The sequence below is a fragment of the Notolepis coatsorum genome, assembly GCF_963971535.1.
Source record: "Notolepis coatsorum genome assembly, chromosome: 15".
NCBI classification, from domain to species: domain Eukaryota; kingdom Metazoa; phylum Chordata; class Actinopteri; order Aulopiformes; family Paralepididae; genus Notolepis; species Notolepis coatsorum.
Window position 1 is genome coordinate 20,084,771 of NC_140179.1, and position 144,179 is coordinate 20,228,949.

Consider the following 144,179-nt stretch of genomic DNA (forward strand, 5'->3'; position numbering starts at 1 on the left):
GGTGTACTATTGGGGGGACGGGGCCCGCTCGGCTTACGGCCATACCAACCTGAACACGCCCGATCTCGTCCGATCTCGGAAGCTAAGCAGGTTCTGGCCTGGTTAGTACTTGGATGGGATTCCGCCTGGGAATACCAGGTGCAGTAACTGAGGGGCCTTTGTCCGAATACGCTGGCGATGTGGGGGGCGGGGCACTGCGTGCCCACCTGGTGGGGTCTTGATGCTGGCATCATGGACTTCTCCGGGCCCCCATTCCAGGGAGTCCAGTCCTTTTGGTGGGTCTGGGTCTTCCTTCGCGCTCCGCTGCTACGGCCTTGCCACGGGGTTGGGTTTGCCCTTGGCCCCGTGATTCTGGGGGCAGTAACGAGGTTGTTCCTCCGTTCGTTCCCGGGTGGCATGCGGGTTGTGCGTGTGTGTAGTCGTGGGGTCAAGCCACGGTCTGCTCACCCTGTGCGTTAAGTTGCTTGAGTGCCTCTTCGCACGGTCGGGTCCGTCGCCTTCCCGTGAAGCCTCTAATAGGGGGGATACCCTCCATTAGGGGGGGTCGGGGGGGCTCGGCCCTCCCTGTTCTGATGGTTTTGGGGGGCTGTCAGCGGGGTGTATTTGTCAGCCAAGTGGCTCCGCTTGGCCTCCCTTGTGCAGTAGTGATGCCAAGCTAAGCCACTAACGATACAGAACGTTAGGTTATGACTATAACCAAGTTCTGTTAGTTAGGGGCGATGCTTGGCATCAGACGGCCGCTGCAGCCCTTGTCCTCACCTTGTGGTGAAAGCTTGGGAAGGAGGAGAGCAGGTGACCACACACCTGCTTATGAAGGTAAGCTGATGAGGGGTGTGGTCAGACTAATACTGGTATTGGAGGTACATTTGTGGTTTGTTCAGTACGCGTGCACGTACGCGAGATAGTGCAGTAGTGATGCCAAGCATCGCCCCTAACTAACAGAACTTGGTTATAGTCATAACCTAACGTTAAACTTCTATTCATTTCATGTTAACTACTGAGTTAGTCTTCTATTCATTCATGTTAACTACTGAGTTAGTCTTCTATTCATTCATGTTAACTACTGAGTTAGTCTTCTATTCATTCCAAACAAACTGCTGTTGCTGCTGTGTGACAGATGTTTTTTCCTGGAATGAGTTTAGAACAGTTCTGTTTGTTAAGGGGCTCAGCTTGGCATCACCTTACTGCACTATCTCGTGTACGTGCACGCGCACTGAATAAATTCCACAAATGTACCTTTAATACCAGTATTAGTCTGACCACACCCCTCATCAGCTTACCTTCATAAGCAGGTGTGTGGTCACCTGCTCTCCTCCTTCTCGCTTTCACCACAAGGAAAGTGCCTCGGTAGTACCCCACTTGATGTGTTTGTTAGTTGAAAAGAGTTGTGACTGGTTTACATTGTGCTTAACCTTTTCTTCTCTCACTTTGTTGTATAAGAAAAGGTTTGGGTCATAATGTATTCCGCGGAGAGTAGACCCGCTAGACCTACTCTTCACCACCGGTTCTCCATTCCCGCCTCCGTCGTGCGCCTCGGTGCTGGGCTGTTGCCACTCTCGTGGTTGCCGACCCAGCCTGGGAGACTGCCGGTGGATAGTTTTCCTCACCGACGAGCCGAGGGTTCGGTGCCGTCGCTCCGGCGATGGCCTGATCTCGACTCTGGTTCCTCTGGTTCTGGGGAATCGCCCGTTGATGAACGGGGGATTGTTTTGGAGCCGGAGGATTTGCGACGAAAACTTTTTGCGTCTGCTCGCTCGCGTCGCAAGATGGTGGCGTGCAGACGCGAACGGCCTGGGTTTGGGGAATTGCTGGAGACCAGCGAGGATGCGTCCGACTCTGGATTTCTGATGGAAACTGAGGACTTCATGGAGGAGGCGGACGGATTCTTGTATGATGGTCCCGTGGAGGAGAGTATCCCTCCTCCGGAGACCCCGGAGGGGGGAGAAATGGCTCCATGGGGCGCCTTGTTCGAGGATGTCGAGGAACCACCTTGGCCTCATCAGCAGGATGCCCTACTGTCGGCCGCATCGGATTGTGGCTCCTTGACCAGTCGCAGCCTGCTGTATGCGAGGGATGCGGGGTTGGTGGAGGAAGGTTCGCAGGGGGAACTGCGGGCCTTGTTTCCCGAGCTCATGGCGGTAGCCGCCACTGCAAACGGTGTGCCGCTGCCGCTGCCATTGCCTGCACCTGTCCCTGATGACCTCATAGGCCATCCCTGGCAGCGTCCCCCAGTGAGAGGGGTGGACGTTGTCTACCCATTTTTCCCATCGATGGGGGCCTATGTTCGTCGGGGTCAGGCGGTGTCCAACATCATGGGACTAACTCCCGCCTACGTACCAGTTACGCGGGTGTCGGGGTTAGTCAAAGGTATGGGGGAGGGCGTGCCTCGGCTTGACAATCCGATGGCCACGCTCCTCTGTCCGGATATGGTGTGGGAACCCCTATGCAAGCCGGTCCTCCAGGGGAAGTCGGCTAGGCGATTGGCTTATTGGGGTGACCAGTCATTCATCGCTGGTACACAATCGCTGGCTGCGGCGTCTAACATCGCCCACCTGGCTAGATTTGTATCGGGGATAATGACGGGCGGCACGGATCTGAACGAGGTAAAATGCGATCAGATCACCCAGGCTGCGGGAGCTGTCCTGCACCTTTCCCAGGTGCTGGCCATAGCCATGGGGAAAGTGCGCGCCCTGGCCACCCTGGGCCAGCGTCACCTTTGGCTGGAGCAGGCCCGTGTGCCAGAGAAGAAGAGAGCCCCTCTTCTGACGGCCGCCCTCTCCGACGCTGGCCTGTTAGGGAAGGCCCTGCAATTGATGACCTCAACATGCAGAGAAATGGCAGAGGAGAGATCCGTCCTTCAACCCCATTTTCCGCCTCCCGTCCTTGCCGGTGGGGGCAGAAGGCTTCCGCGACGTCGAGCTGTCTCCGTCGCCGCTACCACTGCCGCCGCCGCCGCTGCTGGCCCTGCCAAGAGGGCCAGGGGACGAAACGGCGCTTCGGCCACCGCCGGCCCATCCCAGACCGGAGGAGACGGTAGGGAACGTCGTGTCCAGCAGACTGTAACCTACCGTCCCTCCGGGGCTCCCCGGGGTGGCAAGACTCGAGCGGCGCGAGGTGGCAGACGCCGTTAGGAGTGACTTTTTCCCCTCTGTGTCCCCTCCCCTACACCCTTCCCGGCCCCTCTGTGATATTGTGCCTTACACTTATTATTAATTAATAAAAAAAGTTCCCCGACATAAGGGGGACTGTGTTTGGCCGAACAAACTGTGTGTTTCTTCATACAAATCATATGGTGGGGTTGTGTATATATGAATCTACCCTGTTTACGTTGGGGGGTGAGTTGTGTTGTGTTACGAGGTTAAGCAAGGTCTGCAACTTACACTCGGTAATAGGTTCTATTTAGCTTGATGCTCCACATGCAATTAGAACTGGTGTTATTCCATTGCTTTAACTAAGTATATGTGTTTTCACAATGCTGTGTTGTTAGTTGCAGTAATGCTCGTACGCACACTTTTTACGGCCTAGCCGTTACTCTCGTTCGGCGTTCTTCCTATGTATGACATAGGCAACGGGTATGGGATTCACGCACAGGCGACTTGTGTTTTGTTGTAAACCCTTTTACACTTTTTGTGGGTAGCAGGCATTGTATTAGCTTATGCTATGCATTGTTTCTACCGGAGGTTTTTCAAGATGGCTACGGTTGTTTTCTGTGTGTAGGGATAAAGGGTGTGTTTTCGGGAGGGGGTGTCGAATAAACCCCTCCTTTTTCCCACTTGATTGGTTTAGAGGATTTTTGATCTTTTCTGCTGAGCCAGTCAGGGGGGGGGGGGGGAGGGGTATTCTACCGACTCCTGTTATGACAGGATCCGGTGGGTTTTTCTCCGCCCGTTGTAGCGTTGTTGCTATGGCGACGCCTTCCATGAGCTGGTGTCTTAAAGATGTCGAGGTTGGGCGCAGGGCTTACAGGCCTGCTGCGCCCGGTTTATGTGTCAAACTTGAGTCTATTGGTCACGTGTCTCACAGTTTACATATCTTTTTTCTTGACCGTAGTCTCATGTGGGAAGGTGTTTCTGGGAGAGTCTGGTCTTACACTCTGATTAAAAGGAGTGACTGGATTAAAATCATGTGAAAAACAGGGTTTTTACTCCCAGCTGTGCAGTTGGGTCATACGGGTGATGCCTTTTCTTTATTTTATAAAGAGTTGAATGTGTCTTGATGGATTGGAAATGAGGGTCCCTGATGGAAACAAGACTAACGTCTTTCTCAGGTCTGCCTCCCCTTATCTTTTTGTGTGTATTCCTGTACTGCAGTCTGTTGGGTAAATATTTTCATTCATTCATTCATGGAGTTGATTGCATCTCGCCCCTCTTGTCGTTTCCCTGGGCGTCTTGGGGATTCAATATGGTGGTCTAAACGGCCTATTGTTGATGTGGGTATGTCAAAACGCACACATAGTGCTGGTTCAGGATGTGCTTTTGGGCCATTTGCTGACTGGCGCGCCTTGTTTGCTTGGGTGAAACAGCGTTTTTATGGAGCAATTGAGATGGGGGTTTTTCCTCTTCCGACATCCTGTGTGTTGTCGATAGGTTCCCGTTCATGTCAGGGGATGATGACGGAATGGGTCTGGACATTTGGGGAAGGGTCTCACGCCCTAGGGGTGGGCCACCGGACGCGGTTCATACCGACACGTCTGGGTGGCGCCTTCTTTTTTGTGTTGGGATCAAACGCGCATATCTGCCCCTTCTCCTGGGGTTGGCAGGTCGGCGTGGTTAGGGCACGGGACTGGTTCTGGTCGCGCTGGTCCAGATCAGTTGCACCCGTTGTCCGCTGGGGATGCAGATCTGCTGTTCTGGTACCCTGAGGGACTTGGGGTTTTTTCAGGGGGAAAAATGCTAGGTCGATCCGGGTGTCACAGGGTTGAGCGTTATGGGACCCTTGTTGGGTGCGTTGTATTCTGCACTGTCGTAATGGCTTACGGCCGTGCCGACCTGTACGCGTCCGATCTCGTCGGATCTCGGCCGCTGTACGGGTTGGTCTTGGTTGGTACTTGGTTGGGTGACCTCCTGGGAATACCGAGTGCGGGGTGCTGGGGCTGGTCTTCCTTTTTTACGCTCTTCTCTTGCGTTTTGGCGCTGAGGAGCCTGTTGGGTGGTTTAACCTCCTCGGGGACCCTGTGCTCCCCGTATCACCGGGCCCGGTCCGGGGTGATGCTCGTTGACCCGTAGGCCCGGGATAGCCCTGTTGGGAACCGGAACGCGGGCTGCGGCGGTGCCGCAGGTGTGTTCGGGGTTTCTTTCCTGAGGGGTTATGGGACCAACCATTGCATGGGGTGATGCCTGGGTGGTTGGTTCTCTGGTGTGTTGCTGCAGTGTCAACTCCCGGTTCTCCGGTTGAGGGTGCCCCTGCACGTTCATGACGTCTGCCGATCGTATGGGCTTTTCTGTGGGCAGCTGTCAGGGGCCGAGTGGTCTACGGATCCCACTTCTGACGTGCTGTTTGAAAGCTTGGTTATGCGACAACGCCAGCATACGCCCCTTCCGCCGGGGCGGCTGTTTTCAGCTGTCCTTTCTGGCGCCTGCCTCGTCCGCAGTTTTCCAGGCTTGGGTTGACAGCCTGTTGCCTGGTCTTTCCCCGGTGCACTGCCTGCTTCCGTTGGTTACCTCTTGTGTGTTATGACCATGCTGTCTGCCTGTTGCAGGGCTTGTGTTCCAGGCGGTGTGCTGTTGGGGAGGACAGGGCCCGCTCGGCTGAGGGGCCTTTTGTCCGGATACGCTGGCGATGTGGGGGGCGGGGTCACTAGGTGCCCCCCTGGTGGGGTCTTGATGCTGGCATCATGGACTTCTCCGGGCCCCCATTCCAGGGAGTCCAGTCCTTTGGTGGTTCTGGGTCTTCCTTCGCGCTCCGCTGCTACGGCCTTGCCACGGGGTTGGGTTTGCCCTTGACCCCGTGATTCTGGGGGCAGTAACGAGGTTGTTCTTCCGTTTGTTCCCGGGTGGCATGCGGGTTGTGCGTGTGTGTAGTCGTGGGGTCAAGCCACGGTCTGCTCACCCTGTGCGTTGAGTTGCTTGAGTGCCTCTTCGCACGGTCGGGTCCGTCGCCTTCCCGTGAAGCCCCTAATAGGGGGGATACCCTCCATTAGGGGGGGTCGGGGGGGCTCGGCCCTCCCTGTTCTGATGGTTGTGGGGGGCTGTCAGCGGGGTGTATTTGTCAGCCAGCGGCTCCGCTTGGCCTCCCTTGTGCAGTAAGGTGATGCCAAGCTGAGCCCCTTAACGAAACAGAACGTTAGGTTATAGCTATAACCAAGTTCTGTTAGTTAGGGGCGATGCTTGGCATCAGACGGCCGCTGCAGCCCTTGACCTCACCTTGTGGTGAAAGCTTGGGAAGGAGGAGAGCAGGTGACCACACACCTGCTTATGAAGGTAAGCTGATGAGGGGTGTGGTCAGACTAATACTGGTATTAAAGGTACATTTGTGGAATTTATTCAGTGCGCGTGCACGTACGCGAGATAGTGCAGTAAGGTGATGCCAAGCGTCGCCCCTAACTAACAGAACTTGGTTATAGCTATAACCTAACGACAACTACCCCTACCAGTGATTAGAACAGGAACGTCCTACCAGACATCACTGATTAGAACAGGAATGTCCTACCAGACACCACTGATTAGAACAAGAATGTCCTACCAGACACCAGTGTTTAGAACAGGAATGTCCTAACAGCCAAGAACAGCAAATGTAAAAGCATTAGTGAACTGATTATAGGTAAAATCACTATTGTGTTTCATCAGTTGGTGACAGAGAGTGGCAAAATAGACATTTATTTATATAAAATGTATTACTTTAGGATCTATTCAGATCTATTCATTACCTGCATTACTGCACAGAGGTATGGGGTAACACATACAAAACAACCATAAATAGATTGACTATCCTACAAAAAAGAGCAATAAGAGTAATAAACAATGCAGGATATCGGGACCACACACACACACAGTTTCTACAATCACACATTTTGAAGTTCATTGATATGGTAAACTTTAAAACTTTAAAAGCAAGAAATAATCAATTACTGGTAAATGTAAGAAGCAAATTTCTGGCTACAACCTCAGAGGACCATTGAACTTCAAAAAACCTGTGATGAAAACCAACCTGAAAAGAATGTGTATCTCCTCTTACGGAGCCACCCTGTGGAATGGGCTAGAGGGGTCGGCAACCTTTTTGACATGAAGTGCCAATTTGAAATGCTCTTGTTAACTAGTGTGCCATATCAACAATATTCCATCCATATACAGTAGGCTACATGCATCGTAACAGCATTTTAAAGACACATTTTAATCTCATAATCAGGTATTTTTAATGATCATTTTTACATTATTATTATATTATTATTAACCATATTATTATTATGGTTGTATCCTAGGGTGACCATATTTTGATTTCCAAAAATGCTGGCTCCAGCCTCGAGATACATAACCCTAAATCTGAATTGGGGGACACAAAGCTACATTGGGGGAAACAAAACGGCTACATACATACATGAGATGACCATTTCACTCGCATTTGCCTATTCAGGGCTGAACAGTGCGAGATATATGTTGCATGTGCTACAGCAACATCGATCTGTGCGATGAATGGATTTACTTCAGTAGCACTGGTGCTATAGGCATTCGCTTCATATCGATACTCTTATTTTGAAAATCCTGTGGCGGGTCTCATTTCCGCCCCAAGCGCAGCTCCAGCTATAATAACTGTGGCTCCGGCAGCTAGCAACGTTCGGTTCATATCGATACTCTTATTTTGAAAATCCCGTGGCAACTCGGCTAGTCATATCCGCCCAGTCCGTGCTGTCTGCTGGCATTAAAGCAGAGCAGGGCTACACAGCAGTGCGCCTATTTTGCGACCCGAAATAAGTCTGTGGTGTTTTTTTTTCTCACAACAAGTCAAATGCATCGTCGCCATTCCTTTATGCCCACATCGCCCGAAATTAACGTTACGTTAGCGTAAGCTAACAAGCTAATCATGATCAGAGGCAGAGCCATAGAGAACAGCAGAAAGTGTGGACTGGGGAAAGGGAAATGGGGGGGGGGGGGGGGGTCACTCTCCCTTTCTCTGTGTGTGTGCGCGTTTGGAAAGACGATGAAGTCAGGAGTATATTATAGTAAACTGAGGATTACTGAGGATGGACAGATAATGTTGATATTCAAATATAAAAAAATAATAATAATAATAATAATAAATGAATTCATGATCATCATGCAACATAAAACAATTGTAGAAACAGTTTGGGAGAGGAAGGGGTTTTAGGTTGCGTGTTGTGAGTTCCAAAAATATTTACTTGAAGTTTAAAGCTCAATATATCAAAACGTGGCACTTTACAGTGAACAGGAGGTCTATTTGTATTAAAAACAATAGATTGTTTTTTCATTTAAATGTCTGGAAGAGCTAAATTTATTTTTTTCAAATTATATTTTCGTTACCTTTTTTGAGTTGATCTAAATGTTACTTATTGTGTTAAATGGGCTTATGATATCATCTCATATCGATTGCAGGCACCTGCATCGTATCGTGGCAGATATCGGCAAAGAATCGATATCGTATCGTATCGTGATGAAACTGGTGATTCCCACCCCTAGTAGAATCCATACATCCAACACCAAATCCCATAATTCCGTAACGTGTCTGACTGTGTGACATCAACTTGTCAGCATGAAAATGACAGCCAAACATGGCACTGCAACTAAATAACACAAATACAATAGGCACATTTGTGACTGTTACAAATATAACACGTTTTATACTTGTGCTACAAGATTTTGGCCTGTGCTACAAAACTATCAACCTCTGTAGCACCAGTGCTATGTGCAAAAAAAGTTAACGTACAGCCCTGCTATTCATTGTAATTTTAGAGCGAAAAATAGACGGAAAAAAAGAGGAATCCGACGAGGGGGATTCGCAAGCCTCATCTAACGAGGTGTCGCAAGGTTTAACTGAGGCGGCTAACGTTAACATGACAGCACTCACGTTACCAGGCTAATGTCGAGCAGCTGTACTGTATTGTACCCATTCTGCAATCTGTTAATAAAGTTTTCAATCAATCAGACATGACGTAGCTCACGTCACACTCACACACACACACTCACTCGCTCGCACGCACGCACGTACGCACGCACGCACGCACGCACGCACACACACACACACCTAGAGAGAGTTAGAGTCTTTATGGACAGATCTCCAATAAAATAAGGTTGTTTCTCAGTCTCTAAAAACACATCAATCCCAGGTAAGTGCATACATGTGCGCATGCATGAACATGCCACATATATGCGCATATGCTCTATATATGCACATTCAAGTTCATGTTCACATGCAAACCCATGTGTAGGAAAATAAACAGCTTCCTACCAGTCAGTGTGATGTGATCCCTGTTTTGCAATGTTTGACAGAGCTGCACAACATGATTCAGAGACACAGACAAAACCAACTGCCACCTCCAGAGATACACCTGGAAAGAGGACCTGGACGCCCAAGGGTAGTAGTCGACATGGATCGCTTGGTTAATCTCCTTGAGATAGGGCTGCCTGTGGCTTGCATCGCCAATTTGTTGGGGGTGTCATATGCCACCCTCTACAGAAGGATGCAAGACAACAACATATCAGTCAGGGCATTGTACACCACCTGTACCGATGAAGAACTGGATGCAATGGTCACAGAAATTAAGACGAGGATGCCCCATGTCGGCTATCGACTTGTGAAAGGGAGTCTGCAGGCACAGGGACACCGTCTGCAATGGGACAGAGTCAGAGCATCCACGCACCGTGTGGACAGTCTTGGGGTTTTGTCCAGAATGACTCAGTTGGGATGCGTCATCAGGCGTACATACTCTGTGCCCTGTCCAAAGTACCTTGTGCACATAGACACAAATCACAAGCTGATCAGGTAACCAGAGTTTAACGTTTTCTTTTCGTATATTATATATACAGGCATTAATATTTTGATTTATATAAAAAAATTAAATATATATTTTTTTAATATAAAGTTTCCCAATAGGGATGTATCAGTAGTATTGGCAGTGGTAGTAGTCGTAATAGTAATCCAGTCTATTATTTAAAAAAAATTCTAAAAAATAAACTAGGTACAACACAGGTAACCACATTTGCTTAATTTCTTTGATGGCTCAAATGTATGCTCTAGTGCAGGGGTGGCCAACCCGCGGCTCGCGAGCCGCATGCGGCTCTTTGCCCGTCAATGTGCGGCTCTTCCATCCATAAAAAAAATTAAATTTTACTTTTTTTTTTTTTATTCATTTGCTTAGATTTTTCAGGTCTGGTCAATTTTAGCATGGTGTTATTTACAGTCAAAGATAATTTTTTTTTTAAATAGAATTGATATTCTCCTTTGGTTCATTACAATTTACTCAAGCCTAGTAACAGACACACTATTTCTGACACTGATCCATATATGTCCCTAGATTCAGATACCAAGAACATGCAAATGGACCATTTAAAAAAAAATTGTAAATGTTTATTCTACGTCCTTATGGAATGAGTGACAATGAGTGCTTCATCATGCTTAAAAAATGGGTAAAGTTACAATGCAAAACATTTCAATGCTTACCCGAATGGTCAGAAGAATGTATACGAAGTTGGTTCAAAAAGGTTTTATTTTTTAAAAATACAAAATTACAATAAATGCACAGTTCATGGTTATAAGTAAAAGGTTTCTTCTTACAATATATCAGAATGCAGCTCCACAAAAAAAAACTCTCTTGAGATGAAGTGAGTTAGCCTTTATAAAGGAATTCAAGACCTCATTGTCATTGGTTCAGATACAGTGATGAAATTTCACTAGCCAGTCAACGTTTTAGCACGTCAGTACATATTTATCCAATCATTTTACTGTACGTGTACAGTAAGTGTCTACCCCTTTCCTTTACTTGCGTTACATACAGTTACATCGTTTTTCAAGTATGAGAAAGTCCCTCCACACACTATCTTAACAGAACCTGCAAAGGGTTAACCTGGTAACCAGGCAGTGCTTGCGAGGCCATCTGTGAAAACTCCCATCCCGACTCCTCAGAGCTATGGCAGAGAGTCTTCAGAGATGCTCTCATCCAGTGAACACAGAATTTACACAGTATAGTAATATATAGTATTACTCTCTTTCATTTTAAGCATAGAATTATGTAAGGGATAATGTATGGCTACGAGGTCATTGTCGCAAAATAATTGACCGACACGGAGTTTAAAATACCGAGGCGCCGCGCCGAGGTGTTTTAAACGTCAGTGAAGGTCAATTATTTTGCGACAATGACCGAGTAGGCTATACATTATCCCGCTTATTACATGGCTAACTTACTAACAATATACCTAATTCATTTGACAAATCGCAGTTGTTCTGTGGCTCTGTCAGCCCAAATAAAGTGATTATTATTATCGCGGGCAGCCTCTGTGTTCTGGCTCCGCTGTGTTCTGTCTCCAATAGTATCGCTCGTCGCTCCGCCCCCTGTCATCGCCGGCACGGCAGTGTCTAATTGCACTGAAACAGTGTGTCAGTGGGCTTGATTGCGAACAGCTGCGCTCTGCGGTCATTATTGAAAAATCTGCGGTCATTATTGAAAAATAATGACCGCAGTCGGGGGGCTATTGACCAATCACAAGCAAGCATTTCGGCGAATGTGAAAACGCCATGTAATAAGAAACATATAATTAATGCAGCAGAATATGTAAGGGATAATGTATGGCTACGAGGTCATTGTCGCAAAATAATTGACCGACACGGAGTTTAAAATACCGAGGCGCCGCGCCGAGGTGTTTTAAACGTAGTGAAGGTCAATTATTTTGCGACAATGACCGAGTAGGCTATACATTATCCCGCTTATTACATGGCTAACTTACTAACAATATACCTAATTCATTTGACAAATCGCAGTTGTTCTGTGGCTCTGTCAGCCCAAATAAAGTGATTATTATTATCGCGGGCAGCCTCTGGCTCCGCTGTCAGTGCAGCGCTATACATTATCCCGCTTATTACATGGCTAACTTACTAACAATATACCTAATTCATTTGACAAATCGCAGTTGTTCTGTGGCTCTGTCAGCCCAAATAAAGTGATTATTATTATCGCGGGCAGCCTCTGTGTTCTGGCTCCGCTGTGTTCTGCGCGCTCCGCCCCCTGTCATCGCCGGCACGGCAGTGTCTAATTGCACTGAAACAGTGTGTCAGTGGGCTTGATTGCGAACAGCTGCGCTCTGCGGTCATTATTGAAAAATCTGCGGTCATTATTGAAAAATAATGACCGCAGTCGGGGGGCTATTGACCAATCACAAGCAAGCATTTCGGCGAATGTGAAAACGCCATGTAATAAGTAGGGATGTCCGATACTATCGGCCGACCAATATTATCGGCCGATATCGGCAGTAAAATGTGATATCGGAAAATATCGGTATCGGTTTAAAAAAAGAAAAAAACAATATTTGTTATATATATATCCAGTGAAATTATTAGTTACCTGAAATTATTCAGTTTTTGGGGGGGGGGGAACCCTGCATATATCGGTATCGGTTGATATCGGTTGATATCGGTATCGGAAATTAAGAGTTGGACAATATCGGAATATCGGTATCGGTAAAAAAGCCAATATCGAGCATCCCTAGTAATAAGTATACACTAGTGCACTGCAACCTTGCCCAGGCCCGACGGGGCCCGGCCCGGCGGGTTCGGGCTGGGTAGGGCTTTTTTTTTAATAAATAATTCGGGCTCGGCCGGGCCCGGGCACCGCCGTTTTTTTTTTTATTATTATTATTGTTTTTTTTTTTTTTTTTTTTTTTTTTCATATAACTAGGGTTATATGATAACCTTCGTTTTAAGATTCACTTTCTCTTTTGCGCCAGAGAAACATTTGGATGTAATTACTGCAGCGTGCAGGGAGAACTCAGGGGACAAGTTCAACTCGATTGGTTGTGTTGGAATATAGCCAGTTGGCAAACGTTTTAATTTGTTCTTGGGATGTATGTAGCCGGTTTTGTTAACGGTGTTCAACGCGTTGCTGACGTAGTGGTGAGTGATGTTTACTATTTGCTGGGTCGCGACTCGCTACTTGTTTTGTTGTGATTTTCATTACGTTGCTCTGCTCGAAATCTGATTTCTGTTTTCTGTTTGTTTGTTTGACTGAGTAGGCTATTGTGTGTCGTGTGTGTGTGTGTGTGTGTGTGTGTGTCAAAGAAGATTCTATAGCCTTCAATACGTTTTACGTGGCTGATGTGTGAGAGTCAGTCTATATAAGCGAACACTGGGAGAGACGGCATTGCGAAACAGGCTATGTAAATGCTTCTTAGTTTTGTTTATTTATTACCTTCATATAAAACCGTGTTTCGAATATTTAAAACAAATACAAAAAAAATTATATTTTAATAATAATAATAATAATTTTTTTTTTTTTTTCTGGTTTTCACGCGGGCTAGGGCTTAAAATATTATTTACAGTCGGGCTTATTTTCGGGCAGGGCCTGAAGTTCACGGGCTCGGGCAGGGCTCGGGCTTTATTTCAAGGCCCGGGTAGTCTTGGCCTTTCTTTATCAAAGCAGCCGACAAACTGTTCCACAGCGTAGCCACCTAACCGCGGAGTAGAGCGGGACATCTTTGTATGCAAGCTTTGTATTTCCTCTAGCAGTTAACTATGAAGTTAACAATCGTTGTCATTAAGAACATTTTCCAAACATAAAGCACACATAAAGCTCATTTACCTTAGCTTTCTTAGCTAGCGGGGTTGCCATCATGACATCTACAACTATGCAGAACGCAACCGCGGCACTGTGTATGATTACAATGGGAAATGCGAGCGGGAGGCCCCACACACGGTGTGACACACCTCAATCAAACTAAATGAAAAAAGTGTAGCCAATGGCTGTTCAAGAGGTGATTTGACATGTCATAGGGGTGTGCAAAAGAGTCGACTTACAAAAAATAACCTGTGGGAGGATTTCAACAAGATAAATGCGGCAACAGTCCAGTGCTAAATATTCAAAGTGAAGTAAAAAAATAAGAAAAAAATGGTTGTCAATGGGTGCTGCGTGCCAATCAAAATGGTTGTCGACCCCGCTAGAGGATGAACACAAATATTGTGAAAACATAAATCAATAAAAAAAAATCAGATACAGAAGGGAAGAAGTGCTTTAGCTTTAATTGCATATTAATAAAAAAAATACATATGATAATGTATTGTATATTATATCATATTACATTATATAATCATATTATAATTTGTATATTATATTAAACTATGTTTACACTATATACTATTATATTATGGTACTATATTATATATATAATGTACTATATATCTCATATCACATTATATATGTGTTGTATACACTATTATGTACTATATACTATTATATATACTATTATATATATACTGTAATGTGTACTGTAATGTGTACTATATGTGTGTAATGTAATGTGTACTATATGTATGTAGTACTATGTATGTATGTAAATGAAAAAATATAAAAAATATAAAAAATAAAATAAAACGTAAGTCTTCAGGGGTAGGGCCCGACAAGCCTAGTGCTTCTCCCTAGCCCTTTTCGGACAATTGGACGATGCTGCAATAGCAGCTGGTAAAACTTTGGCGATTTATGGAATGACCATTGTTATGTGTCCAAAACCCAAAATAAAAAATAACTGAACTGAACTGAAATGCATGTTTACCGCTCCGTCTTCTTCATGATCTCTCCGAGCACGTTTTACATTTTAATCAGATTTTCTAATAGAAATGTGCCCTTTTGTTACACCTTCTTCTGCGGGCAAACGTAGGACAGCAGAACGTCGATCATGTTCTTGATGATGGGGGGCTGAGGGTGGAGGCTGTGGGGCAGGTGGTGGGCCAGTGTCATGTCCCAGGCGTCCACCAGGTGGACCCTCAGCCCCTTGAACATGGCGCGGAGAACCCTGTCGCGCTGCAGCGAGAACCAGTCGCTGTTGGTTATGGTCTCGTAGAGGGTGAGTGCCTTGAGGTTCGCCGTGCGGACGACCACCGTGGTCGCGGGTGAGCGGTCCAGGAGGCGCGCCACCGCTCTCCGGATGTTCCTCAGCCGGCGGATGTAGAACTCGACCGGGAGCGTGCCGAAATGGGACCAGACGCTGAGGACCACCACCGTGTGCGCGCCCCCGACCATGCCGTCGATCTCGTTGGCCGCGTAGCGTAGCTGACTGGTCGGAACGTTGTTGAAGCGGATCGGGGGGCCGTGGCAGCGGTACGTCACCAGGATGTTGCGGCCGGTGTCCACCGCCATGAACGGCCCCACCTGCCTGTCATTGTGCAGGTTGATCTCCTTCAGCTCTGAAATTGACAACATAAATGGTAAATAGACTGCATTCATACAACAGCTTTTATCCAAATCGCTTTACCATTTGTTCCTCACAATCACCCGTTCACTCGCACATTCATTCACACACCGACGGCGGAGACGACCATGCAAAGTGCCAACCTGCTCATCGGGAGCAGTTAGGGGTAAAGACTCTGGCAGGAGCACTTGTGGTAACATTGACTTGGAAATGATAAACTAATGTGCAATGTGTAAACTGTTGGGTGACCAAAATGCCAGATAACAGGGTGGGGGTTAGATCCTGGGGGCAATTTAAACTGACTGGTCTACGCTAAACATCGTAAATAGTTCACCAGAGAACGCTGTGTAGTCACCAGGCCAAAGCTGGGGGTGACAGTGGCATCAGATAACAGCAGAAACAGGAACAGCCAATCGACCCCCACTATGTTAAACTGTATCGCCAACAGGAACCAACCCCCCACCAGAGCAACTGCTTATCTGTGAAACTCAGAGCCACATTCCAGGGGTCTGAGTGGGGCCGCTGAGGTCAGAAGATCCTTAAGACTTAAGAAAGAGCATATTGGATGTATATGGTGTAGACAACAGGATATTAATGTGTAGAAATGTTCATCATGAATTTCACACAATACAAATAGGAACATGTCAGTCATATTTCATAAATCAAGGTAAAAGGTTTAACTATCTGTAGCACATTAGTGCTTAGTGCCAACTGAAGGACACATTGAATATCACACTAATCTGACTTATTAGATAAAAAAGGGATATTTTAATGTCATTACAAATTCAACTGTCTGTGAAGATAATGAAATATGTTCTGCTAATTCTCTGTTGAAATGTTTATATAAATAATCTGCAAATCTCTATATCATTAGTTCAGTCTGGTAAATACAGGTTTTGTCATCTTATATAGAATGTTTGGTATTAAACTATGGATAACGACTACATTGTTTTAGTTCTGGATATATGTAACTCATTACACTGAAGATAAATCTTAGAAATGTTTAATTATTCAACTGCCCATACAAGAAATTACTCTTGAGGAATTAGCCTCTCTGCCACAAACAGCAGGACGCCGGGTGTGAAAATGACATGACCATATTTGGAAGAGGCAGACCCAGGCCTCTTGGTTTAGTATCAAGACACCTGATTGGAACAACTCCATATTTAGATGAAACTGTGATTGGTTAAACCCAGTCTAAACTTGTGAGGTCATGGCTAGTATAAAAACCAGAACACAGTGCTAATTCAGGAGGCCAGACACCCCCGTCTGAGCCTCCAACCGCCGCGCCCACCAGAGAATGTGCTTTGCAAATACGTGAGTAAACCATGGAACCACTGTTTTGTGTTGTATAGTGTAAATGTAAAGGTAGTTAATCTTGGACCAGGTGAACCATGTGATTGCACAGTACATTCATTTAATTTACAAACATGACTAATATGTGTGTACAGACTTGTTTGATGTGAACAGCCAATATGATGGGCTCAAAGTATGTATAAGTATCAACAACCCTTTGTGCATCATGTTTGATGGAATATGAAATAATCCCTGTATGTAATAACCTGCTCTCTACACCTTTTGGGCCTCTGGCAATAAATATTATTTTGAATCCTAGTTCGGTTGTCCTGACTGCACAGTTTATTTCCCCGTCATAAGGGGGAACCATTCCACATTCTATTTCCTCCATCCAGCTTAGGAAACCTGTGTATACTGTAATTAACCTAGAAATGTACATGGAATATACGACACACTCATTCAAGGGTACTACGACTATTGTTACAAAGGATCAGATTAAACCGAATATATATATTTATTGATTGATATATATTGCATAATATTTGTATATCGTTTGATATCCCTTGTATATTCCTTGTACATATACACGGAATATCCCTTTAGCCTAGTACAGACCATAATATTTCATTCTCCTATTGGACAGCGGTCCACAGGCGCCAAGGCCATGCCTCCAAAGTCAGGTTCAAAGTCACCGCCGGGGACATGCCTGGACATGAACGGTATTGCGCAAGGATATGAGACTGGAATAAAGCTGGTACTAGTTTATTCACCTAAGCGTATAAATACGGCGCAGGTGAATACAGAAGCACTTAGTCAGAAGTCTTAGTAACTAAAGTTGAAGCCTCACCCACGATACGACGTGCGGTGAAGTATGGCCTGTTTGGCCCCAAATAGAGCATTGAGACCGCGTGCGAATTAATAACTGAATTGTCACAGTTTAACGCTGTACCGTCGAGTGCGACCTATTCTATTAAGTCAGTAATAGTCTATTTGTGTATAGTGTATCGTGCGGCTAAAGTTCTACAGTGACCAGCATCACCAACGTTTCTTCGTATCAGCTAGAGTGCTTATCCAGGCTGGGCTGCTTATCATGGCGCTTTCACCCGAGGAGCCCTAGACGAGGACCGTGTGGATATGTACACTGGATTATCTACCCGACGACTGCATAGCCCTTTTCGGCTGGATTATATTTGCTTTTGGTCCTGTAATTAATGGAGCGGAGAATCGCCGACACCCACAAGTGTGTGGGATTTACCCTGTGAGGAGCCACGTCGAGTCTGCCCCTCAGAAGCCTGAGGCAGGCTAGCTTTCTTCCATGTGGAGCTACATGCTACGGAGAACAGCTGTATTCGTCTGTGGATCAAGATCTTATTGCACCGTCTCCTGTACTCGGAGTCTCCTTATCATCGTTGACCCAGGCTCTACTACCGACAGACCCTCTACCCTTGCTGGCTTACAACCGGGGGGACCCTTCCAGTATCTCCCGCTATATTACTAGTGTACCATAGATATAATTCCCTAAGATTCAGGTTGTATGATTACCTCCTGCGTAATATGAGAATGGACATTCGTTATTGATTTGCCTACGCACATTCCTTTGCCTTATAAGCGCATTCAAAGTGAAGTAAAGTAAAGTATATTATGTACCTTTTGCTGCAATAAATACTTAAATACAACTTTGTGTAGAACCGATTCATTGTGGGGAAGTGTTCATCATTAGATACCTGTGTACTGTATGGCCAGTAGGAATGTACATAAAGACGGTAGTGGTTTAATGATACCATACTTATCAATACAGTCAGGGAATTGTACCCCTCAGTTACAACTATGCTTGCACCTCATGGTACCAAAGCACCTCAAAGGCGCTAAAAACTAAATTACAAACATCACAAAACAAACTGGTCAGACTACTGCTTGACCTTACTCCTAGAACCCACCTCACCCCTGCCCACTTTGACAACCTAGGATGGCTTAGAGTAGACGACAGAGTACAGCAACTTGCAATGGGCCTGGTCTACAAGATACACTAAGATAAGATAAAATAAGATATTCCTTTATTGATCCCCTTGGGGAAATTCAGGCATCATAGCAGCATGGGGGGAGGGGGGGGGGTACAGGTAGTAAAACAACACAGTGTACAGGGAGTAAAAAACAACACAGGCAGTGTAAACAATTGATCAATATGGTCAATATAATTACTATCTGACTAGCTGAAGAAATATTCACATTATTCACAGTGTCACATAAGGTGCAGTATGCATAAGGTAGTGTTATAATTTACTATCTACTGAGTATACATTATTCACAGTATCACGGTATCCACTGAAATATACATTATTCACAGTATCACAGTATCACAGTATCCACATAAGGTGCAGTAAGCCTAAGGTAGTGTATGTTGTCCTCCTTGGGTTCCTATGAGTCCCAGGTCAATGTCTGGTAGCAGTCGCTGTCGCTGCCCCCTGTTGTGGAGCCTGAAGGCTGCTAGTCGCTGCCCACTGTTGTGGAGCCTGATGGCCGCTGGTATGAAGGACTGTCCGAGGCGGTTAGTTGAGTGTCGGGGGGGAATGAGTCTGTGGCTGAACGAGCTTCTCATCTTGACTAGCTCGTCGTAGAGGGGGTGGTAGGGGTTCTCCATGATGGCAGCCAGCTTCCTTATCATCCCCCTCTCTGCCATCACCTCAAGTCTAGGTAGCTCGACTCCCACCACGGAGCTAGCCTTCCTCACCAGCTTGTTGAGCTTGTTGGTGTCCCTTGAGTTGATGTAGCCTCCCCAGCATGCCACAGCATAGAAGAGGATGCTGGCCACAACAGACTGGTAAAAAGACTGCAGCAGTCTGTTGCACACATTGAAGGACCTGAGTCTCCTCAGGAAGAACAGCCTGCTCTGTCCCTTCCTGTAGAGCAGTGGTTCCCAACCTTTTTCCCCCCAGGGACCCCCAAACATCTCTGATAAAATTCGCGGACCCCCTCCTAATAAGATACCATAAAATACTTTTTTTTTTTTTCATTTTAATAACAAACTGCTTATACACAGGCATATGCATCACAATTAGACCCACTATGCTTCTTTGACTTGTGCCTTCAATCAACAAATCTCATCTTGCACCATATGCATTTCAAAATGTTTGGCCAATATTCAAATGCTGTATTCATCCTCTCAAATCAGGCCCTAATGGTGAACGGTTTGCATTTATGGAACAAATCAATGCAACAAATTAAACTAAATATGAGACAGGAAATTACAATCAGTAGCAGAGAGAATCTGTCCTAGCTGGGTTTAATACTTTTTTTTTGTCATTTTAATAACAAACTGCTTATACACAGGCATATGCATCACAATTAGACCCACTATGCTTCTTTAACTTGTGCCTTCAATCAACAAATCTCATCTTGCACCATATGCATTTCAAAATGTTTGGCCAATATTCAAATCCTGTATTCATCCTCTCAAATCAGTCCCTAATGGTGAACGGTTTGCATTTATGGAACAAATCAATGCAACAAATTAAACTAAATATGAGACAGGAAATTCCAATCAGTAGCAGAGAGAATCTGTCCTAGCTGGGTTTAATACCTTTTTTTTGTCATTTTAATAACAAACTGCTTATACACAGGCATATGTATCATAATTAGACCCACTATGCTTCTTTGACTTGTGCCTTCAATCAACAAATCTAATCTTGCACCATATGTATTTCAAAATTTTGGCCAATATTCAAATCCTGTATTCATCCTCTCAAATCAGGCCCTAATGGTGAACGGTTTGCATTTATGTTGAATGAAGTAAGAATCCACTGCAGTAAAAATATCCTCACCTCGAGTGGTGGTAGTAAGGTTGACTGACATGAGAATGTCCTGCTTCAGATCCTCATTTTCGATATATTGCACATAAACGATGAGCACAGCCTCGTCTGCGACAGTTGTAGTTTCATCAAGTTGTATGGCAAATGGCAAACCTTTCTAAGCTTTTCTGACAGCTGCTGCTCGCAATCAAATCAAATCAAAATCAAATCAAATTTATTTATAGGGCCCGACAACACACGTTAATGTCCCCATGGGCCGTACAGGTCTTCTTTAAACAAGTCAAGAAGACAACATAACAATAAGTCAAGAACAGAACAAGAACACCATAGGGTCCAAACATTTTTTAGATGAATGCAAATAAATGAAAGAATGCAAGCACTCCCAGACATACCCCACGCGAAGGTAAGGAAAAACTCACTAAAACCTAACAATAGGGAAAAAAGCTCCACAGGCAATGTGGAGGAGAGAAACCTTAGAAGGGCCGTTCAAGGGGGGATCTCCCTACTTAATCACTTGACATCTTATCAATTCGGTCTTTCACTACATTGTTCGAGAGTGGTACTGATTTTAGTTTATCCGCCACCTGTGGGCCGCACAGTTTCTAAACCATTTTGATGCAGGCTGGTTTGATGAGCTGCTCGCCAATATTGTGCGGTTTCTTTGCTTTTGCAATTAAAAGCGAACACTCAAAGGAGGCTTCGGTAGCCTTCTGTAAATCACTGCCACCCCTGCTCCACGCTACTCTAACATCAACAGGCTTGTTCGCCTTGAGAGACTGTTCTTTCCTCCGAAAAAAGTCCGGATCCTTCCCAACGGTTTCTGGGTGCTTAGACGCCTGATGTCTCTTCAGCTTGCTGGGCTTCAGGCTCGAGTTTGCCAACTTTTCTCCACAAATCACACACTCAGGTCGTTTGTCTGGTCCCTCAGTGAAGCCCATGGTGATGTAATTTTCGCGATTGCTGTAGGTCCTAACTTTTTTTGCAGGTGAGCTGCCATCATCTCCTTTTCATTTGTCACACATTTTCGCCTCTGGCGGCTGACTGCAGACGAGCCGAGAAAGTTAACTAGCGTGCTAGGCTAGCTACAGAAAGTGATACAGTCAACTGATTCGCGTTTTAGCGGCTACCCGGTAGCCTACTGTTAACGTTCAAAAATCATGTCTAGATGTTTATTTATTTATCTTTATTTTTTTATTGTAGTGGAGAGACTATTCATGCTTCTGATGATACAAATATGCTAATTAAATATTTCTCTAAAAAAAAAGAGGTAAAAAAAAAAAAAAAAAAAAAAAAAGACCTCAAATCATCTGTGGTCTGGCGGACCCCCTGCGCCCCCTGGCGGACCCCAGGTTGGGAATCACTGCTGTAGAGGGCCTCTGTGTTGTCCGACCAGTCCAGTTTATTGTCCAAGGAACTTGTATGAGTCCACCATCTCCACATCCACCCCTCAGATGGAGATGGGAATCGGGGGGGGCCTCTTCTTGCCCCTCCGGAAGTCCACCACCAGCTCCTTGGTCTTACTGGTGTTGAGTTGGAGGTGGTTGCTGTCGCTCCACCCCACGAAGCTCTCCACCAGGGCTCTGTACTCCTCCTCATCATCGTCGGTGATGTAGCTTACGATGGAGGAGTCGTCTGAGAACTTCTGCAGGTGGCACCCGCTTGAGTTGCGGCAGAAGTCTGAGGTGTAGAGGGTGAAGAGGAAGGGTGACAGCACAGTTCCTTGGGGGGCGCCGGTGTTGCTCACCAGTACGTCAGACTGACTGTCCTTTAGTCTGACGTACTGTGGCCTCTCAGTGAGGTAGTCCTTGATCCAGGCCACCAAGCCGTGCTCCAGCTGCATCACGGAGAGCTTCTCCGCTAGCAGTGACGGCTGGATGGTGTTGAAGGCGCTGGAGAAATCAAAGAACATAATCCTCACTGAGCTGCGCGGCTTCTCCAGGTGCGTGTACGCTCTGTGGAGCATGTAGATGATGGCATCCTCCACCCCGATGTTTGCCTGGTATGCAAACTGCAGGGGGTCGAGGGAGTCACGCACCAGGGGCTTGAGGTGTTGCAGGACCAGTCTCTCAAACGTCTTCATGACGTGTGACGTCAGAGCAACTGGCCTGTAGTCGTTGAGGGTGCTGGGACGTCCCTTCTTGGGCACCGGGACAATGCAGGAGGTCTTCCAGAGCTGGGGCACCCTCTCCAGCCTCAGGGAGAGGTTGAAAAGATGCTGGAGCGGTGCTGCCAGCTGCTCCGCACATACTACACGACTAAGGTACCCATGTACAACATGTCAAAATACTTCCCAAAGGTCAGTGAATACCATGACCACAACACCAGAGGGAGCTCCACAAATCATGTTAAACCCAGATTCGGCTCAAACAAGGGACTAAACGCGTTTCGCAATTATGCCACATCAATGTGGAACGCCCTACCCACAGCTGTAAAGGAATGTGAATCACTACCCACATTTAAAATCACTCTCAAGGAGCACCTACGAGAGACTGCGATTCGAAACTGGCCCCTGTAAATGTCCTCACCCAACCCCCTCCAATGTACAGTAAATGTCCTAACCCAGTAATACAGAGACCTTCTTCTTGGGACCACGTAAGGTTTCGTCGATAATCCAATGTACAGTTTTCAATCAATCAATCAAGTGTCTTTCTCAAGGATACTTCGACACGCTGCCCGGGAGGAGCGGGAATCGAACCGGAAACCTCCGGATTACCAGATGACTGCTCTACCTCCTGAGCCACTGTCGCCCCTTTATTTATTTAGAAAATGGTAAATAAATGGTAAATGGTGCTTTACAATTTTTGTTCCTCACATTCGACCCATTCACTCACACATTCACTCACCGACGGGGGAGGCGACCATGCAAGGTGCCGACCTGCTCATCAGGAGCATTCTGTCTCGTTCGTCTCAGTTTGGGGAGCTCCCAGCTCCGACGTTGGGAAAGCCTGCCTTTAAGGGTGCTGTAATGGGTATTTTCTTTGTTAAAATAAGTGGTCGACATGTTAAAATAATAGCTCTACATTCTGATAGCCATCACTGATATAGAGTGTCTGGTCAGTAACATGGGTCTCCCAGTCCCTCCACTCGGCAGTAAACAAACAGCCATCACTGATATAGAGTGTCTGGTCAGTAACATGGGTCTCCCAGTCCCTCCACTCTGCAGTAAACAGCCATCACTGATACAGAGTGTCTGGTCAGTAACATGGGTATCCCAGTCCCTCCACTCTGCAGTAAACAGCCATCACTGATATAGAGTGTCTGGTCAGTAACATAGGTCTCCCAGTCCCTCCACTCTGCAGTAAACAGTCATCACTGATATAGAGTGTCTGGTCAGTAACATGGGTCTCCCAGTCCCTCCGCTCTGCAGTAAACAGCCATCACTGATATAGAGTGTCTGGTCAGTAACATGGGTCTCCCAGTCCCTCCGCTCTGCAGTAAACAGCCATCACTGATATAGAGTGTCTGGTCAGTAACATGGGTCTCCCAGTCCCTCCACTCTGCAGTAAACAGCCATCACTGATATAGTGTCTGGTCAGTAACATGGGTCTCCCAGTCCCTCCGCTCTGCAGTAAACAGCCATCACTGATATAGAGTGTCTGGTCAGTAACATGGGTCTCCCAGTCCCTCCACTCTGCAGTAAACAGCCACCACTGATATAGAGTGTCTGGTCAGTAACATGGGTATCCCAGTCCCTCCACTCTGCAGTAAACAGCCATCACTGATATAGAGTGTCTGGTCAGTAACATGGGTCTCTCAGTCCCTCCGCTCTGCAGTAAACAGCCATCACTGATATAGAGTGTCTGGTCAGTAACATGGGTCTCCCAGTCCCTCCACTCTGCAGTAAACAGTCATCACTGATATAGTGTGTCTGGTCAGTAACATGGGTCTCCCAGTCCCTCCACTCTGCAGTAAACAGCCATCACTGATATAGAGTGTCTGGTCAGTAACATGGGTCTCCCAGTCCCTCCACTCTGCAGTAAACAGCCATCACTGATATAGAGTGTCTGATCAGTAACATGGGTCTCCCAGTCCCTCCACTCTACAGTAAACAGCCATCACTCATATAGAGTGTCTGGTCAGTAACATGGGTCTCCCAGTCCCTCCGCTCTGCACTAAACACAAAATACATGTTCTGGTATCCCGTTCCCACTTTATGCAATCAGGAGACAGAACTCCACAATGTACCAATGTTCTGACGAGAAATAAAAACTAGTTGTAAGCACATACAAGTAAAATAATCTGCCAGTGCAGTAAACAAATTTGGCTTGGTGTTGACAGAGTCACTTATGGGGCGACAATAAGTTGGTCATGACGACAAGGTTCTCTCACTTCAGCCATTAATCGGCGTGGTTTATTATCACATTGAGCATACTAGTACATGAGACCTTCTCTCCATGAGAGGTAGATGGGAAGAGACAGAGGGGGAGTTAACATCTCCTTTTATACCTCTTACCTGGCGCCAGCATTAATAGCTCCGCCTATAGCGCCCTCTTGTGGAAACAGTTATACAGTTAAATGCAATCGTATACATCACATAACTTTAACACTTGGCAAGATTTCTTTTAACAAGTGAAAATATCTAGCGTTCTCTCTCCCCTTAAATATATCACAGCCAATAATCACTTGATTACCCCAGATATCACAGCCAATAATCACTTGCTTACCCTTTAAAGATATCACAGCCAATAAACACTAGCTTACTCCTTAAAGATATCACAGCCAGTAAACACTAGCTTATGTGAGGGCTGGCCCAGCACTGCGCGCTTCTCAGCGTCAATTACCATCACGCACCTGAGAGGAGTTTCCAAACAGCTAGTCGGGAGGACTCTTATACACGGTTTGCAGAACATTCATTGTCGGGTCGTTTTGTCACCACCAACTCTACTGCTGTTCCCTCTCGTGTTTCTCCAGTGCGAGACGTTTCGCTTCTCCGCCGTCCCTTGGAGTTTGTTGCTGTTTTCTCTCTCTGCCTCACCGTGGACCCTTGCCTCGTTTTCGACTTCGACCTTGCTTCTGGTGAGTCTTTCGGAAGACTATTTTTCTCTGAACTTATATCCTTATTTTTGTCCTGGACTCACTGTCTTCGTCCGTTTTTTGTGTGTTTCGTTAAACACTGAAGAATTGTTGTATTGTTTTGTTACTGGACGCTGCCTTGTACTAATGACATTCTGCGTTTCTTTTTTCCCCTCGAGTGGGATAGCATAAAGCTGCAGTGCTGCAAAGCTGCAGAGCCGCAGAGTCTACTTTGCTAAAGACAGAGCTGCAGAGCCGCAGAGCCCAACTTTGCTAAGGGGACATTCCCCTCAACTGGAGTAACATAATTGTCGCACATTTCTGTTTGTGAAAATAAATACGCCCTTAGTTTTTGGCTAACTCTGAACTACCTGTCTGTGTTGTGCTGTTGGGGTTGATTACAAACCATAACATTACGACCCGACCATGTCAACCCCAGCCGACACAAACAGCCTTGGCAGGTCAGATCCAGCTGACCAACGCCCACACCCAACAGCTAGAGGCGACTGCGGCTGCTGTGCAGGGCCTCCGGGCCCAGGTCCAGCCACTCCAGACTTCTCTGGACGTACTAACCACCCAGCAGACTGCACAGGGTAATCAGCAGGCAGATATCCTACACCAGTTGCAGGCTCTCAGTGCAGCATTTAACACCCTGCTTTTAAACCCACCATTGGCAGGAGTCCCAGCCGAACCACCTCCCGTTGCCGCGTCTGACCCTGCACCTCCCAACCCCGCTCCCCTGGAGCCCCATCTCTCCAGCCCACGACTGTTTGACGGTAACTTCGAGGACTGTGCCACGTTCATCATGCAGTGTGAGTTAGTTTTTATTCATCAACCCAGCAGATTCACGACGGAGGCAGCCCAGGTGGCTTACATGACTAACCTGCTCACAGGCCGAGCAGCACAGTGGGTTACTGCTTCCTGGTCCATGAGGGCTAACTTCTGTTTTTCCTACTCAGATTTTGTGGCAGAGCTCCGAAGGGTTTTCCACCACCCAGCTTGTGGCCAGGATCCTGGAGCCCGGTTGAGCACCTTCCAGCAGGGCAGTGGCAGTGTCACCGACTACGCGCTGGAGTTCAGACTGGCTGCAACCGAGAGTGGTTGGAACGACAGAGCGCTTCGTCTCACCTTTCTGAGGGGTCTCAACGAGGCTGTGAGGGACCAGCTCCCCACCCGGGAGGAGCCAGATTAGCTCGAGGCCCTAATCAGCCTCGCCATTCCGCATCGACGGACGCCTCCGGGAGAGAAGGCGCGATCGAGCCAGACTGGGACCCCCAACCGTCCCCTAGTTCTCCCACACTCATGACTGGACTGCTGCTCGTCCTGCCGCCCCCTCGACTGGTAGGCCCTTCACCTCCCAGCCTGTGACCAGGGAGGGACCCAAGCAGCTGAACGGGAGGCTCAGTGTCCCATAAGGCCGCAGTAGAGGCAAAGGCCCGGGTCCGGCCTTTGCCTCTACTGCGGCCTTATGGGACACAGAGTCTACAATTGTCCTACCCGGCCAAAAGCACCACCTAACCATCTGACGAGCGTTATCCTGGCCTGGACAGACCAGCGGGTCACCGTGGGTGCTCTCGTTGACTCGGGGGCTGAATTTTGAGTTTGCCACCCAGGCTAACATTCCTCTTGAGAACCTCGAGAAGCCCTTGGAGGTCTTCGCGCTGGACAAGCACCGCCTGGCCAGCATCACTCAACGCACCTGTCCTGTTCTCCTCACCATTGCTGGTAATCATGTTGAGAGAATCCAGTTCTTTATTACCAGGTCCCCTTCTGTCCCAGTAGTTCTGGGTCGTCCCTGGCTCGCGCAGCATGAGCCCCACATCGCCTGGTCCTCCCCATCCGGCACCATCATGGGGTGGAGCCCCTCCTGTCATGCCCAGTGTCTTCAGGCTGCATCCAGCCCGTCACCCCAGAGCCCCCCTAGTGTCCCGCCTCCAGACCTCTCTACTATCCCTCCTGAGTACCATGATCTCGGGGAGGTTTTTAGCAAGCTCAGGCCCTTCCTTCTCATCGGCCTTACGACTGTGCAATCGACCGCCGCTCTGGGGCTTCCCTTCCCGGCAGCCGCCTTTACAGTCTGACCATCCCTGAGAAGGCAGCGATGGAGGAGTACATCTCCGAGTCCTTGACAGCAGGCCTCATTCGGCCCTCGTCCTCCCCGGTGGCGGCCGGATTCTTTTTTGTTAAGAAGAGGGACGGAGGCCTCCGGCCCTGCATTGACTATCGCCAACTTAATGAGATCACCATCAAGAACAAGTATCCTCTTCCTCTCATGAACTCCACCTTTGAGCCCCTCACCCAGGCTACCGTCTTCACTAAACTGGATCTCCGGAGTGCCTACCATCTGGTCCGGATCCGAGAAGGCGATGAGTGGAAGACCGCCTTCAAGACTCCCAGGGGTCATTACAAGTATCTGGTAATGCCGTTCAGCCTCACCAACGCCCCGGCGGTATTCCAGGCGCTCATGAACGACGTCCTTCGTGACATGCTCGATGAGTTTGTGGTGGTCTATCTCGACGACATCCTCATCTTCTCCAAGACTCTCGAGGAGCATGTCCATCATGTCTGCCGAGTACTTGAGCGTCTTCTCTGCAACCGGCTCTTCGTTAAGGCAGAGAAGTGCCGTTTCCACTCCGATTCCGTTGATTACCTTGGCTTCATCGTGGAGAGTGGTCAGACCCGAGCCGACCCCCGCAAGATCCAGGCTGTGGTAGAGTGGCCGGAGCCCTCTTCTCGGAAGGAGCTACAGAGCTTCCGAACTTTTACCGGAGGTTCATCCGGAACTACAGCCAAGTGGCGGAGCCACTTACCAAGCTGACCTCTCCCTCCCTGCCGTTTGACAGCGGCCTGCACTGCGTTCCGTTCCCTCAAGAACAGATTCACCACCGCCCCGGGCTTGCTCCACCCAGACCCCAAGAGGCAGTTCATTGTGGAGGTGGACGCCTTGGATACTGGACTAGGGGCTATCCTGTCTCAGCGTTCAGCGACGGACCAGAAGGTCCATCCATGCGCCTTTTACTCTCGTCGTTTCCTTCCTGCTGAGAGGAACTACGACATAGGGAATCGGGAGCTGTTGGCAGTGGTAGCTGCCTTGGAGGAATAGCGTCATTGGCTGGAGGGGGCAGAGGAACCGTTCACCATTTGGACTGACCATAAGAACATGACGTACATCCGGCCGGAAGGCAAGGTGGGCCAGTTTCCTCAGTCGGTTTGACTTATCTTTGACTTTTCGCTCTGGGTCCCGCAACACGAAGGCCGACTCTCTGTCCTGGCTACACTCCAAGGGGGATCCAACTACCGAGGATCCAACTCCCATTCTCCCTGAGGCCAGGGTGGTGGGAGTGGTCACCTGGGGCATCGAGACCGTGGTCAAGCGTGCCTTACGTTTCCATCCTGCTCCGAGCAACGTACCCTTTCGTCGCCTCTTCGTCCCCGACTCTGTCCGGTCCCGGGTTCTCCAATGGGGCCACACCAGCCGGTTTGCCTGCCACCCCGGCGTCCACCGCGCCTTCTCCTTTCTGGCTTGACGGTTCTGGTGGTCCACCATGAGGAACGACGTCAGGGAGTTCGTGTTGGCCTGCACGGTAATGCGCCCGCAGCAAGGCCTCTCACCAAGCACCCGCCGGCCTGCTGCAGCCACTTCCCATTCCGAGCCGCCCTTGGTCCCATGTGGCGTTGGACTTCGTCTCTGGCCTTCCTCCCTCCCAGGGAAACAGTCATTCTAACAGTGGTGGATCGTTTCAGCAAGAGGGTCCATCTCGTGGCTCTACCCAAGCTTCCATCAGCTCCCGAGACGGCGGACCTCCTGACGAGCCACATGTTCTGCTTCCATGGTTTTCCCCAGGACGTCGTCTCAGACCGGGGGCCCCAGTTCACCTCCCAGGTATGGCGGGCTTTTTGTAAGGGATTGGGGGCCACTGTTAGCCTTTCCTCTGGTTATCACCCACAGACTAACGGGCAGACGGAGAGAATGAACCAGAGTGTGGAGTCTGCTCTCCGGTGTGTTGCCGCCAAGAAGCCTGCATCCTGGAGCCGGTTCCTCCCCTGGGTCGAGGACGCCATCAACTCCCTGGTCAGCTCCGCCACCGGCCTCTCGCCGTTCGAGGTATCTCTGGGCTACCAACCCCCTCTTTTCACGGCACAGGAGTCGGAAGTGGCAGTTCCCTCCGTGCAGGTTCATCTCCACCGGTGTCGTCGCATCTGGGAGATCACCAGGACTGCTCTGCACCCGGCATCAGAGCGCGCCAGTCGGGGAGCTAACCGACGCCGGACCCCAGCACCGGCATACCAACCAGGGCAGAGGGTGTGGTTATCCTCCAAGGATCTTCCACTTCAATTCACCGCCAAGAAGCTGAACCCCCGGTTCGACGGCCCTTTCGAGATCCGGAAGGTGCTCAGCCCCACGGCGGTGAGTCTAAGGCTTCCTGCCTCCATGCAGATCCATCCTGTTTTTCATGTGTCCCGTGTAAAGCCTGTCTCTCTCAGTCCCTTGATGCCTCCTGCCCCAGATCCGCCTCCTCCCGAGATGGTGGATGGACACCCACAGTGGAGGGTTGGACATCCGACGCAGAGGATTCCAGTATCTGGTGGACTGGGAGGGATACGGTCCCGAGGAACGGAGCTGGGTTTCCCGCCAGCTCATCATGGACCCCGCCCTGATCACCGACTTTCACCGTTCCCATCCGGACAAGCCGAGGCCGGGCAGGTCGCCAGGTGGCTCCCGTGGAGGGGGACAGCTTACCCCTTAAAGATATCACAGCCAATAAACACTTGCTTACTCTTTAACTTATTGAGCACCAATCACGAGATATCTTGTTTTTGAGAGCCAGCGGTTGAGCGCCAAAAACGAGATATCTCGTTCCTTTTTCTCTATTTTCTTATTCTAAACACTCACACAGGCCTTGTGAGTGTGGCTGGGGCCTGCAATGACGATTGAATCCTGACAGGTGGCAGTATTGCCTACCTTATGAACTGCATGGGCTGAGAGTAACCAGATCACTAGGGCGCTCCCAGCAGTGGCAGCAGTGGCATGGCAGCACTGAGCAAACTACAGCAATCTAACGTTCGACAATGGCGATCGCCGCCCCAGAGCGAACTATTGGATATTATGAAGAAGACAAAACAGATTATATGGATGATGATTATGGACAATAAGGTGTGTTTCCACCAGACTATGTTGGACTCAGCACTTCTGGTAAATCATAAAAATACTATAGTCAAACCGGCCGATGAGGAAACCTATTGGGCTACGTGGTATAGTCTGGCCCGAGCAGACTGTAGAAGAAGAAGACAACGGATGAGGGCCACCTAACGTTTCTTTATTAGTTGTCATACAGAAGTACAGAATACTTTTATACAAAATGCTTCTTTCTGTTACGCTCCAGAGACTGTGCTAGACAAAAAGATAAGTATAAAATAAAATAAGTATAGCAAGTAAAAATAGAAGTCACGTACGTAGACACAAGTGTTCAGTATGTACATATGTACAATGTTCAATGCAGAGTAGAAGTAACTGAGTTACCATACAATATACTATACAATATACTAATATACAATCTACTATATAGTGCAAAGCAGAAATGGGATGAGATACAATTTAGGTACAATTTACAGTAAGGTGTACTGAGGTATGGGTTGTAGTGCAAATTCTTTGCCAATAAATATAAAGTGTGTTTAGGTGTTCTAAAGTGTGTAGAGTGGGTGCTGCAGTGAGTTGTTTGTTTAAAGTGAGTGTGTGCGTGTGGATGTGTGTGCTGTGAGTGCATTTGATGGTTGTCGCATAGTGTTATTGTTCGTTGAGCAACCTGATGGCCTGGGGATAGAAGCTTCTTCTGAGTCTTTCTGTGCTTGCCATGAGACTCCGGTATCGCTTGCCTAACGTTATATGTATTGATCCTGTTCTGATTCAAGACACTTGGAGCGAGAGTGGAGTACCTTCTGACAAAGGTAATGTCTATTTTACGTCTATTTTACCGAACCCCATCATAAAACAAGCTTTTGTAATGATCACAGCGTCGGAAAACGACCCCCCCCTCGATGGCTTTGTGAAGAAACATAATGGTTGTGTATTTTACGTCTACTTTACCGAACCCCATCATAAGACATGTGTTAGTAATGATCGCAGCGTCGGAAAATGACCCCCCCCCCCCCCCCGATGGCTTTGTGAAGAAACATGGTTGTGTTTACCTTTACTTACTTACGCCTTTTACCCCGTTTGGGGCATAGGCCGTCAACAAGGGTTCTCCTAGCATCCCGATCCTGAGCCAACCTCTCAAGCTGGCCCCAGGTCTGTCCCATCTTCTTGGCATCATCTTCCAAGTCTCGGCGCCAGGTGTTTCGTGGTCGGCCTCTCTTTCTTTTCCCTTGGGGGTTCCACCTGAGAGATTGTCTTGTGATGCTCAGGGATGGTTTACGGAGTGTATGGCCAATCCATCTCCAACGCCGTTGGAGAATCTCTTTCTCTGCTGGCTGTTGTTGTGTTCGTTGCCACAGGTCTTTGTTGCTGATGGTGTTAGGCCAGCGAATCTGGAGGATTCGGCGCAGACAGGTGTTTAGGAAAACTTGTAGTTTATTGTTTGTGGTGACAGTGGTCCTCCAGGTCTCAGTGCCATAGAGTAGGACTGACTTCACATTGGTGTTAAAGATCCTGATCTTGGTTGTGATGGAAATGTCTCTTGAGCTCCAGATGTTTTTTAGTTGGAGAAAGGCTCCTCTGGCCTTGCCACACTCTGGCTCTCACATCAGCATCTGTTCCACCTTGCTTGTTTACCATGCTGCCCAGGTAGGTGAAGTTGTCTACCTCTTCCAACACTTCTCCTTCCAGAATGATGGGTGATGTGTTGTGAGCATTGATTCTCATGACCTTGCTCTTCCCTCTGTGGATGTTAAGTCCAAGCCGAGTAGAGTTGACAGCGATGGTACTTGTCTTTTCCTGCATCTGCTGCTGGGTGTGAGAGAGAAGGGTCATCTGCAAAAATGTGCATGTTCTTGGTATCTAGGAACATCTAGGGACCTTGTATTCCCAGTGTCAGAAATATTGTGTCTGTTACTAGGCTTGAGTAAATTGTAATGAAAAAAAGGAGAATATAAATGATGATATTTTTTTGCATCTGTGTCGGTGAATAACACTATGTTACAATTGTGAGCAAACCGACCTTGCTCACTGAGCTCATTCACCACCTTATTGAGATCAAGTGTAAAAAAAATCTAAGCAAATGAATAAAGGGAAGATGATTAAACAGAAGGATTTGTAGATACAGTAATAAATGATAATCGATTTTAATTATAAATTCATATTTGACCTTGAACTTGACCTTGACCTTATTATGGCCAAATCATACATCTATTGATAGAAAATGCTCCTCTTTCCAATGGCAGGATTAAATCTGGATTTAGTAATTTCCTCATGGTTTTACGATAAAAGAGATATAATTAGCATTTTTCCGATAAATTCTTATTTTCGGTAAATCTTACAAAACATCGGTAAAAATGAAAATATACACTTTGCCTGCTGTTTTGATACGGTTATGGTCTTTACTCTTGGCACAAAAAATAAATAATTAAAACATTACCTTTTAACATCCAAGGGCCCACATGTGGGCCCTCATGAGGACGTTTCGTGACGCGCCACTTTGCTGACCTCTAGCGGCTTGGGTGTGCATTTCCTTTAATACAATATATAGATCGAATTATAGCCCTATTTTTTGCCTGTCAATTGCCCTTTCAGGTGACAGAATCCGTTCAGCGGTTCTCGAGTTACATGCCGATATGTGAGGCGTACGCCAAAGTACACATTACCACCACCGACCTCCGGGGGCTTTAGCTCCGTCAATCATTTGGCGATCTCGAAAAGGTTTGGACAGAGTTGTAGCCAATGAGTGTGGCTTTCCAATGATACCCCATGATATGATAATTGGGGATCTAATACGGTATCTATTGATCGATTTATGATAAAGAAAAGCAGGGTCCCCCAATTTGGGGACCTACAGGCTTAACAGGTTAAAGATATCACAGCCAGTAAACACTAGCTTACCGCTTAAAGATATCACAGCCAGTAAACACTAGCTTACTCCTTAAAGATATCACAGACAGTAAACACTAACTTACTCCTTAAAGATATCACAGCCAGTAAACACTAACTTACCCCTTAAAGATATCACAGCCAGTAAACACTAACTTACCCCTTAAAGATATCACAGCCAGTAAACACTAGCTTACCGCTTAAAGATATCACAGCCAGTAAACACTAGCTTACCCCTTAAAGATATCACAGCCAGTAAACACTTGCCTGGTAAAGCTGCATTGAAGTACTCAAACCACTGTCTTGCAGTGGAGTCACCAAAGATGTGGACCTCCTTGTCTCTCAGACACTCCGAGATGGCGGCTGCGTCGCTGAACTGGCGACCTGTGACCCCTCCGAGGGTTCTCCATGCTCCCTGATAGTAGTACCCAGAGGTCATGACCTCCAGGCTCCGTGGGTTCACCTCTGGTTTGTCTGGGAGCAAGTAAAAATAATATACATCATATCTTTATGTACAATAGTGCTGTATATGCCGTATATAATATACATTTATATATTTGTATTTACCGCATAGTTATATCCATATCTGTCTGAATATACCTGCATATAATCCTTCTATATACATACTTATACACCTGCATATGTGTAAGGGGGTAGGGATCAATTAGCCCCTTTCGTGACTGCTGATGCACGCCTTGCTTTGAATACAGCAGTCGCTGGCTCGAGCTAACTAGCCATAGGAACATTCACTCTGAAGCACTGGTTATTTACGAACTGTTTGTTCTAAATTTATCACAGAGAAATGTCAAAGGTACTCACAGATGCACGTGGGTTTCACACACAAAACCGGGGTGGTTTGAAAGCCCGGCGTTGCTAATAAACATTTTAAATATTTTTTATAAACTGATCAACACTGCATTATTTCCGGCGTTGGGTGCATGATGCTCATGCGCTGTGATCATCAAATAAGTATCATGCAAGCAGGGGTGTCTCAACAGAGATACCAACTTTACATACAGACACCTAAGTCAGCTTCAAAGGAACATACACAAAGAAACAGGTTTGACCACATTAGAGTGTGATTTATCAGGCCCTGGTGCAATGAACAGAGACAGATGAAACCGCCCACGAAGTAGCTGGAAAAATAGATATTACAGAAAGCCGTTTTACTTTGGAAAAGTAAATTGCTATAATAGAAACCAAATACAACTTAATTTGAAATGCCAGTTATAATAAAGTATATATATTTTAATAATAACTCATTCTGTAACTAAGTAATTCAAGGATCAGGAGATGCTGGGACTGAAACTGGAAAGGGGGACAGCTGACAATGAGTATTTGCATACAAGCAGGTCAACAGCTGTGGCTCACAGAGGTATGAGAAGTGAACTCTTCTGATAAACAGAGACACAGACAGTGGGGAGGATTTGATATGGATTAAGAATGTATTGAAAAAACTTTAAAAGGCAATTGTCTATATTCAATTTAACTTTGATTAAACAACAATTATCACTGAAATGATGTGTTCAATGAGGGGAACAGAATGATATTAAATTTGAAGTGATTTATAGCCAAACTCACAGGATTAATGAAAGAGAACTTGCAAATAGTTGATATTAGTATTAAATAAATGTAATTATTTAGAAAGGCATGGTTTAAGACTTTAAGGAATCTAGGTAAATAATTTGAATAAGTCAAATGATGAAATGCAATCTTTATACACTGAAATGGAAATAACTAATGTGACTATAAGCTTTGTGGTTTACTCTGGCACAAACTAGTAATGTTTTATGTTGACATGCGTGTCCTTGAGAGAAGTACATTAATATCTATGTATCATGTTTAGTAAATGTAATAGTGACAATGATTAGGCCTTAAAATCATTTGGTAAGAAATGCTGTCGCAGAGCCGTTAATGAGAGTTGTATGGGTTATATGCAGGTGTATAAGTAGATATATAGAAGGATTATATGCAGGTATATTCAGATAGATATGGAGATATATATACATATACATACACTGTATCTATATACACAATATGTATATAGATACTGTACTGTATAGGACTGTGATGCTCTGTATCCCCCCCTCCCCCCATGCTGCTTTGACACCCGAATTTCCACAAGGGGATTAATAAAGGATCATCGTATCTTATCTTATATATATGCAGTGAATATAAATATATAAATGTATATATACCATATATACAGCACTACTGTACATGCTATCATACAGTTTATCCCCTACCTGGTCGTTGCGCACTCTACCCCTACCGTCGGTCTGGGAGGGCGGAGACTATCACATGCTTCCTCCGACACATGTGTAGCCAATCCCCACTTCTTTTCACCTGGCAGCGCGGACTCTCACTGGGAGAGTGTAACGTGTGGAGGCGCCCTGACCGACCTGTAGGAGTCGCTGTTTTACAACGACCAGGACCCACCCTCGCCGGCTTCCCACCCGCTGACACTGCCAATTGTGTTAGTATGGACGGTCGACCAAGCCGGAAGTACCACAGCTGGATTCGATCCCACTGTCTCTGTGGTGGTAGACAGACTCGTAGTCCGCTGCGCTACCCGGCCACCCATTCAATCTTTATTTTACCTGGAAAGATCATTGAGAGCAGCTCTCATTTACAACGACGTAGAGAGGAACAAGACATAATACAGAAACTATATAGAAAAAGAAAAGTCAATCAATTAAACAATTCAAATCAATCAAAACAACTACAGGCTGAGGTGAAATGGTCGGCCGTTATAGATGTAAACAGACCAATGGATACTAAAGTATTGAGTTTTAAGGTGCTTTGCAAGTATGATTATTATGATTACTATGATTACAGTGTCACAGCACAGTGTGGCTGTCATGGTGGTACAGCATTCAGGGAGATCAAAGGTAAACGGTGCATTTATACAACAGCTTTTATCCAAAGCGCTTTACAATTCTGTTCCTCACAATCACACATTCACTCACACTTTCACACACTGACGGCGGAGGCGACCATGCAAGGTGCCAACCTGCTCATTGGGAGCAGTTAGGGGTTAAGTGTCTTGCTCAAGGACACTTTGACACTGTGCCCGGGAGGAGCGGGAATCGAACCGGGAAACTTCCGATTACCAGACGACCGCTCTACCTCCTGCTGTACCTTTCTCCTCTGGAGAGACCATCACACTGTTGATCCCTGAAGCAGGAATAGAGACCTTCATGTTGACACCACTGAGGAGGAAACAACGAGACAGAAATTAGATGATTATGTTATATTATTGAGATTCAGAAATGTGGTGTGCATGTGTACATGTTCTCCAATCCCATTAGATTAGATTAAAATGTATTGTCATCATACAGCACAAGCACAGTACAATGAAAATAAGTTATAGACATATATCAATTTGTACTACTGAGAAATCAAATGCAAATGCAAAGACACACAATAAAGCACAAATCACATGGAATCTATTCTTTTCAATTCTGATTTGGGCCACTTTCATATGTGGTCGTGAATCAAATACGTCAGATATTTTTCAATGTGACCTCAGTCTGAAAAGTCATGTGACCAATTTCTTTTTGAATGATGTGAACAGACAAACAAAAGAAATCGGATCAGATCTGAGCAATGAATCAGAATTGAGCACTAATAATAATAATAATAATAATAATAATAATAATAATAACAACAATTAATTACATTTTATATAGCGCTTTTCTAGACACTAAAAGCGCTCCCCACAATGTAGGGTGGAAATTGCCTCCTTCACCACCACTGGTAGCACCCAACCTTGGGGTACGCAGGCTCACACATCTGACTACCATACACTGGCACCAGGCACACAGCACACTACACAATGACTACCATACACTGGCACCAGGCACACAGCACACTACACAATGACTACCATACACTGGCACCAGACACACAGCACACTACACAATGGCTACCATACACTGGCACCAGGCACACTACACAATAGCTACCATATACTGGCACCAGGCACACAGCAAACTACACAATGACTACCATACACTGGCACCAGACACACAACACACTACACAATGACTACCATACACTGGCACCAGGCACACATCACACTACACAATGTCTACCATACACTGGCACCAGCAGTGGCGGACTGGGACACAAATTCAGCCCGGGACATTCAGACGCACCAGCCCACACACCGGCCCACGCACCGGCCCACGCACCGGCCCCGAAACCGGCCCACACAACGGCCGTTATGAAACACTTGTCCAGTATTAAACAACCCAAGGCTGTGGCTAAGGAGTCAACATCAGGGAGACCAAATCTACACACCGCCCCTAGATGTGCACTCATGCACAGTGCACACACACACACACACACAGAGACACACACATACATATACCGTTACTTCCTGTCATTGGCATATGTTTTTTTTTTACTAACATCTTAGTGCCTCATTAGCCTAGGGATTAAGGATACATGAAGTATTAACTACACCATAATAATATTGAGGTTTTGATCCATAGAAAAGGTCTGTGCTACACAATTTCAGTTAGATTGGATTTATTGTCCTTTAATTTGGCACTCATGACATTAGTTGCTTGCCGTTTAATCAACATCGAAAGACCCCCCACTTCCTCCCAGACACCCATTCCAAGAGCTTGTTTTCTCTCTTTCTCTCTCTCTCTCTCTCTCTCTCTCTCTCTCTCTCTCTCTCTCTCTCTCTCTCTCTCTCTCTCTCTCTCTCTCTCTCTCTCTCTCTCTCTCTCTCTCTCTCTCTCTCTCTCTCTCTCTCTCTGTGTATGTGTCTCTCTGTGTGTGTGTGTGTGTGTGTGTGTGTGTGTGTGTCTCTCTCTGTGTCTCTCCCTCTCTCTGTGTGTCTCTCTCTGTGTCTCTCTCTCTCTGTGTCTCTCTCTCTCTCTTTCTCTCTCTGTGTGTCTGTCTGTCTGTCTGGACTGGGCTCTCTCTCTCCCCTCAGGGTCAGCTGTGCTGGACTGGGCACTCTCTCTCCCCTCAGGGTCAGCTGTGCTGGACTGGGCTCTCTCTCTTCCCTCAGGGTCAGCTGTGCTGGACTGGGCTCTCTCTCTCCCCTCAGGGTCAGCTGTGCTGGACTGGGCGCTCTCTCTCCCCTCAGGGTCAGCTGTGCTGGACTGGGCTCTCTCTCTCCCCTCAGGGTCAGCTGTGCTGGACTGGGCTCTCTCTCTCCCCTCAGGGTCAGCTGTGCTGGACTGGGCTCTCTCTCTCCCCTCAGGGTCAGCTGTGCTGGACTGGGCGCTCTCTCTCCCCTCAGGGTCAGCTGTGCTGGACTGGGCGCTCTCTCTTTCCTCAGAGTCAACTGCATAAGAAGAACATCAGCAATCAATAATAATGGCTTGAATTCATACAGCGTTTTTCAGCCTTTTGAAAACACCCAAAGTAGTAGTAGTAGTAGTAGTAGTAGTAGTAGTAGTAGTAGTAGTAGTAGTAGTAGTAGTAGTAGTAGTAGTAGTAGTAGTAGTAGTAGTAGTTTATTCAGTCATCATCTCACACAATACAATATACACCATCATTTAACAATATTTGATTTTACAGTGACTGAGAAGGTACAGACTGAAGCAATGCTTATATAGCCTATGCCTGTCCTATATTCTTAACAAAAATTAAAAAAAAATTAAGACTCCAAAACAGTATTATAAAAGAAAATAGCAAAAAAAAACAGTATTATTCACCCTTGTAGTTTTCAAAAATAGCTTTACAAACCATTTTCTTAAAAACCAAAAGCGAATTACTCATTCTTAACTGTATATCAGCATTGTTCCACAAAGCGCTTCACAGAAACCATCAAGCATTCACGAGCAGCATCAGCAAACACCTGTGGCAGACTGACGGAATCATGTCTGCTATTCAGCGCCAACCACCATCAACAACCTTCATAAATACATTCAACATTAATGGAATAGAGGCGTATTTAGACCACTATCACTAGGGCACGTGCCCTAGTGATGATCATCTGTGCCCCAGTAACACATGTTTTTTATTTTCCCTTTTTTAACATGATCAAATGATCATTTAACATGATCAAATAATTATTATAATATTTTTTACTTCGCTTTGAAATATTATAGTGAAATATTTTGCACTGCATTTATCTTGTTGAAATCCTCCAACAGGCTCTTTTTTGTAAGTTGACTGGTTTGCACACCAATAATACAGTGCAATAATAGAATAGTAGAATAGATAGTAAAATTATGCAATAGAATGGCCAGAGTAAAATAGTGCTACAGTACAATCAACAGCGGGGTGTATTAGAAGGCTATGGTGAAGAGGTACGTTTTTAGCTTATTTCTGAAAATATTAAGAGATCTAGCTTCCCTAATGTCCATAGGTAGTGTGTTCCATAACTTTGGTGCATAGTTAGCAAAGGCTGCATCCCTGATTTTCTTTAGACTGTGGCTTGGAACCTTCAATAGACCAGTAGTAGATGATCACTTACTTGTAACTTCGGGTTTGATCCAAGGAGTAAGTTGCCCCATATTGCTCTGTAACATTTCTCTTTTTGTTATAGGACCGACTAGTAGGATTTCAGTTTTGCCCTCATTTAATTTTAGGAAGTTGTTCGTCATCCATTTGTTTATTGCTAAGAGACAGGCGGAAATGGAGTTTATAGCTGTGTGATCATTTGGTTCAGCGGATATGTACAATTGTGTGTCATCTGCGTAACTATGGAAACATACATTGTGCTTTCTAATGATGTCTCCTCAATGTTCAATGTTCAATGCAATGTTCAATGCAAGTAAAGCACTTTAAACTTTAAGTATGACTAAATGCTTTATTGACTATATATATAGTAACTGTTCCAAAATGCATAGATTTCTATGTATTTTAGGGGTTTGGGTGGCTAGCTCTTTTTAATTAATATAAATGTCAGATTGTTTTATTTATTTCATAGATTTCTATGCATTTCAGGAGTTTGGGGGGCTGGCTCCCCAAAATAATTAAATAACATAACCCTAACCTAACCATAAAACCGAAATAAAGTTAAAAAAAAATAGTTACAAAATCCACCCATTTTCGCCCACAAACCGGCCAAAACCGGCCAAATTTTTTCCGCGGTCGCGCTACGCGCTCCCGCTTCGTAGTTGTTGGTGCCCTTCTGTGCCCTACTGAAGTGCTGGGTCTAGATACGCCCCTGGAATAGGCTAACTACCAACTTAGCTGTAGCAGTTAGCTGTTATATGCAATCACATTTGTTTAACTACGGGGTAGTAGTTGACCTAGTTGTTAGCTTAAGCTAGTTAGCTGTGGTTATCTACAAACATGTAGATGAGACTAATCGAGAACATGGCTAACTGTTGGGAATTCTAAGGTACATCTTATTTAAGCATGTAAAATGGCAACTAATCAATTCAATCAATTAGATTACCAATATTATATCAACATGAAAATTTGAAAGGGAACATAATAGTATTTTATTTGAGTATTTACTATTATAATATTAGTAGCCAATTAATTTGCAGCCCGTCCTAGGTTCTGATTGGCTCTCTAGGTTCGCACTTTAGCTTCTGATGCTGTGGTGGGCACTAGTCCTAACATTGCTAACTAAACTTTTAGTCAGAGAAAAAACTTCACGAGTCACGACTATTTACGTCCACGTGCTGTAAGGAATCAGGAATACGGAAAGCACATTGTCTTGTAATAGAATGACTGAAATCACTGCAAGAACTAGTATAGGCTAGCTAGCCCTCATGAACCGGCACACACCAACAGTAGAATATGCACTAGGCTACTGCACGCACCTGTCATGTTACTGTTGGTTCCTTCCACTTGAACTTCATCATCATTAGCAGCAGCAGCTACTCTAACGCCAGCCCTTCCTCTACTAAACATGTCTGTAATTTTAGAACATTGTTCTGCGTCTTTTACTAGCAATTCTAGCTTTTTCAGCTCCACCCTTTCTTTTTTTGCATTCTCCATTTCTGCGCTTCTAGGCCTACTCGCGGTTGGGAGGAAACGTGAATCTCATTCACTGATGTCTCATGTCTCATTCAAGACTGGCTAACAAAAGCATGTCTTTCACTTAACACCAATAAAACAGTGTGTATGATGTTCACAAAGTCACCAGTAGAGGTCACTCACTCTAATGTGTTTCTGGGAGAGGCGGAGCTGGACATTGTACATTAATTCAAGTATCTTGGGGTCACATTGGACTCTACATTGACCTTCAAAAAGTAATGTGAAGAAAGTGACAAACACAGTCAAGTTTAACATCGAAAACTTCAGGCAGATCAGGCCCTGCCTGCCAGTTAATGCTGCAAGGATGTTTCTGCATTCAATGATTTTATCACACATCGAGTACTGTTTTATCAACTGGTCTCTTTCATATGTCACTACTCTTACACCAATAGAATTACTCTACAAAAAAGCCATAAAAGTATTTGATAGGAAACCAATTTCATTTCATCACTGTAATGTTTTAGAAAAACATAACATGCTAAGTTTCGAGAATTTCCAAGTTTTCAAATATACTTGCTTCATGTACAAGGTTCTGCATGTACTTGCCCCTCCCCCATTGAATGAGTTCATCCAACAGAAAGGAGACACTGGCATTACCACCAGGGCCATCAGTAGAGGGGACTGTAAGGTGCCTTTTCGGTATACTACCATTGCAAAAACTGTGTTCTCTGTTAAAAGTGGTAACTACTGGAATAGCCTACCAGTTGTGATTAGAGAGTGCCCTACATACTCCATGTTCAAGACCCATCTTAAACTGCATCTTAAGGCAAACCAGAACTGTGATAATTTTTAATCTGATTTAGTTTATGCAACTTGTTTATTGTTTTATTGCCGGCCCACACACTGGCCCACACACCGGCCCACATAATGGCCCACACACCGGCCCACATACGGCCCACACACTGGCCCACACACTACACCGGCCCACACACTACACCGGCCCACACACTGGCCCACACACTGGCCCACACACCGGCCCACACACTGGCCCACACACCGGCCCACACACTGGCCCACACACCGGCTCACACACCGGCCCACATACTGGCCCACACACTGGCCCACACACCGGCCCACATACTGGCCCACACACTGGCCCACACACCGACTCACACACCGGCCCACACACTGGCCCACAGACTGGCCCACATACTGGCCCACACACCGGCCCACATACTGGCCCACACACCGGCCCACAGACTGGCCCACATACTGGCCCACACACCGGCCCACATACTGGCCCACACACCGGCCCACATACTGGCCCACACACTGGCCCACACACCGGCACACACACTGGCCCACATTAGTGGCCCACACACCGGCCCACAGACTGGCCCACACACCGGCCCACACACCGACTCACACACTGGCCCACACACCGGCACACACACTGGCCCACATACTGGCCCACACACCGGCCCACACACCGACTCACACACTGGCCCACATTAGTGGCCCACACACCGACTCACACACTGGCCCACACACTGGCCCACACACCGGCCCACATTAGTGGCCCACACACTGGCCCACACACTGGCACAAAAAAAAAAAGTAAAATAAAAAAAAAAGTAAAAAAAAGATTTTTTTTTTTTTTTTTTTTTTTTTGGACCAGCCCACTTTGGTTCCGGCCCATCGGGATTCGTCCCGAACGTCCCGATGGCCAGTCCGCCACTGGGCACCAGGCACACATCACACTACACACTGACTACCATACACTGGCACCAGGCACACATCACACTACACACTGACTACCATACACTGGCACCAGGCACACATCACACTACACACTGACTACCATACACTGGCACCAGGCACACATCACACTACACACTGACTACCATACACTGGCACCAGGCACACATCACACTACACACTGACTACCATACACTGGCACCAGGCACACATCACACTACACACTGACTACCATACACTGGCACCAGGCACACATCACACTACACACTGACTACCATACACTGGCAGCAGGCACACATCACACTACACAATGACTACCATACACTGGCCAGGAACGTCGGGGAACCCCCTACTCTTTACGATAGGCGTCCTGGGTTCTTTAACGACCGAAATTGAGTCAGGACCTCGGTTTAGCGTCTCACCCTAAGGTGTCCCTAGCACCATAACAGGGGCGTTGTTACTGACTATAGTCCAGAGGACAGAGTGCCCCCTGCTGGACAACAACACCACTTTCCCTTGACCGGGGCTCGAACCGGTGATCTTCCGATCATGAGTCCGTAGCTCTGCTCATGTAGCCACGCTGCCGAATAACTAAGGCTTGCAGTGTGAAACGTAGGTCAAGCGAGCACTGCGGCGCAGTGTCACGTCACCCGGTTCTCTCTCCCCCTCCCTTCTCTCTCCCCCTCTCTTCTCTCTCCCCCTCTCTCCTCTCTCCCCATCCCTTCTCTCGCCCCCTCCCTTCTCTCTCCCCCTCTCTTCTCTCTCCCCCTCTCTTCCCCTCCCTTCTCTCCCCTCCCTTCTCTCTCCCCCTCGCTTCTCTCTCCCCCTCTCTTCTCTCTCCCCCTCCCTTCTCTCTCCCCCTCCCTTCTCTCCCATCCCTTCTCTCTCCCCCTCCCTTCTCTCTCCCCCTCTCTTCTCTCTCCCCCTCGCTTCTCTCTCCCCCTCGCTTCTCTCTCCCCCTCCCTTCTCTCTCCCCCTCTCTTCTCTCTCCCCCTGGCTTCTCTCTCCCCCATCGGCGTATTTAGACCACTATCAGTAGGGCACGTGCCCCACTTTTTTTTTTTTTTTTTTTTTTTTTAACATTTTTTTAACATTTTTTTTCTTCCTTTTTTAACATGATCAAATGATCATTTAACATGATCAAATAATTATTATAATATTTTTTACTTCGCTTTGAAATATTATAGTGAAATATTTTGCACTGCATTTATCTTGTTGAAATCCTCCAACAGGCTCTTTTTTGTAAGTTGACTGGTTTGCACACCAATAATACAGTGCAATAATAGAATAGTAGAATAGATAGTAAAATTATGCAATAGAATGGCCAGAGTAAAATAGTGCTACAGTACAATCAACAGCGGGGTGTATTAGAAGGCTATGGTGATGAAGAGGTACGTTTTTAGCTTATTTCTGAAAATATTAAGAGATCTAGCTTCCCTAATGTCCATAGGTAGTGTGTTCCATAACTTTGGTGCATAGTTAGCAAAGGCTGCATCCCTGATTTTCTTTAGACTGTGGCTTGGAACCTTCAATATACCAGTAGTAGATGATCGCAATGTTTATACTTTGTATATAAGGAGGAGGACCTTGAAATCAATTCTAAATGTTACCAGAAGCCAGTGTAGGTTACTTACTTGTAACTTCGGGTTTGATCCAAGGAGTAAGATGCCCCATATTGCTCTGTAACATTTCTCTTTTTGTTATAGGACCGACTAGTAGGATTTCAGTTTTGCCCTCATTTAATTTTAGGAAGTTGTTCGTCATCCATTTGTTTATTGCTAAGAGACAGGCGGAAATGGAGTTTATAGCTGTGTGATCATTTGGTTCAGCGGAGATGTACAATTGTGTGTCATCTGCATAACTATGGAAACATACATTGTGCTTTCTAATGATGTCTCCTCAATGTTCAATGTTCAATGCAATGTTCAATGCAAGTAAAGCACTTTAAACTTTAAGTATGACTAAATGCTTTCTTGACTATATATATAGTAACTGTTCCAAAATGCATAGATTTCTATGTATTTTAGGGGTTTGGGTGGCTAGCTCTTTTTAATATAAATGTCAGATTGTTTTATTTATTTCATAGATTTCTATGCATTTCAGGAGTTTGGGGGGCTGGCTCCCCAAAATAATTAAATAACATAACCCTAACCTAACCCTAAAACCGAAATAAAGTTAAAAAAAAATAGTTACAAAATCCACCCATTTTCGCCCACAAACCGGCCAAAACCGGCCAATTTTTTTTTGGTGCCCTTCTGTGCCCTACTGAAGTGCTGGGTCTAGATACGCCCCTGCTCTCCCCCTCCCTTCTCTCTCCCCCTCCCTCCTCTCTCCCCTCCCTTCTCTCTCCCCCCTCTCTTCTCTCTCCCCCTCGGGTTCATTCACCTCTTAAAAAGCATGTCCTCCTTGGGCCTGAGGTTCTGCCTGAACCCTCCGCGGACGTGCATGCTCCTGGTGTGGCAGCCCAGCTGCTGGGGCCTGTAGCAGAACCAGGGCTCCCCCTGGTGGAGGTCCGTGAAGTTGCACAGCGGCCGCGGCCCAGGCGGCAGGCAGACGTTGCAGACGGTGCTCTCGCTCTGTGAGCCGGAGCGGAACAGGCTCTTGAAGAAGATGCGGTCCGGCTGCTCGCTCGTCAGCCTGCTCAGCACGGAGACGGCCTCGCTGGGATGGACCAGCGTCACCTCCACCTGCAGGTTCAGGTTCAAGTTACAGTACAGCAACTTGCAATGGGCCTGGTCTACAAGATACACTACACGACCAAGGTACCCATGTACATGTCAAAATACTTCCCAAAGGTCAGTGAATACCACGATCACAACACCAGAGGGAGCCCCTACAAATCATGTTAAACCCAGATTCGGCTCAAACAAGGGACTAAACACGTTTCGCAATTATGCCACATCAATGTGGAACGCCCTACCCAAAGCTGTAAAGGAATGTGTGAATCACTACCCACTTTCAAAACCACTCTCAAAGAACAGCAATTCGAAACTGGCCCCTGTAAATGTCCTAACACAACCCCCTCCAATGTACAGTAAATGACCAAGTATGGTTTTGTCAATATTCCAATGTACAGTTTTGCTTGTACAGTTGTACAGTGTTCCCCACCCACCCCTCCCAGAAAAAATTGAAAATCAGGCGGAGAAAAAGAGGATACAAAAAAGAATAAAGACCAAACACTACACAAAATATACAATATACAACTACGAACTAAAGTACACAATAAAGTACAAATGCAAACAATGAAGTACAAAATGCAAACTTTCTAAAATGTTAAAATGCAGAAATTAGGTAGAGATGTGCAGACATGAGGTAGGGATGTGCTGAATAATAATAATAATAATAACTTTATTTGTATAGCACCTTTCTTACAGGGGATTGCAGTTCAAAGTGCTTTACATCAGTAAGACATAAGACATACAATCTGTGTAAAACAAGCAGCAAGAGCTAAGCATAAAGTGGGATAAAATAATGCAGATATATTAATCAAATCATATCAGAACCTCACGTTCCAATAGGCTTCTTGAAGTTCTGTAATCTAATCATGATAAAGGTCATAGTATGCATATCATAAAAATGATATCGAAAAATATCGGTATTCAAATTTTAATTTAATTTTTTACATTTATTTAACCTTTATTTACCCAGGCAAGCCAGTAAGAACAAATTATTATTTTATTTATTGTCAAAGTATGCATAAAGTATGCAGAGTGTAACATGTGGAAGGTCACACTACCTCCCTCCAGATCCTTCCCTCGCTGTGCAGGTGCCCCGACCAAACTGTAGGAGTCGCTGTTTACAACAACCAGGACCCACCCACCAGCTTTCCCACCCCTAACACTGCCAATTGTGTTAGTATGAGCGACCAGCCAAGCTGGTAGCAATGCCGAGAGCTGGGCTCGAACCCAGCGTCTCCTGCGTTGGTGGCGAGTGCCTTGCCCACTACACCACCTAGCCGCCCCTGAATTACTGTTTTAACAGTTTAAAGTCGTCTTTACCTTCTCTGTTTGGTATCCACAGTTTAAAACCTGACAGTCTTCCCTCCTGTTTGATACCCACTTTGACCCTTCGAACCTCCCACTCAGAGCAAACCTCCCTTTCAGGGCGCGGTTCCCTCTCTCAGGGCGCGGTTCTAGGCCTGGGTCTTACAGTTTTAAAGCCTGACAGTCTTTCTTGCATGATACCACACATCAATAATACCCGACAGTTTTGAACCTGTAATAAAAAACAGTAGACAGAGTAAAATAGTGCAGTGCAATAACAATAATAATAAATAATAAAGACACCAAGACTTGGTCTCTAAAGCCTTTCACATTTCCTGCTCATGGTCCCAAAACCTCCTGCCTATCTAGTACAGATGTCCAGCCTCGTATATATAAAATACAAGAGAATAAAAACATAAAGGGGAATAAAAACATGGGGAATAAAACATAGATAAATAGTGCAATGTCAATCACAGAGAAATAGTGCAGTATAATAGTGTAAAGTCAGTCAAATGCTTTGGTAAAGAGATAGACATTTTTAAAAGGCAGCTTATTAAAACCTAACGTATTGGCTTCCCTAATACTGTTGGGTAACATGTTCCACAGTTTTGGGGCGTAGTTTACAAACTGCATCACCAATCTTCTTATGACTCTTTCTGGTGACCTCTAATAGACCTGCATCTGATGATCGCAGTGTTCTGGCGGGTGCGTGTGTCATTTATTAGAGAGTCAGCAATGTTGCTGGGTCCTTGTCCATTTAGAGCTTTGTGAGGAGAAGCACCTTAAAATCAATTCTAAAAGTTACAGGAAGCCAGTGTAGAGTAGCTAAGACAGGACTAATGTGTTCCCTCCTTTTGGTATTGGTTAGTAGTCTAGCTGCAGAGTTTTGAATGAGCTGGAGTCTTTTAGTAGTTTTCTTGGGGAGACCAGTGAATAGTGCATTGCAGTAGTCTATTCGGCTAGATATAAAAGTATGAATTAGCTTCTGAATTTAGATTTATGAATGGTCGTACCTTCGCTATGTTTCTGAGATGAAAGAAAGCTATTTTGGTCAAATTGTTTAAATGGGGGTTGAAGTTCAAATCTGAGTCCAGGATGACACTGAGACTTGTCACCTCCAGTTTAATCCAAGTTGTTGTGAAGGGCCAGATTAAACTGAGAATATCCCTTTATTGTTTGATATACTTTGTATATTATTTATATATATACACGGAATATCCCTTTACCTGCGTTCAGACCAGAGTAATATTCGCTCTCCTATTGGACAGCACCCCCAGACGCCAGCGCGCAAGCCCCCAACGGCAAGTTCAAAGACAACTGGAGGCATGTCGGAACATGCCCGGAGTCAGCGTAGTAATACGAGACAAGGACTGAGGTTGGGACTAGATATTCACTTAAGTATAAATACAGCGCAAGGTGCGCACACCGTGCTTAGTCGCTTAGTTCAATTCAGTTACGTTCAGTACCTTACCCACCTTCACCACGAGTCAACGTGCAGTGAAGTGAGCAACCTTGCGTCTAACAGAGCATTGAGAACCGCGTGCGAATAGAATGATAAAAGTGTCAGAGTTTAATGAAGTAACGTTGAGTTCGACTTAATCTAATGTGAAGTAAATAGTCGATAATTTATTGTATATCGTGCGGCCACAGTTCTTTCGTGTGTAACATTACCCAGCGGTTCGTCGTGTCTTTAGCTAGTGTACTTAACCAGGCTGTGTGGCCTAAATACGTCGCCCACACCCGAGGAGTCCTAGGCGGAGAACCGTTGGACATGTACACAGGAGAATCGGCGTCGGCGATTGCAGAACCATTCCTGGTTGGATTATATTGATTTGGGACGTGGTACCCGGAGAAGAGCATCGTTGATTTCCACTATCGTTTGGGATTCAACCTCGTGAGGATTACAACTCGGGCCTGCCTCGTGGACGGGGCTGGCTAGCTGTCATCAATGCTGTCGGGCATTTGGATTACAATTATTGCTTTTGCTGCTGATCAAGGGAGTTTACAAGGACCGACTCCTGTACCTGGAGTCTCTTTATTCCTCATTGAATCAGACGGAGTACCCGAACATTCCTCTACCCTCCAGGCCTTACACCCCGGAGGGAACCCATTGTCTCAGTCGGTACCAGTGTTGCCCTATATAATTGCTACTATACGACAGGTGGTGTCAACTTAGACCCATCGTAGGATTCCTGCTATTCTTAGTGACTCATGCTCTTGACTGACTTTACGTATATTCTTCGCCATACAAGCGCGACCCTAATTCTCATTCTGTAACCTAACGTTGCCTAATAATAATAAATTACCCTCAAATACTATTTCTTTGTCAATGCCGTATTCTTGTGGGTGTTCACCATCTATATTTGATGTACTGTCTGGCCAGTAATTAAAGTACATAACTAGCAGTGGTTTAATCTATCACAATCTTTAATACAGTCAGGGTTTTGTAACCCCTCAGTTACAATTGGTCCTTCGAGCCGGAGGGTATCAGTGTAATATTTAATATAATATTAATATTAACATGGCCAGCGGTGAACACTCCCCAAGCGGCTCCCCTAAGCTAGAACGCCCGCAGCGCAAACGTCAGCTACCTCCATATCTGGAGGAATTCGCTTTCGTTCTACCCCCTAGCTTATCTAAACAGACGTTAAATACGGATAAAGCGGATAGTCTAAGCATGTCCAATCCTATCGACTTGGCGACCCTGCCAGTAGAGACCCCAGTGGGTTCAAACGAAACTGACTCAGCTCACGGGGGGGACCAGGTGGGACATGACGTGACTATACCTCCAGACAGCGTCACCGGGATAGACCCCGGAGCGCTCCAGGATAAAGAAAGCGCTCCAGGGATAGAACCCGACACACAACCAAGAGAAGAGAACCGCGCCCAGGAGATAGACCTCGGAGCGCGCCAGGAGAACAGATCTCCAACAAGCCCTGTCAGCACCCGATCACCTCCGTCAGTGTCATCCCCCATCGAGGCGGACCAGAGACTGGCGCAAGCCTTGATCGCCACACTGACAGCCTCCACCGAAAGAGACCGACTTCAGGGTGAGCGCGACCGGCTTCAAGCAAAGACGCTTAGTGAGCGCGAACACTCTGCCACGGAAAGAGAGCGCCTCCACGCGCAACTCCAAGCGCAAGCCCTTAGTGAGCGCGAACACTCTGCCGTGGAACGAGAGCGCCTCCGGGCGCAACAATTAAGTGAGCGCGAACACTCTGCCATGGAACGAGAGCGCCTCCAGGCTCAACAGATGAGCGAGCGCGAACAACGAGAGCGCCTCCAGGCGCAACAATTAAGCGAGCGCGAACACTCTGCAGCGGAACGAGAGCGCCTTCACGCGCAACTCCAAGCGCAAGCCCTTAGTGAGCGCGAACACTCTGCAACCGAACGAGAATCGGCGTCGGCGATTGCAGAACCATTCCTGGTTGGATTATATTGATTTGGGACGTGGTACCCGGAGAAGAGCATCGTTGATTTCCACTATCGTTTGGGATTCAACCTCGTGAGGATTACAACTCGGGCCTGCCTCGTGGACGGGGCTGGCTAGCTGTCATCAATGCTGTCGGGCATTTGGATTACAATTATTGCTTTTGCTGCTGATCAAGGGAGTTTACAAGGACCGACTCCTGTACCTGGAGTCTCTTTATTCCTCATTGAATCAGACGGAGTACCCGAACATTCCTCTACCCTCCAGGCCTTACACCCCGGAGGGAACCCATTGTCTCAGTCGGTACCAGTGTTGCCCTATATAATTGCTACTATACGACAGGTGGTGTCAACTTAGACCCATCGTAGGATTCCTGCTATTCTTAGTGACTCATGCTCTTGACTGACTTTACGTATATTCTTCGCCATACCAGCGCGACCCTAATTCTCATTCTGTAACCTAACGTTGCCTAATAATAATAAATTACCCTCAAATACTATTTCTTTGTCAATGCCGTATTCTTGTGGGTGTTCACCATCTATATTTGATGTACTGTCTGGCCAGTAATTAAAGTACATAACTAGCAGTGGTTTAATCTATCACAATCTTTAATACAGTCAGGGTTTTGTAACCCCTCAGTTACAATTGGTCCTTCGAGCCGGAGGGTATCAGTGTAATATTTAATATAATATTAATATTAACATGGCCAGCGGTGAACACTCCCTAAGCGGCTCCCCTAAGCTAGAACGCCCGCAGCGCAAACGTCAGCTACCTCCATATCTGGAGGAATTCGCTTTCGTTCTACCCCCTAGCTTATCTAAACAGACGTTAAATACGGATAAAGCGGATAGTCTAAGCATGTCCAATCCTATCGACTTGGCGACCCTGCCAGTAGAGACCCCAGTGGGTTCAAACGAAACTGACTCAGCTCACGGGGGGGACCAGGTGGGACATGACGTGACTATACCTCCAGACAGCGTCACCGGGATAGACCCCGGAGCGCTCCAGGATAAAGAAAGCGCTCCAGGGATAGAACCCGACACACAACCAAGAGAAGAGAACCGCGCCCAGGAGATAGACCTCGGAGCGCGCCAGGAGAACAGATCTCCAACAAGCCCTGTCAGCACCCGATCACCTCCGTCAGTGTCATCCCCCAGCGAGGCGGACCAGAGACTGGCGCAAGCCTTGATCGCCACACTGACAGCCTCCACCGAAAGAGACCGACTTCAGGGTGAGCGCGACCGGCTTCAAGCAAAGACGCTTAGTGAGCGCGAACACTCTGCCACGGAAAGAGAGCGCCTCCACGCGCAACTCCAAGCGCAAGCCCTTAGTGAGCGCGAACACTCTGCCGTGGAACGAGAGCGCCTCCGGGCGCAACAATTAAGTGAGCGCGAACACTCTGCCATGGAACGAGAGCGCCTCCAGGCTCAACAGATGAGCGAGCGCGAACAACGAGAGCGCCTCCAGGCGCAACAATTAAGCGAGCGCGAACACTCTGCAGCGGAACGAGAGCGCCTTCACGCGCAACTCCAAGCGCAAGCCCTTAGTGAGCGCGAACACTCTGCAACCGAACGAGAGCGCCTCCAGGCGCAACAAAGGAGTGAGGACGACCGCATAAGACTGGAGGAGAGGTGCCTTCAGACGGAAGAGAACATCGAACGAGAACGCGCCAATGCACAGCGCGAAGCAGAGCGCGACCGGCTGCAGGCGCAGATGATAGAACAATTGATCGCCAGGGCGACACCCCCTCTCTCCGCACGGAGCTCCCGGAGATCATCACGACAAGGGTCTAGGGCACCTTCCCCTACCCGACAAAGCGACCCGGGACCTGGCCAACAGGAGGAACCTGTCTACGTCCTCGAGCCCCCTCCCCGACCGGTCCATACGAGACCCAGCCAACGGGAAGAACCGGCCTACGTCGCCGAGAGACTGACTAGAAGACTCCAGGACCTAGAAGAGGAAGAGGAAGAGGAGGAATATCAAGCCCACCAGCAAGAACGTACTCTGGACCAGGAGGCCCAGTACAGCCCCGACTTCAGCCCAGAGTCACTGCACTACAAACCCCCGACCCAACTCACGGGTGAGTTTGACGTACAGTCAGCACCGAGGAACAGCACCTGGGGACCCGGCCTCTGGTACCCACCAAGTACTAACCCACGACCACATGTACGGGGAGATTCGCCCAGGAGGCCTCTTCCCCTACGCTCACCAATGTACCAGCCATCCATGGCATCGTACCTTGGCACACCGACGTTCCCAGACTTTACGCGCGAGGACAGAGCACAGTACATGGAATTACGCATGTGTTTGGAGACTATGATGTCCGATGTCCCCGACGAGTCGTACAAATATGCCATCCTCCTCAAGCATCTCAAGGTGCCCAGAGCGCATAACATAGCGCTGGCATATTCCAACTCAAGCACCCCATACTCCGCGGCTCTGGTGGCCCTCGACCAGCGTTATGGACGCATATGGGATTACGTGATCCAAGAAATACGGGATATCGACCGCCTCCCCCCAGCCAAAGACAATAGAGCACTTGATGACCTCTCTATCAAGGTACAATCCCTAGTAGGGATGCTGGGGTCCCAAAAGGAGAAGGGGAGATATGAACTGTATGCCAATTCTAATGTGGAGCGAATACTGGAGAAGCTCCCTCCAGCCCGCCAAGAGCGTTTTCGGCGGCAGAGAGACCACTGTGATCCCAACGGCCCCGAGCCATCCCTCCTAGACCTGGCCGCTTTCCTCGCAAGGGAAGTTAGTAGCCTACGACTGGACACATTCGTGTGGAGTGGATCTAGCCCAAGAGATGGACCTCGGAGGTCCAACGATAACCGCCGGTCAGTGACCGTTATGCACCAGGCCGAGTCAGTACCGCAGCACAAGAACCACAGCACCCCCCAGACCAAGGGGAAGTGGAAGATTGTATGCCAGTACTGTGAAAAGGAACATTGGCTGTCTCAATGTGACACCTTCAAGAAGCTGACCGCTGACGAGGTGAGTCAGTGGATCAAAGCCAACCGCCGCTGCTTCCGCTGCGCGCGCAGCCATATGGCAGCTGAGTGCCGCTTAAAGAAAAGATGCAGCAAGTGCGACGGCGCCCACTTGGAGGTCCTACACGACAGCAACAAGAAGAAACCCGTACCCCCAAGCAGCTCGAGAGTGAACGTCATGTACATAGACCCTGCGAAGAGCGGGGGCTCCCGAGTGCTCTTGAAGGTGGTCCGAGTGATCTTAAGCTATGAGGACAAGGTCATGGACACTTACGCCGTCCTAGACGATGGGTCAGAAAAGACTCTCCTCCTCGCATCCGCCGCAGCCCGGCTGGGTCTGCGGGGGAGCGAAGAAACAATGACAATCCGTACCATTAGAAGAGACCTGAAGACCATAAAGGGTGAAAATGTCTCCTTCACGATAGCAGCGGTCGGGCAGCCCGAGAAGCAGTATAGCATCACTAACGCCTTCACCAGCCACGACATAGGCCTGTCACAGTACACCTACCCCATCCCAAAGCTGATGGAAAAATACGTGCACCTACAGTAGAAGCCCTTAGAAGTCAGGCATTTACTGCTACTCTGCCACTACTTCACCACTCTGATTTTGTGACTCCTATTGTTCTGGACCGGGCCAGATTTCACACCTCCACGGCTGGGGAGATTTTCATCTTACATTTTTATTCGTCCCAAATGTCCCAGCCCCATCCGATTTCTTAGATTTTTTCACTGTTTATTTATCATGTATTGCAACACTAATATATGGTCAGTACGTCAAGTCAGACTGCCCATATAAAAATTATTTTGGGGGTCTGAGGGCAGTAGCCCCCGACCCCCTCCCTGGGGAAGCACTTAAATTAAGTACCAGCCCCCGAAAATTAACACCTGAGTGAGTTCTAAAGTGACATTGGAGTGGTAGATGAGTGGCAGTGGGGACGTGATTCTCGAGGGCTTCTACTGTACGTCAACTACCTATACCGCTCATCGACGACGCCACCCCGACCCTGCTCATAGGATCCGACCACGCACACCTCATCGTCCCAACGGACCGGGTCCACATCGGGCCCAGAGGCTGTCCAGCAGCGGTCGAGACCCGCCTGGGTTGGACACTACAAGGCCCCCTCTCCGGGTCTTCCAACCGACCGACAGCCACTCGCTGTCTCTACACGAGGATAAACGAAGAAGACACCACCCTCTTACAGCACGTCGAGAGGCTATGGACATTAGACGCGATGCCCTTTAGGAATGAAAAGAAACTCGTTCACTCAAAGGAAGACACTTATGCCATAACCCTCCTCGAGCAGAGGACAAAGAGAGTCGAGGTCAATGGAGTGATGAGATACGCAACTCCACTCTTGAGGCGAGAGGGTATGCCCACCCTCCACGCCTCAAAAGAAGCGACAGAGCGATATCTACTGAACACCGAGCGGCGTCTAGCCAAAGACCCCACTCAAGCCACGGTGTACCGCGCTGAGATCGACAAGCTGATCACAGCGGGACACATAAAGAAAATTGACATTCAAGAGGCCGACCAGACGATCGAATCTTGGTACGTGCCCCACCACAAGGTCCACCACAACGGCAAGGATCGCATTGTATTCAACTGCAGCTACCAGATCGGACTACAGAATCTGAATAAAGAACTCTTGCCCGGCCCGACACTCGGCCCCTCTCTCCTCGGCGTACTACTACGTTTCCGCCAAGACAAGGTGGCCATCAGCGGCGACATCAAAGGGATGTTCCTGCAGGTGCGACTAGTGGAGGAGGACAAGCCCTTGCTGCGGTTCCTATGGAGAGAGAGGATCAAAGATGAGCAACCATCCATCTACCAATGGGAGGTCCTCCCCTTCGGAACCACATGCAGCCCATGCTGTGCTACGTTCGCACTGCAAAAACATGTGACAGAAGACCCTGAAGCTGACGAGGAGGTCAGACAAAGTGTAGAGAGGAGTTTCTACGTGGACAACTGTCTGCAAAGCGTCTCGACGCCAGAAGAAGCCGAAGCCCTCCTGCTCAAGCTCCGCGCCTCACTGATCAAAGGCGGCTTTGATCTCCGGCAGTGGGCCAGCAGTGACCCTCAAGTACTTCGCAGCCTCTCCCCAGAGACAAAGGCGACCTGGATGGCGACCACCCCAGGTGAAGCACAGGAAATGACATTGGGCCTAGTCTGGCGCTTCAAAACAGACTCGCTCCATTACAAATACACACCCCTGACCACGGAGCAGGGAAGGTCGACCCCTCTACCGACCACCAGACGGAGCGTATACAGAACACTCGCAAGTCAATACGACCCGCTGGGGTGTATCCTACCTTACACCACTCGGGCGAAAATGATTGTACGAGAGCTGTGGGACAAGGAACAGGGCTGGGACGACCCCATACCCGACCACCTAGCTTCCACCTGGAGAGAGTGGGAGAGAGAACTCAACTCGCTCCAAAATGTGAACATACGCCGAAGCTACTTCCCACCCACAGTGTGGCTGGAGACGTGCCAGATGGACCTGCACGTCTTCAGCGACGCCTCAGAAGTGGCCTACGGTTCGGTGGCTTACTTGCGGGCCCGAGAGGAGGGAGGAGAAATACACACAGCCTTCATCCTGGCTCGCTCAAGGATAGCCCCCCGCAAGCAACAATCGATCCGCGTCTAGAGCTCTGCGCAGCTCTGGTAGGCGCGCAACTCGCCACGTTAATCCAACGTGAACTCACCATCCCGGTGCAAAGAACAATCTTGTGGTCAGACTCCATGACCGTACTCACATGGATCCAGTTCGATTCTTGTAGATACAAGGTCTTCGTGGGAGTCAGAATCACAGAGATTCAAGACCTAGTAGGATCAGCGTGCTGGAGGTACGTGGACACGAAACAGAACCCAGCCGATGTCATCACACGGGGGATGTCCCTAGATGACCTCACACGTCACAATATCTACAGTGACGGTCCTGAGTTTCTCAAGCTCCCGGAGGAAGAGTGGCCTACCCCCACCCCTCGGGAGGCTAGTCAAGAGGAGGCAGAGATCAAGAAATCTATGTTCTGTGGGTTGACGCACACCACAGTCCCCACTGACCCTAACATAGACGACTGCCTCACCTTTGAGAGTGCGCAGCTAAAGACATTCCTGTGGCACCACCCTGAGGTTCCCCCCACTACCGACATTAACGCAGCGAACTACGAAGAGGCAGAACTCCTTCTGCTACAGCGAGCCCAAAGAGACTCGTTCCCCAACGAGCTAGACTGCCTGCAGGGAACAAAGCCAATCCCGTCAGACAGCAGACTGCTCCACTTGGCCCCCGAGCGCGACACCCATGGCCTCATCAGGGTGGGTGGTCGTCTGAGACGGGCCCCGGACTTAACGGATGACGTCAAGTTTCCTATAGTCCTCAACAGCCGACACAAGGTCCAGTCCCGGCGCCATGGGCGGGCATTAGGGGGCCGGGCCCGCCCATTGAGTCAGCTGTGCCCGCCCTGGTTAAAAAAAAAAAAAAAGAAAAAAACGTTTTTTTTTTTTATCAAAGTCAACTATCCAAATCCTTAGTCGGGGACAGCCCTAGTGGGCACTGATGTCAACAACAACACTACTGAAGCTAGCATGGCACTCTGTGAGAATTCGTTTTCTACCCTCAAGAACGTCTTTACAGAACAACGCCTTAGTATGCTTCATCGACGCAACTAAGGCCAATTTAATTCAGTTGGCATTTGAGAAGGACTTAACAAAAAAGTTCAGGAATGAGGGGCAGTGTTTTAAGAAGATTTCACTCTGTCCCCAAACACCGCTTGCCTCTCTACTTATGATGGTGAGTATACCTGTGGAGGAATTCTGTTTGCTTTTTTATGCACCTTATTTTTGTCAGTTCAGTTCAGTTTGTCAGTCAATTCAGAAGTGTTGAATAAATGGAGACTTTTCAAAGATATAGAATAGAATAGAATAGAATAGAAATGTATTATCCTGAGGGAAATTTGACACTGCAAATCACTCAACATTAAACATTTAGACAGAACAAGTCACAAATAAGAATAACAAAACAAATGGCCTAAGAATAGAATAAAATGAAATAGAATAAAAATAGAATAAAAGATACAGTAAATAAATACAGTAAAAATATACTGAAGTCTACAGTAGGTGTAATAATGCACAGTGCTGTTTAAAAAGTAAGAGTCCAGGAAGATGGTAACTGTCACTCTGTGCTCAGTGATGCAGTGAGGCACAGTGATGCATTGTATAGTCTGATGGCTGTCGGAATGAAGGACTTCCTGTGCCGTTCAGTGCAGTCCTAACATGCTCCTCCTGTCAGCCAAGTCTGTGTATAGTGGGTGGGAGGGGTTTTCCCTGATGGCCTGGAGCTTAGCAAGGTTCCTCCTCTCCGCCACCCTAGCTAGAGTCCAGCTCCACCCCAACCACGCTACTGGCCTTCTTGACCATCTTATCCAGCCTGTTTGTGTCCCCTGCTCTCAGTCCGCTGCCCCAGCAGGTCTGTTATATATATCCGTTCAGTCTGTTTTTGTATAAGTGAAAGTTCTTAAGATAGAGAGAAATTAGATTTTTCAATTGCCTCTCTGCTGTTTAGTTCAGCACCGTGGGCAGCGCCAAGCAAGCCACAGCGCCGCTGTCCCAGCTGAAACGTATAAAAGGGAACCTGTGTTGAAAAACCATTGTGCCCCCCCGAGAACATTTTATGCCCCCCCACTAATTTGTTTCTGCAGCCTGGTCTGACAAGGTCACTGAGCTCATCATAAAGAAATACGACGAGGATGTGCACCACGCTGGGGCAGAGAGAGTCTTCGCTGAGATCCGACGTCGCTATTGGATACTGAACGGAAGAGAAGCAGTACGTCGCTTCCAGCGGACTCGACCAGACTGTCGCCAGTGGCGAGCACAGCCCAGTATACCCAGGATGGCCGACCTGCCTCACCGTTACACCCGACCCGTGGCGAGGCTGATAGAGTTGCCGAGGCTCCCTGACTCCCCTGATGACGATCATGACCCACTGACTTTGTAGATTGCCCTACTCCCCACAACAGACGTTGAGCAGTTGACTGGACTATTAATCTGTCTTCCTTTAACTAATTAGGTGCGGACTAATTAGGAGGCGGCTGTTGTGAAGGGCCAGATTAAACTGAGAATATCCCTTTATTGTTTGATATACTTTGTATATTATTTATATATATATGTGACCGGTGTACTCTCTGACGGCGTTGTGTATTAAGGACGACAGACATGGATGACTGTTGATGGTCTTTATTTTCCTCCTGTTAGATTACAATGCAACACAATGCACCAGCATTAGGAATAGTCATCTGCACTGCAGCACGTGAGCTCTTGGAATCCCCGGAGAGTCTGACTCACAACCAGGAAGCAGGTAAGATGCGTGTCCCGGAGGACCGGAAAAGTAAGGGTGTCGATTTCAAAATAAAAGCCTTAACTCCCAAAAGTGCAATAAAACAAAACGAAAGGAATGAAATCAACTTAAATCAATAAAATAAAATGTTTAGGAGTATTAGTGGAATGTATTAAAGTGTATTTTGTGATGGGGTGTAATTATCTATACAAAGCAACAAGGCACTTGTTACATTCACCCCACAGAATTACACCTACATCGAAGAAAATAAAACTGTGCCTACCTCGTGTCACACTAGTCACAAGCTTACTATGAGAACCACACACTGCGGAACAATCCAACGATACCTGTCACCTAATAAAAGGCCAGGAGGGCACCAGGAGTGGCCAACTCCCACCATACCTCCAGGGATAACGACGGTGCCTTATACACCATCCAGCTACACTTGACCATACCATGACGAGGGCACATACACATAAATAAAACTGTTACTCCTTATCACCACAAAGGACACTGTATCAGGCTGTAAGCGCTATACACAACACTGCAGCTAACCTCACACACGTTTGATAGAGGCTTGTGGCTCGAAGCCCATCATACTCTCAAGTTGGACCATTGTCTCTATCAGCCGAAAGACTGGCTTGATGACCCTACCGAACCTGGACGTGTAGTGTTCAGTGGTCTGTGGACCCTGGCTCTGACCAGGCACACTGACACTCATTAGCTCAGGAGTACGCCCTGGTTGTGTGGACACAACACTGTCATCATGCTGGACTACAGCAGGGGGGGAACTCGGTGGAGCAAGCAACAGTGGGGGACTTGCGGCACTTGCCACTGGAAGCTCACTCAGAGCAGGGGACATCCCCTGGGGGGAATACGGACGTAGCCCGTCATCCTCACTCTCCACTGAAGACTGCTCTTGCACCCATGATGCGGTGCGATCCCCATCTCCCATGGAAGGCTCTGCTGCCACACTGTCCACGTCTGAGGCGCTAGCTTCAGGCATGACTGAGAGGGAGGCTTCCTCTTGCACCCATGATGCGGTGCGACCCCCATCAGGTCCATCTCCCATGGAAGGCTCTGCCGCCACACCGTCCGCGTCTGAGGCGCTAGCTCCAGGCATGACTGAGAGGGAGGCTTCACCAGGCGCACAGGTGTCGCTGTCCGCGGCTAGACCCTCATCATCAAATGACCCGTCCAAGGGGAGGAAGTTGACCTGAAGCAGGAGGTTCCTGTGGACTGTCTTCTCCCGTCCAGTCTGGTCTCTGATCCGATATATGTGGCACTGTGGTCTGGAAGCGATGACGGTGTAGACGTCCGGCTCCCATTTGTCCGCCAGCTTCCGCTTCCCTCTGGCGCCCTTGTTCGCCACCAGGACCCGATCACCCACCGAGAGGGGCAAGCCCTTCATCTTTTTGTTGTACTGGTCAGCCTGATGCGCCTGTTCCACTGAGGTGTGCCTCTGGGCCAACAGCATAGCAGACTGGAGATCGGCCGCCAGGGATTTCACATAGGCATCATAGTCACAGACCACCTCGTCCTGGAGCACATTCTTAATCAACTGGCAGACGCGGGACCCTCCCGAACATCAGGTAAAAGGGGGCAAAGCCAGTCGTCTCATGCTGTGTACAATTGTAGGCGAAGGTCAGGCTCTGGACCATCTGGGGCCATCTGTGCTTAGACTCCGATGGCAGGGAGCGCAGCATTCCACCCAGGGTCCGATTGAATCTCTCAGTGCCACCATTCCCCATAGGGTGATACGGAGTGGTCCGGGACTGCGTGACCCCTGCTAACTCCAGCAGCTCCGCCATCAACTCACTCTGGAAGTTCGCTCCTTGGTCCGAATGCAGGCGCTGTGGGAAGCCATACACACAGAAATAGTTGTCCCACAGCTTTTTAGCAACCTTCTTCGCGGTTTGGTCTTTGCAGGGGAAGGCGTGGGCCAGCTTTGTAAAGTGGTCAGTTATGACCAGAACATCCACAGACTTATTGTTATTATCTTCAGCTGACCAGAAGTCGATGCACACCAGCTCCAGTGGTGCAGAGGTTATTATGCTCTCCAGAGGGGCTCTGGCCGCCGGCTCTGGAGTCTTGCTGAGTACGCATCTGGGACAGTTCCTCACATGGCCCCGCACATCCTTCTCCATGTCATACCAGTAGAAACGCTGACGTACGAGAGACAGCGTTCTAGGTTGACCTTGGTGACCAGCCAAGTCATGCACTCCAGACAGCGCCTCCGACTTCAAGGACTCAGGCAGAACATACTGGAACCTCTTGTGCCTGGTCATGTGGTCCTTCGTAACCCTGTACAATATGCCGTTCTGCATAGCGAGCCTCTCCCACTGCTTCAGCATCCTCAAGGCGGGCTGATCTTCATAGCAGCGCTCGCGTCTGGAGGGTCTGCGGCCCCTTTCAACGTAAAAGATGACTGGAGACGGTGGCGTCTTTTCGCTGGCGGGCCTGCAGATCGGCCAACGACAAGGAGGAGACTGCGTCGTGGTCGGCAGTGACAACAGTGGACAGGTGACCCGCCATAGATACTGCCCTGTGTCTTGGTGCAGAGTCCCAATCCTCCTGGGAGGAAAGCACCGTGGAGGTCTCATCCGCCGACATGGACACATCAGCAACCGCACATCCAGAAGGGGTCACTAGAGCTAGGGGCTGGCATGTCAGACGGAAGATATCCTGCACCCCCCTGTTCTCCACATCACACACCTGCTCCAGAAGAGCGGAGTAAGGCTCGGTCAAGAGACGCCGGCTGAGCGGCCTCACGAAGGGATCTCTGCTCAGCGCATCGGCCACTGTATTCAGCCTCCCAGGCACATGCTTGATGTCGAAGCAGTAAGGGGCCAGCTTGGACACCCAGCGCTGCTCGCATGCGTCAAGTTTAGGCTTGGTCATGATGTACGTGAGTGGATTATTATCAGTCCACACAGTGAACTTGTGACCCTTGAGCCAGTGACTGAATTTGTCACACACTGACCATTTGAGGGCCAGGAACTCCAGTCTGTGGGCAGGATAGTTCGCTTGACTGCGGCTGAGCGACTTGCTCGCAAAGGCGATTGGTCTGGCCTTTTCCTCCCCGACAGGGACTTGAGAGAGCACTTCTCCAATACCGTCCAACGACGCGTCAGTGGAGAGGATGAACGGCCTCTCAAAGTCCGGGTGAGCCAGCACTACACATTCGACGAGCGCCCTCTTGAGCTCCTCAAACGCAGTCTCACAGGCGGGAGTCCAGTCGTCAGGAGTCAGCTTCCGGAACGTACCGGCTCTCGTACGACCAGCACTGGTCTTCCCTTTTCTCTTCTGGCCAGCTGTCAAGGCGAAGAGGGGCTTGGCTATACTGGAGCAGCCATGTATGACATTTTGGTAATACAACACCATGCCGAGGAAGGATCTCACTCTCTTCTGAGCGGGAGTGGGGCCATCCGACTCCATCAGATCCTCTCTCTGGAAGCCAGAGATGACGGAGACCTTCTCTTGGTCGACAGAGACTCCACTGGCATCGACCACATGACCCAGGAACCTGACCGACCTCTGTAAGAAGTTACATTTCTTCTGTGCGAGCTTGAGGTTGTTCACTCTGAGTCTGCAGAAGACCACCTCCAATCGCTTCAACGCCTCCTCCTCAGACGGCGCAAACACCAGCAGGTCGTCCAAGTAGCACAAGAGGCTGGAGTAGTTGAGGTCGCCAAAGATGCCGAGCATTATACGCATGAAAGATGCCGGACTGTTGCACAGGCCTTGCGGGAGTCTGTTGTACTCGTACAAGCCCAGTGGTGTTGTGAAGGCAGTGTACCGCCGGTCAGACACATGGAGAGGGACGTTGTAGAACCCTGAGGTCAGATCCATGGTGCTAAAGAAAGCGTTCCCACCAAGGGCAGCAAGGCAGTCGGACTGATGGGGCAACGGATGAGCATCTTTGACGGTCTTTGCGTTGAGCCAGCGGAAATCCGTACAGATCCTGAGGTCTCCATTCTTCTTCCACACCATGACCAGAGGTGAGGCATACTCGCTCATCGACTTGGAGATTATCCCCTTCACCTCCATCTCAGTCAACACCTCTCTCAGTTTGTGATAGTCAGCTGGGGGGACACGCCTAAAGGGCAGGCGGAACGGACGGTCGTCCGAGAGGTGGATACGGTGCACAAAGTCTTTGACCTCTCCACAGTCCAGCTTGTCCTTGGAGAAGACATCTTGATACGTCACCAGTAGGTCAGCTAGCCTCTTCTTCCCATCAGGAGACACCTCACATGACTTGATGTTCACGTCCTCCAGTCGGCCAACATCTGCTCAGCATCTAACGAGGAGCCAGGAGAGGCGGAGGAGCTGGAGACACCAGACTGCTGCTGACACAGGCCCTGAGTGATAGACAGATCTTCAACAGCAAGACAAGGTGAGACATCAGCCAGTTTGGCATTACGACGGAGCGTGATGGGGCTCTGTGTCGGGTTCAAGACCTTCATGGGGACCCAGCGGTCGCCCCACATGGGAGTCACCACTCTCCCCACTATGATGTTGCGAGGGGCCGACCTCGCTGAGGTGGGCTCCACAATGACTGTACTCCCCGGAGACACATGTGCACTGGCTGGTAGCTTCCCCCACACTAGATACTCCTGCTGAGGGAGGAGGGTAACCGCCTGGCATAGCTTCACTGTGCCTATCACCCCGGGCGGGTCTGGGCCCGACCAGCGGGAGGTGCAGCTTAAGAGCTCAAGGAACTTCTCACACTCAGGGTCTCTGTTTCTGCAGGACACAAGCTCCCAGTACTTTTCAGTCGACTTCAGCCTTTGGAGAACGGACTTGATTACATTAGTGCCAATTATAAACTCGTCTCTCTGACCTGGCACAACCAACGTAGGAACCACAAATTTTGACCCACAAACTTCAATCTCCAAATCATAGACACACTTTGGTCGAGTAGTCAAGCCACCACAACCAACCAGCACCACATTCACAGGTGCCGGCTGGACACGAGGGAGAACACCAGCGGTTTGTAACTTTTGTTCAGCCTCCTCACTGAGCGTGCATGACATACTACCAGAATCCAACATCCCCCTCAATGTGTACTTGTCACTGACTAACACTGGAGCATAAAACAGTTCACTAGCTCCGTTCACTCTCTGTGACCCAACAAAGATGGCTGTTTCGTTTTCTGGAAGTAATCTGCAGCTGTTTACATAGATGGCTTCTAAGTCTGGTTCTCTCTCGAGGGTTTCATTCACCTTGCCCATACTATCCCTCTCATTGCATGGGCTGGCTAGTTTAAAGGGGCAGCATTGACAGGATGGGTCTGAGCGGGTCTGTTGGAGGGAGATGCTGATCCAGCTGATGGCTGGGAGATGCCAGGGCATGAGTCCTCATAGTGACCAGGGCGGAAACAGCGGTGGCACAGCCGATAGAGCATACAGTGTTGATAAGTGTTATGCCTGCTGTCTTGACACACTTCGCATGGGTCGTGCTGGTTGTGCGGGTAACTCTGCTGATTCGGTCTGGCCTGGTTGCGCGAATAACCCTGCTGACTCGGTCTGGCCTGGTTGCGCGAGTAACTCTGCTGACTCGGTCTGGCCTGGTTGCGTGAGTGGTACGTCTGCCCATTACTTGGCTGGATGTGGGAGCGAGACGGCTGACCAGGCTGAGCCTGTACTGCTGGGGCCAGCGAGGCCGAACACAGTGAGAGCACACGGTCTAACAATTCAACCACCTGATGAAGGCCAGGGTCTACAGAGGGGGGACACGCCGGGGCAGGAGTCATTAAGATGGGTGTAGGAGGGCTGAGGGCCTGCGCTGCGGCTAAGACCCTGTGGGGCTCACCAAGCTGTTCATGAGAAGAGCCAAAGGAGGGAGGCTGCTGTGACTGCACAACAACAGAAGACTGCTGGGCCCCACCATACAGGACAGGAGGGGATGGGCCACCAGCCATGGGGCTCTGACTGCATGCCGAGATGTTAACCTGCTGTGCCCGTGAACTGGATCTCCTTTGGTCTCTCTGGTAACCATCTAGACGCTCCTGGACCTCAGCTGCAGTCCACTGCTCCACAGGCTTCAGCTGGAAGGACATAGCTAGACTGGGATCTGGGCAGTGCGTGATCAACATCATCACGACCTCGGCGCTCGCATCATCAACACACCGACCCCGGCGACGTAGACACTCATCTGCAACATCGATTGCTTTATTCAGCCGGACCCAGTAATCCATCACTCCCTCACTAGGCCTGGAAACCATGGCATAGAAGTCGGCCATGGGCATACTGGAGTATGTCAGCTCGCTGAAGTTACGCTTTAAAATGTCAAACACAGCTGCAGGGGTCATATTGGCAGACAACTCAGGCCGGCTACGCAGTGACACCTTCACTATGTCTCTAGCTTTACCAGTCAACCTGCCCATCACTAGATCACACAATTCTCTGTCGGTTTTACAACTCGTTCTAGACAGATACACTAGCATCATGTCTTCCCACTCATGTATGGAGACTGGCTCAGTGCGATCACCTCTGAAGAACGGAGGTGGTTTAGTCTCCGCCTGAACTATTACTTTCATCCTTGACATGTCTGCACACCCAGAAAAACATTGTGGTTGGGGTGCGGGGACCTTGGGCTCAGGGGCGGGGACCTGGGGCTCAGGGGCGGGGACCTGGGGCTGATAACTGGTCTGGTGCATGGCATGCAGAGTAGATGCAATTTGTTCTCCTATCTGTATGGCAAGGTCTGTGACGAGGCTGCCTAAATCCTCTGACCTAGCGAGTTGCGGGGCTGCATCATTGCCATGCGTGATTGGAGTAGATGTGGCCACTGGCCCCACTGCTTCAAACACTGACTGGCGAACTGTAGACTGACTCAGTTCCACAGGTCTTCCCCTCCCACACATAAGAGCTGACTGACCCCTGCCATATACAGGCATCATACCCACCATCTCCAGATCTGGTGGTACTTCTTCAGACATGTTCAAGAATAAAAACAAAAATGCTTTAGAGGGCTATAAACAAAAGAGAAGTATGTGTGAATGTGTTAAATGGCCGCTCGTTACTGCTCAGACTTTAAACACTAGACTACACACGAATACATGTAGGCTACTGTATGGCTATCCATTCACAATTTACCAGAACAGATGGGGGGAAAAAAACTATATATATATATATATCTCATCACCAGCCAACCATATAAACAAATTAGTTCCCAATTATATTTACAGTGGGCATGTGTTAGATAGCAACACTTGTTACTGCTCAAACTTTGAACATTAGACCATAGGCTATCTATTCACAATACATAACAGATGAAAGAAAAAGGAAAAAAAATAAAATACAATGGTCTTGTACAACTAGTGTCGTTTCCAATTACTGTATCATTACAATAATATTTACAATTACAATCTATAGCATATTATTATCAAACAAAAACAACCAATATCACATATGCGCTTATCCTATGCGCACACGTTAACGTTCGACGTTGTACTCAGCACAGCCAGTTGAATGAAGAAGCGGCGTGCAGACAGCGTCCCCGGTGGACAGACGAGCGTTGTCCGTTGTCCGAGGTCTAGCGGCACCAAGTGTGACCGGTGTACTCTCTGACGGCGTTGTGTATTAAGGACGACAGACATGGATGACTGTTGATGGTCTTTATTTTCCTCCTGTTAGATTACAATGCAACACAATGCACCAGCATTAGGAATAGTCATCTGCACTGCAGCACGTGAGCTCTCGGAATCCCCGGAGAGTCTGACTCACAACCAGGAAGCAGGTAAGATGCGTGTCCCGGAGGACCGGAAAAGTAAGGGTGTCGATTTCAAAATAAAAGCCTTAACTCCCAAAAGTGCAATAAAACAAAACGAAAGGAATGAAATCAACTTAAATCAATAAAATAAAACGTTTAGGAGTATTAGTGGAATGTATTAAAGTGTATTTTGTGATGGGGTGTAATTATCTATACAAGGCAACAAGGCACTTGTTACATATACACGGAATATCCCTTTACCTGCGTTCAGACCAGAGTAATATTCGCTCTCCTATTGGACAGCGCCCCCAGGCGCCAGCGCGCAAGCCCCCAACGGCAAGTTCAAAGACAACTGCAGGCATGTCGGAACATGCCCGGAGTCAGCGTAGTAATACGAGACAAGGACTGAGGTTGGGACTAGATATTCACTTAAGTATAAATACAGCGCAAGGTGCGCACACCGTGCTTAGTCGCTTAGTTCAATTCAGTTACGTTCAGTACCTTACCCACCTTCACCACGAGTCAACGTGCAGTGAAGTGACAAACCTTGCATCTAACAGAGCATTGAGAACCGCGTGCGAATAGAATGATAAAAGTGTCAGAGTTTAATGAAGTAACGTTGAGTTCGACTTAATCTAATGTGAAGTAAATAGTCGATCATTTATTGTATATCGTGCGGCCACAGTTCTTTCGTGTGTAACATTACCCAGCGGTTCGTCGTGTCTTTAGCTAGTGTACTTAACCAGGCTGTGTGGCCTAAATACGTCGCCCACACCCGAGGAGTCCTAGGCGGAGAACCGTTGGACATGTAAACAGGAGAATCGGCGTCGGCGATTGCAGAACCATTCCTGGTTGGATTATATTGATTTGGGACGTGGTACCCGGAGAAGAGCATAGTTGATTTCCACTATCGTTTGGGATTCAACCTCGTGAGGATTACAACTCGGGCCTGCCTCGTGGACGGGGCTGGCTAGCTGTCATCAATGCTGTCGGGCATTTGGATTACAATTATTGCTTTTGCTGCTGATCAAGGGAGTTTACAAGGACCGACTCCTGTACCTGGAGTCTTTTTATTCCTCATTGAATCAGACGGAGTACCCGAACATTCCTCTACCCTCCAGGCCTTACACCCCGGAGGGAACCCATTGTCTCAGTCGGTACCAGTGTTGCCCTATATAATTGCTACTATACGACAGGTGGTGTCAACTTAGACCCATCGTAGGATTCCTGCTATTCTTAGTGACTCATGCTCTTGACTGACTTTACGTATATTCTTCGCCATACAAGCGCAACCCTAATTCTCATTCTGTAACCTAACGTTGCCTAATAATAATAAATTACCCTCAAATACTATTTCTTTGTCAATGCCGTATTCTTGTGGGTGTTCACCATCTATATTTGATGTACTGTCTGGCCAGTAATTAAAGTACATAACTAGCAGTGGTTTAATCTATCACAATCTTTAATACAGTCAGGGTTTTGTAACCCCTCAGTTACACAAGTGGATTCCTAGATTATATGATTTTGATTTGGGGCCAAGTAGGACTTCAGTTTTGTCCTCATTAAATTTGAGAAAGTTATCGTTCATCCATTTGTTTATTGCTGACAGACAGTTGGTAATGGAGTTTATGGCTGTCGCATCATTTGGTTCAGCAGATATGTACAATTGTGTATCGTCCGCATAGGTGTGGATTGGAAATCTATACCATACTCTCTGATGATGTTGCCGAGCGGTAGCATACAGAGAGAAAAGAGTAATGGACCTAAACAGCATGCCTTGTGCAACCCCATAGCGACTCTTATGTTTATCTGATGTATTTTTGATAAACTCCTGTCTTGTCCTGTGTCCACCACTTTACGTTCAAGGCCTAAATGAGCCATATTGTAGGGTTGAACGTAACAGTCTCCTAGACTAATATAAAACACCCTTCCTCTGATATATGTTTTGATCCAGTTCAACATGCAGCCAGAGAAACCAAAACGCTTTTCAAGTCGATTAGGATGTTGTGATCAATAGTATCAAAAGCTGCACTGAGATCTAATAGGATAAGGATGGAGAGTTGAGTCTGAGGTCACTAATTACCTTGTGAGTGCAGTTTCCGTACTGTGGTATCTTCTGAAACCTGACTGAAAGACTTCTAAGATGTTGTTTTCTTTAAGATAGGAATTTATTTGGACTGAGACTATTCTTTCCAATATTTTACTGATAAATGGTAAATTTGATATTGGTCTGTGGTTTGCTACTGTGTTGTTATCCAATTTAGGTTTCTTTAATAGAGGCTTTACAACAGCTGTTTTAAAGGCATCTGGGAAGATGCCAGTTTTAAGAGATGTGTTTATAATGTCCAGGATCAATATCTGAGGTTGTGGAGTTTGCTTCTGAGACAGTTTTACACAGTTCGCTTAGTGTGATGCATGTAAAGTTACTCATGGTTACATTGCATACTTGACTGAGATCCGCCATTTTTCATCAGATTGCAACGCCGTTTTTTGCTAGACCTTCACAGAAAGGTAGATAAACTAACTGTGTTCTAATTTGTGGTAGATAATCCCAAAAATAATATAAATAAAAAGTTAATCGACAAGTAATTTGATTGACAGGAGCTGGCTTGAGCTGGGTAGTGTCATTTTTCGAAATTCCAACGCCATTCGAAAGCCCTGGGTCTCCTCTCCTCATATGACTACAAACAAAATGGCGCAGCACATTTCCTTCTGTCGATATTTGCTAGTTTCTGAATACATTTCCAAAACTCATATTTCACTAATAAACTGAAGCTAAGCTAGGTACTTAGCTGGTGATGGTGGGCCTTGTTGTCTTTCGCTGGTCGCTTCACAACCGGGGTCTAGAGTACTGTCTCTTTATGAAATATCCTCATCGTCAGCAGTGCAATCCTCTCTCCAGGTGCCCGACACAGTCCTTTGTGTTTAGCTGACAAGACGGAGACTCCCTTCACCTCCCTTCACCTCCCTAGTCCTCCCACGGAGAGATCCTGCTACGCTAGTCCTTTCGACAATGCACTGCGGTCATAAATCTGAGTAATATAGATTAAAGGTTCTAGAGAACTACCATCATAGGAACTGGAAGTCTGAGTATTTAGAATTGAAGGGTTATAATTAGTGCTGTCAGGCGATTACAAAAATTAATCTAATTAATTACAGGATTTGTAATTAATTAATCTAATTAATCGCATTTTAATCGCATAACCATTTTATGCCTGATATTCTATATTCTATAATCATATTTCAAATTGCATGTGTCCGGATGGCAGAATTCAGTACTGTATCTACAAAACCTTCTGTTTAATCATCTTCCATCTATTAATTTGCTTAGATTTTTCAGGTCTGGTCAATTTGAGCATAGTGTTATTCACAGTCAAAGATAAAAAAAATGTAATTGATATTCTCATTTGGTTCATTACAATTTACTCAAGCCTAGTAACAGACACAGTATTTATGACACTGGGAATACATTCCCTGAGATCCATAGATGTCCCTAGAATCAGATACCAAGAACATGCAAATGGACCATATAAAAAAAAGTCTGTAAATGTGTATTCTACGTTCTTATGGAATGAATGAGATCAAAAAAAAAATTATATAAAAAAAAAGAAAAATTGTAATTAATTTTGAGTTAATTTTCATAACGTGATCATTTGCTGTGTAATTAATTAATCTAATTAACGCGATAAACTGACAGCCCTAGTTATAATTAATCATTAATTATAAGGTTAAGGTAGCAATAGGGCAGAGCGACAGAAAAAATCAGCCGACAGCAAGAAAGCAGGAAGTAATGAGGTAGGGATGTGCAGAAACGAGGTAGGGATGTGCAGAAACGAGGTAGGGATGTGGAGAAACGAGGTAGGGATGTGGATAAACGAGGTAGGGATGTGCAGAAACGAGGTAGAGATGTGGAGAAACGAGGTAAGGATGTGGAGAAACGAGGTAAGGATGTGGAGAAACGAGGTAGGGATGTGGAGAAATCAGGTAGGGATGTGCAGAAACGAGGTAGGGATGTGGAGAAACGAGGTAGGGATGTGGAGAAACGAGGTAGAGATGTGGAGAAACGAGGTAGAGATGTGCATAAATGAGGTAGAGATGTGGCGAAACGAGGTAGGGATGTGGAGAAACGAGGTAGAGATGTGCAGAAATTGATTGATTGATTGATTGATTGAAAACTTTATTAACAGATTGCAGAATGGGTACAATACAGTACAGCTCAATACACACAATTGTTAAGGGGATGCAGACCAGAGAAAGACTTTCGTCTTGTTTACATCAGGGTCCCCCATTTTCAATTCATCAGGACATAATGACATACATCACATACAGATAGACAGTACTGCTACATCTATACATTTATGACATACCAGATTTGCAAATACAGTACTGTTTGTGATACAAAAGGAGTCAAGAAAAGGGAGTATATACATTTGACGTAGAAACTGTACATTGGAGGAGGTTGGGTGGGGTTGTGTGGGGGGGGTTGGGTACATTGGGATATTGACAACCATACTGGGTAATCTACATTAGAGGTGGTTGGGGGGGGGGGGGGGAGAAACACTGTATAAACAAGCAAAACTGTACATTGGGGACACACACACACACTGTACAAACAAGCAAAATTGTACATAGGAATATTGACAAAACCATACTAGGTAAATTACTGTACATTGGAGGGGGTTGGGTTAGGACATTTACATTTTTAAATGAGGTAGAGATGTGGAGAAACGAGTTAGAGATGTGCAGAAATGAGGTAGAGATGTGGAGAAACAAGGTAGGGATGTGCAGAAATGAGGTAGGGATGTGCAGAAATCAGGTAGGGATGTGCAGAAATCAGGTAGGGATGTGGAGAAACGAGGTAGGGATGTGGAGAAACGAGGTAGAGATGTGGAGAAACGAGGTAGGGATGTGGAGAAACGAGGTAGGGATGTGGAGAAACGAGGTAGAGATGTGGAGAAACGAGGTAGGGATGTGGAGAAACGAGGTAGGGATGTGGAGAAACGAGGTAGGGATGTGGAGAAACGAGGTAGGGATGTGGAGAAACGAGGTAGGGATGTGCAGAAACGAGGTAGGGATGTGGAGAAACGAGGTAGGGATGTGCCCACCTGTGCCCTCCCCTCCCAGAGCAAGGGGAAGAAGGCAGAGTAGGACCCGTTGAGGTGGTCCACCAGCCGCCCCGCCACGCCCGCCACCAGCTCCGGGTCGTGCAGCCGAGCAACCAGGACGTCTCCCCCGTAGCGCTTGGGACTACCCTGGAAGTCGAACATCTGGATGACGGCCTCCAGCCGCTCCCCGACACGCCACCCTCTGCCTCCCTGTCGTGGGGGGGGGAGGAGGGTGAAGCTGCTGTGCGCGGGGTCGCTCGTCTGGCTCAGCGGTCGAGGCGTGACGTCCGGAGGCTCGGGCCAGGCGATGGAAGCGAGGAGAGAGCGCTCCTCCAGAGCCTCCTCGGGCGAGGGCTCCTGGCCGCGGTAGCTGCACGCTCTGTGGGCGGGTTGAGGCGCCGGAGCACAGGTAGAGGTTGAGGTGACGCTTGCTCTGTGGGCGGGTTGAGGCGCCGGAGCACAGGTAGAGGTTGAGGTGACGCTTGTGTGGATTTCATCCTGAAAGGGCAACAGGTGAGGATGCAAAACGTGACATGTTTAAAGTAAGGCTGGCAAAGTTAAAGGATAACTCCACTTTTTTTTTAAATTAGCTTATTTAACATCTTCCCTGGAGTTAGACAAGAAGATGCATACCTTTTTTGTCTCTGTGCGTGCATTTTAGCTTTGGGAATAGACGCTCCGTTAGCATAGCTTAGCTTCATCACTGGAAGTGGGGGAGGACAGTAGCCTTACAGTGCCTTACAGTGTATTGCAAGGTCTGACATTGACCAAACTTGATATGCATGACCTTGGTGGGCTCTAGGTCAACTCCTGAAAAGGGGGTCAATGTCAGACCTTGCAATCAAAAGTTAGGGGCGCACTGAAATTATGGCAAGGGTTATTAGCCCCCTAACTTTTGATTGCAAAGTCTGACATTGACCCCCTTTTCAGGAGTTGACCTAGAGCCCACCAAGGTCATGCATATCAAGTTTGGTCAATGTCAGACCTTGCAATACACTGTAAGGCACTGTAAGGCTACTGTCCTCCCCCACTTCCAGTGATGAAGCTAAGCTATGCTAACGGAGCGTCTATTCCCAAAGCTAAAATGCACGCACAGAGACAAAAAAGGTATGCATCTTCTTGTCTAACTCCAGGGAAGATGTTAAATAAGCTAATTTAAAAAAAAAGTGGAGTTATCCTTTAACGCGATATTAACGCTCAATTCTTTTGACGCCACTATTTTATTTAACGCACGATTAGCGTTACAATTTTTCTAATTATTTTTTACTCAGGTGTATTATTGATACTCTCATTGATACTATGTTATTATTATTTTTTTTTCATCCTGTTTTTCTGTGTTTTTCTCCCATCCCAATTTTAGTCTTTATGCCAATTCCACCCTCCCCCACTGGTCGGTCTAGGGAGCCCTGAAGTCTATCAGATGCTTCCTCTGAGACATAGGAGTCAGCCAGCCACTTCTTTTCACCTGCCAGTGCGGACTCTCATTGGTGAAGTGTAACGCGTGGGAGGTCACACTACCTCTCCCAGATCCTCCCCTTGCTGTGCAGGCGCCCTGACCGACCTGTAGGAGTCGCTGTACAACGACCAGAATACCACCCTACCGGCTTCCCTCCCGCTGACAGCCAGATTCGATACCAGTGTCTCTCGCGTTGGTGACAAGCGCTTAGTCCGCTGCGTCACCCTGCCGCCCATATACTATGTTTGTTTCTGACTCAAAGTGTGTGAGAGAGAGAGAGAGAGAGAGAGAGAGAGAGAGAGAGAGAGAGAGAGAGAGAGAGAGAGAGAGAGAGAGAGAGAGAGAGAGGGTGGGGGGGTGGGTGAGAGAGATGAGGAAGGGGCAAGAGAGAAAGAGAGCTGGGAGAGTGTGTGTGTGTGTGTGTGTGTGTGTGTGTGTGTGTGTGTGTGTGTGAGAGAGAGAGAGAGGTGGGGGCGGGGGTGTGAGTCCTCAGCCCTTGTGTGGGTGAATGTAACAAGTTCCTAACATTTTCTTTCTCCTATTATTTCATGCACTTTATTCATTGTTTTAAATTATTATTTTCTTTTAAGTTATTTTGTGCATCACTGTTTTTTATTTGATGCAAATTTGCAATGCATGAGGGTCATCCTTTTGTGTTAAAGGGCTGCATAAAGCAAGCATTTGTTGACTCTCATGTTGATAAGAGTATTAAAACTTGAAAAAGATCCGTTTAAGGTAGATTTAGAACAGATACAAAATATGCGATTAATTTGCCATTATTAATCGCGAGTTAACTATGGACAATCATGCGATTAATCAGATTCAATATTTTAATCGATTGACAGCCTTAGTTTAAAGATAGCTATGTTCACACTGCGTGCAAAAGTGGCCCAAATAGTTTTTGCTCATAATGTGACTCTGTGATCTGTTTTTTCTTCACGACAGTGTGAACAGCACAAATCTCATGGAATCTTTTCAATTCTGATTTGGGCCACTCATACAGGGGCGACAGTGGCTCGGAAGGTAGAGTAGTCATCTGGTAATCCGGAGGTTCCCGGTTCAATTCCCGCTCCTCTCTGGCAGCGTGCCGAAGTGTCCTTGAGCAAGACACTTAACCCCTAACTGGCACCTTGCATGGTTGCCTCTGCCGTCGGTGTGTGAATGTGTGAGTGAAATGGGTCAAATGTGAGGAACCACCCATCTTCGATATTTCTTCTTCTTTATTTGCGGGTCAGTTCATGAGCAGTGACCGGTTCACACTGGAATCTGATATCGGCCGGATTTAAAAGTTAATGTGAAACAGCCAAACAAAAAGAAAATCAGATAAATCTAAATTGAGCACTAATGCTTGCAGTGTGAAGGTAGCCTTATACTCATGGTTATAAACACAGTTATAAAGCATTAGAAGTACAGTCATAATTACACACAGATGGGCGTAATGTTTTATATAACACACCTCACAGCTTGGTACTCTCTCTCCCCTGAAATCCGCAACGCCCCAACCCTGGATACGTTCAAAACTGCTCTCAAAACACACCTCTTCACCAAGGCTTTTCCCCATTAGTTAGTTTAGATTAGATTAGGTTCATTATCCCTTACCTGCCCTCATCCTCCCCTTTTTTCCCTTTTCCCCTACTGCCCCATTTCCCTAGCTCTCTTGATTGTAAAGCGACCTTGGGTTTACTTTCATGAAAGGCGCTCTAAAAATTTTATTTATTATTATTATTATTATTATTGGTACGGGAACTGCACTGCTCACAGCCGCAGAGCAATACAGAGAGTTGTTAAGACACTTCAGAAAATCTGGGGCTGTGAGCTCCCCTGTCTACAGGACATGTACAACAGCCGGTGCATCAGCAAGGCCCGGAGGATCATGTCAGACCCCAGCCACCCCAACAACAGCTTGTTCCAACTGCTGCCTTCTGGGAGGCGTTACCGCAGCCTCAGAGCCAGGTCCAGCAGGCTCAAGGACTCGTACATCAAGCCACTATTTAGTCATTCATATCTATTTAGTGTTCTACTATAAGCGTTGGCGTTTCTTGCCTGGACACGCTACTATTTCCAAATCAAATGTATATAATAGGTATTATGTTTCATCATGAATGCATGAAAGGGGGGGGGGGGGGGGGGGGTTGTTTTTTATGCTTTGATGGCCAGTAACGGCATTCATGTTGAACACTACAGATGCTGATCAGCTGGATCAATATGAAAACATTGTTGGATCAAGCTGAAATTGATGTCAGATAGTCCTTACCTTTGGCCGGGGGTATTCCAAAAAGAATATTCCAATTGTCTGATCGCGATTTCCAGTATTGGTGTCCATCTGGCACATAATTTGGCACAACTTATGGATCGAGTGTGCCAGATGCGTTTCGAAGTGGTCGGATGAAGCGATTTACTTGGCTCCGTCTAAATATAGCACCCGGAGGGATTTAACCGTAACACAGGGTGAGATACAAGGTTTCAAAGGGTGGGCGACACTGCCATCTGGCAGGATGCTGCCGGTATTGCACTTTGGCGATCTCAAAATCCTTTCCTATGGCAACACAGAGGTCAGTGGATGAATAATAAATAAAAATATTGAATAAAAGAAAAAACGACCAAAACCCGAGATATCTCGGGTCTGGCGTCCAACGCATGGCGAGTTAACACGACTTATCTCGAGTTTGGCGTCAAAGAGGTTAAGAGGTTAACTTGTGTTGTCGGGCCTTACAAATAAATACATTTTTTAAAGATTTATTTTTTAGCGTTTATCGCTTTTTTACTACTGGGCAGTCCAGTAGAGAGAGAGAGAGAGGAAGAACGGGAGACAGAGTGGGGGGAAGACATTCGGCAAATGACGCCGGGTCCGGGAATCGAACCCAGGTCGGCTGTGCCGCGCCGCAGCGCGTTACATGGTTCGCCATTTGGGCGCCCCCTTACAAATACATTTGATTTGATTTGATTTGATGCACTACCAGAGAGACATGCACTACCAGAGAGTCGGAGACACTACCACACTTTGACTAAATTACCGTTTTGTCAGTAATTTACCACTGACTTTAAATAAGATGGAAAATGTATCATAATGCATGACAGATTCAGGTCTTGTTATTCCCCATTATCAAGACATTAGCAGAGTAGGTAGTAATATAGGCACAGTAGATTAATTAGTAGCAAAGTGCATAATAGTAAAAGACAAAGGTTAGTTAAAGGGGAACTATTTTACTATTTCTTTCACTATTTGGGCACTTTTACACAATTCCTGTGAGTCTATGGAACACTTCTGTAATATATATATATTTTTTATTCATTGTTTTGTATTTCTAATCAAGTCCTCAAAAACAGCATTTTTCTACCTCAAGATCTCGAGCTGTTTTGAGCCTGGGCTCCTAAACCACTGCGCAGCGTCGTCTTCGCCTGAACATTAACATGCAGCGGTGTCTCTCTGACATCACATATCATCACATTTTCAAACGACTCAGTTCAGTGAGGGTGAATATTGTGAGAGGAGAATTGGAAGAATGCGCCAATATGAGAATTTTGAGACATAGATCATATTAATATAAGTTCACATAGCTAGGAAACAATGCTAAACACTCAAAAAGGCCATTTATAAGATAGTTCCCCTTTAATGTCAATTCTCTGCTCATTTTATGCCATCTATAATTATGTACATTGTATGCAAATTGTATGCCTATGTCTATTTGTGAGGTTTTTGTCCGTTGCTCACCTACTCGCTCTGTTCCTTTAAGCCTACTCGCTCTGTTCCTTTAGTTTTCTGTTAATCAATTGCATTCTCCTCACCTCACCAGCCCCCACCCTCGCGTTCGTTACTCTCGTTTGCTCTTCAGCAGCCACACCCTTGGACTACCTGTCATGATGTGTTTGATTGGTCTGGTGCCGAACACACACTTCTAGTTAAAGTATCAATTACCTTCACGCACCTGATGTGTATTCTAATTAGCACCCCTTTGGGCTTTAAGTACCTCGCTCTTCCCCTCTGGCCTTGTCGGGTCGTTCCGTATCATATCTCTATCACCAAGACTCCTTCGGGAGGTTCTCTGTCTAAGGGCTCCTACGGGAGTTTCGGTTTCTGTCTGTTATGCTGTTTTCATCTCCGGCGTGAGATGCGCTCAAGCCTTCGCCTCCTGTCGCCGTTTGCCTGGAAGGAGACACTGGACTGCGCTCTCTAAACTTCCACGGGAGGTATTCCAGTGTTCCACTTCAGACCTCCGCGCAGCAGACGTCCAGACGCGCATCCAGACCTCCGCGCAGCAGACGCCCAGACGCGCATCCAGACCTCCCGCCACCTGTCGCCGTTTGCCTGGAAGGAGACACCGTACTGCGCTCTACGGGAGGTATTCCGGTGTTCCACTCCAGACCTCCGCGCAGCAGATGCGCTCTCCGTACCGGCGCGTACTCCAAGCAGACGCGCACCATCCAGACCTCCGAGCCTGATGCGCTCTTCACTCCTGACGCGCATCCAGACGCACTCCAGACGCTCATCCAGACCTCCGAGCCTGACGCGCTCTTCACTCCAGACGCGCATCCAGACGCGCATCCTGACGCACTCTAGTCGCGCACCACTCAGACCTCCGCTTGGACAACCCGTTCCCGGTAACGACGCTGGACAACCCGTTCCCCGTAGCGACGCGCTCCCCCTGTTTTGATCCTGCTCTCTTTACGCACAGCGCCTGGGTGAGTTTTGCAAAGCTGTCTTTGACCCTATTCGTTTTTCGTGTGTTTTAGACACTGAAGAGTTCCTGCTTTTTGTCAGACTGTCACTCACCCAGTGTCAGCTTTTTGGATTGTTCATTTGGGATAATATTTGCTTGAACATCGCTCACTGTGTGTATTCACACCGAAGATACTGTCACTTGGATTATTATTGGGACTTCGCTCACAGTGTTTATTAGCACCGAAGATTCTATCACGTGGATTGTTGTTGGACTTTACTCACAGTGTGTATTACACCGAAGATTCAGTCACTGGAGTATCTGTTTTGGGACAAGTCACTTCTCCTGTCACCTGCTCTGTTCCCAACTGTACTCTGAGCTAACCCGCTCTCTCTCTCCCTCTCTGTCCCGTTTACCACCTCGGAGAGCTGCCGAGAGGATTCTGCAGAGCGGCTCTGACGTCACTGTCTGATTCCTCAGACGAGCCTTCCCGGGAGAAGCTGCAGAGCAGCAACATTCTTCTAATGCTTGTATCCCAGTCTTTGTCTGTTTTCCACTCTCTAGTCCTCCTAGTCCTCCCTGTCCAGTCCTTCTAGCCCTCCTAGTCCTCCCTGTCCCCAGCCCGCCTCCACGGGCATCTGTCCCTGTTTCCCCTCTCTAGTCCTCCTAGCCCTCCCTGTCCAGTCCTCCTAGTCCTCCTAGTCATCCCGTCCGGTCCTCCTAGTCCTCCCTGTTCCTGCCCTTTTCCCTTGCCCTGGTCCTGTTCCCTTAGCCTTCCCCTTAGCCAGCTCGCCTCCTAAAGGCACTGTGCCCTTTTCCCATTTCTTGTTTTCCAGTAATTTGTGTTCTCCCTTAAAGGGACAGTGCCGTTTTCTGTGTGTTTCAATAAATGCTCAGTTCTTGGCTTACTCTCATACCTGTCTTGTGTTGTGCGATTGGGGTCGGTTACAAACCATAACACTATTTTATGTCTACAGCTGTGAAGCACTTTGGGCTGTAATTCTTGTATGAAAGGTGCTATACAAAAAAAAGTGTATTATTAGTTTTTTCCTTTTATTAAAGAAATAATATAAATATATATATATGTATTTAAATTTGATATAAATGTAAAAGAGAGCACACGTTTTAAGCAGGTCCACTCATAACCATGGTCTTACCTCCATGTTGATGCAGAGCAGCAGAATGACCACACATGCCAGGACCAGGAGGAGGAAGAGTGTCTTCCTTCTGTGATTAGTTGCCATCTCACGTTCCACTGCCCCCTAGTGGTTGTCGTGTCACACTGTTATCAGTCCCTCTGATATTATTGGCACAAAAACAATTTAAAGGGTAATGTAAACTGTTTGTTTTGTTTAGGCATAAACACACATAACATTTCCTACAACTCATTGTAATTTTTTAAGGGGGTGGAGGGATATTTTCTTTATTCTTTTCAAGATTATCAATTATCCATGACATAAAACATCAAATACAAACATGAACCATGATCCCCTCCCTTCATAAACTCAACATGACAAGAAACAATAACAAAAAAGAAAAAAACTAAAACTAAGTCAGTGCATAGAGTGAAAAACATTCCACTTTAAGGAAGCCTATTGGTTAACCAGAAATCGTTAGATCACTATGGGGTATCATCAAGTATTGATAAATGTGCCTTTTGCGGTGGAAATGGCAGACGTTCAAAGTCATAACATGTGCAACGTGTAATCTAACGAATGCAGTGAATCACGTTCAAAATAGAATTAACTTCTCTTAGACCACTATTCGTGATTCTGCCTAGAGCCAGGACTCGACAGTCACATAGCTTCCGTGTTTCGCTCCAGCTGGAATAACTCCTCTTGGGAGTCTCGCTGTTTCTATGTAAACTCTGCGAGCAACAGGTCCAATAAATGCGTCTTTAACATGCTTTATACCCTCTCCATTACTAACTTATATGCCAGTCGCAGTTAAAAACCTTTTAAACTAACGTTAGCTGCTAGTGCTAACTAAGCTAAGCTAACCCACAGGCACAGGAGCAATCAGTTTCAGTTACCTCTTACCGTATCTAAGTTATATATCGTATTTGCTTATCGCGTCCCGCTCTGAGCCTTATGAGATACCCCTTATCTCCTATGATACCTACTGTATCCCCAACGAACAAACTACATGCACCCACACCTGTATGGGGCCCCGCCCCTATGGAGGCGTAGCCCATATAACCATGACTCTGGTCACCAAACACCCTTCCTCTATTTTCGTTCCAGCGTACTGGCTGCGTGCACCATACGTAACTAGCAGGATGAAAAAGATCAGAGTCATAATGTTGAAAGCTTACCGGAGGTTGCTGGCCCCTGGCATCTTCGACGCATGTTTTCGGCGACACGACGGGCCTATGTTGATGTTCCTCGTCTGATGACAGCAGATCGAGGTTCAGCTGTACAAGATTGGCTGTCGGGCCAGCTTGTACCCAGGTAGGCCCTGTGTCTTCAGGCATGGGTATTAGTGTTAGTAATGCTGGTTTGTTTTGTTACACAACCATGTTGTGTGTTGGCGCCGGGGGCAGGATGGTTTGGTGAACGTTCACTGCAGGGAACGGTTTCCAAGCTGTCTTGGGCGTGCTACTAAACATCTAATGCTATGCTACATGCTATCGCTAATGCCACATGCTACTACTACTGCTAACTGCTACGCTGTTCTAATGTCTCCGCCGTGAGATGTTGTCATTTCTCCCTCCTCTTGCCCGGTTCATCAATGAAGGTCAGTCGGTAGCTGTTGTGTTTTTTTTTTGCTGAGTCCTATTTACCTTTTTTCGGGTAAATGGGTTGACAACAGGGTAGGCCGTGGCTAGGTAGCCTAGCCAGGTATGTTACCTTGTGTTCCGGCGGGGTCTATGGAACGGTGTCCCCATCTGGGGCGATGCGTGAGCTCGGCGGTGTAGCAGTAGAGCTATATTACTGCAGGATGGGACTTAACGGCGGGTTATGGCTCAGCTGGCTAGTTCCTATCCACATTGGCGTCGGGTAGTGGGGCTATGGGTCCAGCCGACATGGTAAACATGTTGCGTGTCTGTGCGCAGGCGGTTGTTGATCTGGGTCCCACATCGCCTCACGCTAGGCTGTAGTAGTATAGGGGCAGGGCCGCCTGGGAGAAATGTGAGGCCCTGTGCGAATTTAAACGCGAGGCCCCCCACCCCCTGAGGCGGCCCTGTGTAGTGGGCTATTGTTTCGTTCTGTCACTCTGCTATGAGAAGGTCTGTCTTGCTACAGTTTTCTCTCCTCTCAACCATTCATACTGACGGTCAATCGGTATAGGGCTGGTGTGCTGTTGTGAATATTTTGAATGAAGGCGGGACTAGTTTGCTCTGGTCCGCCTCCCCTTAACGTTGTGTGTATGGGTTTGCTCATTCTACAGTATTTTGTGGTTTAGTTCTTTTATTCATTTAACCCTTTCATGGTGCACACCACAGTGGAGGTTGCTGTTTGCAACCACCACTGGTGCTCCGTGTTAACATCAGTCCTTTGTTTTTGACATATTGAAACAGTGCCCCGCCCGGCCGACGCCATGGGTGGGTCGGCCTGGCGAGTGGCTGGTGGGCTGTTAAAGCTTGTACCGCCACGGTATGGAATTGGCAACGATTAGAACTGTGTTCGAATTGCTGTTTTTTTCTATTAAAAAAATGGTGTCTGGTGGTGGGGCCTTGAGGGCCAGCCGACGTCGACACATCGCGCAAGGTTGTTGACGTTATTAGCTTTGACCCAGCCGCAAGCTATAACCGCTCAGGGTTCCCCTCTCCGCAGGGGATTTTGGTCTTCTGCTGGAGCGCGGGCGGTATTGTCCTAGGCCCTACACCGCCTCACACCGCACAGCCAGAAGAAGAGAGAGCACGGCCTCGTCAGCGGCGTAGACGAGGCCCTCGACAGGCGGCCATGTTTTCCCCCGCCGGAGGTATCCTGGGCGTTGATTCGACAGGTGTCCACAAGGCCGACAGCCTTGGCGGCCGAGGGATCGGCCATGTAGGATGGGTTCGGCTTGAACAAACAAGCCGTCACCGTCCTGCCGCGAGCAGCCCGCTCTCCGATCACTCCCTTCCCCAACACCAGCGGAAAAAGTGGGCTCTGATTGTTTCCTTTGGCTGCGGGCTGCGTGCCTTTGTTGATGCGCGGGCGGCCCCCCTTTCGCTTGTCATGGGGACAGGGGCTGACATCCAGTTGATGGCTGAGCCTGGGTCTGTCCGTGAGAATGTTGTGCTGTCAAACGGCTCCCACACCTTGAGCTGTGTTGGTTGAGCCTGGTGTTACGTCTGTCAACTTAAGTGTTGTCAGCAGGGGGGCTCAAAACCTTTTGAGGCACACAGTGCGGGCTTCCCCGGCCTCGCCTTCGCCAGGCCAGGTATCATGTTGGTGCCTCCCACTCCTGAAATATTGGCAAGTGGTCGCAGGCACACGTGATTTGGGGTGGTAGTAATATCACTGCAGGGCTACGGTGTGTAGGAACCCATGGGGGCCTTACACCTTGCATGTCCGGCTGCAGAACAACTCCTCAGCATGTTCTGGAGGGGTGTTCAGTGGGGGGGCTTTTTTCATCGGAAGCCCCCCGTATCAGACCGGCCCTTTCTGTCGGGGTTCCCCCTTGGGTGCGATTGCCTCGTGGGTGGTGTCAGGGTCAGATGTTCCGACACGGAACGCGCTGCTCGCACGGTTCCAGGGTTGGCTACGCACAGCGGGGGGACCGGGCCAACTATCTACAGTTCCTGGCGGACCTGCGCCACGTGACGGCGGGTGCGTTGGGAGTGTCGTCACATATGACTACGGCAGTACCATATGTCGAGGTGGATGGAGAGAACGCTGAGGCGGGGACTTGTGTTTACACAACCCCACCCGTTTTCAGGTTTGGTACAGACCCTATTGTCAGGGTCTCCAGCAGTGACAGCTCTGGTCAACGAGATCCAATCTCTGTGGACGAAGCAAGCCATCGTCGTGGCGTTCTCCTCCCGGTGTTCTCTGCCTGAGAAGTCGGGAGGGAGGGGTGTAAGACCCAGGCTGGACCTGTCCCATGGGAAGGTTCAGCATTTTTTGGATCGTTTCCTACCTGTTGAACACTGTCAGGTGGGGGTCTGGTTCTCCTCCATAGACCTGTAGGATGCATATGCGCATCTCCGATCTTCCATCCTAGGGCTTACCTACGCTTCCTTTGCAGGGTTAGTGTATGAGTACCAGAGGCTGCCGTTCGGTTTTCTCTGGCTCCCCGCATCTTCACCAAGTGCGTGGAGGCCGCACTGGGGCCTCTGCGTCGTCAGGGGTTACGGAGTGTTCTGCCCTGATGACGTTCTGGTCCTTCGCGGTCAAGGTGGATCGTCAGGTCTCGTACCAGGCAGGTCTCTACCAGCCTGGGGTTGCTGTAGACTGGATGTAGAGTACTCCTCTTCCCAGTCAACGGTTGGAGGGCTGTGGGCATCCATCTCAGAGCGTGTTGTCAACACGCTCGGGAGGTTCCGTCCTAGGACGGTTACGGCGCTGTCTCACGTCGCGTTTTCACCGACGCCTCCCTCGCTGGTGACGCGTCGGGCCAACGCAGTAGGGGGCAGCTGGCAAACCATGCTGCCCGGTCTGCGCTACGTTCAATGTGTTGGTGTTGAAAGCGGTCCTTCTGGTCCACAAATGGTGTTGATCAGGACGGACGATACGACGTCAGTGTCGTGTATCGACAGACAGGGAGGAGTACGCTCCCCCTGTCTGCACCAGGCGGCGGGCGGCTGGCTATGGGCGTCCTCCATCTGCGCGGCCTGAGGGCTCCCCACATCCGAAAAATAAAATGGCGCCGCTATGCCCTGTCGCCTGTCTGTGCGCTCCGTCGAGATTGTGCTTACTTTTGTTAATATTTATAGTTTTAAGAGTTTTGTCTGCACCAACAGTAGGTGCATTTAATGTGTATGACCGTCAGTCACTTATAGACATCGGATTACGGGAAATTTACCGATTGGATTACTCCCTGGATCAGCTTTCTGAACCGCAGCAATGGCCTGTGGAGATTCTCAGGACAATGGGACCAGATCCTGACCCCAGGAACAAAGGAACCACCAGACGGCGTGGGAAGAGAGCTGGGATCCGTAACAGACTGAGATCCAGACGACACCGAACGCCACTACCCAGTATATTGCTAGCCAATGTACAATCAATTGACAATAAACTGGACGACATCCGAGCAAGGATTCAATTCCAGAGAGACGTTAGAGACTGCAATGTTCTCTGCTTCATTGAAACGTGGCTGTCGCCAGAAACCCCAGATCACGCCATACAACCGGCCGATCACTTCTTCATCCACCGCAAGGACAGATCAGCAGAGTCCGGCAAACAGCGTGGAGGAGGTATTGCCTTCATGTTTAACAACAATTGGAGCGATCCAGCTAACGTGAAGGAATTATCGAACCACTGCTGCCCAGACCTGGAATATATAACCATCAAGTGTCGTCCTTTCTTCCTCCCGAGGGAGTTAACGGCGATCGTCCTGGTCGGAGTGTATATTCCACCGCAAGCCAGCAATAGTGTCGTGCTCTCCAGACTCCACGATGAGGTAAATAGAATCCAAGCGGCGAACGTTAATGCCGCCATTATAGTAGTGGGTGATTTCAATAGCGCCAATCTGAGAAAGGTCTTACCTGACTTCTATCAGCATGTGACTTGTAACACCAGAGGCGGTAACATCCTAGATCACTGTTACACGCAATTCAAGGGTGGCTACAAGGCTCATTCTGCTAGTGGCTTTGGTAAGTCGGATCACGCGGCCATTTTCCTTTCACCAAAGTACAAACAGATAATCAAAAGCACTCCTGTAGTCTCGCGAGAGGTGCAGAAATGGGATTTGACGTCAGAGGAGACGCTCCAGGCTGCGTTTGACTGCACAGACTGGAGCGTGTTCCGCGACACAGATAACATTAATGTCTACACGGAGACAGTGCTGGACTATGTTCGTACTTTGGTGGAAGAAACAATCCCCACTACCACAATGAGAGTTTACCCAAATCAAAAACCCTGGGTAGACAAATCCGTCCGTGAAGCTCTGAGAGCGCGCACCAAAGCATACAACGACGGCCTAGTGGCAAACAACATGAATGACCACAAGGTGGCGCGATACAACGTAAGGAGGACAGTGACAGAGGCCAAACGGTGCTACAGGGATAACATTGAACTCCAGTTTGAACAGGCTGACTCTAGAGCTATGTGGCAGGGGCTCAAAACGATGACAGACTACAAAGGCGCCTCCCTCAAACTGAATAGTGACATCTCCTTAGCAAATGACCTCAATACCTTCTATGCGAGGTTTGATGCTGGTAATAACAACACCAGCCCACAAGCCACGGCAATGGGGGGGGGGGGGGTCTGCTGCTGATGGAGACTCAGTGTTCAGGGTAACAGAGCATGAGGTGAGGCGGACCTTTAAAAAAGTGAATATCAGGAAGGCAGCAGGTCCGGACGGCATCCCCGGCCGTGTCCTAAAAGTCTGTGCCGACCAACTGGCCCCGGTATTCACTGACATATTTAACCTGTCCTTAGAACAGGCTGTCATCCCCACCTGCCTGAAGAAGTCCACTATTATCCCTGTACCCAAAAAATCCAAGCCTGCTTGCCTCAACGACTACCGCCCTGTAGCTCTCACCTCCATAGCCATGAAGTGCTTTGAGAAGCTAGTAAAGGGCTACATCTGCTCCTCCCTCCCCATCAACATGGACCCCCTGCAATTTGCATACCGCCCCAACAGGTCCACGGAGGACGCCATAGCCCATGTGCTGCACACAGCAGCATCACACCTGGACAAGAGGCAGGGGAACTATGTGAGAATGCTATTCATCGACTACAGCTCGGCATTCAATACCATAGTCCCCTCCATACTCATAGCCAAGCTCAGGGACCTGGGCTTGAACTATGACCTCTGCCAGTGGGTCTTGGACTTCCTGACGGGCAGACCCCAGGTGGTGAGAGCAGGCAACTGCACCTCCTCATCCATCACCCTCAACATAGGGGCCCCCCAGGGCTGTGTTCTGAGTCCCCTCCTCTACTCCCTGTACACACACGACTGTGTGGCTCAGCGGAGTAGCAATACAATCATCAAATTTGCTGACGACACAGTGGTGGTGGGCCTGATCTCTGCCAACGACGAGAGGGCCTACCTGGAAGAGGTCAAGGTCCTGGCGGGATGGTGCCAGGAAAACAGCCTCTCCCTGAACGTCAGCAAAACAAAGGAGATGATTGTGGACTTCAGGAGGTCGGGGGTCAAGGACTACAGCCCCCTCAGCATCGACGGGGCACCGGTTGAGAGAGTCAACAGCTTTAAGTACCTCGGAGCCTACATATCCGAGGACTTGACATGGACCACACACATTGACAGTGTTGTGAAGAAGGCACGACAACGCCTCTACTTCCTCAAGTTCCAAGTCAGTCAGAAGATCCTTAAGAACTTCTACTCATGTACAATAGAGAGCATCCTGACTGGCAACATCACCTCCTGGTTTGGGAATAGCACTGCACAAGACCGAAACAGACTACAAAGAGTGACACGTTCAGCCGAACGCACAATTGGAGGGGGGCTCCCCACCCTCCAGAACATTTACAACAAGCGTTGCAGGGGCAAGGCTAAGAGAATCATTAAAGACTCCAGTCACCCGAACAACTGCCTCTTTGAACTGCTGCGGTCAGGCAAGCGATACCGGAGTCTCAAGGCGAGCACAGAAAGACTCAGAAGAAGCTTCTATCCCCAGGCCATCAGGCTGCTAAACGAACAATGAACACTACACAACAACAACCATCAAACGCACATAGCACACACATCCACACGCACACACTCACTTTAAACAAACACACTGTAGCACCCACTCCACACACTTTATAGCACACACTCACTTTAAACAAACACACTGTAGCACCCACTCCCCACACTTTATATTTATTGATGAAGGATTGCACTACAACTCGTACACCTTACTGTAAATTGTACCTAAATTGTACCTCATCCCATTTCTGCTTTGCACTATATAGTACTGTACATTAGTACACTGCATAGTATTGTATATTATATGGTAACTCAGTTACGTCTATTCTGCATCGAACATTGTACATATGTCTATACTGAACACTGTGACCTCATTTTCTACTTCTAAATTACATGCTATACTATGTTATTTGATACTATCTTGTCTAGCACAGTCTCTGGAGCGTAACAGTAAGAAGCATTTTGTATGAAAGTATTCTGTACTTCTGTATGACAACTATTAAAGAAACTTGAAACTTGAAACTTGAAACATCCCCGGCAGGGAGAATGTGGGTGCAGGTGTACTGTCGCGGGGCGGTCCTCATCCTGACGGGTGAGGATTATGTCTGGACATGGCCAGGCAGGTCTGGGACCGATGCCGTGCCGCCAGGGATTCTTCCCCATAAATCTGTTAGGTCAGTTGTTGGGACGGGTACGTTGAGGGGCGCAGGTTCTTGATCCTGATGGTGTTACCATCTGGAATGCGCATGCTCCCTCCACTGTCGCGCTTACGCGGGCAGATGACGTATGTTCCAAGTGTGGTGTAAGGCGGGGGGCCGTGACTCAGTCTCCTGCCCCCTGGATGCTGTCCTTAGTTACCTCCAGTCTCTCCTTGATAGACTGTCGGCTTTGACGGTGAGGGTATATGCAGCAGCTATATCCTCCTATCATGAGGGGTTTGAGGGGATGTCTTGTTCAGCCACCCTCTTGTGAAGCGTTTCCTGCTTGGCGCTCGACGCGTTAAGCCGGTGCAACGCTCCTTGGCTCCGACTTGGGATCTTCAATTGGTCCTCGGTCAGTTGTCCTTGGCCCCGTTTGAGCCGCTCAAGCAGGTGCCGTTGGGACAGCTGTCCTTCAAGACCGCGTTCCTACTGGCTGTCACTTCCGCTAAACGCGTAGGTGAGCTCTGTGCTCTCTCGGTACGTCCAGAGTGCCTGTCTTTTCGGACCGATTGCGGTGCCACTCTGCGACCTAATCCTGCTTTCGTGCCTAAGAATATCCGGAGTTCCTTCCGCTCCCGGGATATTGTGGTTCAGGCGTTTCGTCCTCCTCCTCACACTAGTGAGTTAGATGCAGGCCTTCACCTGTCATGTCCAGTCCGTGCTTTGGGGATTTACCTCAGCCGTACTCAGGACTTCAGGGTTACCGACCAGCTTTTTGTCTGTTACGGTGGGGCTCGTGCTGGTAAGGCACTGTCGAAGCAGCGCCTGTCCCATTGGTTGTGCGAGGGCATTACCCTCTGCTACACGTTGGCTGGGCAGGATCCCCCTGGGGGCGTCAGGGCGCACTCCACTCGTGGGGTGGCTGCTTCTGCCGCTCTCCTGGGTGGGGCCTCGGTGGAGGACATCTGTGCTGCAGCTTCATGGTCCTCCCCGGGTCCCTTTGTAAGGTTTTACCTCATGGACATGACCGGGGGTTCTGTCTCCCAGGCGGTTCTGGGGCCCGTCCTTGGTCGGGTAGCAGGAGTGTATGGGTATGGGCCACAGTGTGTTGAGTCACACGTGGTTCCGCCTGTACGGTGTGTTCAAGGGGTTCTGGTTCCCTCTTGTTCGCATTCAGGTGGAGTTGACTGCGCCCCCCCTTCATTAGGAAGGATGGGGTGACAGGGCTCCCCGCACCCCTTGATGTGGGCTTACGGGTCCTCAGGGGTTACATCTGTCGGGTCTCGCGTCCGCTCTTCCCCATATCTCATAAGGCTCAGAGCAGGACGCGATAAGCAAATACGATATATAACGATAGGTTATGTAGATAACCTAGTTATATTAGTATTGGCTGAGCGTCCCGCTCTGCGCGGCCCTGAGTTCCCTCTTGAGGGATCTTTTCCTGGAACGGGATTTGGCGAGGAAGGGTGTTTGGTGACCAGAGTCATGGTTATATGGGCTACGCCTCCATAGGGGCGGGGCCCCATACAGGTGTGGGTGCATGTAGTTTGTTCGTTGGGGATACAGTAGGTATCATAGGAGATAAGGGGTATCTCATAAGGCTCAGAGCGGGACGCTCAGCCAATACTAATATAACTAGGTTATCTACATAACCTATCGGTAATCAACAAGTAAGCTAGCGACCAATACAATCAGTTTCATGGAGTTCTAATAATGAGCAAAGGGGGGGGGGGTCTTTCTCTCCCTCTCTCTTTCTCTCTGTACGTTCAATGATGATGATGAATTAAGTAGCCAAAATGTACACTATAAAAACTAACTTGATAGTTGATGATTAAATATTTCACTTTAGCAAAAATATTGTAACATCATTAAGTCTCCTATAAGCTATTCTCCCTCTTGTGTGTGTGTGTGTGTGTGTGTGTTGTGTGTGTGTGTGTGTGTGTGTGTGTGTGTGTAGGTGTGTGTGTGTGTGTGTGTGTGTGTGTGTGTGTGTGTGTGTGTGTGCATACATTTACTATATGCTACTCTTTTTCACATGGATTAGGCTAATTAGCTTTAACAATCCTGATTCCTGAGCCTATTTTATTTAAAAGGAAGATATTGATATGTATATAGCCTATATATAAAAAATACATTTGAATCGTATCTCCTGTGCTGGCACAAGCACTACTGTAACTGAGGGGTACAATTCCCTGACTGTATTACTAGATATGATACTTACTACCACTACCTTTGTACTTAATATTCGGCCACCCAGTACTCGGCATAAATATATTATGATGAACACTGTCACGTAGATGAAACGGATCCAACACAAATGTACGAATTAGAAATAGGTCTTTATTTCTACACAGCGATGGTGTGTAGAGCAAGCACTTAATCAAATCAATCACATTTATGAATGGGAATTAGTATGCACTTTTATGGCAAGAGTATTCGTCGGTATATCAATAGAGAATGTCCAATCTCTGAAGGCGCAGGTGGTACATATACGACCTGGAATAGTTAAGGAATAACAGCAATGATACTTTAATGATTATAGGCTGGATACACTAGGGGGGGTTAATCCGGTCGCTTGTAAGCCGACAGGAGTAGGAAGGGGGGGGGGGTAGAATCCGGCTGCCTCATCCGGCCAAGGGTATCCCAGGTGAACCCACTGTAGTGCCGTTCAATGCGCCGGCGATCCTTGGACCACAGATGAAAGCAGATGGACTCTTTGTGGGCCGGCGTCCTCCGGTCCACGGAGGAGAGACGTGAAGCGACCTCGTCTTGCAGAGCGTCTCCTCACCTTGCGTCCTCTCCAGGGGGGGGGGTTCCAACACACGGCAGTGTCGGGGGTCTTTATCCATGGAATAATCAACGTATACAAAGCATAATCCGTGCCTGGGAAGGCGGGCTGTCGTCGGTAGAATAATCCGGTATACAGGTCCACTCGCTCGTCGGCTCTGGGGCTCCTCGGGTGCAGCTTCACGTGGGGTCAACCACCCTGGATAAGCAGCCAGTTCTCTGCCCGAAACGATGGGGTACTGACTACGGTAGTATTCTCACCGCACGAAGCACTATATATTAACAGACTATTATTAGCTTAATAGACTACGTCCAACTCGACGATATAGTGCCAAATATGACTATTCAAATATTAATATACACGATGTCTCAATACCGATGGTAAGCCGAACTTGGCCTTACTCCCACACGTGGCGTCGCGGGGAGGCTTTACGTCTGTGACTCTATTGGAGGGTAAGAAACTGGACTGAAAAGAAAGTCCTACTTTAGTAGCGCAGTATATATACGCACTATGAACAAATAGTCCCATTAGTGGTGCGGTAGCCAGATTCCTACACGGAACTAGGACTTGTTCGTACATGTTGAGTGGTACGTTTGAACTGGGTCTGGGGGGTATGGCAGCTTGGCACCAAGGTCTCGACCAATAGTAGAATGGAGACTATTATGGGATGTTCAGTAGGCTAGAATGGATATTCAATGCATATTGTACAAGGAATATACAAGGGATATCAGGGAATATTAGAGAATATACAAATACAATTAAATATATATATATAAATAAATATATATATTCGGTTTAATCTGGCCCTTCACAACAGCCACCCCCTGATTGGTCCCAGACCTAATCAGTTAAACAGAGACAGATTAATCGCGTTGTCTATTTACACATAAGGGTTTGCTGTAGGGGTCAGTCAACTTCACAAAGTCATAGGGTTATAGGGTCATGGTCATCATCGATTGTGTCTGGGAGTCGGGGTAGTTCTATGAGCCTCGCCATGGGACGGGTGTAAGTGCGACCCTGGACAAGCACTTCAGCTGCTCGGACCTTGCCGTCGGCACCGGTGATCACTTTGCTTACGCGGCCGGCCGGCCACATAGCTCTGGGCAGTGATTGATCAATAATCATGACGACTGTTCCTTCTGTCAAATTGTCTCTCTCCTTTACCCACTTCTGGCGGGTCTGTAGAGACGGTAGGTAGTGCAGTAGGAAACTGCTCCAAAACTTGTCGGCTAATACTTGACTGTACCTCCACATTCGTCGGCCGTTCGCTTCTTCAGGCCGGTACATTGTCTGGGGTAACACGGGATCTAGCCGCCCCATCAGGAGTGTGTTGGGGGTAACTGGGTCGATATCCGCCACATCGCTGGAGACGTAGCCGAGGGGCTTAGAGTTCAATACTATCAGGTATTTAATGTCATCCGGTAGATTGGGGGCTCTGCGTAGGCGACCACCCACTCTGATGAGGGTATGAGTGTCGCTCTCGGGGGCCAGATGAATTAATCTGCTGTCGGATGGGACGGGCTTTCCTCCCTGTAGACAGGCCAATTCATCGGGGAACGAGTCTCTCTGGGCTCGCTGCAGTAGAAGCAATTCTGCTTCCTCGTAGTTAGCTGCTGACATATCAGCGGGGGACTTGCACTCCGGGTGGTACCGCAGGAATGTTCTTTGTTGTGCACTCTCTATGGACGTGCAATCGTCTATGTTAGGGTCGGTGGAGGCTACGGTGCTCAATCCACAGAACACAGACTTCTTATTTTCCACCTCCTCTGGACTTGCTTCCCTCGGGATAGGCCTGGGCCACTGTCCTTCCGGGAGTCTTAGGAATGCGGGGCCGTCACTGTAGACATTGCGACGGGTGAGGTCATCTAGGGGCATTCCCCGGGTGATGACGTCAGCTGGGTTCTGTTTTGTATCAACGTAGCGCCACTCTGTTTCTCCGGTTAACTCTTCGGTTAAGTCTTGAATCTCGGTGACTCTGACTCCCACGAAGACTTTGTACTTGCATGAGTCCGATTTGATCCAGGCGAGTACTGTCGTGGAATCTGACCACAGGATTGTTCTAGACACCGGTATGGTGAGCTCACGTTGGATGAGCGTGGCTAGGTGCGCTCCGGCTAGGGCTGCGCAGAGCTCTAGACGTGGGATAGATTGTTGCTTGCGTGGGGCTATTCTCGAGCGGGCGAGGACAAATGCTGTGTAGATCTCTCCCCCCTTTTCTTGGGCCCGCAAGTAGGCTACTGATCCGTATGCGACCTCTGAGGCGTCACTGAAGACGTGTAAGTCCATTTTACATGTCTCTGGCCTCACCGGGAAGTAGCTTCGGCGCATATTAACGCCTGGGAGTGAGTGGAGCTCCATCTCCCACTCTCTCCAGGTGGATGCAAGGTGTGCGGGAATGGGGTCGTCCCAGCCCTGGTCCTTGTCCCACAATGCTCGTACAATCATTTTTGCCCTGGTGGTGTACGGTAGAATACATCCTAGCGGGTCATATTGTCGGGCGAGTGTTGTGTACACACTCCGTCTGGTGGTCGGCGCCGCCGCCGGCCTTCCCTGCTCCGTAGTCAGGGGCTTGTGTCTGTAGTGAAGCGAATCTGTTTTGAATCGCCACACCAATCCCAGGGTCATCTCTTGGGCTTCTCCCGGGATTGTAGCCATCCAGGTCTCGCTGCTGGCTGCCTTGTCCTCGGAGGAGAGGCTGCGCAGTACTTGCGGATCGCTGCTGGCCCACTGCCTGAGATCAAAGCCGCCTTTGATCAATGAGGCGCGGAGTTTAATCAGGATAGCCTCGGCTTCTTCCTGTGTTGAAAGGCTTTGTAGACAGTTGTCTACGTAGAAGCTGTTCTTTACGCTGTGTCGGACCTCTTCGTCCGCTGCTGGGTCCTCTGCTACATGTTTCTGTAGTGCAAATGTAGCACAGCAGGGGCTGCACGTCGTTCCGAAGGGGAGGACTTCCCATTGGTAGATGGCTGGGTGCTCATCTCCTGGCTTCTCTCTCCATAGGAACCGTAACAGGGGCTTGTCCTCCTCTACTAATCTCACCTGCAGGAACATTCCTTTAATGTCCCCGCTGATGGCCACCTTTTCCTGGCGGAAGCGGAGTAGAACGCCGAGTAGGGAGGGGCCGAGTGTGGGACCGGGCAGTAACTCTTTATTCAGATTTTGGGATCCGATCTGGTAGCTGCAGTTAAATACTATGCGGTCTTTACCGTTGTGATGGACCTTGTGGTGAGGCACGTACCACGATTCAGTGGTCTGGTCAGCCTCTTTAATGTCCATCTTTGTGACGTGTCCCGCTGTGATGAGCTTCTCAATCTCAGCGCGGTATACACTCTCTTGGGCGGGGTTCTTGGCTAAGCGCCGCTCCGTGTTCAGCAGGTACCGTTCTGTGGCGTCTGTCTTGGCGTGGAAAGTAGGCATTCCTTCTCGCCGCAGGAGTGGCGTGGCATATCTCAACACGCCGTTGACCGGGACTCTCTTGGTCCCTGTCTCGAGGAGGTGAATGGCGTAAATGTCATCTTTAGAGCGAATGTCTTTCTTTCCGTTCTTAAAGGGCATTTGTTCCAAGGTCCATAGCCGCTCTACGTGTTGCAGGAGTGCGGTTTTCTCCCTCCGTGACTCGGGAGTGGAGACATCTAGTGGCTGTACTTCGGTTGAGAGATTTGGCGAGCGGGCCTTGGAGAGTCCATCCCAAACGGGTCTCGACTGCTGCAGGACAGCCTCGGGGTCCGGTATGAACCCGGTCTATCGGGACAATGAGGTCTGCATGGTCGGAGCCTATCAACAGGGTCGGCATAGCATTGTCTATGAGCGGGATCGGTAACTTGCGCAGATGTGCATATTTCTCCATCAGCTTGGCGACGGGGTATGTGTACCGCGACAGTCCTATTTCTTGGCTGGTGAAAGCGTCTGTAATCTGGTACCGTCGCTCAGGCTGGCCGCTTGCTGCGATAGAGAATGAGACATTCTCGCCCTTTATCGTCTTCAAATCTCGTCTTATTGTCCGAATTGTCATTTGGGTTTCGCTTCCCCGCAGCCCTAGCTGGGCCGCAGCGGAGGCGAGCAGCAGGGTCTTCTCTGACCCGTCATCGAGGACGGCGTAAGTGTCCAGGACTTTATTCTGGTAGCTTAGTGTCACACGCACTACTTTTAGGAGTACTCGGGCTCCACTGCTGCTGGCGGGATCGATGTACATGACGCTCGCTTTGCTGCTGGATGGTGCGGGTGAAGGGCGCCGTCTGTTACTGTCGTGAAGTATGTCCAGATGGGCTCCATCGCACTTGGTGCACCTTTTCTTTAAGCGGCATTCGGCTGCCATGTATGAGCGCGCACAGCGAAAACAGCGCTTGTTGGACTTTATCCATTGACTTGCTTCCTCCGCGTTCAGCTTGGGGAAGGAGTCACATTGCGCTAGCCAGTGTTCTTTCTCACAGTAGGGGCACACTATCTTCCACTTCTCCGTTCTGGAGGGGGTACTGTGGCTCCTGCTGCTCGGTACTGACTCCGATTGGTGCATCACAGTCACCGATCTTCTTCCATCATTTAGTCGTCTGGTTCCTTCTCTGGAGCCAGGGGTGCTCCGTCCGAATGTATCTAGCCGTAGGCTGCTGACTTCTCTCGCCAGGAAGTCTGCTAGATCGAGGAGGTTCGGTTCGGGGCCATTCGGGTCTCGGTGGTCTCTCTGCCGCCTAAAACGCTCCTGTCGAGCGGGCGGCAGCTTCTCCAAGATCCTTTCCACATTTGAGTTGCCGTAAAGTTCATGCCTCCCCTTCTCTCTCTGCGCTCCCAACATCCCTACCAGGGACTGCACTCTGATGGACAGGTCGTCCAGTGCTCGATTGTCTATTGCTGGGGGTAAGCGGTCGATGTGTCGGATCTCCTGGATCACGTAATCCCATATGCGCCCATACCTCTGGTCCAATGCTACCAGCGCTGCTGTGTATGGGGTGGTGGAAGTCGCGTAGGCGAGCGCTATATTATGTGCGCGGGGTACCTTTAAGTGCTTCAGTGGGATGGCGTATTTGTGGCGTTTCATCCAATGCATCCGCCAACATGGTCTCCAGACACATGCGGAGTTCTGTATACTGGGCCCGGTTCTCTTGGGTGAAGTCGGGTACCATAGGCGTGCCGATGTATGACGCTGACTGTGGATACATCGGCGAGCGTTGGGGGAGAGGCCTCCTAGGCGAGTCTCCTCCCGCTCCTTGGTATGGGCTGGTACCGGCAGTGTACCATGGCCCGCTTGTCCAGGTGCTGTTCCTCGGTGCGGGTCGTGCGTCGTGCTCACCCGTGTATAGAGTCGGGGGTCTGTAGCGCAGCTCCGCGGGAGTATAGCCTGGGCTGTACCGGACCTCCTGGTCCGGTAGAGTACTGTGCTGTCGTCGGGCGTGGTTCTCCTCCTCTTCCTCTTCGTCTTCAGTTAGGTCATCCAGTGCTTGTAGTCTCTGGTTTAGCCTCTCCACAGGATATGCTGCTCCTTCCCGGTTGCTAGGTCTCGCTTGGACCGGTGGGGGGAGGTGGTCTGTGGGGGGTATAGACCTCGTCTGTTGGTCAAGTTCAGGGTTGTTTACTCGGCTAGGGGATGCCGCCCTGGAGGTGTGTCTAGACGAGTTCCTGGAGCCTCTGGCGGAGGGAGAGGGTGTTGTCCGTCTGATCAGCTGTTCTATTAGTTGCGCTTGCTGTCTGTCGCGCTCTGCGTCCCGTAGAGCACCAGCAGCTGCTCGCTGGCTGTCTGCTCGGTCTCGGGCCACATTCTCTTCTCTCTGAATGCGTCTTATTTCTAGACGTATATGCTCTTCTTCGCTCCGCTGCTGGATCTGCAGTCGGTCGCGTTCAGCAGCGGCGTTCAGGCTGATGAGGAAGGCCTGCTGTAGGGTCCTCTCTGCCTCGCTGGGAGAAGGCGGTTGTATAGGGGAGCCTTCCCTCGGGGTACTCCTTGCGGAGCCTTGGAGCTCTGTCTCCACGGTGCTCTCCCCGTCTTCTTCCGTGCCGAGTTCTCTCTCGGTAGCGTTGTATTCCTCCCGGGACTCATCGGGGACTACTTCTTCAGTACTGGCGGGGTGTGAAGTCATGTCTGGTTCCCACTGGTCCCCACCGTGAACTTGGTCAGTTACATTAGAACCCGTAGGGGCCTCTATGGTCGGGGTAGTCTGGGCGTTGGGGTTAGACATACTTTTACTTTCTAGTTTTACCGCGTTTACTGTTAGTAGAAGACTAGGTTGTTGACTGACAGCGTAAGCCTCTAAGTACTGAGGGAGCCGTCGTTCGCGCTGCGGGCGTTGGTTAGGAGGATCGTTTCGTGGAGTGTTCATCATAGGCCATTTCAATATTAATAATACTATATTAATATTACACTGATTTCCATCCGGCTCGAAGGACCAATTTTAACTGAGGGGTACAATTCCCTGACTGTATTACTAGATATGATACTTACTACCACTACCTTTGTACTTAATATTCGGCCACCCAGTACTCGGCATAAATATATTATGATGAACACTGTCACGTAGATGAAACGGATCCAACACAAATGTACGAATTAGAAATAGGTCTTTATTTCTACACAGCGATGGTGTGTAGAGCAAGCACTTAATCAAATCAATCACATTTATGAATGGGAATTAGTATGCACTTTTATGGCAAGAGTATTCGTCGGTATATCAATAGAGAATGTCCAATCTCTGAAGGCGCAGGTGGTACATATACGACCTGGAATAGTTAAGGAATAACAGCAATGATACTTTAATGATTATAGGCTGGATACACTAGGGGGGGTTAATCCGGTCGCTTGTAAGCCGACAGGAGTAGGAAGGGGGGGGGGTAGAATCCGGCTGCCTCATCCGGCCAAGGGTATCCCAGGTGAACCCACTGTAGTGCCGTTCAATGCGCCGGCGATCCTTGGACCACAGATGAAAGCAGATGGACTCTTTGTGGGCCGGCGTCCTCCGGTCCACGGAGGAGAGACGTGAAGCGACCTCGTCTTGCAGAGCGTCTCCTCACCTTGCGTCCTCTCCAGGGGGGGGGGTTCCAACACACGGCAGTGTCGGGGGTCTTTATCCATGGAATAATCAACGTATACAAAGCATAATCCGTGCCTGGGAAGGCGGGCTGTCGTCGGTAGAATAATCCGGTATACAGGTCCACTCGCTCGTCGGCTCTGGGGCTCCTCGGGTGCAGCTTCATGTGGGGTCAACCACCCTGGATAAGCAGCCAGTTCTCTGCCCGAAACGATGGGGTACTGACTACGGTAGTATTCTCACCGCACGAAGCACTATATATTAACAGACTATTATTAGCTTAATAGACTACGTCCAACTCGACGATATAGTGCCAAATATGACTATTCAAATATTAATATACACGATGTCTCAATACCGATGGTAAGCCGAACTTGGCCTTACTCCCACACGTGGCGTCGCGGGGAGGCTTTACGTCTGTGACTCTATTGGAGGGTAAGAAACTGGACTGAAAAGAAAGTCCTACTTTAGTAGCGCAGTATATATACGCACTATGAACAAATAGTCCCATTAGTGGTGCGGTAGCCAGATTCCTACGCGGAACTAGGACTTGTTCGTACATGTTGAGCGGTACGTTTGAACTGGGTCTGGGGGGTATGGCAGCCTGGCACCAAGGTCTCGACCAATAGTAGAATGGAGACTATTATGGGATGTTCAGTAGGCTAGAATGGATATTCAATGCATATTGTACAAGGAATATACAAGGGATATCAGGGAATATTAGAGAATATACAAATACAATTAAATATATATATATAAATAAATATATATATTCGGTTTAATCTGGCCCTTCACAACAACTACCATAGCGTGGAGTGGAGAGACACACAATACATATAATAATTAATGGAAATATACTGAAAAGCTATTTATGGCCGGTAATAATCTCTCTGGCTGGTAGTTTTTTTTTATCTAAAGCTAAAAAGGATGAGGATACTCATTAAACATTTTTAAATATTCAATTGAAATATATTTCCTGGTAAATTAATGGTTAATGGATTAATCGACTAATCGATAAAATAATCAACTGATTAATCGATAACAAAAATAGTCGTTAGTGACTGACAGCCCTAGTATCAAGTGATGCACCTATATACTCTATATATACATACTATATATATACTCTAGGAAAGGATGCCACGTTTTCAGAAAGGTGTGTTTTCTGAGACTAGATGCAGTTTTCCCAAGAGGAATACAACGGATGAACCATCCATCAACAAGAGGAATACAACTGATGAACCATCTATCAACAAGAATACAACTGATGAACCATCTATCAACAAGAATACAACTGATGAACCATCCATCAACAAGAATACAACTGATGAACCATCCATCAACAAGAATACAACTGATGAACCATCCATCAACAAGAATACAACTGATGAACCATCCATCAACAAGAATACAACTGATGAACCATCCATCAACAAGAGCAATACAACTGATGAACCATCCATCAACAATAATACAACTGATGAACCATCTATCAACAAGAGCAATACAACTGATGAACCATCCATCAACAAGAGCAATACAACTGATGAACCATCCATCAACAAGAGGAATACAACTGATGAACCATCTATCAACAAGAGGAATACAACTGATGAACCATCCATCAACAAGAATACAACTGATGAACCATCCATCAACAAGAATACAACTGATGAACCATCCATCAACAAGAGCAATACAACTGATGAACCATCTATCAACAAGAGGAATACAACTGATGAACCATCCATCAACAAGAATACAACTGATGAACCATCTATCAACAAGAGGAATACAACTGATGAACCATCCATCAACAAGAGCAATACAACTGATGAACCATCTATCAACAAGAGGAATACAACTGATGAACCATCCATCAACAAGAATACAACTGATGAACCATCTATCAACAAGAGGAATACAACTGATGAACCATCTATCAACAAGAGGAATACAACTGATGAACCATCTATCAACAAGAGGAATACAACTGATGAACCATCCATCAACAAGAATACAACTGATGCACCATCCATCAACAAGAGCAATACAACTGATGAACCATCTATCAACAAGAGCAATACAACTGATTAACCATCTATCAACAAGAGGAATACAACTGATGAACCATCTATCAACAAGAGGAATACAACTGATGAACCATCTATCAACAAGAGGAATACAACTGATGACCTGAGGTATAATTTAATCAGTTCATAAGGAATTATAAGTTAATACATTGATAGAATGTTAGATGTCAGCTTTTGGTAAATACTACAGTATGTGTCAAGTTATATGGTTTTTGGTCTCAGTGCTGCCTAAACTTGAAAATGGCTTGAAAGATCAACAGAGGACACTGGACAACTCCACTCCAATTAGTCCAGATTTAATGACTGTTCATTGTTTCCACACATCATCATTGAAATCAAGTAGGTTGAAAACCTTTAAAGAAAGACACAAAATTTGCCACTCCACAAATAACAATTGCATGCTAAATAAGAAAATATATTTCCTTCAAGTTTAGCCTTTTTCATTAAACATGATTCGTTTTCTCCTTCCAAATACATTAAACCCATTTTATTTTATTCAGATCTGATTCCCATCTCGTTCTAGATCTGTGTAGACCTGGTTTCGGGCCCTCATAAATAAAATTGTATCCACTTCCTTCATGAATAATAATAATAAAATTATAATAAACTTTATTTGTATAGCACCTTTCATACAGAAACTGCAGCTCAAAGTGCTTCACAACAGAAAAAAGACAGGCATAAAATGAGCACATAAAGTGCAGACATATAAAATTACAGTTTTTCACATTAGGATCTAACATCCCAACAGGCCACCTTGTTTATGGTTTGATTCAGTTTTAAATAGACAATAAAACCTAGTATATTAAGTTAGTTCAAGTTAGTTATTAATTTATATGTGCTATTTATGAGAGGGCTAACTTGTTGCAAAATAATAATAATAATAATAATAGCCTCATTAAAATACTATTGTTGCTTCGGTTGTTTTCAGCGTTTTATGTGCATAATCTGTTATTTAGTTTGAAATGTTCGTTGAAATAAGTAGATTTTTCGTTTTTGTTTATTTATTAAGTTAATATAAAACCATATAGTCACATTTTAGAATACAATAGAATAGAATTTTAGATTACAACTAGAAACACTGTCCTGGCCTGCATCTAAGTTCAGTGGCCTGACAATCTTTTCTTTTTTTTTTTTATAAATCATATCGCGGCCCTCCCGTGGCTGCTCGCGGCCCACCTTTGGGTCACGACCCCGACTTTGGGAACCACTGGACTAGACTAAGACACCCTCCCACCCTGATGCAAACACAGCAATACTATGATGATGATGATGATGATGATGATGATGATGATGATGATGATGATGATGATGATGATGATGATTCGTTTTAATGTTTAATGGTTATGGTTAAGATATAAAGTTAGTGTTAAGGTTAGTTTAGGGTTATGGTTATGGTTAGTTTAAGGTAACAGTGTGGTTAAGGTTATTGTCAGTTTAAGGTAACAGTGTGGTTATGGTTATGGTTAGTTTAAGGTAACCGTATGGTTAAGGTTATGGTTAGTTTAAGGTAACAGTATGGTTAAGGTTAGGGTTATGGTTAGTTTAAGGTAACAGTATGGTTAAGGTTAGGGTTATGTAATGGAATGGAAAACCTAAATGTAAAACCGAAAAGGCAGAGTAGAGTGGAGTCGAGTAGGTACCATGCAGTGGAAAAGCACCATAACAGGACACAAGTCAAGGTGAATGACGAGTAAAAAAAAAATAGGTCAAATACTGCAGCACCGGAGTGCCTCAAGGTGCAGTGAGCTCTCCTCTCCTATGTACACTGTATACCAATTATTGTAGCAGCTGGCGACTGCCCCTCTAGATCGACTTTCAGGTCTGGTGTGAGAGACATCATCTCATTCTCAATACCACCAGGACGCGTCTATTCGAAGCCCAAACAACTCCTGCTTCCACGTTCGAGTTTTGCGCTCTGATTGGCCACTGACCTACGGTATTACATCCCCCTTATCTACGCCAGTTCTGCACGCCCAACTCACAGCCTGTAGCCTGCTCGCTAGTCCTGCCTCTACTAACAGCCTGCATTATCCAATTCATATCAATCGAAATAACGTATTGTTTTCATCACTCTAGTCTATATTAACGGCTCGCTAGTCCTGCCTCTTCTAACAGCCTGCATTATCCAATTCATATCAATCGAAATAACGTATTGTTTTCATCTCTCTAGTCTATATTAACGGCTCGCTAGTTCTGCCTCTACTAACAGCCTGCATTATCCAATTCATATCAATCGAAATAACATATCTCTCTATATTAACGGCTCGCTAGTTCTGCCTCTACTAACAGCCTGCATTATCCAATTCATATCAATCCTCTCTATATTAACGTCACGTGTTTTGAACATGTATGTTGTGTTGATGGAATCACGTTATTAACGTGATTCCATCAACACAACATACATGTTCAAAACACGACAAGACCGTTTGCATCACTTTCCACGGTTCTCTGCACTTATTCTACCGGTAGTGCGGTAGTTGTTGCCACGTCGGTATTGGGTCTTTGGGTGAATACTTCATTGGCAGGGAAGAGGAACACTGATAGCGGGGTGTGGACCGTTCCAATATATATTGGAAATCATCTGGCGAAAGTTTTATATCATCCAGAAAGTTCTGGAATTTCATTTTTTCTTAATGTTAAAATGATCGTTTTTCATCTCTGACCTGAGTAAAAGGAGGATCATGTTGTTCTCTCTCAGGGGTTCCCAAACTTTTCAGGCCGGGACCCAGAAAATAAGGCGTCAGAGAGCCGCGGCCCAATGCACATCGGCAGGTTTTTTTTTTTTTTTTTGCCAGGTGACCGATTTTTTAAGCCAAATATCACTTCAATCCTATTAGTGCGGTGGCTTAGCACCAGATTTGAGAAGGATGTGGACACGCCGGACAAAAGCACCAAATTTTCCCCATGTGTTCCTCATCATCATAGCTTTCATTTTGGGGTAGGGGCCACGTCATCATGATGGATTTCAAGATGGCCGCCATGTAAAATCAAGGTTCTGCCCATTAATAAATATCTTGGTCCATATTTGAGAGAACACAAAGGTATTGGTATCCCTGTAAACTAGAGAAGCTAAGCTTTCCATTGGTATCATTCTCATTAAGCCCAACTGTTGGGAAGGGGGTTTTAATAGGCAATGATTCAAAATTATGTAAAATTTTCGCCTAGAAAAAACTGCCATGTTCATCTTCCAAAAGATGAACGACAGATGAACTTCGTCAACTCCACGCGGTTGTCTCCATCCTCTTGGACGTTTGGTGAGTTTTTAATGCACTCTATTCTATTCCCGCCGTGGATATCTCTCTCTCTCTCTCTCTCTCTCTCTCTCTCTCGGGAGCCAAACGGGCTGGCTAGCTGTTGTAGTAGCTAACGGTGTGTGGCCTGGTGTCAGCACCTGGTGCGAGGGAGGTGAGCTTGGTGTTTCATTATGAGAATATCTCCATGCTCAAGTCGGCTATAGTCCGCGAGGGACTTGTTGCCGGCACCGCTATGGTAAACACCACTCTGTAGTGGGACGTGTATTGCCTTGTATCGCGTTTAAATCTCGCACAGGGCCTCGCATTTCTCCCAGGCGGCCCTGATTCCAGGGCCTATATTGGTTCTAAGGAAAGATCTTAACTAAAGATAGCAGAAGAAGATCTTGTTTCCTCTTCAGTTGTTCAAATGACATGAGAAGTCCTCTGTACAGTGAGTACAGCAGAGGACTGAGAACACAGGCCTGGGGGGGACCCGATGCTCAGGGAGATTAAGTTGGAAAGATCTTAACTAAAGATAGCAGAAGAAGATCTTGTTTCCTCTTCAGTTGTTCAAATGACATGAGAAGTCCTCTGTACAGTGAGTACAGCAGAGGACTGAGAACACAGGCCTGGGGGGGACCCGATGCTCAGGGAGATTAAGTTGGAGGTGTGTCCACCCACCCTGACCGCCTGGGGCGTTTTGTAGATACATTACTGAATTCTGCCATCCGGACACATGCAATTTGAAATATGATTATAGAATATAGAATATCAGGCCTGTAAATGACCATATTATGGCCAAGTCCTACATCTATGGATCGGGTCAAATGCAGGCACGCGTGCCTAGGGTTGCCTACACCTGGTCTAGTCCATAGAGAAAACAACATGATCGTCCTTTTACTCAGGTCAGAGATGAAAAACGATCATTTTAACATTAAGAAAAAATGAAATTCCAGAACTTTCTGGATGATATAAAACTGTAGCCCATTTGTAGCTTCATATTTGAACAGAAATTACACAATAGTGTGTATGGTTAATGATTAATACATATTATTTTGTTTGTGGAATTAAATAGTTTTAATAATCAGATAGTAGGATGCTATATTGTTACCATAATATAGCCTACTTACTCATAAGTAACTAACCATTTCTTTGTGATTTACCATATATCTAAAAGTGAGTAGTAACCTAGTCTCTTTTGATAGTTCTGACAAAAGGTTACAGCTCATTACAACATCAACTATAGCATGTATTATGTTACTTAAAGTAGAATGAGCATTGAGAAATTATTTTGAATAACCCTACCTTTGCAGACATTCATTTCACAAAACGCTCCTGTGCAATCAAGCATCAGATCTTTTCTCTCTCTGTTCATCGTCATGAAGCAACCTCTTGACCTAGTCTACTCACAAGCACTGGCTTGAGAAAGGCTGCAGTGGTTTGGGAGGAGGTGCTATTGTACATAATATTGTGCTAGTCAGAATATTCCCACAGCAATAGGTGAAAGGAGTGTGGTTAAAAAGGAGGGTTGAGCTCAGGGGCAAACTGTCGCTGGGGACCCGTGTAGGGAGAATAAAGGTTGAGACAACATCTTTTCAGAGTCCGAAGGTTGCAGCCAGTGGAGCACAGAGAGGCAGACCCCCTGGCTATATTGACCATATTGCTTTACTCACTCTGCTAAACGCCCCCTAGTCCTAATCATGCATCATCATTATTTTCTGGACTGGTGGTTAGACGTTGGAGCTCTAGCAGAGCAAACACACAAGCTTCCAATAATGGTGACTGTACTGTTCCCATGTGCAAGAGTTCGTTTGGACAGTCTGCCTTATCTGTTAACGGGGCAAACTTATGGAACTCTCGGCCATACTGGCTTAAAACTGGAGTCCAATGCCAACGTGTTCAGCAGAGGACTCAAGGTATGGCTGAAATCAAAGCAGCAGTGCTCACAATTGTAGACGGTTTTGTTATTTTTTTTTTGACTATTTGTTCTGATTTGTGATTTTAATTCTGTATTTAACTTTTAATTTTATTCTATCTTTTAGAAAAGCCTCAATGGACTAGTGTTGAAAACTAGCACTTGTGCTATAAACACGCAAAACACTACATCTGGTCTGTCCACTGTGGCTGGTCCAATGTAGCTGTGGTGTCCAGTTTAAATAAACCTTTTCATTCATTCAATGTCCATTCTCAATAAAGTCAGAGACTTGTTTCCATTGTGGTCCGGCACAAACATGACATACAGTATCACAAAGAACAAACACGGGTACAACGTGGAAATCATCTCAAGAACTAAACAATCTGCATAGATAAAATAAATATAGCTACCCAAGATAAAATACATTATGCTACACTGCAACATTTTCTAAAGACTGCTGATGCTCTTAACCCATTCTCTGCCACCACTTTGATCATCCTAAACCATTCTCTGCCAGTACTATAAGTCTATGGAGATGTTCACCTTCTTTGCAGGGCTATAACTTTTTAAATTGTATTGCTAAATTGACATTACTATGGCCCATTCAACATCGATTAACTATCGTTCAGGATGTAGGAACGTTTAACTTTTTCATTCACACATTCATACGAAATTTATAATTCCGTGACCGACGTTAAATGATTTATGTAGTATGGGTGATATATAGATCAGGGCAGTTTGTGTCGAAAATGATAAAGAAAAACGCTTAAACTTACGTCAGCTTCCTCGTAGCCTTGGGCGATGAGAGTGGAGCGAGGGATCCACCGATCCACCTAGTACTAAGTACACCCTAGTCCTATCTTACACTCCACTCTGAAAAATCTCCCTTTCCCTCCCACTCTGCTATTTCTCTACTTCCTCCCTGCCACTCTTGACAAGACAATGTGTCTCATACCTATATCCACAATCTGCTCCTCTAGAACAGATTTAACCCACCCACGGCAGTTTGCTAGCAACCCGGCTAATCTCTCCTACCCTCCTACAGCCACTAATACACCTGTCACAGTACGGGGAGGCTTATGGAATTGTCAATCAGCAGTCAAGAAAGCTGACTTCATTACTGCCTACGCCCATAGTCTAAATCTGCAGCTCCTGGCTCTAACTGAGACCTGGATAACCGCCAATAACTCATCAACACCTGCAGCATTATCTACAAACTATAACTTCACTCACACACCTCGACCTTCCAGACGGGGTGGAGGCACTGGCCTCATGACATCTCCTTCATGGGCTACAAACGTAACACCACTCCCAGAATTGTCACTCTCCTCTCTCGAATATCATGCAGTATCTGTCTCTAATCCTTTCAATCTCACCATTGTTACACTCTACCGCCCTCCAGGTACACTCGATCACTTCACAGATGAGCTGGACATGCTTCTTAGCTCCTTACCGGAAGATGGTACCCCTCTCCTTCTATTGGGCGACTTCAACCTGCCTGACTCATCTCAGTCAGTCATAGTAGTCTCCCTCCTACAATCGTTTGACCTGACTCCCACTGCCATGCCTCCCACCCACAAAGCAGGCAACTCCTTGGATCTCATATTTTCCCGTAACTCCAGCATCATTAACACCACGGTAACTCCCCTACATGTATCTGACCATTCCTTCATATCCTTCTCACTAACTCTCATGCTTAACCGAAAGGTCTTCACCCCAACTCAAACAGTCTCACTCAGACGCAACCTGCCCTCCCTATCCCCCTCCACCCTCTCCTCTGACATACTATCCGCTCTACCTTTGAGTGACACCTTCTCTGCTCTCTCCACAGAGATGGCAACCTCCACCCTCCTTTCAGCCCTTGCAACCTCCTTCAACAAGCTCTGTCCCCTCGTTGAGAAACCTGCCCGCCGTTCCCCACCCAGTCCATGGCTGACAGATCCAGTGAGAGAACAAAGACAGGTCCTGAGAGCAGCTGAAAGGAAGTATAGAAAGTCACGCCTCACTGCTGACATCGACACATATCACAACCTCTTGTTAACATTCTCCAAAACCATCACTAATGCCAAAGCTTCTTTCTTCCACCATAGGATCGAGGCCTCTGCCAAGAATCTTCGCAAACTGCATGCTACCATGTCCTCCCTCCTCACTCCCCCCCCACCCCCCCTCCCTCATCTTTCTCTGCCGAAGACTTTGCGATTTTCTTTGAGGAAAAAGTGGAGAACATCCGCAGCTCCTTCTCCCAACCCCCACCCATTCCAAATGCTGAATCGAGAACCTCATCCTTCACTCTGTCATCTTTCTCTCCCATTACAGAAGCAGAGACCCTGACACTGGTAACGTCGAACCGTCCGACTACTTTCCAGCTGGACCAGCTACCCTCCCCACTCCTCCAGACCATAGCACCAGACATCCTCCCATTCCTAACTGCAACCATCAACTCCTCACTCAACTCGGGGGTGGTCCCCACCTCCCTAAAACAAGCCAGAGTCACGCCGCTCATAAAAAAACCAACCCTTAACCCTACCGTCATAGGCAACTACCGTCCTGTCTCTCTTCTCTCCTTCCTTTCTAAAACACTTGAACGTGCTGTATCCAACCAACTTACTGCTTATCTCTTACAGAATGACCTCCTAGACCCTAATCAGTCAGGCTTCAGGACTGGTCACTCCACAGAGACAGCCCTCATTGCGGTCACAGAGGCACTTCACTTAGCAAAAGCGAAAGGCCTCTCCTCTGTCCTGATTCTCCTAGATCTATCTGCAGCCTTCGACACAGTCAACCACCAGATCCTCCTTGCGGCCCTCGCAGGAATGGGAGTGGCTGGCTCTGCGCTGACATGGCTGTCATCATACCTCAATGACCGCTCCTACCAAGTGTCATGGAGAGGGACCCTGTCGGCCACCCGCCCCCTGCGGACGGGTGTCCCCCAGGGCTCGGTTTTAGGACCCCTTCTCTTCTCCCTCTACACTAAATCACTGGGTAACATTAGCACGTCTCATGGCTTCTCCTACCATTGTTATGCCGACGATACTCAACTCTTCCTCTCCTTCCCTCCCTCAGATATCCACGTCTCTGAGCGGATCTCGGCCTGTCTATCCGACATCTCCGCCTGGATGACGTCCAACCACCTCAAACTGAACCTAAGCAAAACAGAATTGCTCCACCTGCCGGCCAAATCCTCCCCCCTAACCGACCTTTCAATCACAGTCGAGAATGCAGCTGTGACTGCGTCCCCGACCGCCAAGAACCTTGGTGTTGTCCTCGACGACCAGTTGAACTTCTCTGCTCACATCGCAGCGACGACCAGAACCTGCCGATTCCTCCTGAGCAACGTCAGAAAAATCCGCCCCTTCCTGACAAAAGAAGCCACCCAACTCCTCGTCCAATCAACAGTCATCTCCCGCCTCGACTACTGCAATGCACTGCTCGCTGGCCTCCCGACCACTGCCACTAAGCCTCTTCAACTCATTCAGAACGCAGCGGCCCGCCTGATCTCAAACCTACCGAAGTCGGCCCATGTCACCCCACTTCTTAGGGACCTGCACTGGCTCCCCATTGCTGCACGAATCCGCTTCAAGGCCCTCGACCTAGCATACCGTGCGGCAAAGGGAACCGCTCCCGCCTACCTCCGGTCAATGGTCTCTAACTACACACCCTCAAGACCCCTACGCTCTGCATCTTCTGGCCGCCTCAGACCTACTCCTATCCAAGCTCCGGGAGGGTCATCAAAGAGAAGTCGCCTATTCTCAGTCCTTGCCCCACAATGGTGGAATGAACTACCCACCCCAGTTAGGACAGCCGAATCACGTCCAATCTTTCGCCGTCGACTAAAGACGCACTTCTTCAACCATTATCTAAAAAAAAAAAAAAAAAAAAAAATTGTAACCCTAACTAACCGTACTGTCATGCACTTGTCCTAATAAACTAACCTACACTGTAGCACTCAACACTTTGATGAACATTGTTGATCAGCTGATAGAGTTGTGCCCTTCCTGATGGCTTGTCGTACAGAACTTGTAAGTCGCTTTGGATAAAAGCGTCAGCTAAATGACTAAATGTAAACCGATCCCAGTTATGTGAGGCAGGGGAACTATGTGAGAATGCTGTCATCGACTACAGCTCAGCATTCCATAGTCAAAGCTCCACTGTACTTAAAGGAGAGTTTATAATAATAATTATAATAATTTAGGACCTGCTCCGAGGTCACCATTTGGCACACATGCGAACCATGCATACAATGCGTATCTGCGATTAACCCATCCCGTCGTCCTTCCCCCCCAAGGGCAGCCGGGAGCAGACAGGCGCCACGTGAGCCGCGCCACATAACTTAGAAACAGGCCAGGCCAGTGTTTCTAGTTGCAGCGACGCGATAGTTAGATAACCTAATTGGGGAACAAACAGGAGATCACTGTGACAATCAATCAATCAGAGAGTACAGACAGAGAGTACAGAGAGTAAACAGACAGAGAGTAACACAGTCTAAACAGTCATACATCTTTTATTCAACTTCAGTCCTGATCATAACCATTTTTATTTTTTAGATGTTTGGTTTTTTTGTAATGTCAGATACAAAATGAAATACTCCCACTTTTCTGAAAAGAGTTGTTGTTAAATCTGACTTTACAAAAAACTAAAATCCATCAAAATCAGTGTTGTTGCTAATCATTGACACATGCCAGCCTGTAATAATCCCACCCAGAAAAATCTACATTGCATTTGATATATTATATTTTTGTGTGTGTTTTTTTAACAATAATTTGTGATGCCATCACACACACTGGCATTTAAAGGGTTAAAATTCAAAAATGTATTGAATATGTGGTGGTTATGATCAGGGCGGAAGTTGAATAAAAGATGTATGAAAGAAAAAGCATATCATATTTTTATGGCGTTTTTGAAGAGGACAATTTAGTTCCTTAATGGTACAAAAAACTAAAAATCCATCGAAATCAGTGTTGTTGCTAATACTTGACATTATGCTAGCCTGTACCCCCCAAAAAACTAAAATAATTCCTGGTGGGGGACCCCCCGCTTAAAAAGTGGCCTGACTGGGACTATATTTCGCACTATATTTCCCGGCCTGAATTATTTACCCAGTCTAGCCTAGGCTACTATAGGCTAGCTAACTAAACCTTACCTTGCTTAGCTGATTCTATGCTAACCATGTGTTCTCAATTTAGAAATAAAGTGTACAAATTATTTTAGGATCATTTGCACAAATTATATACCCATAGCACTTTAAAGCTCAGTGTGAATTGCTTTTTAAAGCTAATTTAAGAGTGGTAGTAAACTTAAAAGTGGGTTTAGCATTGGCCTATATTCTATGATTACAGAATGCCAAGGAGAGAAAGAAATCGGAAGAATATTAAAAAGCAGCTGAAAACAGTAAGAAGCATTTTGTATAAAAGTATTCTGTACTTCTGTATGACAACTATTAAAGAAACTTGAAACTTGAACTTGAAAGAGGCAGCTTTTCTTTGAAAATGTTAGTCAAAAGCAGATAAGGATACAGGTATGTATTTGTAAGTCCTCACTACTAGCTACATGTACAAGCTTGTCTGCAGAGCCATAGTTTGGATTATAACTGAGAATCTGGTGCTAACATGGTCAATAATGCTTATTTTGGACAGAACATTTAGTCTTAAACATTTAAATTGACCAACCATAGACCCTTTTTATTCCAATCAAGGCAAGAGGGCTAGTGGTAGTGCTGTATGACATATTATTTTATAATACAATTATAACATTGTAGGCTACAGTATGAATATTATATACAGTACAATTATATTACTATTATAAAACAAATATTATTTGCTCCACTGTAACGTTTGGCCTTTTGCTCTCTTGTAGGAGTAAAAGTCCTAGCGCCACCCTGGAGTATTTCACCCTTCCTCTCTTCTAATTTGTCCTGATTGCTAATTAACGCCTGCTGTGTGTATAGTTGACTCTCCTTCATATGCTCACCTGATGTCCTCTCTCTTTGTCAGTTCTTCACTGTCCACAGGTGTGAGTACTACCTGAAGCATTTGTTATCACTCATGTCGGGAGCATAATGGTGATACCAAGAGTGGTGTCGTGCTTAGTCCATTTTGTATTAATTAGTGTATTATCGTGTGGATGTTTGCCCTACAAACATTTCTCAGTTCGAGTTTAGAACTACTTCCTCGTTTTTGGAGACTTATGTCTTCCCTGTGATTTGCCTGTTTCAAAGTATTTACTTTATCGTGTTATGCTTCCTGTTCACAATAAAGAAACTGTTTAATTGTGAAAGAACAACTATCGCATTCCAACACACCTACCCCATTGTAACACTCCACCTTAGATAAAGACAGTACAGACAATGAAGATGGAGATATTCAAGAGGGAAATGATGATATCAGGAAGAGAGATGGTGAAGAAGTGGAGGAAAGAGAAAATGCAGATGATTCTATGGAGAGCAATTATGAAGAAGTGGAGGAAAGAGAAAATGCAGATGATTCTATGGAGAGAAATGATGAAGTTGAGGAAAGAGATAATGCAGATGATGCTATGGAGAGAAATGATGATGAAGACGGTCATGGAGATGCTAAAGAAAGCGATGATGAAAATGATGATAGGGAGAGAAATAATTAAAACTACACAACAACAAATAACTTGAATGCTCTATCTTGTTGCCATTAAAATATTCCACTGATGCAGTATTCAGGTACAATATATTAAGTTTAATGGAGAGAATGGGGAAGATAGAGAGGAAGAGATAGAGATAGAGGAGAGAAGGAGAGGACATGATGAGAGAAGGAGAGGAGAGGACATGAGGAGAGTATAGGAGGACAGAAGGAGAGGGCAGGAGGAGAGAAGGAGGACATGAGGAGAGAAGGGGAGGAGAGAAGGAGAGTTAGGAGAAAGGAAGAAGTTCAACGGCACTTGAATTAACTTCAACTGTTAAACTGTTTTATTACATGGCGTTTTCACATTCGCCGAAATGCTTGCTTGTGATTGGTCAATAGCCCCCCGACAGCGGTCATTATCAGACAATAATGACCGCTGTGGGACAATAATGACCGCTGTGCGCAGCTGTTCGCAATCAAGCCCCACTGACACACACTGTTTCAGTGCAATTAGACACTGCCGGTGTTCTGCTGCCGGCGATGACAGGGGGCGGAGCGACGAGCGGAGCCAGAACGCAGCCAGAACCAGTGTTGCGAGTTGATGTAAAATGAATTAGGTATATTGTTAGTAAGTTAGCCATGTAATAAGCGGGATAATGTATAGCTATACTCGATCATCGTCGCAAAATAATTGACCTTCACTGACGTTTAAAACACCTCGCCGAGGCGGCTCGGTATTTTAAACTCTGTGTCGGTCAATTATTTTGCGACAATGACCTCGTAGCTATACATTATCCCTTACTTATTACATGGCGTTTTCACATTCGCCGAAATGCTTGCTTGTGATTGGTCAATAGCCCCCCGACAGCGGTCATTATCAGACAATAATGACCGCTGTGGGACAATAATGACCGCTGTGCGCAGCTGTTCGCAATCAAGCCCCACTGACACACACTGTTTCAGGCCCCGTTTAGACGAGCGTTTTGTGAACAGAAACCGCAAAAGTCATCTTGCGGTTTCACTTTAAATTTTACGTTTAGACGAGCGTTTTGGAGTGGAATTCTCTGTGCAGACGACGCTGTAACGACGGAGACCCGCTGTCACACGATTGGCGCATATGTCACATGACGTGCTGTGAAGACCCGCCCTACTCTGCCTCTGATTCGCAGACTGTGGATGGGGAATGTGATTGCACCAAAGCAGAGTCACTCACAGACAGTGGCTCCACTCACGCCGCGGGACAGATTCTTGTGTATTTAACCCTTTCACTGCCACACGACAGCCGGTTGTGTGATAGTAAAGGGGTAACCTTCTGTCGTGTGACTCGTGTGGCAGTGAAAGGGTTAAAAGTACTGCCAATGTAGCCTTCAGGTGATCTCCGTTGATATAAGTCAGACATACTTGCTTTGTTTACGTCTCGGCTACTGGCGCATACCTGCTACCTGTGACGTAAGCAGTACGCGCGACCACAGCCGTGACAACCCTTTCGTCATCGTTTTAACAGATTTATACGTTTTGATAGTTTAGATGAGATCGCAAAGCTTTTGCGTTTCTAGGAATTCCACCCTGGAAGGTAGTCTCACTTTTTTGCGGTTTCACCCCGTAAAAACGTAGTTTCCGTATAAACGAAAGGCACATCCGCAAAAATATTTTTGCGGATTCACCTGCTAGCGTTTCCGTCTAAACGGGGCCTCAGTGCAATTAGACACTGCCGGTGTTCTGCTGCCGGCGATGACAGGGGGCGGAGCGACGAGCGGAGCCAGAACGCAGCCAGAACCAGTGTTGCGAGTTGATGTAAAATGAATTAGGTATATTGTTAGTAAGTTAGCCATGTAATAAGCGGGATAATGTATAGCTATACTCGATCATCGTCGCAAAATAATTGACCTTCACTGACGTTTAAAACACCTCGCCGAGGCGGCTCGGTATTTTAAACTCTGTGTTGGTCAATTATTTTGCGACAATGACCTCGTAGCTATACATTATCCCTTACTTATATCCTGTAAAATATATGTTGTAAATAGTTTTAAAGAATAGGTTCACTATTTTTCAACCCAGACCATATTAAAATGCTGTTTCCCAAATATTTCTATTCCTCACTGATATCTTTAGCATTGATAAATGTACCACTGCATTAATGGTTTAGGTATGATAATTTACTTTTCAAACACCATAATAATTTACTTTTCAAACACCATGATACATCTACTTTTCAAACACCATGACAATGAGGTGAAATACACATTTTAAAGGTGTATTGTTCCCTGTGTTGTTATCATAGAGGTGTGGTTATACTATTAATCTGGATTGTCTGTTATTCTAATGTTAATCTTAATCGGATGAAGACTATTTCACCATACATGACGCATCATAGCTTTTTTCTCACTGATGGGGTCCCATGTTGTGCAGGATGTCGAAGTACCACTCAACTTTTTTTTCAAAAACCTTTCTCTCAATTGCTAATAAACATGCAAAGGCTTAGAATAGGGGCGGCTAGGTGGCGCAGCGGACACTGCGCTCGTCACCAACGCAAGAGACACCGGGTTCGAATCCGGCTGTCTGCGTTGCCTCCGGCTTGGGCTGGCCGTCATACTAACTCAATTGGCAGAGTTAGCGGGTGGGAAGTTGAAGGGTGGTAGTCTTGTCGTTGTGAACAGCGACTCCTACAGGTCGGTTGGGGCGCCTGCACAGCAAAGTCAGGAAAATGGCGGGGGCAGTGTGAGCCTCCTACACGTTACTCCTCGCCAAATGAGAGTCCGCGCTGGCAGGTGAAAAGATGTGACAGGCTGCCTCCACATGTATCGGAGGGGACATGTGATGCAAGGCTTCTATCCTCCCTACAACCGGCCAGTGGGGGGCATATGCGAGCAACGATCAGGACAGGGAGAGAGAATTGGCACCAGAGGTAAATTGGGATGGGGAGAAAAAATCACAGAAAAAAGGAGGAGAAAAAGTAGATTAAAAAAAGGCTTAGAATTAGAGCTGGGCCGTTAACGGCGTTAACGTGCTGCGTTAACGCTATACTAGTATCGCGCGATAATATAATTAACGCATTAATCTAAAAAAAATAAATAAATAAAAAAAAATGTTTTTTTTTTTTTTTTTTTTACATTTTTTTTTTTTACCTTTATTTACCCAGGGTAGGTTCGCTGAGCACAGATGCTCTTTTTCAGGAACGCCCTGCTTCACATTCACACAGTTCCATTCACACCTGGGAGCTGCCCAGTACAACCACAGTTGACACCATTGGCCACTGAGCAACTCCACTGGAGCAGTTGATTCAAGCCATGTCACATAGTTCAAGTTTGAAATGATTCTTTCTGTTTTGCTCCTGAGAGTGCTAGATACTGTACTGTACTGGTAATATAATTTATTTGTGTTAACTTCTGAATAAAACAACTTATTAAACACAAGTACATCTTATTGAACATTATTTTGATATTTCATTACCAATTATCATAGCAAAACAGCTTTTTCAAACAGTCTGTAATGCATTTTGGAAACGGGAGATGGGCTCATGGTGTAATGGGCCACCTGGCCTGAGAAACATAAGGAGGAAAGAAAAAGTAAGGACTTACTTCTGGTCATTATTTGGGTAGAACACACATATTTTTAATGCCTTCGGCAGGTTTTTTCTTTTTTTTTTGAGCCATTTTAATCTAGATTAATCTAGATTAAATCCAGGATTGCAGATAGATTAATCTAGATTAAAAAAAATTATCTATGCCCACCTCTACTTAGAATACATTTTTTATTAATACCTTGGTTCACACCTGAATTATCTGCCTTGCTTAAGGAGAGAGATAGAGCCTGGCAGTGGCGGACTGGCCATCGGGACGTTCGGGACGAATCCCGATGGGCCGGAACCAAAGTGGGCTGGTCCAAAAAAAAAAAATATATATATATATATATATATTTTTTTTTTACTTTTTTTTTTTTTACTTTTTTTTTTTTGGCCAGTGTGTGGGCCAGTGTGTGGGCCAGTGTGTGGGCCAGTGTGTGAGTCGATGTGTGGGCCACTAATGTGGGCCAGTGTGTGGGCCGGTGTGTGGGCCAGTGTGTGAGTCAGTGTGTGGGCCACTAATGTGGGCCAGTGTGTGGGCCGGTGTGTGGGCCGGTGTGTGGGCCAGTATGTGGGCCAGTCTGTGGGCCGGTGTGTGGGCCAGTGTGTGAGTCGGTGTGTGGGCCACTAATGTGGGCCAGTGTGTGGGCCGGTGTGTGGGCCAGTGTGTGGGCCAGTATGTGGGCCGGTGTGTGGGCCGTTGTGTGGGCCAGTATGTGGGCCAGTGTGTGGGCCGGTGTGTGGGCCAGTGTGTGGGCCAGTGTGTGGGCCAGTATGTGGGCCAGTGTGTGGGCCACTAACGTGGGCCGGTGTGTGGGCCGGTGTGTGGGCCGGTGTAGTGTGTGGGCCAGTGTGTGGGCCGTATGTGGGCCGGTGTGTGGGCCATTATGTGGGCCGGTGTGTGGGCCAGTGTGTGGGCCGGCAATAAAACAATAAACAAGTTGCATAAACTAAATCAGATTAAAAATTATCACAGTTCTGGTTTGCCTTAAGATGCAGTTTAAGATGGGTCTTGAACATGGAGTATGTAGGGCACTCTCTAATCACAACTGGTAGGCTATTCCAGTAGTTACCACTTTTAACAGAGAACACAGTTTTTGCAATGGTAGTATACCGAAAAGGCACCTTACAGTCCCCTCTACTGATGGCCCTGGTGGTAATGCCAGTATCTGCTTTCTGTTGGATGAACTCATTCAATGGGGGAGGGGCAAGTCCATGCAGAACCTTGTACATGAAGCAAGTATATTTGAAAACTTGGAAATTCTCGAAACTTAGCATGTTATGTTTTTCTAAAACATTACAGTGATGAAATGAAATTGGTTTCCTATCAAATACTTTTATGGCTTTTTTGTAGAGTAATTCTATTGGTGTAAGAGTAGTGACATATGAAAGAGACCAGTTGATAAAACAGTACTCGATGTGTGATAAAATCATTGAATGCAGAAACATCCTTGCAGCATTAACTGGCAGGCAGGGCCTGATCTGCGTGAAGTTTTCGATGTTAAACTTGACTGTGTTTGTCACTTTCTTCACATGACTTTTTGAAGGTCAATGTAGAGTCCAATGTGACCCCAAGATACTTGAATTAATGTACAATGTCCAGCTCCGCCTCTCCCAGAAACACATTAGAGTGAGTGACCTCTACTGGTGACTTTGTGAACATCATACACACTGTTTTCTTGGTGTTAAGTGAAATACATGCTTTTGTTAGCCAGTCTTGAATGAGACATGAGACATCAGTGAATGAGATTCACGTTTCCTCCCAACCGCGAGTAGGCCTAGAGGCGCAGAAATGGAGAATGCAAAAAAAGAAAGGGTGGAGCTGAAAAAGCTAGAATTAAAAAACTAAAATTGCTAGTAAAAGACGCAGAACAATGTTCTAAAATTACAGACATGTTTAGTAGAGGAAGGGCTGGCGTTATAGTAGCTGCTGCTGCTAATGATGATGAAGTTCAAGTGGAAGGAACCAACAGTAACATGACAAGTGCGTGCAGTAGCCTAGTGCATATTCTACTGTTGGTGTCTGCCGGTTCATGAGGGCTAGCTAGCCTATACTAGCTCTTGCAGTGATTTCAGTCATTCTATTACAAGACAATGTGCTTTCCGTATTCCTGATTCCTTACAGCACGTGGACTTAAATAGTCGTGACTCGTGACGTTTTTTCTCTGACTAAAAGTTTAGTTAGCAATGTTAGGACTAGTGCCCGCCACAGCATCAGAAGCTAAAGTGCTAACCTAGAGAGCCAATCAGAACCTAGGACGGGCTGCAAATTAATCGGCTACTAATATTATAATAGTAAATACTCAAATAAAATACTATTATGTTCCCTTCCAAATTTTCATGTTGATATAATATTGGTAATCTAATTGATTGAATTGATTAGTTGCCATTTTACATGCTTAAATAAGATGTACCTTAGAATTCCCAACTGTTAGCCATGTTCTCGATCTGTATATGATTAGTCTCATCTACATGTTTGTAAATAACCACAGCTAACTAGCTTAAGCTAACAACTAGGTCAACTACTACCCCGTAGTTAAACAAATGTGATTGCATATAACAGCTAACTGCTACAGCTAAGTTGGTAGTTAGCCTATTCCATTCATGTTGAATGTATTTATGAAGGTTGTTGATGGTGGTTGGCGCTGATTAGCAGACATGATTCTGTCAGTCTGCCACAGGGCAGCTGTGTTTGCTGATGCTGCTCACGACCACCAGTACACTCTTAAAAAAAAATGTATTTTTACGGGACTTTCAATGTATTATTTTACAGATTACTTTTGTTTTTCTACTTTAAGTGTAAATCCCATAAAAATACAGGAAATTCCATAAAAATACAGTAAATAACCTTTAATACAAATATTAACCATTAAATAAAGGTTGTAATCTGTAGATTGATTTAATAAGAAATTATCTTTTTTTTACAGGATTATTCCATTGCTTAATTGTCTTGAATGTTAAATTACATGTAAAACACCTAGAATATACATCATTTTACTGTATGTGAAAATAAGGCAACTTTCTGTTTTTTTGCTGTTAAACTTTAAATGTAATGTTAAATAATGTTAAAAAAGAGAATAATATAATTAAAAAACAGTAAAAACCTTCAGTTATTCTACAGGTAATTCTTTTTAAATACATGTATTTGCTTAATTGTGTTGAATGTTAAATTACATTGAATTGTATGTAAAAACACATAAGATACTCATCATTTTACTGAATGTGAAAATAAGGCAACTTTCAGTATTTAAAAAAAATACGATCAAACTCCTTCAATAAAGTGACAGAACTTAAAGTTCAGCAGTGAAACACTGTTATTTCACAGGTTTTTCCTACATTTATGATGAAACACCTTCAATTAAGTGACATAACTTAAGTTCAGCAGTGAAACACTGTTATTTTACAGGTTTCCCCATAATTATTACAATCAAACTCCTTCAATTAAGTGACAGAACTTCGTTCAGCAGTGAAACGCTGTTATTTGGCAGGTTTTTCCTACATTTATGATGAAACACCTTCAATTAAGTGACATAACTAAAAGTTCAGCAGTGAAATACTGTCATTTGACAGTATTTTCCTAAATTATTACGATCAAACTCCTTCAATTAAGTGACAGAACTTAAAGTTCAGCAGTGAAACACTGTTATTTCACAGGTTTTTCCTACATTTACGATGAAACACCTTCAATTAAGTGACATAACTTAAGTTCAGCAGTGAAACACTGTTATTTTACAGGTTTCCCCATAATTATTACAATCAAACTCCTTCAATTAAGTGACAGAACTTCGTTCAGCAGTGAAACGCTGTTATTTGGCAGGTTTTTCCTACATTTATGATGAAACACCTTCAATTAAGTGACATAACTAAACGTACAGCAGTGAAATACTGTCATTTGACAGTATTTTCCTAAATTATTACGATCAAACTCCTTCAATTAAGTGACAGAACTTAAAGTTCAGCAGTGAAACACTGTTATTTCACAGGTTTTTCCTACATTTACGATGAAACACCTTCAATTAAGTGACATAACTTAAGTTCAGCAGTGAAACACTGTTATTCTACAGGTTTTTCCAAAATGATTACAATCAAACTCCTTCAATTAAGTGACAGAACTTCGTTCAGCAGTGAAACGCTGTTATTTGGCAGGTTTTTCCTACATTTATGATGAAACACCTTCAATTAAGTGACATAACTAAAAGTTCAGCAGTGAAATACTGTCATTTGACAGTATTTTCCTAAATTATTACGATCAAACACCTTCAATTAAGTGACATAACTTAAGTTCAGCAGTGAAACACTGTTATTTTACAGGTTTCCCCATAATTATTACAATCAAACTCATTCAATTAAGTGACAGAACTTCGTTCAGCAGTGAAACACTGTTATTCTACAGGTTTTTCCAAAATGATTACAATCAAACTCCTTCAATTAAGTGACAGAACTTAAAGTTCAGCAGTGAAACACTGTTATTTCACAGGTTTTTCCTACATTTACGATGAAACACCTTCAATTAAGTGACATAACTTAAGTTCAGCAGTGAAACACTGTTATTTTACAGGTTTCCCCATAATTATTACAATCAAACTCCTTCAATTAAGTGACAGAACTTCGTTCAGCAGTGAAACGCTGTTATTTGGCAGGTTTTTCCTACATTTATGATGAAACACCTTCAATTAAGTGACATAACTAAAAGTTCAGCAGTGAAATACTGTCATTTGACAGTATTTTCCTAAATTATTACGATCAAACACCTTCAATTAAGTGACATAACTTAAGTTCAGCAGTGAAACACTGTTATTTTACAGGTTTCCCCATAATTATTACAATCAAACTCATTCAATTAAGTGACAGAACTTCGTTCAGCAGTGAAACACTGTTATTCTACAGGTTTTTCCAAAATGATTACAATCAAACTCCTTCAATTAAGTGACAGAACTTAAAGTTCAGCAGTGAAACACTGTTATTTCACAGGTTTTTCCTACATTTACGATGAAACACCTTCAATTAAGTGACATAACTTAAGTTCAGCAGTGAAACACTGTTACTTTACAGGTTTCCCCATAATTATTACAATCAAACTCCTTCAATTAAGTGACATAACTTCGTTCAGCAGTGAAACACTGTTATTCTACAGGTTTTTCCAAAATGATTACAATCAAACTCCTTCAATTAAGTGACAGAACACAAAGTTCAGCAGTGAATTTTTTTTTACAGATATTTGCTATATATTCTCTGTATTTTTACAGCCCAACTGCTGTATACAAATTCAAATTACCTATTATTTGAAATCCCTTTAAAAGTATCTGGACAAGACATTTTTCTTTTTTAAATGTCAATGCACATTAGGGAAAATGAATGATGTTCAAATAAAAGCCCAAGTTCTAATCTATCGGTTTTCATTTCATGTTTCAATCTGCTCCAGAGGCTGATATAAAAGGTTTTATTAACTGACAATTCTGAAAATCTTTCCAAAAAACCCTAATTGCATAGGTTTTAATAGGAGTTTTTAGCAGGCGTTTTATGTCTAAATGGGTTAAGTATTCATTTTGCATGGTCTCAGCTCCACTCCAGTTCAACAACCCACAAGCAAGCACTCTTCTCAGTATATTTGGAGTACATACAGTTGATATATACAGTTGATATACCTTGTAAAAGTCAGTACAGTTAATGTGTCAAAAGTAGAAATAAGCATTTAAAAGCTCTATTCTCCAATGTGGATGATAATCTGCCAATGGTGAAAAGGAAACGACTATATCTAGCATACTATTGTATAGTGCTGAGAGATGAGTCGGCGGTGGTGTCTCGAAGGAGAGCGGTATTTATTAGCACAACATTTTATATGGAAATCACAACATTTATATGGAATGTCACTGTAAACCAGTGTTCATTTTGGCAGCTATTTTCATTTTAGTTTTAGTCTTAGTAATGTGTCAAGTGCTCCTTTTTCGTTTATCATATTTAGTCATTTTCATTTATTTTTTTCGTTTAGTCAGTTTTAGTCAACAAAAATGTCTGAGCATTTTAGTAAACGGATGACATTTTTGTCTATTTTTAGTCAATGGAAAAAAACTTGGCAGAAGTCAGAAATAGTCAACATGGAACATATTCTGATTTAAATTGCGTATTTATTTTTTAACCTATAGGGGAATCTGAGTCGGCGGCACAAGTAATAAATAGGAAGGGTGCAGCACTCACTGTCGATCTGTGAATGGAGAAATAACTTAATAAGACAGTCACATTATGGCCCTGTCCACACGAGAGTTTGGATTTAATATGACCGAAGTTTGAAAAAATAAAACTCCGTCCACACGGTGAACACAGGTGGACAACCGTGTATAACTGCGTACTCACGGGCAGAGCTGGAACCCAGCAACCGATACATTTAGTACAATGTAATACAATGCCAAAGCAGTAGGCGGCGATGTTGTTCAGACATGAAGGCCATTTCAACCAATCAGAAAAGACTGAACGCTCACTAAACTTCCTGTTGGGTCGCGATCTGCCATTAATTTACTGAAGAAGAAGAAGTAAACTTCCTGTTTAGAAGCACAGCTGGACCCTATTGATCATTTTGCCAACGGAACATATATTTTCAGCAAAGAAAGAAACTGCAATAAACAAACGGATACATTCACTGTGTTCTGCCTCTCATTTTGTTGATGAAACAAAACCATCAGCAACACAATTTACCACCAAGAGCGGATAGTTTAGTCTCACAAAAAAGATCTCCGGTGTTGTTAGCTACATGCTAATGTCAATGGCATTCTCTATGTATAGTATATAGCTTAAATGCTAACGTAATAATGTAACGTTAACGCTAGTATAATGAATGGATGCAAACGTTATTTAACACATTGCAGAATGGGTACAATACAATACGGCTCAATACAAACAATTGTTAAGGGGATGCAGTCTGGACTGGGTTCCTTATAACAATAACTTGACAACACATGAGTTTAGTTTAGCTGCAGCTACATGTTTACTCTGAGCGTCAACAGACATCAGTCGATCACAACACTCTTCAACACAGACGATACGTTTTTAACAAAAGTTTGTTACAATCATTTTCATATAACGCTACTTGGGACAGCTCTGCTGTAAACACTGGTGTAGTTGGCTCTGCTCTAATCTCTCTACCCCGCGGTCTGCCGTGAACATGGGGAATAATTGCGACAGCTCTGCTGTAAACACTGGGAATAACCCCGGTTGCTATGCCCACACGCAACTGCAAAACCGCACAACTCCACCCTGGCCACCGGTTTCAAAGACCGCGGTTGCAGTGTAGCAAATCCCCGGTTGTGTGTGGCCGAACAGTGCAACTGCGCACATACAATCACGGTTACATTAAACCCAGCGTTCGTGTGGACGGGGCCTATGTCTGGCCTTGCTCACCTGGCAGCGATTTATTTGAAAATATTAAATAACAGTAACAGCAGCCAGTGTAACAGTGTCAACAACACTAACAGGATACTGTGTTTTGTAAACAAACAAACACAGTAGTTGAACTTGAGTAGATAATAGTACAGTACAATAGTGTATAGTACACACAGTAGCAATCTGATTGCAATCTGCTTGCATAAACATAAAATGATAAATCACATTTTGAGGTTGTTGTGTAAAGTGCCACATGGTGATGGAAGGTCTGGTTAGGGGTTAGATTTAGAGGTGGTCTAGGTTTGGTTAGGGGTTAGAGTTAGAGATGGTCTAGAGGTCTGGTTATGCCTCTATTAACCAGACCTAGACCACCTCTGACTCTAACCCCTAACCAGACCAAGACCACCTCTCTGACTCTAACCCCTAACCAGACCTAGACCACCTAGGCTCTTACTCTAACCCCCAAGTTAAGTTTGGTGATGGTCATTGGTCAGTGCTGGGCTGCTGCTGGCAGCGGTTTATTCTATAACAACATGATACTGTAAACTAAACACAGTAGTACTAGTAGTACACACTGATTGCAATCTGCTTGCATAAAAATATACATTCTGAGGTCAGTGTACTGTTAAAGTGCCACATGGAAGAGGTCTGGTTAGTGGTTAGAGTTAGAGGTGGTCTAGGTCTGGTTAGGGGTTAGAGTTAGAGGTGGTCTAGGTCTGGTTATGGCCTCTATTAACCAGACCTAGACCACCTCTGACTCTAACCCCTAACCAGACCTAGACCACCTCTAACTCTAACCCCTAAGTTACGGTTGGTGATGGTCAGTGCTGTATTCTATAACAGTGTAAACGTCCGTGCGGAACCAAAGTGCTCAACCATAATATACTATAATGTGTATATGTACTGTATATCACTTTATATACATGCCAACACTAATTTATTAATCATATTGTAAATAAGCTGTGTATACCAACTATGGGGTGCTCTTTGCCATGTGTGTATGGATATATATATATATATATATATATATATATATATATATATATATATATATATATATATATATATATATATATATATATATATATATATATATATATATATATATATATATATATATATATATATATATATATATATATACATACACACACATACATATCCATGGCAAAGAGCACCCCAGTTGGTGTACAGCTTATTATTTATAATATGATACAGTATTTATGGGATAAATATATATGCGTGTGTGTATATGTGTATGTATACAGTATATACAGAACAATGCTATAAACATCATGTATGAATATGTATCATGTATGAATATGTGCAGGTATATATGTGTATAAAAAATGGGAGTCTTCAGGCGTAGGCCCGGCAAGCTATATAGTGCTTCTCCCTAGCCCTTTTCGGACAATGCTGCAACAGCAGCTGGTAAAACTTGCGATTTATGACCATTGTCATGTGTCCAATATAAAAATTAACTGAACTGAAAACAAGAATGTTATTCATCCTCTTTCTTCCAGTGCTGCTGTATCTTGTTTCGCTTCATTTTAGTCCTGATGGCTCTGGATTCTCTGTAATACACACAAACAGAAATACTATTTCAATCAACCTCATGGAGAAATAAAGAAGAAATTGCATCAGATTGATGTCCAAATCTTCAGAATTTGGACATGAGACCATTCTGATCTTGTGAGCTCACGTTTCACTGCCCACATCATTCTGGCAAATCTCCATAGAGAGAAGTTTGTAATCTACGAGAAGAGGTGGTTTAGGTGTGACAACAGTGAGAAGCAACTGTTCATTTCAAAACACCAATGGCGGAGGTTAGCGTAGATGCTGCTATTAACATTAGTTATATCTGAAATGAAATGAGTTTCTTAATTGGAAGAGCAAAGAACAGCACTGAAGGTTTTCTTTCCTGTGGAAACTGTATTCGCTTTACTCCCGACCTTGTGGTGGAAAGAATTAGATTTACCTGAATAGAGGTTGATCCGATCACCTGCCAAATAGTTTTGAAAAAAGGGACATGAAATAAATCACAAGTAATCAAATGAATTAACAGCAAACTCACCAGTCATTCCAGCCAGTCGTGCTCTGATATCTTCGATATGAGTGACAGGACCTTGGGATTGACTGCGAGACACTTCTTATTGCCTTGTTTGTGGACTTTTGAGCCCTTGTCCGGATTTATCTTGAACATGCATCTGTAGAGGAGTGGTACATAAAAGGATTGACATCGTTATCAAATGGTGTACATTTACACAATTCCGTTCATTCTCACATTGGTGGGCCTTGGCTGCATACCGTGATACTGCTATAGCCTATGTGTGTGCTGCTCTCAATGAATGTTTGAAAGAATGGGCTCTGTCACTCATGCCCTGCCTTCTGCACTGCATTGATTCACTCTCAAACTGCTACAAGGACTTTATGATTAAAAGTTCATTATGCTGCGGTTAGGTGGCCGAGCGGAGATTGCGTTCGTCACCAACCCCGGAGCTGTGAGCTGGATTCGCCTGTTCGAATCCAGCTCGAATCCAGCTCACAGCTCCGGGGTTGTCACCAGCTTGGCTGGCCGTCTGCACTAATACAATTGGCTGTATTAGAGGGTGGGAGAAGCTGGCGGGGTGGGTCCGGGTCGTTGTAAACAGCGACTCCTACAGTTCGGTCGGGGCGCCTGCTAAGCGCGGATAGGACTTGAGGGGGATAGTGTGATCCTCCCACACGCTACGCCCTCTCGATGAGAATCCGCGCTGCCAGGTGAAAAGAAGCGGTGATTGGCTGGACGTGTGTCGGAGGAAGCACGTGGTAGCCTCCACTCTCCCAGATGATCTGACTGTGGGGGGTAAGTGCGCAGCGACCAGGAAGGGACTGGGAATTGGCATACGACTAACATTGGGATGGGAGAAAATCGGAGGAAAATGGAGGGGGAAAAAGATAAAAAAAAAAAAAAAAAAAAAAAGTTCATTATGCTGGTAAATGAATAAAAAGATGAAAAAAATATACAATTACCTTTGAAGAAACTCCATTGTTGCACCCAGCTCTACAGGATAGTCGATGTTGAGGGCATAATAGATCATGAACATGGCATTGACTGCTTCAGTGAACGTTGAGACTCCATCATTGACCACCACCTGGTCCACTGCTACCATGAAGACAGATGCAGTCAGTGGGCTTTGTCCTGTGAAGGTATGACAGACACACGCGCACACACACACACACACACACACACAGAAAAATAGACAACACTGAGCTGACAAGTTTTAACATTAGCCAAAATGCGGGCGGCTAGGTGGCGCAGTGGGCAAGGCGTTCGCCACCAATGCAGGAGATGCTGGGTTCGAGCCCAGCTCTCGGCGTTGCTACCAGCTTGGCTGGTTGTTCATACTAATACAATTGGCAGTATTAGGGGGTGGGAAGCTGGTGGGTGGGGATTGGACATTGTGGACAGCGACTCCTACAGGTCGGTTGGTGCGCCTGCGCAGTAGAATCAGGAAGCAACGAGGGCGGCGTGTCTCTCCCACGCAGACCCTCGCCGCTGAGAGATCACGCTGTGCAGGTGAAAAGATGCGACGGCTGCCTCCTTGAGTACCGGAGGGGACACGTGATGCAAGGCTTCGTCCACATTGCAGCCGGCTTGTGGGAGGCATGGCCTAACAGCGTTCGAGACAGGGGAGGGTAGGGGGAAGGGTAGGGTAATTGGACAATACGAAATTGGGGACGGGAGAAAAATAGAAAAATGGGGAGAAAAAGTAGATAAAAAAAAACATTTATTTTTCGATAATTCACCGCTGTCATGGGCAACGCGCAATAATGACCGCTGTCAGGGGCAACAGAGCGCTATTGACCAATCACAATCAAGCATTTTGATCGCAGTCACGAAAGCTAAGCATTACCATTATGCACAACTGCACTACATCAGTGCAATCAAGTCCACACACCTGCCGGGTGCCGGCGATGACAGAGGAGCCACAGAACAACTGAGTCTGCATTTGATCTCATCTTGTCGATGGTGTAAAATGAATTAGGTATATTGTTAGTAAGTTAGCCATGTAATAAGCGGGATAATGTATAGCTATACTCTGTCAATGTCGCAAAATAATTGACCTTCACTGGGTTTAGAACACCTCGGCTGTGCCTCGGTGTTCCAGAACGCAGTGTCTGTCAATTATTTTGCGACAATGACAGAGTATAGCTATACATTATCCTTTACTTAACTTACCACACAGCAATATGCATGGGGTTGTGGGAAGATCCTGAGAGTTCACATCTGCTGCAAGATCGGTATCGTCAACATTTATGAGCATCTTGTTTTGGTCTTCTTTGAAGTGAGCTAAAAGCAGTAACACAGTCCCAACGGAGTCATCACAACCCGCAGCCTGGATTTGAGGTTGGAGTTTTCCTGCAACACTATCTCTTTCTGGGCGCAGACACTTGAAAAATCCCAGGACTCTTTTGTATTTTACATTCATGGCCTCTTGGAATTCTTCATTTATCTGGACCCCAGTCAGTTCATTGAAATGAGCCTTCAAGCCAGTTGTGTTGAAAAGATAGGGCCATTCTTTTTTCAAAGTCCGTGTGTCTTTCTCATCTAGGACATCTCTTCTCTGGGAGGCAAACGTGTTAGTCATCAATGCTTCTATTTTCTTCTCATCTTTCTCATTTTCCTCAAACATTTTATGTAGGTCCTCTTTCATCTTCCTCTGTGATTCGTCATTTGCAGCACGCAGTTGAGGTTCTGGGTTCACACATCCATAAGACATTTTCCTTCGTGTCTTTCCCTTGTCAACACTGCTGGGAGTCATCGTTGGTGGACCTATCCTTTTGTGGTTGTCCACTCTGCATTGTAGTTGTTTTGCTAGAGCATCGTAGCCACTACCTATGACTTGATCCTCAATCACATCCTTGAATGACTTAGGATACTCTTGTACCATCTTGCGGGCAATTTCATTCAAATGTTTCTTTTGAGGATGTTTGCAGACAACCAGGATTTCTGCGGAAATCAACCTGACTATTTCTCTTCTATCCCTCGCCGTTGGCCGCTCTTCATTCTCCAATATTTTTTGTATATTCGACGGCATGATGTTCCACTGTATCTTGAAACTGAAGTGCCAGTTATTGTCCAGTGCTGCTGTTCCCTTCTCACGGCTGATGGAGCACTCATTGGTGGAGGACAATGAGGACATCGGCAGACCTGGAATACAGTAAGCCATAATTAGCACAGATATGAGAGATTGGTTGTTTTGCCTCTGAGACAATATCATTTATATTTTAAATGAAACAATGAACTATGAGGTAAAAGTTCAGAATGTCTGCTTTCAATTCATGTGTTGTTTTTTAACATACATTGAACCATTTTAGAATAGTGCCATTCTGTATGACAGGTGTTTATTTTTTTTTAAACACATTTACATAGTCAGTAAGAACAGTTTTGGGCCGACCATTTACCAATTGAATTCAACATCCCCAACAGTATACATGGTAAATGTACGCACGTTTATTTGTGATGGGGCATAGTCTTGGCGTGAACGGAGGTGACAAGGAGCTTGTAGGCGAGCAGGAGTCAAACAGCGCATCCGCATTTCTGTCTGGAGTGTTGTTGGGAAAGTCTGTAGAGGGGTCCAAAATGGTAGTGAATGATAACGTTATTTTCAAAACAGGCACAGAGGAGTATTATCATATTGTTTGGACCACCACCTCTGCAAGTACACTACTCAGTGCGACCATGGTTGGATGTTAACAGTGAAGACGGCAACAAATTGAGCCCACAATATGAAACTCACATTTGAAGCTTAAATCAGTGTATTTAAGGGGGGTAGGCTCCCAGATTTCTATGTACTTTTTATTATAATCTCTGCATTTGTCATAATGTCTCGATGGTAATCAATAGATTATGATGATAGGTGCATTCTGGTTCGGCTTCTGACGCACAACTAGGCCGTCCAATTAAACCTGCTGGTTTGAGTTTTGATTGGGTGGAGGTAAATCTTCCCCTGACCCCTTATCCATTATGGATTTTGATTTGACATCATAATTTATTGATTACCATCGAGACATGACAAATGCAGAGGTTATAACAAAAAAAAAAGTACACAGTACATTTCACAGAGTAAATTCTACTCAAACTGAGTACATTTGACTCAAACTGAGTAAGATTTTACCCAAACCAGTTTGAGTAAAATGTACTCAGTTTGAGTACAATTTACTCAGTTTGAGTAAAATTTACTCTGTGAAATGTACTGTGTATATCTGGGAGCCTTCCCCCCCCCCCCCCCTTAATAGGAGAACCCATTAGAACCCTAATACTTGAACTCATTCCATGTGTACCTCATTAAGGCAGCAGCTAATTATGTAATGAGCACAGTGCAATCTCCTTTCTGGTCGTAACAGACCTCTCAAGTATTGTCATTTGAAAGGAAAGTGTGCACAATGGTTTTACTTACTGCTGCTAGAAGAAAAAATGCCTGAACTGGCAGGAAAGGCTGTAGACGGGCTACTGGAATCTTCTTCCGATTCTCTGCGGTTGTAACCTAAAGATAGATACTTTATTAATCCCATTTTGTTAAACAAAAGTCAGTTTGACATACACTCTACTATATAAAAATGAAGACATGCTCAAATAGAGTGACAGTCAATGTTTCACTTACGCTTGGCATGAGCAAGTAACTTTCTGGATTCCACCGGCTTCAGTACACCTTCAAGTTCATGCGGTTGCAAAAACTGTAGATCGTCCACACTAGTCACTCCGAGGCCGTCAAGTAAATCCAGTAGTAAAGGTTGTAGTCCAGAGCCTGGAAGCACGGCATTTATGTAACTGGCCAGGTCACCCATGACTACAAAGAAAGATAAACACAGCTTGAGCCCAGATTTAGCTAAAAGCTAGCAGGTGAAAAGATGCGACAGGCTGCCTCCACATGTATCAGAGGGGACATGTGATGCAAGGCTTCGATCCTCCCTACAACCGACCAGTGGGGGGCATATGCAAGCAACAATCAGGACAGGGGAGGGAGAATTGGCACAAGAGGTAAATTGGGATGGGGAGAAAAATCACAGAAAGGGCAGAAAAAGTAGAAAAAAAAAACAGTAATGAAAGCTGTTTAGGATGGTAGTTCAATGCTAAATAAATACGGCTGTTTTTATTGGCTCACCTGGGGTGGCATTGGCTGAGGGGCACAGCTGTTTGATGCCAGCTCCTCCTTGCAGTGTGTGGAAGTGTGTGAAGACACTGAACGCCAAACTGCTGACACCTATCCTGCCACTTTGCCTGAGTCTGTCCTCAGTGTGTGTGTGTGTGTGTGTGTGTGTGTGTGTGTGTATGAGAATGATTTGGATGCCTATACTACATGTTATATATGCCTCGTGCAGCAATTTAGAATTTAGAATGTATGTACCCAATCAATTATGAATCGAATCATTACTCCCAAGAATCAAGATCAAATATAACTGAGATTCCCATCCCCTCCCCAACTAATCAGCCACCCCATATATCGTCAGTAGCGAATTCAGTAAGCTACTGATCCAGAACACTGTGTTTAAGGGACAGGACTCTCATTCCACATAGACTATATGCAGCTAGTGGATAAAAGTCCAAACACTGTTCAGCATTGATGCAAACCATTTGTCTAGCTGCTTCTCCAAGGTTATAGAGGCCATACTCTGCCAGATAGGATGACGAGTGTGGTATCACCAGGAAGTACACACACTTGTTTTCCTTCATCAGAATGAGCTCAATTTGTCCAAATTCCACTGACTCTTCATTCTTAATGCATAGAAAATAGCCTTTCCTATACAGGGTACCCTTCCACTGCACTTCTGTGGACACCAACTCAGGATGTGGGAGCGAGCTTGCTTTAACCGCATCACGCACTTGGTCACTGTACAAGTCAGTGTGGTAAGGAAACATGTTTTTTACTTGCAAAGTTGCAGGAAAGAAAGAGCTGGAGTTCAGATATGACTGAAGCAGCTGATGATTGTTTGCAAGTGTCTTACACACATTTTTGAAGTTCTGTGTCCTCCTTATGCATCTTTTGAAGTATGAGTGTTTGCTCTCAAACCTCATTGTCCACAACCGTATGAGCGGACCAAGTTTCACGATCAAAGAGGGATAGTGGACGAGGTAGTGATGTTTTGGTTTGAGTTTCTCTGTGGGAAATAGTTGTTTCCTTGTTTCAAGATAATCTTGAATCTGAACATTGAGGAAACAGATTTGAGGTACAGATATCTTGGGGGCACAGACCAACTCACAAAGCTCTTTCAGCAAGATCAGTAACTGCCACACTGGATCCTTAGTATCCGACATCTTATCCCCAATAATCACTGGTAGAAGTCTCAAAAGACACCAATTCTCAGCCGCCTGACCACCAATCTTCATACCACTTATACTTACTTCACAAGGAGCAGAACCAGCATCAGAACCCACATATTTGAACTGTGCGATTCGTCGGTTCAGCTGTGTGTATGTGAACCATTTCTTCACCTTTACAAAATACCTCAAGTAAAGGGTAAGGTCATAGGCTACTACGCCTTCAAACAAGTCATGGCCTATGCATGGTGGGAGCCCTGGCTGGCATACATGGAAATACTTAAGAGAGTTGAAAACAGAGTCAAACTTGAGTCCCTTTACATGTGTTGCCTCAGAGTCCTGTAGTTGTCGCAGTGCTTCCTTGTAGGTCTCAACTGTTCTTACCGGAAACCGGTCTGTCGGGTTGTCCATTTTATTTGTAGGGACTAAGCAATACCTGCAGCAGTGACTTGCAGTACTGAAATTCTCAGTAAAGCCACCGATCGAGTGAGAGCCTAAATTGTCCCCCAGAATACATACGACTGTTGCCCGCACCACCTGGCCAGATGAAGTGACCAGTCCATGCCTCTCAAGTTCTCTAATATCTGACAGCATCCGTGCAAACAACTTTTCATGTGCAAAGTACTTAAAGTACCTCTCAGGACACAGAAGCAAAAGCTGCAAGTTGTCAACACTAGAACGATAGATGGCCTCGAAGTTGGCAAGTGTAAAGTAAACTCCTACAATTTTGTGCTTCTTCTTTGATGATCCAAGAGGGTTCACTACCTCAAATGCATCCTGGTACAAGATAAGCTTTAAGCTTATACCTGGCTCCATGAATAAGTCGTTGGACTTGAAAACAGATCCATCGCAAATATCAGTGAACACATTAGTAGAAGCAGCATTATTTTGTGGCTTCACACACTGTTGCCACACAACTGGGTCTTTTAACATGGATCGTAAAGTATCCTGAAGTGGGATATATTGTGCATAGCACTCCCTTCTATTCTCGTCTGTGCCAAGATAAATAGCCTGTGGGTGCACATATGAAAAGTTCTTTTGGAAGAACATCTTTCTTCTGTGCCCAGTGGAAAGGTGAGAGCTGCACAGCGAATGCAAATCTGCTTCTCCCAAAATACTCAAAACACTGTCAATATCAGTCTCAGACAAGTTTGTTTTAGCTCCCATTAACTTTTTGAATTCCTTCTTAGTGTACCGATGACACGCATCATTCAAACTGTCAATTTCTTCAACAATAATCTGTATTGTTGATGATGGAATGAGGCATTTAGCCTGCAGACGCATGTAAAAAAGGCATAGATTTTTTTGATACAGGGCTCTCATTTCAGTGTCATCTGGCATGTCGTCAGATGAACTTGCTACATGACTTTCATCTAAATCCCTTTGCACCTCAGCGGAATCCTGAGTAGACTGCGATTGTGTAGGGCCAGGGGTTACAAACAACTCTGTTTGATTAATATGCAACCGTGCGATATGGCTAGTGAATGATGATTTTACTTTATAGGTTTTGTCACAATTTGCAAATGGACATTTTACTGTCTCTTTTTTCAATATATGCAATTTCAGATGTGCAATGACATCCCTGAGATTAGTATATTGCTCCTGACAACTTGCGACCTCGCATTTGAATGAACATCCTATATAATTTCTTTGTGAAGCAGAGATGGTCCTGTGGTCACGGTACATATGTTTTTTCAAAGCAGTATACTTCAGAAACTGATGTTTGCAGTCAGCCACACCACAAGGGAATTGCTTGTTTGCTTCATGTCTATGAAGTAACTGATGGTCAACATAACGTTTAAGCGATTTGAATGACAGGCCACAGGACCTACATTTACATGTATGACCAGGCATTTTTCAGAAGTTAAGTATTCCCTCAAATCTCATGTTACATCTAACAATTCCAGGAAGTTCTGTGTGTGCATGTGTATATAACCTGTCCTAAATCTGCAGATAGGCTAAATGTTGCAACTGATGAAGCGGAACTGCAATCCAAACTGTTGAGACAAAATAAGTGGAAGTGAAGCACAAATAAACTTCAAAAAAGGTTATTTCTAGTGCCGTCAGGCAATTAAAAAAATTAATCTAATTAATCGCATTTTAACCGCATAACCATTTTAGGCCTGATATTTTATATTCTATAATCATATTTCAAATTGCATGCGTCCGGATGGCAGAATTCAGTACTGTATCTACAAAACCTTCTGTTGTATTTTTGTTCAATAAACAATGTGGACTAGGCCAACAGTGACTTTCATGAAGAATGGGGAAAAAAAGTATTGAAATTGACCCAGTTTTAGCGTTTTTATCAAACATTTTGTCTGCCCAACACAATCACTGCACGTGCATATTTTAATCAATGGTTCATATGTAATCGAAATGATCGTCACAACAGGTGCAGGGCACCAGGGGGCGCTGAGAGTCACACACAGCTAGTGGCATGGCACTGATATATGCTTGCTACTACTAGCCGAATGAAAATGTATCTGTTTCACCTAACACTATTGCTCCGTGATTATAGCCACCCATCTCTAAAGCCACAACCACGTTACCATATTTGTAATAATGTAAATCATTGTGTCGTTGTACACATATTGTGTTTATAACTTAGCTAACTTAGCTAACATAGCTTAGCTTGGTAGCTATTGTGCTAACAAAATATCCCGACATCCGGCTCGCTGGCCGGCATGAACGGCCGACCCAAAATGGTTCTCTCCTCTCTGTACACCCCGTCCCCACGGGTACCCTGCCGGGGGGCCATGGACGCGACAACGGCGACAATGGTGGCAGCCTGTAGGGCATAGATATCTATAATAGAATATAGATGTCTATGCTGTAGGGTGCTCGAGCCCGTAAAGGCTAGTGGTTCACGATAGCTATGAGCTAACAACGGCCGCCGCTGTTGTCGCGTCCACAAGCTCCTCCGCAGGACACCCGCGAGGACGGGGGCACACAAAGAGGAGAGAACCATAGGCTAACGTCAGTGTAGTGGTCCTGACTGTAGGCAGCAGGGACGGCGGAGCTATATACTATATAGGCTAACTGTGATGCACCTAGTGGGCCACCATTGAACTAGTACTATGACCCGGACGAGCAAGGCATTTCCTGAAGTGACGTCACGGCCGTGCTAGCTTTTAGATTCGGCTCATTAATATGCACCTGGCTGTAGTGACGTCGGCGTTTGATAAGCTTTTTTGATTCGCACGTGCATGTTATTCGTGCGTGGACCTTTTTAACTCTTTCAGAGTGGCATTTCCGGTGTCAAATGGAAAAAAATAAATAATGAAATTATATACCAATGATGTAAACTACCCATAATTGATCAGTAGGGTTTAACCTGGAGGTTGGGCTTTAATCATCTTTAGGATAGAGGGGGGTATCATGCACCCCCCGGAAATATACTTCTAACCAGTGTTTCTAGATTTGAAAGTTGTCAGAGTGTCCCATGTATCATTTATATGCAAATTAAGGACATGATTATCAAAAAACCGCAAACAAATCTGTTTAATATATCTCAGCCAATATTGCAGATAACTGAACCAATTTGGACAAGTCAATCAGGGCAAGCTTATTTGACGCATATCTCGCCTAGAAAGGCTTTCGAAATAGTGAAATGCCATTTGATGGTAGAAATTCGTTTGTTTTCACTCATAAGATGGCGGCGGTCATAAGATGGCGGCGGTCTCGTAACAATAACCTGCAAACCATCCACGTGGTACATACATGTACATAGGCGCCGCTATACTATAAGTGGCAGTGAGATCCTGCTGTAACAACCTCTGTGGAAATATTATCACATTTAAAAAAAGATAAAATCTCCTAAGTTTTAACCTTAACCTAAACAAACGTATTGCTGAAAATATACACTCTATGACTGCTGTCATATACTGCAGAGAACTCTTTCATGGCAAATAAGTAATCTGGTCTTTCCAAAGACATGCGGGACACGTGTGCACGAATACACCTTAAATGATTTTCGAATATAATGCAAAGTTTTGTTCATATTGATTCTACCAAGTGTATACTTTTTATTTCTGAATTTCCCATTCTTAATTCTTACATGTGTGCATGAACACATTCATTGCTTTAGCTGCTTTGCACGAACAAACATGTACGCTAGCATATTGTTACGGTAAAATACGTGGAAATGTACATTTTAAGACAAGACGACAGTCGCAGATTTCTATTATATAATGACTATTTGAAAACAATGACTTAATATAAATGTCTTACTGGGTCGGGTCTTGCTGCTGTTCCTGTCTTTCAGGGCGGAAAAAGGTTTTTTTTTTGTGTAATGACGATTTATATAAGAACCTCCCATGCGCAGAACAGCTTGCATAGGTATCTGTGTCTTTTGCCGGTAGCTAAATGACAATGTAATTATAATGTGATTGATTGATTGATTGATTGATTGATTGATTGATTGATTGATTGATTGATTGATTGATTGATTGATTTAAAAGTTTATTAACAGATTGCAGAATGGGTACAGTGCAGTACAGCTCAATACATACAATTGTTAAGGGGATGCAGACCAGAGAAAGACTTCCCCCATTTTCAATTCATCATATGTACACGACTTACAGATAGACAGTACTGCTACATCTATACATTTATGACATACCAGATTTGCAAATACAGTACTGTTTGTGATACAAAAAGTGTCCAGAAAAAGAGTGTATATACATTTGATGTCGAAACTGTATACATTGGAGGAGGTTGGGTAGGTGGGGTGGGGTTGGGTGGGGTGGGGGGGGGGGGGCTGTACATTGGAGGTGGGGGGGGGGGGGTTGGGGGGGGGGGGGGGGGGGACAACTGGGTTAGGAAATGTTTCAACTCATTCAGAACGCAGCGGCCCGCCTGATCTCAAACCTACCGAAGTCGGCCCATGTCACCCCACTTCTTAGGGACCTGCACTGGCTCCCCATTGCTGCACGAATCCGCTTCAAGGCCCTCGACCTAGCATACCGTGCGGCAAAGGGAACCGCTCCCGCCTACCTCCGATCAATGGTTTCTAACTACACACCCTCAAGACCCCTACGCTCTGCATCTTCTGGCCGCCTCAGACCTACTCCTATCCAAGCTCCGGGAGGGTCATCAAAGAGAAGTCGCCTATTCTCAGTCCTTGCCCCACAATGGTGGAATGAACTATACCCACCCCAGTTAGGACAGCCGAAACACGTCCAATCTTTCGCCGTCGACTAAAGACGCACTTCTTCAACCATTATCTGAATTAAAAAAAAATAATCTAACCCTAACTAACCGTACTGTCATGCACTTGTCCTAATAAACTAACCAGCACTCAACACTTTGATGAACATTGTTGCTCAGCTTGTGCCCTTCCTGATGGCTTGTCGTACAGAACATGTAAGTCGCTTTGGATAAAAGCGTCAGCTAAATGACTAAATGTAAATGTAAATGTAAATTTGTAGGGGCCATGTTTCGAATTGCAGTATCCCGTATAGGTGTTCTTTGAGGGTGTTTTTGAAAGTGGGTAGTGATTCACATTCCTTTACAGCTTTGGGTAGGGCGTTCCACATTGATGTGGCATAATTGCGAAACGTGTTTAGTTCATTGTTTGAGCCGAATCTGGGTTTAACATGATTTGTTGAGCTTCCTCTAGTGGTTGTGGTATTCACTGACCTTTGGGAAGTATTTTGACATGTACATGGGTACCTTAGTCGTATAGTGTATCTTGTAGACCAGGCCCATTGCAAGTTGCTGTACTCTGTCGTCTACTCTAAGCCATCCTAGGTTGTCAAAGTGGGCAGGGGTGAGGTGGGTTCTGGGGGTAAGGTCAAGTAGTAGTCTGACCAGTTTGTTTTGTGATGTTTGTAATTTAGATTTAAGCGCCTATGAGGTGCTTTGGTACCATGAGGTGCACGCATAGTCGTAGTATATTGAATGAGGGCTCCTGCCAGAGTCTTCAGGGTATTCTTGTTTCTTGAGAGGAGATCCGGTACAAGAATCTAGTTCGTTGGTTGACTTTTTTTATTACATTGGATGCCATTTTGTCACAGGAAAGATTTGCCTCTAGGATGGAACCCAGGTAGGTAATTTCATCTTTCCTTGTGACAATATTGTCACCCATGCACTGCAACTGAGAAGCCGTCGGTCTTGCTGAGTTTGTTATTTGAACCGAAGAGAATGGACTCTGTTTTGCCCATGTGTAATGATAGTTTGTTATCAGCGAGCCATATGCAGATTTTGCCTATATAGTTCCGAGCTGAGGGTTTTTTCAACCTGCAACTTGTTCTTGTCAGAGACCAGCATGGCTGAGTCGTCCGCAAACAGGAACAAGTTGCAGTCACAGGCTGACGACATGTCATTTGCATAAATTAGGAAGAGTAGCGGTCCTAGTATGCTTCCTTGTGGAACACCACAGCTCACTGTGAGGGGGGGGGATAGAGTATACCGTTTACCTCTACCATCTGTTCTCTCCCCTCCAGGTAGGATTGCATCCAGCTCACTGATAAGCTATCAAAATCAATTGCTTTTAGCTTGTCAATCAGAATGGAGTGATTGACAGTATCGAAGGCCTTTTGTAGGTCCAGCATGACCATGCCGCAGTATTTGCCCGCGTCCACCTCTTGTTTGATGTGGTCGTTCAAATAGAGGAGGCATGTGTCAGGGAGCAGCTAGATATATAGCTTAGCACAAGGGCTGGAAGCAGTAGGGAGCAGCTAGCTATATAGCTTAGCACAAGGGCTGGAAGCAGTATAGGGACCAGCTAGCCTGCTTAGCACAAGGGCTGGAAGCAGTAGGGAGCAGCTAGCTATAGCTTAGCACAAGGGCTGGAAGCAGTATAGGGACCAGCTAGCATATAGCTTAGCATAAGGGCTGGAAGCAGTAGGGAGCAGCTAGCTATAGCTTAGCACAAGGGCTGGAAGCAGTATAGGGACCAGCTAGCTATAGCTTAGCACAAGGGCTGGAAGCAGTATAGGGACCAGCTAGCATATAGCTTAGCATAAGGGCTGGAAGCAGTAGGGAGCAGCTAGCTATAGCTTAGCACAAGGGCTGGAAGCAGTATAGGGACCAGCTAGCTATAGCTTAGCACAAGGGCTGGAAGCAGTATAGGGACCAGCTAGCATATAGCTTAGCATAAGGGCTGGAAGCAGTAGGGAGCAGCTAGCTATAGCTTAGCACAAGGGCTGGAAGCAGTATAGGGACCAGCTAGCCTGCTTAGCACAAGGGCTGGAAGCAGTAGGGAGCAGCTAGCTATAGCTTAGCACAAGTTTCAAGTTTAGTTTCTTTAATAGTTGTCATACAGAAGTACAGAATACTTTTGTACAAAATGCTTCTTACTGTTGCGCTCCAGAGACTGTGCATGACAAGGTAAGTATGAAATAAAAACATAGTAAAAATTAGAAGTAAAAAAAGAGGTCACAGTGTTCAGTTTAGACATATGTACAATGTTCGTAGACGTAGTTACCATACAATATACAATACTGTGCAGTGTACTAATATACAATACTATATAGTGCAAGGCATAAATGGACGAGGTGCAGTTTAGGTACAATTCACAGTAGGTGTACGAGTTGTAGTGCAAATCCTTTATCAATAAATATAAAGTGTAAGTGTGTTTGTGTGATCTAAAGTGTGGAGAGTGGGTGCTGCAGTGTGTTGTTGTTTGAGTGAGTGTGTGCGTGTGGGTGTGTGTGCTGGAAGCAGTATAGGGACCAGCTAGCATATAGCTTAGCACAAGGGCTGGAAGCAGTAGGGAGCAGCTAGCTATAGCTTAGCACAAGGGCTGGAAGCAGTATAGGGACCAGCTAGCTATAGCTTAGCACAAGGGCTGGAAGCAGTATAGGGACCAGCTAGCCTATAGCTTAGCACAAGGGCTGGAAGCAGTAGGGAGCAGCTAGCTATAGCTTAGCACAAGGGCTGGAAGCAGTATAGGGACCAGCTAGCCTATAGCTTAGCACAAGGGCTGGAAGCAGTAGGGAGCAGCTAGCTATATAGCTTAGCACAAGGGCTGGAAGCAGTATAGGGACCAGCTAGCTATAGCTTAGCACAAGGGCTGGAAGCAAGCAACTATAGCCTATAGTTTAGCACAAGGACTGGAAGTAGGGAGCAGCTAGCGCTCTGTAAAAAAATTAACTCTGACGCACAGAGATGAAATTGATGAAATTGAATTGGGTGATGGTGTTGGAGGTCTGACCCCCCACCCTGACCGCCTGGGGTCTTTCACTCAGAAAGTCCAGTACCCAGGCGCTCAGGGCGGAGCTCGGACCCAGCTCGATCAGCTTGTCCACCAGTCTGGTGATGGGGACTATGGTGTTGAACGCTGAGCTGTATGAACAACAGTCTCACATAGCCCCCCTTCTGACGGTCAAGGTGAGAGAGGGTGCTGTGCAGTACCTGGGAGACCGCGTCGTCAGTGGACCTGTTTGAACTGTATGCAAATTGCATAGGGTCCATATCACTGGGGAGGGAGGCACAAATGTGGTCCTTGACCAGCCTCTCGAAACATTTCATGACCACAGAGGTGAGTGCCACCGGTCTGTAGTAATAACTGTGAATTGAACTTGCATTGCTGCACTATAGTCCATCCGTTGCAAGTCAACGCCCCCCCCCCCCCTCCATCCATTAACTCAACTGGACTGTCACTGTAATATTTATGTACAGTTGTACAGTGTCCCCCACCCACCCCTCCTACCCAACCCCCCCACCCACCCAACCACCTCCAATGTACAGTCAGATTGGTTATTTTTGGTTGAGGTTGAAAAAGCTATGTTGATTCAATATTTAATTACAGATACCATTTCAACATTTGAAAAACTGTCGTTGAATCAATTTAGTAGATTCCCCCTCCCCTCCTCCCCCTCCCCTCCCCTTCGAGAGGGTATAGTCCTAAGCAACTCGCGAGACCTAGAAGATCTCACGGGACTTGAGGTATTCAAACACTTTGGCGCGATGGATGGTGTCTTCACTGACTGCTTGACAAATAGTCTGAGCCAAACTCCTTGGTAAGTCATTGACAATATTATGTATTATGCCATTCACATACCATAATCTTGCTGTCATCGTTTGACTACATGCTACTTTGTGAATTATTACCGTGGTGGCAACTAGTAGGCTAGAACGAAGCTTGTTAGCATTATTAGCTAACATGCTAGATGGTACTTAACTGGTAAGTGAGTTCTTATGGGAATAGTATGATTCTGTTCAGATACCATCACCGGGCTGTTATCGTTTGACTAAATGTTATCTCTGTGCCGTGGCAAATAGTTTGGAGCTTGTTTGAGCAAATAGTGATGCATATTATTATAGCTACTAACGTTAGCTAGCTATCATGCTAGCTAACGTTATTCTGCCATTTTGTTTCGTGATTAAAATGTACGTTTTTAATAGTTACATAAGCATTGTTGTAACTAGTGTTAACAAATACTTTATTATAGTTCAATTGTGTTAAACTTGGGACACAGCCATGGCTCTATTTTATTTCGTTTTGTATGTGAGGCATTTTAGCTTGCAGTTGTTGTGTTGCATTGTGGGTCTTCAGCACAAAGTAATCCCTTGCTGAGGGTAAGATGGTTTTCTGTCTGCTCAGACTCAGAATACTTAATTAACATGATCTGTGCTTCATAAAAAAACAGATATTATTTATCTGGTTTTGGTTATTTTGCACAGTAAATACTTATTCAGGCCTACCTGCAATTCAGAATTTAATCCAGCAGGGCGGCAGTGATGTTCATTCTGCCTTTTGTTATATATAAAAAATGGGGCTTTGAAAGACTGACATATTTGAACTTCTAGCTCCTGCTACTCTAAACATATATATATATAATATACACAGTCTTGATAAATTGCATACAAGGTTTTTTGAATATTTTGATCGTCTTCTTTTTAGAATTCGCTGGCAATCATCGCCGCTATCAAGGTGAGTTAACTAACACATTCTCAAATCATGTTTTGTTTTTACCACCAGACATGCGCTAGGTATATGGAGCTAGGTACACTTGCTACTGTAGGTTATATGGTGCTCATTGATAACTACTTTGATGGTGCTTATTTTTTCCTTATTTTGTTAATTATGTTGCTCTTTCTCTAGGAATGCCAATGTATAACTCCAGCCCCTATTACCACACTGCCATTGATTCAGCTCAGTAAGTATTATCTTTCAATTCAATATTGTCTGTCTCTCTCACCCCACTTCAAACTTCACACCTTTATCTGTGTTTTCATCTCTGTCTTTCTGTCTCTCTCACCTCGACCCCCTCCACTTCACACAACACCTACATTGCCAAAGCCTTTGTCATTTGATGACACAGCAGTGCTATGTCTGTCTCTCCCTCTATCTCCGTCTCCCTCTCTCACTGGCATAACATTTTTATTGTCGTATTCAATATTTCAGAGATTCTTCGCCAGAGGAACTTGAAGCCATTCCTGAATTACCACCAGAGACCAGCAGTTGCACGCAGGCAGAGACTGCCTGTAGCGTGAGTTGAATTTTATACACAAGTTCACTGGTGTTTATTCTTATATAAAACGTCTCTAAAGACGTATGTTTACCTTTGCATTGATTGGCGGATTTTTGACTGAAGACATTGGATCTTTCCTGCTCTCCCATCCAAGTCCCAGGTTGTAATGACGTAATCATGACACTTAGTTGATTTTGAGTAGACAATTACTCGTTGCATCTGGGCTCATAGTCATAGCCATATAGGAATGACCGCTACACCGTCGCGCCAATAGCGGCCGAGGGAGGGAGAGTTAAGCGATTTCTTTGTCATTCAGACAGATTCTCCTATCTGCACCTATCTGACACGTATAGCCACTGATGGTGGAGAAGTGCTGTCCAATTAGCCATTTTGGGGAAATTCAGGCATAAAATAATATTCTGTTGTGTGTCACTGTCAAACAATCCAATATTTCAGAGATTCTTCGCCAGTTGCGGGAAGTATGTCACCACCTGAAGACGCAGACCACCACCTGAAGCCCATGTAGAATTGTGAGTTGAATTTTATACATGATAGATCAGTGGTTCTCAAACTTTTTACACCAAGTACCACCTGAGAATGTAGCTGGCTCTCCAAGTACCACCATATGACCGGTGTTAAAATACAGTCTATTCAGCTATGCACAGTTCACGCAGGAGGCAAATGTATTCCTAATACCATTATTTATTGTTAACTTTTGTCAGACACAGCCACAATGTACAAAGGGATAGCACTAGAACTAGCAAACGCGTCCACACAACTCATACAATGCAAGGGCATTGAGAACATAATAACTAACATTCTCACATAGCAAGTGAGAAAATTAAGAACAACTGTATTTCAGCAAATGTACTTAATCTCTCTCTCTCTCTCTCTCTCTCTCTCTCTCTCTCTCTCTCTCTCTCTCTCTCTCTCTCTCTCTCTCTCTCTCTCTCACACAGCAAGCAATTGTCCATCATTCTCTCTCTCTCTCTCTCTCTCTCACACACACGCACACACACACACACACACACACACACACACACACACACAATTATTTTGTTACAAAAACTTAATTTCCTGCATTCTGGTGCAGGACTTTTTGAAATTTGACCCTTTAAATGCCAGTTTGTGTGATGGCATCACAAATTATTGTTAAAATAAACACACAAAGTAAAATATGTTCAATAGGATAGGAGCCCCGCATTTAGTGATCTAGGAGGCAAGTATTTTGTAATAAGATCAGATAGATAGAGCAATCACAAAATAAAGAAATGAGGCTCATCGTGCTCGCAAGCCACTGTCTAAAGTCTAATTGTGTTCTCAGAGGGATGACACTGGTGATCTACACCTCTACCAGAGGCCAGCAGCCAGAGGGGGACCCTGCTGACCACAAGGCCATCTGAATCATCCTATGCTGAATTGACATGGATGGCATCTCCCTTAAGCTGATGTGAGTATAACTTCCATGTACAAACACAAACACACCCACTCTATCTATATCTCTCTTCTAGGACATGTCATCATCATCAAACCTTTATTTAATTCTTGGGAGAACAGTAGGGTTGTAAAAAAAAGTGTAAACATCTTCAAATCATTATTAACACATCCACGCTGTAAAGGGTTATTGCCCGCCATGCTTTGACCGCCAGATCTCGCAAGTAGGGTCGAGCTGCAGACTCGGAGCCTCGGTCCAGATTGGAACTTCCGCTCGGAGCCTCGGTCCAGATTGGAACTTCCGCCCTGCCACAGGACTATTACTCCTGTGACAGGGCAATGCGCTGATTGGCGGAAAGTACGGAAGTATCTCGAAGTACGTCTGACGTATCTCGAATTACGTCTGACGTTTCTCTACGTTAGCGAACATTAAACGTTGTATTCATAAAATAATATAAATTCAGCAGCATGGGGAGGGCCGGGGGGAGGGGAGGTACAGGTAGTAGAAGACATAGAGGTACAGGTCACATAATTATAGTACAGTGGAGAAGTAAAAATAGAATAAAAAGGCAGTGGAAACAATATACAATATTATTAACTCTAATAATAACACGCCTCGCGGGCTCATTATAATACGAGAGCCGTGGGTCTGCATTGTATAGAGCGGATCCCCCGGCCGTATTCAAGCGCTGGAGCGCTTTGCGATGGATCAAACTGTATTAATATAGTAGTAATAATAGTAGTTGGCTAGTTGCGCGCTTCTGGCCACCTCCCGCAGTGCGCGCATACACACATACTGTCTGTAGCCTATACAGTACGTGCAAAATTAGTTGTCAAGAGCCAATCGCACAGGTTGCCTCATCTCATCTGGCTCTGCAAATAGATCTAGAGTCTGAATATCATATATAGCCTTCTGATGATCTCTCTCTCTCTCTCTCTCTCTCTCTCTCGTCTCAAATCCATTCTGAGAACGGAATGCAGTGCCCGCGACGAGGGTCTTGATTGATTGATTGATTGATTGATTGATTGATTGATTGAAAATTGTATTAACAGATCATGCTGGACCTACAAAACAGTACAGTACTGTTTCTCATTCCTGTACTGTTGTTTATACTCTGCTCCTGTGTTGTAACCCAACCCCCTCCAATGTACAGTAAATGACCAAGTATGGTTTTGTCAATATTCCAATGTACAGTTTTGCTTGTACAGTTGCACAGTGTCCCCCACCCACCCACCCCTCCTACCCGACCCCCCCCCCCCCCCAAGGCGAAAGTCTTTCTCTGGTCTGCATCCCCTTAACAATTGTGTGTATTGAGCTGTACTGTACTGTACCCATTCTGCAATCTGTTAATAAAATGTTCAATCAAGAATGGAGTGATTGACAGTGTCAAAGGCCTTTTGTAGGTCCAGCATGATCTGTTAATACAATTTTCAATCAATCAATCAATCAATCAATCAATCAAGACCCGCGTCGCAGGCACTGCATTCCGTTCTCAGAATGGATTTGAGAGAGATCATCAGCAGGCTATATATGATATTCAGACTCTAGATCTATTTGCAGAGCCAGATGAGATGAGGCAACCTGTGCGATTGGCTCTTGACAACTAATTTTGCACGTACTGTATAGGCTACAGACACAGTATGTGTGTATGCGCGCACTGCGGGAGGTGGCCAGAAGCGCGCAACTAGCCAACTACTATTATTACTACTATATTAATACAGTTTTATCCATGGCAAAGCGCTCCAGCGCTTGAATACGGCCGGGGGATCCGCTCTATACAATGCAGACCCACGGCTCTCGTATTATAATGAGCCTGCGAGGCGTGTTATTATTAGAGTTAATAATATTGTATATTGTTTCCACTGCCTTTTTATTCTATTTTTACTTCTCCACTGTACTATAATTATGTGACCTGTACCTCTATGTCTTCTACTACCTGTACCTCCCCTCCCCCCGGCCCTCCCCATGCTGCTGAATTTATATTATTTTATGAATACAACGTTTAATGTTCGCTAACGTAGAGAAACGTCAGACGTAATTCGAGATACGTCAGACGTACTTCGAGATACTTCCGTACTTTCCGCCAATCAGCGCATTGCCCTGTCACAGGAGTAATAGTCCTGTGGCAGGGCGGAAGTTCCAATCTGGACCGAGGCTCCGAGTCTGCAGCTGGACCCTATTGGATCTCGCTGTACAGCGTTATTGAGATCAATATTGAATTTTTTCGCCATGGCATTCAAAATTCATATATACACCC

The 144,179-nt window shown here is 46.1% G+C and overlaps 1 protein-coding gene and 1 long non-coding RNA gene across 2 annotated transcripts in view; one reads left to right on the forward strand and one right to left on the reverse strand.

Annotated features, from left to right (window-relative positions):
- Positions 1 to 14,782: 14,782 nt before the first annotated feature.
- LOC311241963 (NXPE family member 3-like) lies at positions 14,783 to 78,976 on the reverse strand (the record flags this gene model as incomplete). The annotated part of the gene is made up of 6 exons (XM_084330921.1): positions 14,783 to 15,336; positions 33,744 to 33,950; positions 36,618 to 36,688; positions 45,525 to 45,826; positions 71,700 to 72,197; positions 78,971 to 78,976. The coding sequence occupies 6 exons, from the start codon at positions 78,974 to 78,976 to the stop codon at positions 14,783 to 14,785; spliced, it is 1,638 nt and encodes a 545-aa protein (XP_084187047.1).
- A 59,950-nt stretch (positions 78,977 to 138,926) lies between these two features.
- Positions 138,927 to 144,179, forward strand: part of LOC311242203 — a 7,665-nt gene continuing 2,412 nt past the window's right edge. Inside the window, exons 1-6 of the long non-coding RNA XR_014620600.1 lie at positions 138,927 to 139,032; positions 139,917 to 139,946; positions 140,118 to 140,172; positions 140,421 to 140,505; positions 140,944 to 141,017; positions 141,812 to 141,937. This is a non-coding gene — a long non-coding RNA (uncharacterized lncRNA). The remainder of the gene's footprint in view (positions 139,033 to 139,916; positions 139,947 to 140,117; positions 140,173 to 140,420; positions 140,506 to 140,943; positions 141,018 to 141,811; positions 141,938 to 144,179) is intronic.